Raw genomic sequence first — 114,212 nt, 5'->3', positions numbered from 1 at the left:
GCAGAAATGGTTATTTGAAAGTAACAAAGGGCCATAACTCTACTATACATAATTATATAGATTTTGACGCGTTTGACATGCATCATTCCCATTCCTGTATATTACCTTATGGAAAGTGATACCCATCAGTATTAAGATATGGCTCATGGTGGAAATTTTCCTTAAAGAAATAGCCATTATCAAGTTCCAAATGGCCATAAATCTGCTATACATTAGTGGAATGTAAAAGCTCTTAACACATAATTTACCTTATCAAATATACATTCATTCAAAGTTTCAACAATTTTTTACTATCAAGTACTAAGATATGGCTCTGGACAAAAACAAGTGTTATAGGCGAACGAACAGGGGGGAGGAGGGACGGACAGACAACACTGAAAGAATATCCATCTGCTTTTGGTGGGGATAGAAGAACTGATAGAAACTTACATTGTATTGTTAAAATAAATTCCAACTTTCCAATTGTATTTGTACTGTTCACTCTTGTATTAAGTTCTAATACTGTTTCATGTTACATTGTATCATACTATGTTTATAAACATTTAATAAAACTGAGGGTTATGGAAGATACTGGTGTCTCTGTTCATACTTTATGCTATTCTATGCCTGTCCATGTCAGTGGAAAACCTACGATGATTTTAGAAAAGAATAAACACCGGAATTGATCTAGAAATATTTACTGAACATCCAAAACGAACATTCACAAACTTTGACACAATGTTATAATTAAGCACTCATGTTACCAAATCTCTTAAAATAATGGCCTAAGGCTCAAATATTCTAGATCTGGGTGCAACAATATCTCATCAATGCAATAAACCTCCATTTAATGAATTGTTGACTGATTTATGTTTTGTCTCTTTGAAACTCAATCTCAATTTTATGGAAATTCACTATAACTGTAGCAACAATGCAGCATGCAGTTGACAAACTGTGGAAAACTGTACACAAATTTTAAAGCTACATTAGCTTTTGATGAATACAACAAGTATGACATAATGTTGTGGTTACTGAGCAAATATCCAAAATTTCCTGTCAGTTTTATACTTGCACGTGTATTTACCTACAAAGTGAAACACTAATCCTGGAAAGACCTAAGTTGTATTATCATTATATGATTATATAGATTCTGAGACAAAAAAAAGAAGAAATAAGGTCGAAACTGTCAATTTGTGAGAGTGCAGCTTTAAAGGTCACATTAATACCCATGGCTATATATAACAGTGTGTGCACAGTGGTCAGTCAAACAAATAGGTGGCTGTTGTGCTATTTATTTCCCACCTGTTAATCAAGGCATCAGACTAAATTTATATGAATAATAAAATTACTTTTTTTTGCATATTGTTGCTTGCTAGGTACAGATCAAACTGAGTCCAGATTTTTCTTAACTAATGTGAATAAGTATGTATAAAAAGTTCTTTCACAGTATGTATCTTTTAAATATTTATTATTCATTATTGTCTTGAAAATGATTACTTGTTTGCATCACGAGATTTTTAAGAATCCTTTCCCCCCTCTAACAAATATTGGACTGATCCATATCATAAATATGTCAACTACATCTTCACTTCACGCAAACATATGTTTAAAGTTCAAAGACAGAATCTTGAAAACTTAAGTCTAAGTAGTTTGGTTTGCGCACAAACTTTTTGCACTTTTGCACAGACCACCTGCAAGACCGACCGACTTGATGACTGTTTATGGTATCATATCGTTGTGAAACTCCAATCACTTCAGTTTATCGTCATTGCTGCTTTTTTCCTCTGTTATTCTAACGAAAGTGTTTTGTGTTCATTAAAAAGTTTTGTTCTTGTTTTTCAATACTGCTCTATTCTGCTGAATCCCTGCAGGGAGTGGGTCTTGTCCATATCCAGGAAATCATCCATGCGTTCTTTACCTTAAAATACAAAAATGATTTAAAACAAGAAAGGCATCACTTATGTCATAATTTCTTGCAATGATTTACCATAACTGTTCTATCCTATTAAAGAGGCTGTACTCCCTATGATGAAATAGCGAAAAAAAAAAGAAAATTGTCAAAAACTGACATAAACTTGGTATCGGTGTGTACAATGCATTGAAACTTACTACCGGTAACTAAAGTACCACATTGTTTACAATTAATTTGTTTTTTTCCAGTTTTTTTCATATTTTCCCTTCTATGTCTACCTAGTAGATACATTCCCTACGCGTGATTGGCTAGTCGATGTTATACAAGATACAATAATCTTTATTTAAAGTCGGGTATGTGTTAACAAGAAACATTAGCTCAATGAGCTATTTTCCAACATGAATAACAAACATACATAACATATCAAATAACAGTAACAATGAGCTTGTGACCTGGAAATAAAAGTACGTATGTTAAAATGAACACATATTGGAGCATGCATACAAATACAAATAGGAAAATAGGATTAGAGCATCGTGAACAGTGATAACACCAACAAGTTTTCCTGGCTGTGCAGCCAGTCCACACGCGCACGGTTCCACTAGTTGATATACCACTGTAAAATGGTTAGTTGTTTCAACAGTATAGCTTAAGGGGTAATCATATACATTGAAGAAGCAAAATTGTAAGTAGCAAAATATACAAGGGAATAGCAGCTTTGTACATCGACCTGTAGTTTGTAAAACAAAACAAAAAACAACTTATACTTAATCTAACATGATAGGAAAAATACTTTGCAAGTATTGCTTCAAGGAGGTATGATATGTATCATGCATACATGCCATATCCCCCGGAGGGGGGAAAAATCCCCAGGAATTTCTACCCATCCCCCGGTCTCCCGGAGGGAGATGAAAATCCCCCGGAATTAAAAAAAAAGTGTGTTTAAAATTACGCAAATTTATCACAGGGTTTAATTATATATGCCTGTTTACAGTTATAATGCCCTCCTGTCCTGAAGCTTAATTGGATTATCAACTGATGGTGTGTTTTAACAACACCTATTGGGTGACACTTAATAAATCAGCAGGGCACATTTCATGCATTGTTTTGATTGAAACTGACAGAATTCATGAATCATGCTATTTTGATATTACACCTATCACTGTAAGAGAATGTTAATTGAAAAAATTGAAAAAGTAAAGTCTTAACACCTAAACAAAATACTTGCCGAAAGAAAAACACAAGTAGTTTTATGTGTTCGACAGATGTTATATAAATTTGAACAACCACAATTAGATATTAGCCCATGTAATTTAATTAAAAAGTTGTTATTTTAGTCAAAGAAGTCCGCTGAAATCTTTTCTGGTATTTGAATCCCATAATCTTGTCCAGTGGGTGTAAGCCATCCCACTGAAAACAAAACTCCTTTTCCGTTAAGACAAAGGATAAAAGATATTCAGTGCAACAATTTATAGTTCTCAATTTCTTCTATTTTTTAAAGCAAAAAGGTATTAATTACACATTGAACATTTACAAGAGGGACCTGTCCAGGTGCGGATCAGCCTTCTTAATTCCAGGTAGTTTTGGGAGACCCTTATTTCCTTTGGGAGGCTGTTCCATACCTGACTGGCCTCAAAGCGGAAAGAGTTCTTTCCATATTTAGTTGTTCTTACTGATGGAACGCTTACACAGTTTTCGTATCTCAGATTAAAACAAGAGATGTTTGTCAAACATTATGCCCCCCCCCCCCCTGAGCGCCATGTTGTCAGGATTATATGGACAATTAAATGAAATATGCATGGACCGAAATGACAGCTGATTTGTTGCTGTTTTAAGATTATGACCATTAAAGTGTGAGGATAAAGTGTGTTATGACCGTCATGACCTTTGACTCTATGAACTCAAAATCCAGAGTCATCAGCTGGTCACCAGAAACCTAAATGTCAAGTTTGAGGGCCATGGGTGCAGGCATTGTCAAGTTATCACAAGACAAGTTTTTTTCGTTCAAAGTCACTGTGACCTTGACCTTTGACCCAATGACCCCTTAAATCATAAGGGGTCATCTACAAGTCAGATGCAACTCCAAGTCAAGTTTGAAGGCCATGGGTTCAGGCATTGTTGAGTTATCACTCGGACAACCTTTTACCATTCAAGATCACTGTGACCTTGACCTTTGGCTCTATGAATCCTAAAATCAATAAGGGTGATCTACTGGTCAGGCTTAACATCCATGTCAAGTTTAATGATCATAGGTTCAGGCATTGTTGAGATATCAGTGGGGGAAGATTTGTTAACTTTTTTGCGTTTAAAGTTACTGTGACATTGACCTTGGCCTGATGACCCCCAAAGTGGATAGGGGTCATCTACTGGGCAGGCCCAACCTTCATGTCAAGTTTGATGACCATAGGTCCAAGAATTGTCGAGTTTGCTTTCAAGGTCACTGTGACCTTGACCTTTGACCCCTAAAATCAATAGGGGTCATCTACTGGTCAGGCCCAACCTCCATGTCAAGTTTGAGGGCCGTGGGTGCAGGCATTGTTGAGTTATCACTTGGACAACCTTTTATCATTCAAGGTCACTGTGACCTTGACCTTTGGCCCAATGACCCCTAAAATTAATACGGACAATCTTCTGGCCAGGCTCAACCTCCAAATCAAGTTTGAGGGCCATGGGTGCAGCCATTGTCAAGTTATCACTCGGATAACCTTTTACCATTCCAGGTCACTGTGACCTTGACCTTTGGCCCAATGACCCCTTAAATCAATAGGGACCATCTTCTGGCCAGGCCCAACCTCAAAGTCAAGTTTGAGGGCCATGGGTGCAGGCATTGTCGAGTTATCACTCGGACAACCTTTTACCATTTCAGGTCACTGTGACCTTGACCTTTGGCCAGATGACCCCCAAAAACCATAGGGGTCATCTCCTGGTCAGGCCAATTCTCCAAGTCAAGTTTGAGGGCCATGGGTGCAGGCATTGTTGAGTTATCAATTTGACAACCTTTTACCATTCAAGGTCACTGTGACCTTGACCTTTGGCCCAATGACCCCCAAAAACAATAGGGGTCATCTACTGGTCAGGCCCAACCTCCAAGTCAAGTTTGAGGGCCATGGGTGCAGGCATTGTTGAGTTATCACTCGAACAACCTTTTACCATTCAAGGTCACTGTGACCTTGACCTTTGACCCATTGAGCCCAAAAAACAATAGGGGTCAGCTACTGGTCAGGCCCAACCTCCAAGTCAAGTTTGAGGGCCTTGGGTGCAGGCATTGTCACGTTATCACTCGGACAACTTTTTACCATTCAAGCCCACTGTGACCTTGACCTTTGGCCTGATGACCCCCAAAAACAATAGGGGTCATCTACTGGTCAGGCCCAACCTCCATGTCAAGTTTGAGGGCCATGGGTGCAGGCATTGTTGAGTTATCACTCGGACAAGCTTTAAAATTATTTTACCATTAAAGGTCACTGTGACCTTGACCTTTGACCCGATGACCCCCAAAATCAATAGGGGTCATCTACTGGTCAGACCCAACCTTCATGTGAAGTTTGATGACCATACATCCAGGAATTGTTGAGTTATCACTCGGACAAGCTTTGGTCTACCGACGGACCGACCGACCGACCGACCGACATACCGACATGCCTGTGCAAAGCAATATACCCCTCTTCTTCGAAGGGGGGCATAATTACATTTCTTAAAAGTAACAAGGTTTTGAACATATTCTGGTGAGATACCATACAGACATTTGTAAGTTTCAATAGCAATGTATCTTACCCTACTCAAATGTAATGTTGGCAATTGAACTCGATAAAAAAGATTTTCGTAAGTTGAGGTTTAATCATTAAAATCAATTTTTAAAGCTCTTTGTTGAATCTTTTCCATTTTTTCTGTTTTGGTTTTGCTACAAAAATGCCAAACGACAGGACAATAGTTGAAATTGGATCTGATAAAAGATTTAAAATCAATAAGCTTAGTATTGGTTGTCAAAAATTTGCTTAGTCTTTGAAGAATATTCAATTACTTAGCAGCTTTTTTGCACATTTTAGAAATCTGGGCATCAAAATTTAATAAACTGTCTACCTCAACACCTAAAAGTTGCACTTGCTCTTCAAAAACAATGGTGTGATTAAGTATATTGAATCGTTTTATTTCTTTAACTGACCTTGAGCCTGCATTTGATTGGAAGTAAACCAGTTTATCAAAATGTTACTTTCTTCTTTACCACGTGATATTACAAAGTTAGGTATATAGCTTAAATATTCCAACCGTTTAGGGTAAGCCTTCGTAGCACAGTGGATACAACACTGGACTGCAATTTTGGCGACCGGTTCGAACTCAGTCTCCAACTCGATTATTTTTTAACATTTTTTTTTTTGCAGTTATGATATCAAAGAGTAAAACATTTTATTAAATAATTTTCCTGAGATTCGTTACAGAAAAAAATAATTTTGGTGCCAATCTGGTGTACAGTCCCTTTAAGATTATATGTGAAAGGCTCATGATCAAGAATCCTTTTATCTACTTATAGGATGATCATACTTCTTTTTTCAAAATCCCAATGATATTTCATGGATATAAAACGAAATTTAAAAACAATAGTGAAAAAGGCATATCGGGAAGTCATGAACTGGACAGTTGTTTGTACAAATTTCAATCATTGTGACATTCATGGGAAAATAAGTGATAAAGTGTCCCAAAGAGAATGAAAAAAAAACTTTTGGGAAAGTGCATGATTTTATTGGGAAAACTGCCTGATTTTTAAGATACACAAAAAGAGGGGGAGTCACTTAATAACAACCCATGCTAAAGAAGCAAAACATCCCTGTTTTCACATCTTTGGGTTGCTAATTGTTGTAAAATCTAACTTTAAAAGTGAACATCCCGAATCTTAAGACAATTAATGGAACCAATGAGTGAATATAGGTCAGTAAATAAATTAGGTTTGCATTCAGAGTTGAAGAATAAAAGATTAAAGAACCATCTTACTGCTATATTTTTTTTACCTGTCACAGAACAGTCAGTTGAATTTGAGTCCTCCACCATGTCGAAGCAGCAACACTTGGTTGGCATTCTGTAAAATAGTGATTGTCCCATTACAACAAACCATTAAACGAAAAATGTCTCCTTAAACAGAAAATGTAATGTATTATAAAATATAGAAATTGACTTAAATGTATAACAAGTTTACTTAAGACAAATGTTCTGCACAGGTTTTTTTTTTTAAACATTATATTAATGCAATATATACATGTAATATCAATTGTTATTTATTGTTTTTAAACACCTTATGTCAACTGTACAATAATATCACAGTTTAGCAAATATGCCCCCGACTAAATGCACATCATGATTTTTTTATGAAACAGGAAATTTATCCTGTGAAAGTCATCCAGTCATCTTTGAGGTGAGAAATCGAATCACAAACATCGTTGCCCTTCGCAAACATGAACAAAAAAAAAAGTTTACAGCTTTTTGCTTTTATATTGAATAGATGTCAGGTATAATATAACTGTTATTCTCTGCAATGTAAAGAATGGCAACGGCTGGCTGGCACTCTGTTAAATAGCGATTTAAACATTATGCATACATATGCATAGCTGCCCCATGTGGAAATATGTCTTGGGAAGTTAGCATCATTCCATGTAATGATGTCATAAAGATGAGCAGAAGACATGACTAACTATGCAGTACAAGTTCTAACTTTAAAACTGTAAAAATATCGTTTTTTGTGAAAATAAATCATAGTGATCTCTTTTCTGGCATGTTTCTAATGTTAGTCTTTTGCACATCTATGTTACATGTATAAATAATAAACAGTAATTTTCTGTTTATAAAGTCTGCAAACAACATATGAAAAAAATGAGGAGTTGTGTACACACAAATTCTTCCTTATATACTGTGTTACTCAGTCAGGAAAAACAATCCATAATTCTAGTAAATCTCTAGAATTCCCTTACTTTTCTCGCTGTACAAAAATGAGTGAGGAGTTGCAAACAAGAGGGCCATAAAACTTTTGCTATTTAAAACTTTACCGCATTAGCAATTTAAAGACAGTGATACTCCTTGATGGAATAGGCCCTCAGACAGCTACATTTTCTGAGAAAAGGAGATCACACTAAACTCTACAGAGATAATTTATAGATTTACATGAAATAAAGAACATATTACAGTGTTTGGGTTATACTTGTTCCTTATCCCTGATTTGGTCCCTTCACAACATTTGAAATGTGATTTTGAGAGGTTTATGATAGAAAAAACTTGGAATTTTCACTAAAAAATTATGCATTTCCAAATTAGAATCATGAAAAAAATGCAAAATTTATGAAAAATGACCTATTTTTAGCTTAAATCTTAGACATACAATCATTACCTTAAAATTGAGATAAAATAAAAACAAATATACCTAATAAAACACTGTTTACTATCACACCTGTACCCCCAACTTCTTACATACTTAATCTACTCTTACCCAAGTAAAGAATGAAAGGTCCACATGGCCTCTTATAAACTATGAGAATCCAATTTACCTATTCGATTTTAAATCACCCAAAAGGATTTCTACACATAATAATGGTTCCTTAATTTGTAGCTAGTCTCCAAAGGTGTCGCAGTTGTGATTTCATTGAAAGACTCAGTTTTGCTCAAATCAAGTATGAACTTAAAGCTAGTTCATAGATATCCTGAAGCCCAGATTTATTGCTTACCTGAAGTTCGTAGGGCTACAATTGAAAGCTTTATGTAGACTGCAGGGATTGTCCGAAGGAGCCTTTTGTCTGTGAGGGGAATGGTGGCTAAGGTGACTGGTGGTACCACTCTGCATTTCTTATCCACACACAACACAGTGTATCTGAAAATGACAGAGAATGGCCATGCACTTATGTAAGCTATGCTGGAAATACGCCTCTCTACACAGACAGTTTTAAGTGTACCAAATGACATTTCAACACAGAAATTGTGAGGCCTCCAATACAGCAGTACTGACAACAATGCCGAAACATGCATATCTGTCATGGAGCTGTGCTGGTTCTGTGGCATCAAAACCACTGCAACTAGGCAATTCACTAGAAATATCTTTTCAGGAAAAAGAAACAACTATTACTGGGCAGCCTTTGTCACCCAATGAACAGCTAGAGCATCTAGTTACTTGATAGTAGCCTCATAAAGATCTAAAATTAACAAAAAGTGTATCAGAAAGTTGTCAAATACTGAATAAAGTGTAAGCTGACGGAGACACAATTTAATGCCCAACAGTCATTGAGTTATTGTCTCACACTAATTCACTTTAACAAACTCACACTTAATCAATCAATCAATCAATCAATCAATCAATCAATCAATCAATCAATCAATCAATCAATCAATCAATCAATCAATCAATCAGTCAATTAATCAATCAATCAATCAATGCACAACCCCCTGGAAAGCTATGACACCCTTTGGAAGAGATGAATCTAGCGGTCCGGTAGACGGTTGCTGACTGAACTTTAATGTCCCAAACAGCAAATGCAATTAGAAAAACATGTTTTCAATCCAATATAGAGTTTCCCATTAAAACAAAGCCTTAAGTATTGAGTACAACTTAACATTCAGCCTGTTGGCTGGGGTAACATATCTAAATCCCCAAATGGATGATCAGTGACCAGGGATGATAACAGAGCCAAGTTGCCAATCCTGAAAATATCTGCGTGGGGTTCAGCTTTCTGTATTTCAGGAATTCTAATACCCTTTTTTGCCTTAGAATAGTGTTCAAGGAGTACACCTTTCGGTTTGGTAGATATAATTATGTTCAACAGGAGACATCCACAATCAGAACAATTATCAGGAATCTTAGCAGTGAAGTTTAACACCTTTGTCTTTGAACAAAGTTAAATTTACTCCTTTTTTTTACCTGAAGTCACAGGCATTAGACATGTACCTGACATTTTGGTTCAGTTGTCCACTTCCCATAAAACTCAACTGGCTATGATCAAATGCCTGTGTATGAACAGTCTACACTGTGGGATGTTTGATTTATAATAATGAACAACATATCAATTATCATGCTTGCAAATGTTTATTGTAAAAGTGGTATTTATTCCATTTTTATGTATCATTAGACTATTTATTCCATTTTCTGCACATTTGACGAGAATATAATGTTATTAATTATTATATTTTTTATTCCAAGTAATATCCAAACGGGACTTAAATGCTTTGGCAGCGTAGCCGTTGTGGACATGGTGGACATTGACGTATTCTGGTCTCCAAGCCAGATTTTTTCCCCTCATGGTGTTACATGAGTCCAGAAGCACACAAACTAGATTGTCTCATGGCAGTTCAAGTCTCTCAAACAGGCTTTCAAATTCTATGAAAATTGATTTAGAATCAGTTCTTGTGATTTTTAAGGAGGCCAAATGTCTCAACACTACATGTATTTCTTTCTCTATAACAGAAAAATAGCTGCAACAGTTTTCTCATTGTTTGTGTTTGTTGACTTGTCTTAGTTGAAACAAAACTGATATCCATTAACTCCTCCACATGTTCATCACTGAAATGGCAAGCCACTCCGTAAGTCATCTTGTATGATGCTGTACACCTTTGAAGTTTTAATTCGCTGAGAGCTTTTGTATCTTTGGCAAGTGTCTTAAGTAAGACACACAACTGTGGTGCCAGGGAGCATGTTCAGCCATAAATCTGAGTAGCATGGCCCATGGATTGAATTGTCAGTCATTGACAGGAACAACTGGATGCACTGGCTGAGGTGTCTTTCATCCCTGACTTTTGTAACCATCAACATACCTGGATGGGGAAATACAAATTACAACTATAGAATTTAAATCTCACTTAAACTGGGTCCTCAAGAAGTTTTGTTGAACTGTCTCAAATAGAAAATAAAATGACTGCCTCAACGTAATATATATTACTACTAATTTTTTTTTATTCATGTTTTTTTTTTTTTAAATTTGAACCAAACCAATTTTCATTTGAACCTCCCATTATGGTCAACAGCCACTTCTTATTGAGAACAATGCTTCAAACATTATGAGAATAATAATGAAACGGTTTACAGCGGAAACTTCAATCGGCCAAATAACAAGAGGGCCAAATGGCCCTGAATCGCTCACCTGTCATATATTGCACATTCTTCCATTATATACAAATATTGAAAACCTAAGCCTATGAACAGGGGGCGTGGCCAATTTTGACCCCAGGGCTAAAGTTTGAACAATCTTAATAGTGGTCCGATAAACGATGCTTCATACCAAATATCTAAGGCCTTCGCCTTTTGGTTTCGTCGGAGAAGATTTTTTAAGTTTTCATCATATACATATATAAGGAAACCCATGACCGCCCGGGTGGGGCCATTTTTTGACCCCAGGGCCAAAGATTGAACAATATTGGTACAAGTCAACTAGATGATATATCAAGCCAAATATCTAAGCTCTTGTCACTACTTGATTTTACGTGTGTATCTATATATGTATATTTGTTATTAATTTTTGTATGTGGCCCATATTGAAAATTGGTATGTGTACTAAATATGTTATCCAGTTTAAATTAAGACGTTACTTGTCTTTGTGAGTTCGGAGAAGATTTTTTAAGTTTTCACTACAACACATATAGAGAAAACCCATCAGCCACGGGGTGTCGCCAATTTTGACCCCAGGGCCATAATTTGAACAAACTTTGTAGAGGTCCACTAGACGATGAATCATGCCAAATATCTAAGCTCTAAGCAACTTAAGTTCAGAGGAGATGATTTTTGAAGTTTTCACTATAAACATATAGAGAAAACCCATGACCCCCCAAGGGGGCGGGGCCAATTTTGACCCCAAGGCCATAATTTGAACAATCTTTGTAGAGGTCCACTTGACGATGAATCATGCCAAATATCTAAGCTCTAGTCCAAGCAAGTTCAGAGGAGAAGATTTTTTAAGTTTTAACTATAAACATAGAGAGAATACCCTAACCCCCCGGGGCGGGGCCAATTTTGACCCCAAGGCCATAATTTGAACTATCTTTGTAGAGGTCCACTAGACGATGAATCATGCCAAATATCTAAGCTCTAAGTAACGTAAGTTCAGAGGAGATTTTTTATTTTTTTTATTATAAACATATAGAGAAAACCCATGACCCCCCAGGGGCGGGGCCAATTTTGACCCCAGGGCCATAATTTGAACAAACTTTGTAGAGGTCCACTAGACGATGAATCATGCCAAATATCTAAGCTCTAGTCCAAGTAAGTTAAGAGGAGAAGATTTTTGAAGTTTTAACTCTAAACATATCAAGTATACCCATGACCCCCAGGGGCTATGCCAATTTTGACCCCAAGGCCATAATTTGTTAATCTTTGTAGAGGTCCACTAGACGATGAATCATGCCAAATATCTAAGCTCTAGTCCAAGTAAGTTCAGAGGAGAAGATTTTTGAAGTTTTCACTATAAACATATAGAGAAAACCCATGACCCCCCGGGGCGGGGCCAATTTTGACCCAAGGGCCATAATTTGAACAAACTTTGTAGAGGTCCACTAGACGATGAATCATGCCAAATATCTAAGCTCTAGGCCAAGTAAGTTCAGAGGAGAAGATTTTTTAAGGTTTTCACTATAAACATATAGAGAAAACCCATGACCCCCCGGGGCGGGGCCAATTTTGACCCCAGGGCCATAATTTGAACAAACTTTGTAGAGGTCCACTAGACGATGAATCATGCCAAATATCTAAGCTCTAGGCCAAGTAAGTTCAGAGGAGAAGATTTTTGAAGTTTTCACTATAAACATATAGAGAAAACCCATGACCCCCGGGGCGGGGCCAATTTTGACCCCAAGGCCATTATTTGAACAATCTTTGTAAAGGTCCACTAGACGATGAATCACGCCAAATATCTAAGCTCTAGTCCAAGCAAGTTCAGAGGAGAAGATTTTTTAAGTTTTAACTATAAACATATAGAGAATACCCTAACCCCCCGGGGCGGGGCCAATTTTGACCCCAAGGCCATAATTTGAACAATCTTTGTAGAGGTCCACTAGACGATGAATCATGCCAAATATCTAAGCTCTAAGCAACGTAAGTTCAGAGGAGATTTTTGATTTTTTTTACTATAAACATATAGAGAAAACCCATGACCCCCCAGGGGCGGGGCCAATTTTGACCCCAGGGCCATAATTTGAACAAATTTGTAGAGGTCCACTAGACGATGAATCATGCCAAATATGTAAGCTCTAGTCCAAGTAAGTTAAAAGGAGAAGATTTTTGAAGTTTTAACTCTAAACATATCAAGTATACCCATAACCCCCAGAGACTATGCCAATTTTGACCCCAAGGCCATAATTGGTTAATCTTTGTAGAGGTCCACTAGACGATGAATCATGCCAAATATCTAAGCTCTAGTCCAAGTAAGTTCAGAGGAGAAGATTTTTTAAGTTTTCACTATAAACATATAGAGAAAACCCATGACCCCCCGGGGCAGGGCCAATTTTGACCCAAGGGCCATAATTTGAACAAACTTTGTAGAGGTCCATTAGACGATGAATCATGCCAAATATCTAAGCTCTAGGCCAAGTAAGTTCAGAGGAGAAGATTTTTTAAGGTTTTCTCTATAAACATATATAGAAAACCCATGACCCCCCGGGGCGGAGCCAATTTTGACCCCAGGGCCATAATTTGAACAAACTTTGTAGAGGTCCACTAGACGATGAATCATGCCAAAAATCTAAGCTCTAGGCCAAGTAAGTTCAGAGGAGAAGATTTTTGAAGTTTTCACTATAAACATATAGAGAAAACCCATGACCCCCGGGGCGGGGCCAATTTTGACCCCAAGGCCATTATTTGAACAATCTTTGTAAAGGTCCACTAGACGATGAATCATGCCAAATATCTAAGCTCTAGTCCAAGTAAGTTCAGAGGAGAAGATTTTTGAAGTTTTAACTCTAAACATGTAGAGAATACCCATGACCCCCCGGGGCGGGGCCAATTTTGACCCCAGGGCCATAATTTGAACAAACTTTGTAGAGGTCCACTAGACGATGAATCATGCCAAATATCTAAGCTCTAGGCCAAGTAAGTTCAGAGGAGAAGATTTTTTAAGGTTTTCTCTATAAACATATAGAGAAAACCCATGACCCCCCGGGGCGGGGCCAATTTTGACCCCAGGGCCATAATTTGAACAAACTTTGTAGAGGTCCACTAGACGATGAATCATGCCAAATATCTAAGCTCTAGGCCAAGTAAGTTCAGAGGAGAAGATTTTTGAAGTTTTCACTATAAACATATAGAGAAAACCCATGACCCCCGGGGCGGGGCCAATTTTGACCCCAAGGCCATTATTTGAACAATCTTTGTAAAGGTCCACTAGACGATGAATCATGTCAAATATCTAAGCTCTAGTCCAAGTAAGTTCAGAGGAGAAGATTTTTGAAGTTTTAACTCTAAACATATAGAGAATACCCATGACCCCCCAGGGGCAGGGCCAATTTTGACCCCAGGGCCATAATTTGAACAAACTTTGTAGAGGTCCACTAGACGATGAATCATGCCAAATATCTAAGCTCTAGGCCAAGTAAGTTCAGAGGAGAAGATTTTTTAAGGTTTTCTCTATAAACATATAGGGAAAACCCATGACCCCCCGGGGCTGGGCCAATTTTGACCCCAGGGCCATAATTTGAACAAACTTTGTAGAGGTCCACTAGACGATGAATCATGCCAAATATCTAAGCTCTAGGCCAAGTAAGTTCAGAGGAGAAGATTTTTGAAGTTTTCACTATAAACATATAGAGAAAACCCATGACCCCCGGGGCGGGGCCAATTTTGACCCCAAGGCCATTATTTGAACATTCTTTGTAAAGGTCCACTAGACGATGAATCATGCCAAATATCTAAGCTCTAGGCCAAGTAAGTTCAGAGGAGAAGATTTTTGAAGTTTTCACTATAAACATATAGAGAATACCCATGACCCCACGGGGCGGGGCCAATTTTGACCCCAGGGCCATAATTTGAACAAACTTTGTAGAGGTCCACTAGACGATGAATCATGCCAAATATCTAAGCTCTAGGCCAAGTAAGTTCAGAGGAGAAGATTTTTTAAGGTTTTCTCTATAAACATATAGAGAAAACCCATGACCCCCCGGGGCGGGGCCAATTTTGACCCCAGGGCCATATTTTGAACAAACTTTGTAGAGGTCCACTAGACGATGAATCATGCCAAAAAATCTAAGCTCTAGGCCAAGTAAGTTCAGAGACGAAGATTTTTGAAGTTTTCACTATAAACATATAGAGAAAACCCATGACCCCCGGGGCGGGGCCAATTTTGACCCAAGGGCCATAATTTGAACAAACTTTGTAGAGGTCCACTAGACGATGAATCATGCCAAATATCTAAGCTCTAAGCAATGTAAGTTCAGAGTAGATTTTTGATTTTTTTTACTATAAACATATACAGAAAACCCATGACCCCCCAGGGGCAGGGCCAATTTTGACCCCAGGGCCATAATTTGAACAAACTTTGTAGAGGTCCACTAGACGATGAATCATGCCAAATATCTAAGCTCTAGTCCAAGTAAGTTAAGAGGAGAAGATTTTTGAAGTTTTAACTATAAACATATCAAGTATACCCATGACCCCCCGGGGCTGGGCCAATTTTGACCCCAAGGCCATAATTTGTTAATCTTTGTAGAGGTCCACTAGACGATGAATCATGCCAAATATCTAAGCTCTAGTCCAAGTAAGTTCAGAGGAGAAGATTTTTGAAGTATTAACTCTAAACATATAGAGAATACCCATGATCCCCCGGGGCGGGGCCAATTTTGACCCCAGGGCCATAATTTGAACAAACTTTGTAGAGGTCCACTAGACGATGAATCATGCCAAATATCTAAGCTCTAGGCCATGTAAGTTCAGAGGAGAAGATTTTTTAAGTTTTCACTATAAACATATAGAGAAAAACCATGACCCCCCGGGGCGGGGCCAATTTTGACCCAAGGGCCATAATTTGATCAAACTTTGTAGAGGTCCACTAGACGATGAATCATGCCAAAAATCTAAGCTCTAGGCCAAGTAAGTTCAAAGGAGAAGATTTTTGAAGTTTTCACTATAAACATATAGAGAAAACCCATGACCCCCCAGGGGCGGGGCCAATTTTGACCCCAAGGCCATAATTTGAACAATCTTTGTAAAGGTCCACTAGACGATGAATCATGCCAAATATCTAAGCTCTAGGCCAAGTAAGTTCAGAGGAGAAGATTTTTGAAGTTTTCACTATAAACATATAGAGAAAACCCATGACCTCCCGGGGCGGGGCCAATTTTGACCCCAAGGCCATAATTTGAACAATCTTTGTAAAGGTCCACTAGACGATGAATCATGCCAAATATCAAAGCTCTAGTCCAAGTAAGTTTAGAGGAGAAGATTTTTGAAGTTTTAACTCTAAACATATAGAGAATACCCATGACCCCCCGGGGCGGGGCCAATTTTGACCCCAGGGCCATAATTTGAACAAACTTTGTAGAGGTCCACTAGACGATGAATCATGCCAAATATCTAAGCTCTAGGCCATGTAAGTTAAGAGGAGAAGATTTTTGAAGTTTTCACTATAAACATATAGAGAAAACCCATGACCCCCCGGGGCGGGGCCAATTTTGACCCAAGGGCCATAATTTGAACAAACTTTGTAGAGGTCCACTAGACGATGAATCATGCCAAAAATCTAAGCTCTAGGCCAAGTAAGTTCAGAGACGAAGATTTTTTAAGGTTTTCACTATAAACATATAGAGAAAACCCATGACCCCCCGGGGCGGGGCCAATTTTGACCCCAGGGCCATAATTTGAACAAACTTTGTAGAGGTCCACTAGACGATGAATCATGCCAAATATCTAAGCTCTAGGCCAAGTAAGTTCAGAGGAGAAGATTTTTGAAGTTTTCACTAAAAACATATAGAGAAAACCCATAACACCCCGGGGCGGGGCCAATTTTGACCCCAGGGCCATAATTTGAACAATCTTGGTAGAGGACCATTTGGTGATCCTACCTACCATATATCAACGGCCTAAGCCTTGTGGTTTGGGAGAAGAAGATTTTTAAAGTTTTTCCTTTTGTTTGCCATGGCAACCAGAGTTCTGCATGGAATTGAATTCTTTGAACAACTTTGATAGAAGACCACCCAAGGAACATCCCTATGAAGTTTTATTAATATTGGCCAAGCGGTTAAGGAGGAGATGTCTTTTAAGTAAATTGTTGACGGACGACGCACGACGCACGCCGCCCGACAGACGTCGGACAAAAGGCGATCATAAAAGCTCACCATGTCACAAAGTGACAGGTGAGCTAAAAATCGATTACTTTGACACAATCCGAATCGGGATGTCCGAAATAATGCTATAGCGCAAAATTCATTCTCAGTTTGATCACTTTCTATCAACTTAAAAAAAAACGTTTCGGGAATTTCTCTTCAAAATAAATGGCAAATATGCCCTTAAATCGACGAATCGATGTTTTTAGAGGTTGGTGGTGTCATTTTTTTCCATTTTCCAATACCCGTTTATTCGTCTTCGTCGTCTGTCATATCAGGATACGACCATCCGGATACTGTCTTCTAGTCCCATCTGTAATTTCCGTAATTATCGGATGCTATCTTAACCAATCATATAGCTCGATTGCCAAGACGTAAATAGGTTCGTTAATTTCCGGCTTTACACTTCCAGAAAACTCACTTTTCGTACCCATATTGTTCGAACTGAGCTCGAATTGCTCCCCCTGTACCTCCCCCCCCCCCAGAAAAACTCAACGGATTTACATTAATCTCAAAATCGATCCGTGAGGCCTTAAATTAATCCGGAATTTTATCATCGTCAGTGAAACACGAATTGCATTGCGTATCTGAGGGGGGGTCCCAAGGATATCATAACGCAACTTACCATAGCCGCCTAGCGTTTTTGTTCACAAAGCCGTCCCACACAGTTAATTCTTAATTTGCATGTTGTGTACTGAAAAGTTTCAGCTTTCCATGACACTCTTCAATAAATCTATCCATGAATTAAAACAAATTAACAAATAACTACCAGGTATTAAATGGGAATAATGTAATTTTTACCTAAATTATTGATAAATGCAACTTATATTGCAGTCAAACTGGCTAAAATATCAGAAAAATGTGTCCTGTTCCCTAAAGTCAGGTTTTGAAGTTGCAGACAACAGTCCAAAGACCAAGAATTTAAGCATTTAGCCAGGGGCAGGCAAATCTTTGAAAAAAAATGAAATGTCATTTTTTTTTAGATTTAAATAAAATTCAAATTACACAAACCTTGATAAAATCCTTTTGGAGACTAGATGCCTATATAGATACCCTCAGGAACTTTTGTGTGAAATTTCATTACTGTACACTGCATATAAACTGAGTTATTTCAAAACCTGGTTGGTTCAAATCCAACTGAAGCAATCTCTAATCAATATTAACCTTAGTTCAACTAACAAATTAAATATTTGAATGTAGGAAGATTTGTTTTTAAAAAATCAGCAATGATGTTTTTCCTTTAATTGTCTCAGTTTCAATACAACAACAAATGAAAAATTTAATAAACAAGTTCATAAGCACTGTTCTATCTGAGAAGTTCCATGGATGTGAATCGCTTACTGTGGCAATGGTTTCCTAATCACCATTGAAGTTATATCCACTCCTCGATCTAAGGCATTATTAATACTACTTCAATATAAGCAATTTGCTCTGCCTTTTTTTTATAGATTATAAGTATCTATCATGTGTTTCCGGTACGGATAGAAAAAACCGACCCGAGGGCACGTGCGTAAGCCGGTAACGAGGCTTGCCGAGTAACCGGTCACGCAGCGTGGCCGAGGGTCAAATTTTTTCATCCGGACCGGAAAAACATGATTGATATATTTTTTGGCATACCTAAAATTATGAATTTGTGGAAAAATTGACGTAAAAAATGCACTTTTATACATTTCACCAAAAAGCATGTGCGACGTTGTGTACTGACGTCATAAAGAGCAGTAATTTTAAATCACCATTGACGTCAAATGGATCCTTTAAAAATCGTGCTTTTAGGATTATTATTTTCAATTTTAATTAAAAGTATTGTATACTTATATTTTTGATTGCGCTTTTTATTGAAATTGCATAATATACTTTTCATAAACCATACAATAAAAGAAATAAGAAGTGGGGCATTGTTGCGCGTGACTCATCTTACATGATGGGGGTTGTAAGACGATTTTTTCCAGAACAGGTCACATGACCGGAAACACATGTCCGGTATGCAAGAAAATTGTCTATTCCAAAGGTATTCTTTTTTTTACATTAAACTCATGACGATATTTGTCTGTCAGATTATCCACTATTATGCCATTGCATCTTCTTTGCTGAACGAACGATAAATGAATACTCACTATTTAGCAGTATTTTTTTGGTCACAAATAGCAACTTTTTTACCTTTTTGCCCTATTTTGGCAAATAGAGAATTTTTAGAAAATTTGTTCTTACATGTAAATACAGTTCGAATTTATCAAAACAAAAGTAACATTTTGGGTTTATTCAGGGAAGACCATAAAATAGCAATTTTGATTTATAAGTATGTAGGTTGGTTTCAAAAGCTCATTACAGTTTACTTTACCTAGTTGTTAAGTTATCAAATTTAAAAAAAAAAATTACTTTAATGGACTATAATATACTGTAGAGGGGCCTTGTCGTAAAGTTAAGAAAAAAAGGTCCTATGAATAGGGGGACTTTGACTTTCAGTCCAGACAATCCCAGGTAAAATCCCCGCTCTGCACAGACAAACTGCTGGGAAAAGCCCCGCCAAATGCCCCCGCACCCTAGGGACAACCTAGATTAGGCCCATTCCCCGCTTTTTTAGGCACAAAAACAATACCTACGCATTCACTCAGTACAGCCAGCCCACTTGGAAGGTAAAAACAGGGCCCATTTCCCCTGCTATCCCTGGTATACCCCAGGTCTTGACAATTGACTGATGCATAACTGTTGAAGAATGATGGGTGGGAAATATTTCATTGTTTCATTAATTATAAAATATGAGAATTTATCACACATGCAAAAAGCCACCGAATGGGTGATAGTATTTCTTCTGTTCTGCAATTCATTCAGAACGCGGAACAAAACATCAATTTGGTGTGGCCGAAGTCAATAATTTAATTGAGTTGCACCAAATGTCTAACCGTACACAAGGACATTTCATATCACACACTTATACTGGAAATTACCTTTAATTTAAATGAAGGACTAAGAAATGTATACAAAACAAAGACTCACGGCGCACACAGCAAAAGACGCTCACTATGCTATTTTCTGCTTCTACAAGTGTGAAATATTTTGGATTTGCTTGCATTTTAATGATGGAATCCTTGGCCAAAATTCCAACTCGACGGAATTTTGTAGAACGATGCAACGCTGTGTGCGCCGTGAGTCGTTGTTTTGTAAACATTTCTTAGTAATTAGTAATATCTAAGAACATGTGTTAAAATGTTAATTTTGTTCATTTCATCCATTAAACGAATTGTTTGTAAAATTTATTTTAGTTCTTAAAATAAATATCGGTATTTCAAGAAAGGCTGTTGTTAACGTGAATTTTAAATATGCTGCTGTAAATTCTTCTTATAACTGGCTTATTTTATTTAATAAGTAGTTTTGACTACTCTCTCAACTGTGACGATAATGCATTCAACATTGAACTATTATTTCAAATGATATTTCTTTCATGAAATGAATGTATATCCATCCATTTGATCGAGTTTAAGATGTTAAATTTATGTTCTAGGTAGGCCTACCTGGTAGGCCGTCATGGTGATACGTCCAAATTATCCATTGTCCCTCTGTAAGAGACGGAGTTAACCCTCATATGTTTCACCAAATGTTGACAAAAGATGGATAAATTCAATTGATGCAGTGATAAATACATTTAAATTGAAGACAAGATATACTCCAGCCAACTCCGTTCCATGTACATCCCCGGTAAAAGAAAGTCAACAGTCAAGAAATGATTGAACTACGTGTTAATGTACAATTAATCATTAAACTATTGAATAGAAGAAATAAATGATTACATATTTTGCGGGTTGTGACGTCATTATAAACTACTTATTTCTTTTTCATGATATAAGCCAAACCCTTTGAGTGAAATGATTCAAAACGTCGCGCTCATAATGTTAAAATTCAACCCATTTAAGTTATGAATGTAGTGGATGCAATAACAATTTATTTGATATATGTTTGAATTTTACATAAGTAAAGTCATGTTGTTGTTGACATCAATATAATCTTATACCATTGTTGTTTGGCATGGCCTTCATACAACTTTGAATACATTATACATCGGAAATGTGTACACAAATGACAAATCTATCGAAGTTTTTTAAAACACTGTAATAGTTTTTTTTTTCAAAAAGGAAACATATTTAGGGCAGTCTATTTTATCAGAATCTGAAAGTGGGTTACAAAATGACCTGTTGTTGTTAAAAGATTACTGATATAGATAGAATGTTTTTCACATAAATATTGGTGTAAATGCAAATAAAACAAAGGTAATAATTTTTAAAAAAGGCTGAAACATTAGGCAAAATTTAATTTTGTTTGTATCAAGGGTTTGAGTTTGAAATTGTGAATAAATTTACTTATCTAGGAATAAGCACTGGTGGGTCATTTAGCACAACGTTTGACACCTGGTCAGGACAGGCTATGAAGACTTTTTACAAGCTTAATTCAGACCTAATAAAATTTTCTGGTATAGCAACATGCTATTATTTATCTTTGTTTGATAGCATTAAGTTAGAAAGAGATTATTCCAAGTTCTGTAAAAAAATACTGGGTGTTAGAACCCAAACTCAGAACAATTGTGTGTATGGAGAACTTGGTAGAATACCATTACTAATTATAGGAATTGTAAATGTGATTAATTATTTTTTTAAAGATTTTACAATGTGATGATATTAAATATGTTAAAGCTGTTGAAAGAAAATCGTATACAGATTTAGAAAGATTGCCAAATTGTTAGTCATGGGCAAAAGTTCTTATAGATATATTACAATCACTAGGATTTTATGATGTATGTTTATTTCAAAGTGTTTGTGTTTTTAATATAAATTTATATGTGAACTGTAACAGAGAGCAAAAGATTTTATGTACATAATTGGTTTGCTGAATTTAATAATTTATCTAGAGCCAAAACATTTGTATTATTCGCAGACTGTAAGTTGCAGCCACTTTTGTGTGTTGTTAATATAAAGTTAAATTTAGGAAAGCATTGACGAGACCTAGACTTTTGTCACACAGGTAAGAAATTGAGGCCGGTAGATACCACAAACCTACTCCTATATCTGAATATGTAAAGGAAAAGTCAAGTTTGCCACAAAATAGTAGATGAATTTCATTACTTGTTTAAATGTACTTTATTTAGTTATTTAAGAAGACAATACATACATAAATACTATTTAAATAGACCCTTATATAACTAAATTTGTTGAATTTTTACAAATACAATAAGACTATTCAAAGGAAATTAGCATTTGTTTATCCACAAGGCTTTTAAATTGAGAGTCCCTGTTGTATTTATAATGATGTTAACAACTCATTTAAGTAACATTTGTAACCACTGTCACCTCACTATGGTTATATGATATTCTATGTGTACTGTCTATGTTCAATTTGTGTTTCGACAGTACCTTGTCAGTATAAATAAGTGTACGTTAAATAATATATATTGTGGCCTACGATCGATTGATGGAAGTGCATTTAATTCTATATATTATGAATACATTGATGTACATATGTATGTTCATGAGCCTATGGTCTGGCTATATGCATTTGAATAAACTATGAAACTGTATTATCACAACTCGACGCTTGTGATTCCACATCTAATGTCTGGTTGGTGATATATAAATCTATGGCGTCAAAGCCCCCCCCCCCTCCCCCCCCCCCCGATGAAAAGTAGATCAAATATTTGGCCATGCTGGACATCCTTATCGTGCTCATGGCTAAAGATAAAAAATACCCGTAATGAACTACTCTTCTATTGTCATCACAAAAGTGCCTCCCTTGTTGAAGACCGTCGTCTGTAGCACAATAGAAACATTGTCATATGGTATTATTTGAAATGTGAAAACTTTGTAAACCTTGTTTTCGCATAACACACTAGGCTCGGGTTGGGATGAACCTTTCTTACACGAAAGGCCATGCAAGATACAAATTATCATCTTACGAGGGAAAGTCATATTCATGGTAGTCAATTTCTTTGTCAGTGCTTTTTATTATTTCCTGATTTCTTCTTGATAAATATATTTTGACCATTTTCGAAGCAAGGGATTTAACTGGAGTGTGGGCAGTTTTATGATTAACCTTAGGAATGGCGATTTTGTTATTAAATGCAATCATTTCTTGGCTTTTGAATTTCTCTCACTTTGGAATGTACATGGGACGGGTTTGGCTGAAGTGTATTTTGCCTTCCATTTTATTGTATTTATTACTTCATCCATTTATCTTTGTAAACTTTTGGTGAAACTACAGAGGGACAATGGGTATTTGGAAGTGTCCCTTTGATGGCCTTCAGGCAACATAAATTAAACATTTTCAAATCGATCAAATTGATGTAAATTCATACCATGAGTAAGAGTTTTGGGTTGTATACATTCTCGTCATATTAAGAGAGCAATACAAAGTATAAAATGGAATAAAATAAGCATGTAATGATACGTTTGTTAAGCATACCGAATAAACATAGTCGGCTTTATTTAGATGAGAAGAATTTCACGTTAACAGCAGCACATATAACATTCACGTTTACAACAGCATTTCTTGAAAATTGGATATTTATTGGAAAAAAATATAAAAACATTTAACGAATAGTTCGTTTTATGAAAGTAATTGGCAAAACTAACTTTTTAACGCATGTCTGATTTATTAACTATTACTTATAACTAAGACATATGTACAAAACAAAGAATCACGGCGCACACAGCGTTGCATCGTTCTACAAAATTCTGTCGAGTTGAAATTTTGGCCAAGGATTGCATAGATACAAGCAAATCTAAAGTATTTCACACGTGTAGAAGCAGAAAATATCATAGTATTTTATAGGCTAAGAAATATTTTCCTATCTTTTCTCTAAAAAAGGTTATTTATGAATTACGGTCACTTTCTTGCTTGTTAACATCAGTTTTGAACCATTGTGACACATGTGAGAACCCCGTTGAAGTCATGTGATTCCTCACCCTGAGTAACAATCATTACACATTGTAAATTATTTTTATTGCTGAACGTACTTTATCACATTATTTATGTTAAGCAATATCACTCAATTTTAAAGATAGGATGGCCAGACGCCTCTATTGTACCTTGAATACTGAACAGGTTTGAGTAACAATCATTACACATTGTAGATTATTCTTAATTGCTGAACGTACTTTATCACATTATTGATGTTAGGCAATTTTTGCTCAGTCTTAAAGATACATGTATTTGTAGGATGGCCAGACACTACTATTTTATCATAAGCACTGGATAGGCATAAGTTTAATTATTTTGCTAGATTCAAAACTCCAAATTTAACAATTTGTGGAAATTGTGAATAAAATACCTCGGGGAAATTTGAAAAACAATCTCCTGTGATCTGAATAAACAAAGGGAAGTAACTCTCAAAACATTAAGAAACTTGTAAGACAAGAGGAACACCTCTGCCTCACAAATTATATGTCAGGCCCTTGTTATCCCCAAACCCTTGTGTGTGCCTAATTTCAGGACAATCTGTTCCCTCCACAAAACAGAAAGAGCTAGTACTGGTTTACATCAAGTGAAAGGGCACATACATTTTTAACAAGTCACAATGGCTAATGGTTAAATATGTAAGGCACTAGTACCTTTCATGGGTAGCATAGGCAGCCATTGTAATAACTCATTTTGATCCACATTCCCAACAACCCAAAAACCTTACATTTCTACTAGGCTTGAACAATTGCACCAAGGCCTCCTGAATGAATTCAGATTTTGAACACTGAATGTGTGAAAAGTTTTAAAACATTTCATCTTAAAATGTCAATTATTTTGAGCCACATACATTTTACAACAGACCATCCGAATAACCAACAGCATGATTCCATTATATCTCCTTCAAACTCATAATGACATTACAAGGGCAAGCAGTAGCTGAACTGTAACAGTAAATATATATATCATATACACATGGCCATTCACCTCCAAAAAGGTGTATAAATATTGGGAATGATTTAAATATCAAACATGAGTGCAGCGGAGCGGACACCAATGCTGACCTGTTGCTGTTTATTAGTGAAAATGTGGCATAGCTCTACAAATATTAAACAAGAGTGCAGCGGAGCGGACACCAATGATGACCTGTTGCTGTTCATTAGTGAAAATGTGGCATAGCTCTACAAATAACAAAGTCAGAGTTATGTACCTTGCAATACAAGCTATCTTTTGCAGCATGTGTACCAAGTTTCATTTGAATATCAAATATACAAAATTGACTATACAGAAAATTACACCGAATCTATAACAGTACCAAACTTTTTATCTTCGAAAGAAGATGAAAATAATAAAAAATATAATAGGACAAACTAATAAGCTATAGAATACCTTGGGCAGGTTGAACACAGTGTCTCTAATGACCACTTGGAAATGTGGTGGGTTAATGCTGGTCTGGTATAGAAGTAAGTTTTCCTTCTCCAGGTCTGAAATAATGGGCACCATGGCATTTTAACAACATATTTCATTTCAAGATAGAAAAAAAAGTATTTTTATAAAAAAATGCTTAATTACCGGTACTAACAAAACTATTTTATTATAGAAAATGAGCAAGTTGAGCAATCAAGCATTTGACTTGATGAGACACACTTAATATATAACTGACATTGGTAAACATTGGTTACCACAAAGGATGGGTATTGATGGGAAAAAAGCACTGTGATATATCGCAATATTTCCGTAGTGTACTGTTTGAATAACAAAACGAAGAACTTGTGAGGAATTTATAAAATTGAATGCTAATTTACAGCATTATTACTCTCTTGAAATGATGAAAAGAAAATGTTTGTCCTATAATAATAATAATAATAATAATAATAATAATAATAATAATATCTTTATTTAGAGAAGGTATATACACATTATGACATAATTACATGTTCAACCATAACAACATCATATTTACAATGTAACTATATTGGCATTTTTGTGCTTTTCTAACTTTGAAAACATAAAATAATAAAAAAAAAAAATCAGATACTACTACTATATTAATGATTTAACAAGTGGAAAATGATGAATTGTTCGACATTTCAAAACACATTGATGAACCTAGTTGTCAAGTGTCATAAAAAAGTATCTAAGGCTACATATCCTTACTAGGTTTATCTGGAGTCTTGAGGAAGTGGCCATTGGGGTACCTTAGGCCCGGGGAAGCCGGGAATCCAGGTATGTGCAGAACATGTGCATCACAAACTGGAAAAAAATTGTATAAAAGTTAGGTTTTAACTTAAAAGATATTAGTGTTGCAGCCTGTCCTCATGGAGACCAACTTGGGTACCCTTCTGCCTTCAGAATTGAATGCTATAGATAATAAAGTAATTGCTTTATTCTGTTAAAAAGCTTATTTTATGCTAATAAATTTATCCACACTTGGTATCTATGGTAGTTGGAGCTTCTGAAACTGTTCATGTAAACACAATTCTAACTGTTTTTGTCAAATTCATAATATTAAGGTTCAACACAGCCGGATACAATATGCCCTTTCCACCCTAAGCACCCGGTCCCTTCATACAGCACACTGCCCTTTTTAAAACCTGGCAAAAAAACGAGCTTTTATCCGAGTTAAAGTTTACACCCAAGTGAAGGTTCTCATCCGAGCAAAACTTCTCACTGAGTGATAGTTTTTATCCGAGCAAAAATTCTCACCAAAGTGAAGGTTCTCATCCGAGTGAATGTTCTCACCCAAGGGAAGGTTCTCATCCGAGTGAAAGTTCTCACCACCCAAGGGAAGGTTCTCATCCGAGTGAAAGTTCTCACCCAAGGGAAGGTTCTCATCCGAGTGAATGTTCTCACCCAAGGGAAGGTTCTCATCCGAGTGAAAGTTCTCACCACCCAAGGGAAGGTTCTCATCCGAGTGAATGTTCTCACCCAAGGGAAGGTTCTCATCCGAGTGAAAGTTCTCACCACCCAAGGGAAGGTTCTCATCCGAGTGAAAGTTCTCACCCAAGGGAAGGTTCTCATCCGAGTGAATGTTCTCACCCAAGGGAAGGTTCTCATCCGAGTGAAAGTTCTCACCACCCAAGGGAAGGTTCTCATCCGAGTGAAAGTTCTCTCCAAAGTGAAGATTTTTTAACCGAGGGAACCAGACCAAGTAAATGTTCTAACCTGAATGGAGTTGAAGTTCTCACCTGAGTATCTGTGGGCAAATGTTCGCTCCATGGTTTCCCATACTGGCCCCCACCACCACCTCGATTCCACAAGAACTCACTGACACACCCATCACTTCCCAACTCTGAAAATGTACAATGGTATTTATCCTTTACGATGTGTTTTATGAATTTATTTTCGCATTATAGCCCACTGAGCTAAACAGAAGAATAGATGTCTACACTTTATCCTATTAATAGATAAGGTATCATCATATTGAGGTTAGGTATATGTATCACGATGGCCAACAGTAGATTAGATGTCTTGCTTTAATCCACTTGATAGATAGGGGACCATCATATTGAGGTTAGGTAAATGTATCACTATGGCCAACAGTAGAAAATATGCCTACCCTTAATCCTCTTGACCAGGTATTCCTGATTGGACATACAATCTAGATAGGGGACCATCATATTAAGGTTAGAGTGGTCTTCTCCAAATCTTGTACTGAATTGTACCATTTGGCATCTTCATACAACTTAATACAAAAGCAGCTGTGTGGCACGAAGATATACAGTGCAGGTTTCAAACGAACTAGAGCTCTGCAGAGTAAACGCCAAAACTTGTTCCTTTTGCTCTTTTTTCACTTGAACAAGGGGCATAACTTAATAAGTATTGAAACAAGAGTGATGTTCTTTGCTATTTATGTGCATATTGTTTGCTAGTGATCCAGCTATGCCTAAATAGGAGGGATGAGAGCCATGCTGCCCTTTAATGGCCCCTACCTCCTTTTTACTTCACCCAACTGTAGCCTTTTGTTTGATAGAGCTGCCTTTGATGAATATTATGATGGCAAATTGCTAATATGTGCATATTGTTTCTGGCAACATGTGTATCAAGTTTCATTTGAGAATCTTGAAAGTTAAAAGTTTTGACACAACCACACTGACAATAACTAGGCTGACAGCGATACCAAGGTTATTTCAGAGTACCTAATAAAATCCACATCTCCACAATGTTGTTCACAGTGATTAAATGAATACAATCGGTTTCTTTTTCTACTTTTAGTCTGGGATGATTCAGTGATTTTCTAGTCTGCAATTTGGAAAATAGCCAATAAAGAAAGTTTTTTTTTTATTTCTTAAATAAATGCAAACATGGAGGTCAGGAGAAATGAGTTCTACCTTGTAACAGAATGGTCCAAGCCTGCGATTAAGAAGCAACATATATTTATGCCTCTCATAATATGTATTATGTTTATATTTGTACCTTTGGCTAGTGGCCTTAAACTGAGTTCAAGTGAGTGTCAATATAAAGAATAATCATTGCTCTCGTGATACAGACCTTTCTGAGGCGCTCAATCCAGAGGAACAGATCATCATCTGTCACTCCCAGAGGCCTCCAGACCTGAAACATGCAACTAGTACATTTCAAGTAGTTGAAACATATCTATATGCAAGGACATAGGGAGGACAAAGTTGTATAAGCGGATAAAAGGGACAGTCCCATCATAAAATTGACCACACAAGAAATCAAAACCACAACATAAATATTTGGCCTATCATACGGAACTTCTGCTTTAAGAAACAAAGTTGTTAACCTTCAAATCTTTACTAAACGGAAAGTATCATTGACACACTAGTGATCCGCAGTAATCTATACAATTTAAAGATAATTATATCAGCTGGGTTTTTTATATTCGATGCAGAAAATGTAACTTCCTCAATTAATTTTTGCTATACGGCCAATTTCAGCCAGTTTTGGTTCATATTTAATAAATTACCCGTTAGTCCAGTTTACCTGTCTGTGGTATATATGTTAAAACTAAATCTGTTTGTGAATACATGGTACTTCTGTTTGTCCAGAATTGTCTTGGAAACAACTCATAAACTAAAGATAAGTTGGAAGTTCAATCTTAAACAAGAGCTGTCAGAAAGACATCACACTGGACAACTCTGCCGCTTTTAAGTTTAAGGATTGCAAAGTTTTAGTGAAACAGGCGTGGATTACTGTTATATCTACTTAACATGAAAAACCTTAACCAGCATGCCTGAGTCAAATAATAAAAGGGCAGTATATGCATAATATTTCAATGCAATAAATCAAGTAGTTACTGATTCATTGACTTATTTGTGCATACATGCAACCAAAGAGACAATTCAATAATTGAATTTCCTATGTCATGATAATGAGATATTACTGTTTTATACTGTGAATACAATGTTTCTTTTTATTTGATGGACGTTCACATTACGTCTTCAAGTGATTATCTAAAAGCACAGATGTAATGCATTCCAGAGTCATTTGGAATCAAACCATTTATAAATATTACACAAATTTGCCTCTTTTATAGAATATTTAACAGTTAAAGGGAAGTAATCCAATTAAATATTTATGTATCATAAAATTATGATTTTACTCTCAGATGCATTTCCATGACTCAAGTATTAATGCATTTATGATGTATTCTATGTATTTTGGGTTGGTGGCCTTTTATAATAAACTAAACAATTAGCTTGAGATGGACTTGACAGCTCTTTGTTCACAAAAGTTTATAATCCTTCATAAAAGATAGTCCCCACTAAAACCCTGTCTCGAAATTGTATATTACCTCTTCTCCCAAATAATCGCTATCATTCGTCCACGACTTATGGCTCTGTTGGGATTGACTGGCGAGCTGGAACTGGTTATTACGGAACACGTGGCTCAGGTCCAGGCTTGGACGGCCGTAACTCCAGAATGATGAACTGTTCAGCGACATGTCCTGGCAACCTGTGATAAAGCGACCATCTTATCAACCAATGCATCGTTTTTTGATTTTCAGAATCAATTGTTTTTATGGATTTTTAAAGGATTATTTTCTTAAAACAAGGTATATTTAAAGTTGCAAAATCTCAATGCAGTGGTTTTAATAATAATTCAGTTATTGACAGCCAAATGGCAATTTTCATTAAAATCAAATAAAGCTAACCCTAAATGATATGCAGAATAAATACATCGCTGCATCGTACATAATACAGGCTTTCAAGTGACCAAAAACTACAAAGCTTTTTTTAAAAGAAAGTAATGACTACTGAACATTTCCATCAGTGTTATGTTGATAAACATTTACATTTTTTTCAAGATTCTAAAGATCTTTGTGTTGAACTTGCACAAATCTTAAAGTAACTGGCTAGCTAGGGGAAGTTGGTGGCATGCCAATATTTTGAAATTGAGTGCTTCATTTCCCGCATTTTAGGCCATTCTAAGAGCATTTTAATAAAACACTTGTATTCTATTATTCAACCAAAGAAGTGGAAAGAGTAGGGCTTTTCCAAGACGAAGAAGGTAAAAGTGAGCCCACTTTAAAGCCTGAATTAATAAGGAAACAGCTAAGCAACAATAGAAAGTAAGGCTACATGACCCGCGGACTTACTGAGAGCTGCCTTGTAGTCTTTCTCATCTTGCTCCTCCAGGTACACTGACAGGGACTGTAAGTCTGCCATCTTGTCAGATGGCGCTGAAAATTTGATGCGGTTGATTAAACAAATAATAATACAAAGAAAATTGACAACGCTAAGAACACCACAAGTCCCAGACAATGCAAAGACCATTGCAAGACCATGACAATGCCAAGAGCATTGCAAGTCCATGACTACGCTTAGAACACCTAGAGTCCATGACAACGCCAAGAACACCACAAGTTCATGACAACGCCAAAAACACAACAAGTCCATGACAACGCCAAGAACATCACAAGTCCATGACAACGCCAAGAACATCACAAGTCCAAGACAACGCCAAGAGCATCACAAGTCCATGACAACGCCAAGAGCATCACAAGTCCATGACAACGCCAAGAGCATCACAAGTCCATGACAACGCCAAGAACATCACAAGTCCATGACAACGCCAAGAACACAACAAGTCCATGACAACGCCAAGAACATCACAAGTCCATGACAACGCCAAGAACAGCACAAGTCCATGACAACGCCAAGAACATCACAAGTCCATGACAATGCCAAGAGCACCACAAGTCCATGACAATGCCAAGAGCACCACAAGTCCATGACAATGCCAAGAACACCACAAGTTCAAGACAATGCCAAGAGCATCACAAGTCCATGACAATGCCAAGAGCATCACAAGTTCAAGACAACGCCAAGAGCACCACAAGTCCAAGACAATGCCAAGAGCACCACAAGTCCAAGACAAAGCCAAGAGCACCACAAGTCCATGACAATGCCAAGAGCACCACAAGTCCAAGACAATGCCAAGAGCACCACAAGTCCATGACAATGCCAAGAGCACCACAAGTCCATGACAATGCCAAGAACACCACAAGTCCATGACAATGCCAAGAACACCACAAGTCCATGACAATGCCAAGAGCATCACAAGTTCAAGACAACGCCAAGAGCATCACAAGTCCATGACAATGCCAAGAGCATCACAAGTCCATGACAATGCCAAGAACATCACAAGTCCATGACAATGCCAAGAGCATCACAAGTTCAAGACAACGCCAAGAGCATCACAAGTCCATGACAATGCCAAGAACACCACAAGTTCAAGACAATGCCCAGAGCACCACAAGTCCATGACAACGCCAAGAGCATCACAAGTCCATGACAATGCCAAGAACATCACAAGTCAATGACAATGCCAAGAGCATCACAAGTTCAAGACAACGCCAAGAGCATCACAAGTCCATGACAATGCCAAGAACACCACAAGTTCAAGACAATGCCAAGAACACCACAAGTTCATGACAAAGCCAAGTGCATAACTATCCCTCTTTTTCATTTTAACTGTCACCATCTCTTTGATTTATCAATTCAATTCTTATTTTTGTCAGATAATTGATGATCAACGTCAGAAATAGTCCACAATAACAAAGGTTACCACTCTTAGCATAGGTGACCGCCTCACACCAAAAACGGCACTGTTTAAAAAAAGAAAGAAAGATTTCTAAGACACTACATGTATGAACATTGTAAAAAGCCTGCATGTACCTCAACCCTCACTGTACAACAACCATCATTCATGAGTCAATTACTTGGAAGAAAGGTACGCAGCACATGAGCTAGCTGAGGGGTGTATGTTTATCCTATGATGGCACTGGTCTATCCATCCCCAATAAGGGTTTCAGTCATGAAAGGTTTTGGGGCATAGTACACAAACAGAATGTAACTCTGGTAATTTAACATTTGCTAGTGTATAGAACTGTTACACAGGACCCTTATTTGACAGCTAAGAGGACAACTAGTATTTTAAGTTGCGAGGAGGGTGATTGAACAAGCTTGAGTGCATAAAATTACAAGTGACCATACCTGGACGGACTATAAGCAGTATGAGAGCTAGATGGAGTACTACTGGAGAATACCAGGCTATTCTTGCCATGGAGCAGAGCTGCGAATGGGCGACAGGCTGGAATGGTACATGCTCTTTAGTAATATATAGAAATAATTTCGCACGCACCTCGAAGTTTTATTTTAAATGGTTACGATATCTCAGTAAGTTACTGTAACAAATAGAAGAGACACATTAAGTGTTGTTTATCTACTGTGATATTTCATAAACAAAAATATGGGTGTACGAATAATTGCCCTGTTTAGAAATGCTGCAGTAATTAATGCTATACGAAAGCATCCCCAACACCCTAAATGGAACTGGGTGAAAAACATGAGATTAAGAAACTAACCACAACATTTTGAAAACACCATAAAGACTTTACGCAACCTTGAACATTAACCATACCATTGTCCTTGACCCCAAGGAGTCGCTTCTGTATCTGGGTGACTTCCAATTTGTTGTTGAAGACATAGTACGAGAGGCATTTGAACACATCGGAGACAATACTGAATACTAGCATGACAATTAACGACACCTCTGAAATAAACATGGCAGGGCTTAAACCATCAGAAGAATATGGTGGATGTGCCAGTGTTTTATTTGATTCATCTTTAAAACGCTGTTCAGAAATTTATTATAGTTCAGTGCACCTTTTCATTTGAAAAGGATTTTTTTATTGACTGCTACCTTTTTCATCAGAAGGTTTTGTCTGAATGATCTGTATAAATTTTAATCTTTTAGATGCCCGAAAACAGCTTTCTTGCAAAGCAATACTAAATTAAATTACTCATAAAATATGTTATCATCTATCTCTATTATGATTTACACACAAACATCATTTAATACGCACTTGTAAAACATTGAAAACAAAAATACATGCTATTTGTAATAAGCAAATAAAATACCCTCAGCTTCTATACTCAAGTCTAATATGATGACTGTTTTATGGATTTTTAGGTACTAGTGAAAGTTTTTTCGATTTTTTTTTACCATGCCAATGCTAGTCGAAAAGCCACAGAAAATATCCTGTACCCAGTGGTTGGAATAAGCACAATCCCGCAAACCCTTCACTGGTTAACTTTACTGGGTTTGCTCAAACTCTAGATTTTAAACAGCAATACTTATAATCTAAGAATTCAAGCTCGTTCATACAAAAGACTCATTACAATGACTTCTGTACCTATATACCAGAAGACTGTCCTGCCAATCTGCAGTACTGCACTCAGAAAGAAAATGTTCCTGAAGAAGAAAGGTACATACATATGCAAATATGGTTAGAAACTTATATATGATAAACAAAATGCAGTCAATGTAAAGTTATATAAATTTCAATGATTTCATAAACAAGATCACAGTACGTTTTTGCATATATATCATATATAACATTTTAAAGAAACCAGAGTGCCATGGATCGAAAAACAAAGCTTTGCTGTTGTTGTTTAAGTAGTTTAAGTCAAACAGCATTACTCAATTATCAATAAAGCTCGAATTATATGCCTTCATGTATATAGTTGTATTCGTATGTCTGTTGCAACATGTGTTCCAAGTTTCATCTGCGTATCTTACATGGTTTTTGGGTTATGGCTAAGTTCAAAGATTTTGCACTTTAACAATGCTCACATTGAAGTGAACAGAGAGGCATTTTAAAAGAAAAAAATAAATACTGTACATTGAAGATTAATTTTTCATGAAACATCCATTCATTAATAAGAAACAGTTAACAAAGAAGACCAGTATACAAAGTTTGCAGCCCGCCAGCCAGCTTGTTGAAAATACTGCACCACAAACAAGTGTAAGGATACAGGCTTGTTTATCCCTACTACTCTCAACTAATTGTACGTTGCCAAATTTTTCTACGATTTTTTATATGGCAAATCCTTCACGACAACCTGTTTTGTTAGGGAATATAAGAATCCCATATAATATGTCTATTATTTTAGACTACCTTTTTCTTTTAATAAAATGAATGTTTTACAAAAAAGAAAAGGAAGATAAAGAACCAACATGCCAAAATAAAGCAGAAACACTGCTACTCCACAAGCCATGACGTTCCTCTGAGCATGTTGCACATCTTTCTGTGTGAGTCGCTTCTTCCAAGACTTATCCACACTAGGGCTGCTAGTCTGGCCTTGCGCCAAGGGGGAGGGACTGCCAGGTTGTCCTATCTGCAAAGAGCGAAATTAAAGTAACCACTTTTGTAATGTTTATTGTTATTTAAACGTCAAGCTACTGGTTGAGAAGCGGTTTCCGGTTTAGATCTTCATAAAGAAAGTACTGCAATTCAACTATTTATTGTCACTAGGCAATCAAAAGTTGAAGTTCTTATCGAGACACATAAGTAACTTTTATCATTAATTAATGTTTAAAATTATTTTTTTCATTTTGTACACACACTTGCACGTGGGGGATCATCACGCGCAGCGCATTGCGCATGCGTGTGAACCTAAATGCAAACAGATGGACCAAACCCTCCCAATCCTGAGAACATCGCCCCGGCAGTCAACCTCCATCGCCAGAAACTAGTAACGACCAACAGAACCAAAAGATAACTATGTAGCCGTCCGACGTGAGATGAGGGATCGGCTGGGTGATCCAATTGTGGAGTGGTTCATGCTATATTTTGAAGCTGCGGCATGGCAAGCAGTCCGGGAAGTATTTCCCAACACCGATGTGAAGGGCTGTACACATAGCTTCCACTGGTCTCAGCGGGTATACCAGAAGGTGACACGTCTGGGCTTGGCACCAGCCTATACTCAGAAGGGAGGAGTATACCACTTTGTCAGGAAGCTGCTCCCTACCTACACGCCGAGCATGTGAGGCCTGCCTTCCTCACATGAAGGGATCAGGCTCTGGAGTGAGAGAGTAAGCATATACTTGATCTGGTAGACTACATCGGATGAACATGGATAGAAGGCACGCTATGGCGCCTCATTGGTCTGTCGGTAGCCATGGAGACAGTATGAACAAGCAAATTCGTTGAACGAAGAGCGAACAAATATATATAGTCATTTAACTCACTTTTACTCACATTTAATTCACTTAGGCCAAATAAAAAATAGGTGCGTTTCAGGTAACGCTGCCATAAAAAATAGGGTAGGTAGGTCGGAATATTTTTTTATTTATATATTTTTTGATATATCGATTTCAGTAACTGTTGACTCAGACTGTACCAAAAATAAAAGTAATCAATTTTCAGGTTTATCAGCAGTTTTTTAACATGTTCCATGCTTCAAAGGAAACAATCTTTATTTGTCTGGTTAAATACTTTGACGATGATGGTTGGATTTCAACTAAGTTATGGTACACCACTCTTTTATTATTAAAGACTTTCCAGGAACGGTTTTCTTTATGCACCCTTTTGCTTTCAATCACCCGCTCACCTACCTGTTACATAATTACATGGAGAGTGGGACAGCAAATTTACCATATAGCCATCAGCCAAGAAAACCTCAATGCTGTCAAGAGGACCTGGGGTTCAGGTTTGAAGAACAAGTAACATGCAGGTTTTATTGCCAAAATTGCACACTTAAGTCTGACATATCAATCCAAAATTCAGTATCTGACACATTTGTATCTGACAAGAAAATAAAGTTCAAGAATTGAAATATACCTGTCACACAAGCACAAACTACCCGTAATTCACCTTAGAGTTTGGACACTCTAAAAATTTGGACACCCATTATTAATTTCAAAAATTATTTTGCGTAGTGACTACCTAATTTTCGGACACCCAAAGGACATTGATTATGACTTTTACAGTTACTATCATACATGCCATATTTCTGAGAGGCTTCCCAGTGGATTTTGGTCTGAATTCCAGGGGATTTTGATATAACACCAGGGGATTTTTACGCGACGAAAATTTGCGCAATATCTGCATTTATAATATAAGAATAAATACAGAAATACACTCAAATACAATAATTTTTGGACTTTCGTGGAATTTCACACTCATAATATTATTGATGCTTTCCATTGTCAACCTTAAGCAATTTTTTTTTTTTTTTTTTTTTTTTAATTCCAGGGGATATGAATCCCCCGGCGGGGGACAAGGGGATGGGTAGAAATTCCGGGGGATTTTTCCCCCCGCCGGGGGATATGGCATGTATGTACTAAGTCTCACAGACAAAGATGATTGATCTTTATCCTTAGAATGTATTTGCCTGGCTAGATTACCTAACCGTATACATCACTGTGACAAGTTAATTAGTTACAACCCATCCTAAACGAGTTATTGCCTGTTGAAAAGGAAGTGTGATATATATAACAGGATTAAAGAAAAAACAAGGGCAATCAAGGGATTAAGAAAACACAGGCATGACATGTTTGTAAAACGATCCGCCAATAAACTTTAAAACTTGTACCACACTTTTAATATAGACTTTATGAAGCAACAATCGTACAGTAATACTCATTGAAACATCAATAGAACAATATAAAAACACATTCAATGATACAGGTAACTATTTAATGTGATGAATTAAAGTTCATGTGCAATACTTAAGTTACAATCGAAAACACTACCCAGACACATTAATCCTGCATAACAATATCCATGCTCTCCACGAAATCCTCGTGGGTATAACTGTGAGTTATGTGACATCACACAGTGTGACTGTTTGATCTGAAGCCGATAGAAGGTGTTTATTCATTTCAATGCATGTATAAAATGGTGTTGAATGGGGTTTTAATTAACTTGAGGAAGGAGTTGCACTTAAAGGTGTTATAACCATCGATAACTACGGATAAATAAATAAGTTGTATAAGTAAAATGCAGACACGAAAAAAAAGGCAGGTTTAACATACATGGAGATAAAATGTGAAATTGGTTATTTTCAATGAATTCGGACAGCGAAAAAAATTAAAAAAATTAAGGTGTCCGAACTCTTAGGTGAATACGGTAAATACAATCAGAAATCCAACTCTTATATTGTCAACTTTTCGTATACATTTCGTAACAAAAGCTTTTCGTACCCAAATCACTTTTTTTTTCAGGGAAAAATAGGTTAGGGTCGGCGGGAAAAAATAGGGTCGGAAGTGTTACCTGAAACGGACCTATTTTTTATTTGGCGTAAGGTTGATATAAATTACAACAACCTGAGACATCTTCGAATAAGCCGGGTCTTCTACTGATAACTGTCCATATCGCTAATTGGATATAGCCTGGACCGTTGAGGTTGGGACCTTATACTTATAGCTTGAACCTGCTGGGAGCGATTTTTGAGAAAAGCCGCCACTTCTGAGGTCGGGACTCTATAGCTTGTTACTGCCTGGACTGATGATTGAGGAAAGCCGTCACTTCTGAGGTCAGGACTCTATAGCTTGTTACTGCCGGGACCGATGATTGAGAAAAGCCGCCACTTTTGAGGTCGGGACTCTATAGCTTGTTACTGCCGGGACTGATGATTGAGAAAAGCCGGACCACTATGGCCGGGACCTTAGCTGATAACTGCCGGATCATTTATTGACTTCATTGTAGAGATTGAGACAAGACACAACTCGCTTATACAGCTTCTTAATTGTATTTGCATATTATAATATAAACAATGTCTCACTCTTGCGCTAGTCTAAAATATTAGACGTGTTATACGGGATTCTTCCAATCCCTAACGTCTAAACGGGAATGTGCAAAAAAAAAACCGGGGGTGTTTTAAAAATATTGAAATTGTTTTAAGTGAAGTATTTTATGGTTGAAATTGATCATAAAGAGTTATATTCATATTTTACCATGTAAGTGAAATGCTATTTTGCACTAAACAAGCATTTAATGCATTAAAACAAGTTGTGTACCTTTCCAATAAAACGAAAGTTGAGTGACACAGAAAACAATTATGCAAAGGGGAACAACTCGATACAATCGTAATAACTCGGCCTCCTCCGACAAAGCTTCGAGATAGACCTCGTTGTACAATCGTAACAACTCGGCCATGGCCGAAATGTTCCGAACGATTTAAAACTGTGCCCTGAAGCCTTGCAGGTGCCCTTCATGTATATATCGTTATGTTTTGACAGAATGAAATGAAGAAAAGCCGTCAAACTCATAATTATAAGTTGGATATTTATTTTTTGTGTACGGAACTAATATAAAATAACATTATCTGGTAATATTTCTTGTTTTTTTATATTTTATAGACGCTATATGTTTTAACCCGGAATCCTGATCGGAACAACTACCCACTTTTGATACTAAACAATTTGTACGTGAAGGATTTGCCATATCAAAAATAAAAAAAAAATCCGTCAACGTACAATTATTTGGACTAACTCTTGCGCACACAGGGGTTTCTCTCGAAAAAAAATATTCTTATATATATTATATAGACAAGGGGTTGAACTCAAATTTTGCAATCCTCCAAAAAATGAAGTTAACAATGACTTACAGTTAAATTAATGTTTTTGTTATAAATAAAATGACTTTAAAAGACCGAAATCAATACAGGTTAGCCTAAGGTACAGTACGGATTGTAGTATTGCCAGATAAACGACAGTACGGATTTCAGCAGGTGCTTGGATGGTCTATTTACGTCATAGATATTTGTGTAAATAGAAAAATTTGCCTTTGCAGCAAAGTATTAAGGTTGACAATGTTTTAAGGTTGACAATGTTTATCATAAATTTCTCTTGTCAAAATAAACTCAATTTTGATTGTGTTTATATAAAATAATAATGTAAGTAGTTGCCACATTAACCCATGATTATTTTATGAAATAATTAGGGTAAATCAAACAATTAAGAAATAAAGGAAGATCTACACTGTACTTTATCTTTGATTTAGATTTAGCTAATACAGTATAATTTAGTATTTTAGTACTCCATATAAACAGCTGCTTCTGAGTCTTTAACGGTTTTTGAATAGGCGAAAGTTCCCTATAATCGCATTATTGTGCCTAGTATTTTAGAAGGTGTAAACAAAGGTCCATTGCTTTAATTTTAATACCTATCAATCCTTTATTTATGTTCATCATGAAAAGCATCCAACTTTGACACTGAAATTTAAGACATCCATTACGTTTTGAAGTATTTTGACTGTAAATCATATGACTGTAGCAATCATTGCTTTGGAACACGTTCTAAAGCACTGTAGTTTAACAGTAAACCATATATCTTTATACTGGTGGTCATAGCTGGGGGACACATTCTAAAGCACTGTAGTTTATCAAATGACCATATGTCTTTATACTGGTGGTCATAGCTGGGGGACACGTTCTAAAGCATTGTAGTTTATCAAATGACCATATTTCTTTATACTGGTGGTCATAGCTGGGGGACACGTTCTAAAGCACTGTAGTTTATCAAATGACCATATATCTTTATACTGGTAGTCATAGCTGTGGGACACGTTCTAAAGCACTGTTGTATCAAATGACCATATATCTTTATACTGGTGATCATAGCTGGGGGACACATTCTAAAGCACTGTAGTTTATCAAATGACCATATATCTTTATACTGGTAGTAATAGCTCGGGGACACGTTCTAAAGCACTGTAGTTTATCAAATGACCATATATCTTTATACAGGTAGTCATAGCTCGGGGACACGTTCTAAAGCACTGTAGTTTATCAAATGACCATATATCTTTATACTGGTAGTAATAGCTCGGGGACACGTTCTAAAGCACTGTAGTTTATCAAATGACCATATATCTTTATACTGGTGATCATAGCTGGGGGACACATTCTAAAGCACTGTAGTTTATCAAATGACCATATATCTCTATGCTGGTGGTCATAGCTGGGGAACACGTTCTAAAGCACTGTTGTATCAAATGACCATATTTCTTTATACTGGTGATCATAGCTGGGGGACACATTCTAAAGCACTGTAGTTTATCAAATGACCATATATCTTTATACTGGTAGTAATAGCTCGGGGACACGTTCTAAAGCACTGTAGTTTATCAAATGACCATATATCTCTATACTGGTGATCATAGCTGGGGAACACGTTCTAAAGCACTGTAGTTTATCAAATGACCATATATCTTTATACTGGTAGTAATAGCTCGGGGACACGTTCTAAAGCACTGTAGTTTATCAAATGACCATATATCTCTATACTGGTGATCATAGCTGGGGAACACGTTCTAAAGCACTGTAGTTTATCAAATGACCATATATCTCTATACTGGTGATCATAGCTGGGGAACACGTTCTAAAGCACTGTAGTTTATCAAATGACCATATATCTTTATACTGGTAGTAATAGCTTGGGGACACGTTCTAAAGCACTGTAGTTTATCAATTGACCATATATCTCTATACTGGTGATCATAGCTGGGGAACACGTTCTAAAGCACTGTAGTTTATCAAATGACCATATATCTCTATACTGGTGGTCATAGCTGGGTACACGTTCTAAAGCACTGTAGTTTATCAAATGACCATATATCTTTATACTGGTAGTCATAGCTGGGGGACACATTCTAAAGCACTGTAGTTTATCAAATGACCATATATCTTTATACAGGTGGTCATAGCTGGGGGACACGTTCTAAAGCACTGTAGTTTAACAAATGACCATATATCTTTATGCTGGTGGTCATAGCTAGGGGAGACGTTCTAAAGCACTGTAGTTTATCAAATGACCATATATCTCTATGCTGGTGGTCATAGCTGGGGGACACGTTCTAAAGCACTGTAGTTTATCAAATGACCATATATCTTTATACTGGTAGTCATAGCTGGGGGACACATTCTAAAGCACTGTAGTTTATCAAATGACCATATATCTTTATACAGGTGGTCATAGCTAGGGGAGACGTTCTAAAGCACTGTAGTTTATCAAATGACCATATATCTCTATGCTGGTGGTCATAGCTGGGGGACACGTTCTAAAGCACTGTAGTTTATCAAATGACCATATATCTTTATACTGGTAGTCATAGCTGGGGGACACATTCTAAAGCACTGTAGTTTATCAAATGACCATATATCTTTATACAGGTGGTCATAGCTGGGGGACACGTTCTAAAGCACTGTAGTTTAACAAATGACCATATATCTTTATACAGGTGGTCATAGCTGGGGGACATGTTCTAAAGCACTGTAGTTTATCAAATGACCATATATCTCTATGCTGGTGGTCATAGCTGGGGGACACGTTCTAAAGCACTGTAGTTTATCAAATGACCATATATCTTTATACAGGTGGTCATAGCTGGGGGACACGTTCTAAAGCACTGTAGTTTATCAAATGACCATATATCTCTATACTGGTGATCATTGCTGGGGAACACGTTCTAAAGCACTGTAGTTTATCAAATCACCATATATCTTTATACAGGTAGTCATAGCTCGGGGACACGTTCTAAAGCACTGTAGTTTATCAAATGACCATATATCTTTATACAGGTGGTCATAGCTGGGGGAGACGTTCTAAAGCACTGTAGTTTATCAAATGACCATATATCTCTATGCTGGTGGTCATAGCTGGGGGACACGTTCTAAAGCACTGTAGTTTATCAAATGACCATATATCTTTATACAGGTGGTCATAGCTGGTGGACACGTTCTAAGGCACTGTAGTTTATCAAATGACCATATATCTCTATGCTGGTGGTCATAGCTGGTGGACACGTTCTAAAGCACTGTAGTTTATCAAATGACCATATATCTCTATGCTGGTGGTCATAGCTGGGGGACACATCCTAAAGCACTGTAGTTTATCAAATGACCATATATCTTTATACAGGTGGTCATAGCTGGGGGACACGTTCTAAAGCACTGTAGTTTATCAAATGACCATATATCTCTATGCTGGTGGTCATAGCTGGGGGACACGTTCGAGAGCACTGTAGTTTATCAAATGACCATATATCTTTATACAGGTGGTCATAGCTGGGGGACACGTTCTAAAGCACTGTAGTTTATCAAATGACCATATATCTCTATACTGGTGATCATTGCTGGGGAACACGTTCTAAAGCACTGTAGTTTATCAAATGACCATATATCTTTATACAGGTAGTCATAGCTCGGGGACACGTTCTAAAGCACTGTAGTTTATCAAATGACCATATATCTTTATACAGGTGGTCATAGCTGGGGGACACGTTCTAAAGCACTGTAGTTTATCAAATGACCATATATCTCTATGCTGGTGGTCATAGCTGGGGAACACGTTCTAAAGCACTGTAGTTTATCAAATGACCATATATCTCTATACTGGTAGTAATAGCTTGGGGACACGTAATTTGTTAAGTGTTAAATCATAAGGAAAGGAGTGTTAAAACAAAAATAGCAAAAGCTGGAACCCTTTAGCAAAATAATGTTGAAGACCACAATTTCAAACGTGTATTCAAAATTAATTACGGCTGATGTGTTGTTTGATTGGTTGATTGACAATGTATCATGTGATATAATGAATGTTTCCTTAAGGGGCCAACATATCCACCATTTTTGTTAAAGTCCCGGTGGCTGTGTTGACTAGCCGGCTGTTTTTTTTTACTGTTTACTTGGTTTTTCCTGGCGTGGGTTTGAACCCCACAAAAACCAAAATAAATTTTTATGCACTGGATTTTTTTCTGCATTATTCATAACATAAAAAAATGATAAAAATAGTTTTTTTCAGATGCATTACTGGGAAAACTAATATTTGGTCCAAAAACAAAAGCGAGTCACTTTTAAGTAATGTATTCAGTTTACTTGGTATATGCCTTCCAGATGCGTAGTCAGGCTTTACTGAATGTTACGCACGAAAGGGGGATGGTGTTGAAGGAGGAATATCCCTGTAGCTGTAGGGGGGCTCCCCAAGGAAAAAAATGAAATATAGAACTAACATGTTGGGCACTGATGTGTATTTGGAGGGATTTATAGGTTCCGGGCCGCCGACCTTGTAGTAACCAAGTGATTGATTTAGGCTCAGTAAGCTATCCAACACAGAGAAAAAATGCTTATTATAGCTGATCTTCCCTGTATTCTGATATCAATATTTAGCTTAGCCCTTGAATTTGATGCCATTTTTTGCCATATTTATTTTTTCATTTTTCAAATTGATGTTACACACATGCGTAAGTGCATAATGCTGGCTACGCCCCAGCCTTCAATGCTTCATATGAGTAGTTATGGCGGTGACAGCTGATGTGAAGTTCTAAATCTTAAGCAATGCAGTTTATCAACTGATCACCTGGAATCATGACTTGAAATTGGATGTTCACCTGGATACACTTGAGGAGCAAAGAGGTCATGTTATGTTTGGAAAACTATGGAAAAAAAAGTTGTTTGATTTGAAGTCTACAGATAAAACTCAGGATCTATACAAGTGTAAGAAATGTGGTTAGAATCAGTAAAGACTTAAAAGAAAGTCTTCACTGGATGTGTTAAGAAATAGGTAACTTTTGGTTTAATGAAGACATGGAATTAGAGAAAAAAGGTCACATTGGATTAAGAAAGTGATCTACAAGAATAGGTTTATGTGAAGAAAACTACTAGCTCAACAATTGGATTCACCTGAGGAGTTACAAGAACATTGGATTAAGAAGATATACAAAAATAGGTTGGATTATGTGAAGCAACTACTAGTTAAACGGAATTGGATTCACCTGAGGAATTACAAGAAACTATATGATAAAGGTCTTTTTTACTGTGCTTTGAAAAAAGTTCATCTGAAATGGGCCAAAGTTGAAGAGAAGATTGAAAAAATATGAAAGAATTGTGTGGATTTTAGATGACATGATTGAGTCTGTGACAAAAAACACTTCCATTGTTGGTAGTTTTCTATGCTTGGTGAAATTGAGAAATAATTTTTCATACAAGTATGGTTACTTATCTGCATGGAAAAATCAACATAAGCGGAACTTAGGTGAACTGTGCCACAAATTAATTCTCCTGAAAGTACACAGTAACTATTATACACTTTTGTTTGCAAATCACCCTAGAATACATAGATCAAGGGTCTGAAGCATTGATTGATCTTGGCTTTTGTTCACGCTTAAACCACCAAGTGAATTTCCTTTCAAGTCTGACAGCTATGGCCTGTCATTTAACTTCATGCATCATTTTGCTAACATCATCTGCATTTTGACCTGTTGTTTAACTAATCACATAGAACTTTCAACCAAAAAAGTGGGCTCATTTCCACACAAACCATCCATGTTCAGTTTGCATTGATCTCCCCTTCACCAGGGCTTTAAAGTATGCTTGCAACAACTGCATGGTTACAAATGGAAATCTTTAAAGAGTTGATCATGACTACCTGGGTTATCTTTTAAAAGTTGATCATTACTACCTGGGATATCTTTGAAGAGGGGATCATTAATATCTGGGATATTTTTTAAGAGTTGATCATGACTACCTGGGATATCTGTGAAGAGGGGATCATGACTACCTGGGATATCTTTTAGAGGTGATCATGAATATCTGGGATATCTTTTAATAGTTGATCATGACTACCTGGGATATCTTTGAAGAGGTGATCATGACTACCTGGGATATCTTTGAAGAGGTGATCATGAATATCTGGGATATTTTTAAAGAGTTGATCATAACTACCTAGGATATCTTTGAAGAGGTGATCATGAATACCTGAGATATTTTTGAAGAGGTGATGATCATGAATATCTGGGATATTTTTAAAGAGTTGATCATGACTACCTAGGATATCTTTAAAGAGGTGATCATGAATACCTGAGATATCTTTGAAGAGTTGATCATGACTGCCTGGGATATCTTTGTAAAGAGGTGATCATGACTATCTGGGATAGATATCTTTGAAGAGGTGATCATGACTACCTGGGATAGATATCTTTGAAGAGGTGATCATGAATAACTGGGATATCTTTGAAGAGGTGATCATGAATACCTGGGATATCTTTTAAGAGGTGACCATGCATACCTGGGATAACTTGAAAGAGTTTATCGTGACTACCTTTACCTGGGATATCTTTAAAGAGTTCATCATGACTACCTGAAGGTGGTATAAATTAACCATCTGCTTTTTGCAAAATGGAAAAATGATTTTAATCATGCCTTAATACATGTAACAGATACTTTTTCAAGCTTCCTGTTGACCTTATAAGGATTGTAGTAATCACTTCATACAAGAAATCAACATTTTTAAATACTTTATTTGAAATCATAATATGAAAATAAAATAAATCCATTCAAACAAGTGCTGACACAGCAATTTGACAAATGTTCTGGACAGGGTTTACTTTACACAGAAAGCCAATTGTTCAATGTTCTGTTTGCATACATAAAAGCCCATATTAGGGAGAAACATTTACAGATGTGCATCATGATGAACCCACTGGTTCAATGAAATTTTAAAAGTTTGAAGGCAAAAGCTGTTACATTTGAGATGAACAGTTACCTTAAATGGAGCTTTAAGCAAAAATCTTAGCAATACACAATCTAATATAAAAGTAAGGTAAAAAAAGTTCTTAGTTTCAGCTAACTTCTAAAATAAATAGGGTTGGTTAGTATGCTTTTTTTCTAGAAAAAACAAGAGGCCCATGAGTGCCTATGCTCTAGTGGCATGGCTCATGTGGTTATTTTTGATCCAGAGCATGTATGTATGAGTAATAGCCAACAAACATATTGTTCACGTTTTGTGTTTGAGTTAGCTTAAATGTTGCACATTTAACATCTGAGAACAGAAAGTGTTGTAAGCAGATTAGTTGCATGAACTAATAGTATTCTAATACGTGCCAAGTAAAGGTCATCTGAGGAGAATAAAATTTGCTACAAAACTGTACTATTGGTCAAATTTTCATTTTTGTAACAAAATGGATGGTGGCCCCGGCCCAGGGCACATAATTTCAACTGTTTTGCAAGACGGTCTACATATAATGCTCCACAACAAATATCAAAGATATGAGCCTTGTGGTTTGAAACAAGAAGATTTTGAAAATATTTCTTAAAAAACTTGTGACCCCTGGGGGCAGTGCCAGTTTTGACCCTAGGGGCATAATTTGAACAACCATGGTAGCAGACCAATAAAATAATCCTTATTCAAAATAACAAGGGTCTGCATAATTGTTTCAGACATAAAGATTTTCAAACATTTCCCAATTTAGTATACCAAACCAGTGAACCCAGTGGCGTGGCCAATAATGACCCCAGGGACCTAATTTGAACAATTTTTCACATGAATTTGTGACTTTACATGTAAACTTGTCTAAAAATAGACTTCGCTCATGTAGACTTGGCTAAAAATAGCATTTTTTTTTACTTTTGAGGCCCATAATCTAGGTATGCATGGGCATATCTGGTTTTCGAAAGGAACCAAGCTCTAATTGATATCTTAATACTGTACAAGTTTCATCTATATACAATTAAAACTGAAGACTGTACCGTGTTCACAAGCAATTGTTTACAGTCGCACAGACGTTCAAGGCCCATAATCTAGGCATGCATGGGCAGATCTGACTGGTTTTCGAAAGGAACCGAGCTCTATTGGATATCTAAATACTGTTTTATTGAGATACAATCATAACTAAAGACTGTATGGTGTTCACAAGCAATTGTTTACAGGCGCTAGGAAGCACATACTACGTACACATTACCATCACATCAGATATTCTGATCTTTGGCCAGTAAAGCTAAAATTAAAACCGTGATAATGTACCAAAACTACCTATATCAGGGTATATCACTATTGTATTCTTTTTAGGATATACAAGAGCTGTCATGGGGCAGTGCCCTCAACTATATGCTGCTTTGTCTTAGAAATGAATACAATAATGATAAAGGTAATATGCAATAAAGAGACAAAATAAAAATTAAGCATGAAATGCTGCAATGCAAAAAAAACAACAAGTTTTCAATGATTGACAGACAAACCTAATTAATTAAGCCTTTGTTGTGCGATTAAGTTTCAATATTTTTTGTTTTAGTGACCTTGATCCTATGGGCCCCGAAAGCAATTCTATAATACTTTGTATACTAAGTTTGTAGATGTATTTGATGTGCCCTCCTCCTGGCCTGCCAACACAATGACACAGTCATGTCATTTTTATAACCAGGTTTCACTTTACAGGTTAACAAGAGCTGTCGTAAAACAGTGCGCTCTACTACGCCTCTTGGAATTGGACGTAAATACAATAATAGTGTGATATGTGCCTGTAAAAAGCAATAAAACAATCAAATAAAAAAAGTGAATAAGAATCACAATGTGACAAAACAAGGTTTGATTTGGTTAAGATTAAAAAAATGTGCCTGTCAAAATAAAAAAATAACAAGACGCCAACGCGGCAACGCCGCATAAAGCTTGATTTTTTATTTGACAATGCAATTTTGCAAACCTAGGATTTGAGCTAATGACCTAGTATTTTTAACCAAAAAGACCCATATTTATATTTATTGGAGATATCATTCATACAAATAACCTGATCAACAGAAACTATTCCATTTGTGTGAGGAAAAACAAACATTTTATAAATACATCAGCTTTTCCAATAAGATCTGTCCCAGAGACCTAGTTTTTGACCCTAGATGACACACTTTATCATCTAAGATTTCATGTACACAAATATTTTTAAAGTTAATTAAAATTAAAATTTTTGAAAAATATGGTTAGATCTGAAATTCATGATTTGGATGTGTGTTTATAAAATAACAATTGAATTTAGTTATTAACTGATATGGATAGCTTTGGTAAGCATAGATTTTTTTTATGACATCAGGAAAGTATTTCCTAAGATTTGACCTAGTGACCTAGTTTTTGATCTGAGGTGACCTATATTCACAAATGATTAAGACAACATGTAGACAAATATTCTGACCAAGTTTAAAAAAGATTTGACTAAAATTAATGAATTTTTATGACTGTGGGATTCTTTCTTCTAAAATTTGACCTTGTGACCTAGGTTTTGACCGGGGATGACCCATATTATAGAACTTTTAAGATATTATGCAGACAAATATTCTGACCAAATTTCATAAAGATTTGACAAAAATTGTTCAATTTATGATGTGGAATGATTTTCCTAAGATTTGACCTAGTGACCTAGAATTTGACTCGGGATGACCCATATTAAAAAACTTTCAAGATAGTATGCAGACAAATATTCTGACCAAGTTTCATAAAGATATGAAAAAAATGTTGAATTTACGACATGGAAATATTTTCTCTAAGATGTGACCTAGTGACCTAGAATTTGACCAGGGATGACCCATATTCATACATCTTCAACATGCCGACAAATAGTCTGACCAAGTTTGATTACCATTGGATAAAAACTCTTGATTTTATTACATAAAATGAAAACTTAAACGCAGAATTGTTAATGATAGTATAGCCCACCTATTCTTCGAATAGTCGAGCTAAAAATGAACAAATAATAATTTGCAATGCTAATAAGCTCTTGCTCAATTTCATCATGTCCCTTTCACATATGAGTTGGACTGATATATCAATCACTAAATATTAATGGTCCTAGGTCAAAGAATTCAAGGGTCATTGTGCAGAATAACCACTGTTAGCCATTACCTTCACCTTCGACCAAAAAACTCCGAAAACAATACTTGTCATGTTCTGGTCAAATATAACCTACCATTAATGTTTCATGGTGTGAAGTCAACCTACAAAATGTATTTTCAAATTATTCAAAAATATAAATGTGTCTGTTTTAAATATGAATGTGTCTGTTTGAAAACATATGCTAAAACATATGCCCATTTGTTTTTACAATAGTGGCATAATACATATAAAATACAAGAAATCAATGACACAATGCAGCACAAAAGAGGTCTTTTATATCACAGATTCTCTGCAAGCCAAGGTAGGGTAATTCCATCCAAAGAGCATGCAAACTGACAACAGCCTGTTGAAGAGATTTTCCTGAGGAACAATCCTGGGTATTCATTCCCTTCCTTCTGTCAGAGTAGAGACGTTTCAAACTGACAGCCTGCAATTTTAATGTACATATTTGAAAACTGTTTATATTCACAGTGACTTTTTATAATTTTTTTTACATAAAGTGATGTTACATAAAATGTTGCCCATATACAATAAAATGATTAAACAGACTATCATAAACAATAAGTCTACAAGTACGGTATAAGGCCTTAAAGGGACTGTACACCAGATTGGCACTAAAAAAGTTTTTTTTCTGTAACATATCTCAGGACAATTATTTAATAGAATGTGTTACGCTTTTATGTCATAATTGTAAAAAAAGTACAAACATGTAAAAAAAAATGTGTCACCGAAATTGAAGTCCAGTGTTGTATCAACTGTACTACGAAGGCTTACTTTTTACATAAAGTGATGTTACATAAAATATTGCCCATATACAATAAAATGATTAAACAGACTATCATAAACAATAAGTCTACAAGTACGGTATAAGGCCTTAAAGGGACTGTACACCAGATTGGAACTAAAAAAGTTTTTTTTCTGTAACATATCTCAGGACAATTATTTAAAAGAATGTGTTACGCTTTTATGTCATAATTGTAAAAAAAGTACAAACATGTAAAAAAAATGTGTCACCGAAATTGAAGTCCAGTGTTGTATCAACTGTGCTACGAAGGCTTACTTCAATCAAGTGGTATATTAAAGCTATACACCTAACTTGGTTATATCATGTGATAACATCGACTAGCCAATCACGCATAAGAAATTAATTCTACTAGGTAGACATACCCAGTAATCTTTTTGAATGGAAAAATATGAAATAACTGCTAAACTTAATAAACTTGCAATTTGATCATCTGGTGCACACTGTTGCTTTAACAGCAATTAAAAAAAAAACACATTCATGAAACAAATTACATAATTTACTTTGCCTGTATATAATTATTTAAAACTATATTTATTTTTTTTTAAATTATTTTTCGTTTTAAATACAGAAATGCTTATGCTGAGGACTTGGAAAGTTCTATTCTTACACATGGAAGTGGTGCAGAATGTATCCATTAATAGGCACGGCCGCAGATGTAATTCTGTAGATGTTTTCATGGCTGCTACTGATATCATGGACTCAACGGCATGGTCAACTGTTGGTCCAGGCAGCGATATATCTGCCATCTCTGTGGAAGGCTCTGGATGAAGGGCGGCAAAGGTCCATGACCAACTCCTAATAGCAAAATGAATTATTATTCAGAGTATGAGATGCACTATTTATTGAACATGTAAATGTACATGGGTATATCATTTTTGTTCTCACTCATCAACTCAATACTCTTTAAATCGTTGTTTATATTTCAATCCTGTACTTGTGTATAGACCTATACTTGTTCATAGACATTTCCTTTAGGCCTGGCGGAAACAATAAATGTCTTATCATACAAAATTACAAACACAAAGCACAGTCTTACCAGTTGGCGTTTCAACACAGTTTGTTCTTCAACATTCCAGAAGAAAGCACGTGTAGACAGACACCAAGCACACACTTTAGGGTGATAGTGGTGGTGGTCATTTTGTATATAGCTTGTTAACTGCTACAGGTCTTTTTAGGCCAAATCTAAAAAAAATGAACATCTGTCAATTGACCTACAGTGCATGAGAAAGTCACCTTTATAGAGTTATATGGTAAGAGAATTTAATAAAAAAACAGAGCTTTTAAGGTAAAGTCCAGTCAAAATCTCTAATATAAATGTGTATGGTCAGTGGAATAAGAACACAGCTGAAGACAATATACTTCCTTCCATATAAACCAGTGTTAGGTATAGATATGTACCTGAGTATATACAGCCATCTGTTAAACTACAGTGCTTTAGAACGTGTCCCAAAGCTATGATAACTAGTATAGAGATATATGGTCATTTGATAAACTACAGTGCTTTAGAACGTGTCACCCAGCTATGACTACCTGTATAAAGATATATGGTCATTTGATAAACTACAGTGCTTTAGAACGTGTCCCCCAGCTATGACTACCAGTATAAAGATATATGGTCATTTGATAAACTACAGTGCTTTAGAACGTGTCCTCCAGCTATGTCTACCCGTATAAAGATATATGGTCATTTGATAAACTACAGTGCTTTAGAACGTGTCCCAAAGCTTTTACTACCAGTATAAAGATATATGGTCATTTGATAAACTACAGTGCTTTAGAACGTGTTCCCGAGCTATGACTACCAGTATAAAGATATATGGTCATTTGATAAACTACAGTGCTTTAGAACGTGTCCCCCAGCTATGACTACCTGTATAAAGATATATGGTCATTTGATAAACTACAGTGCTTTAGAACGTGTCCCCCAGCTATGACTACCAGTATAAAGATATATGGTCATTTGATAAACTACAGTGCTTTAGAACGTGTCCCAAAGCTATTACTACCAGTATAAAGATATATGGTCATTTGATAAACTACAGTGCTTTAGAACGTGTCCCCCAGCTATGACTACCTGTATAAAGATATATGGTCATTTGATAAACTACAGTGCTTTAGAACGTGTCCCCCAGCTATGACTACCAGTATAAAGATATATGGTCATTTGATAAACTACAGTGCTTTAGAACGTGTCCCAAAGCTATTACTACCAGTATAAAGATATATGGTCATTTGATAATCTACAGTGCTTTAGAATGTGTCCCCCACCTATGATCACCAGTATAAAGATATATTGTCATTTGATAAACTACAGTGCTTTAGAACGTGTCCCAAAGCTATTACTACCAGTATAACGATATATGGTCATTTGATAAACTACAGTGCTTTAGAACGTGTCCCAAAGCTATTACTACCTGTATAAAGATATATGGTGATTTGATAAACTACAGTGCTTTAGAACGTGTCCTCCAGCTATGACTACCCGTATAAAGATATATGGTCATTTGATAAACTACAGTGCTTTAGAACGTGTCCCCCAGCTATTACTACCAGTATAACAATATATGGTCATTTGATAAACTACAGTGCTTTAGAACGTGTCCTCGAGCTATGACTACCTATATAAAGATATATGGTCATTTAATAAACTACAGTGCTTTAGAACGTGTCCTCCAGCTATGACTACCCGTATAAAGATATATGGTCATTTGATAAACTACAGTGCTTTAGAACGTGTCCCCCAGCTATGACTACCTGTATAAAGATATATGGTCATTTTATAAACTACAGTGCTTTAGAACGTGTCCCCGAGCTATGACTACCTGTTAAAAGATATATGGTCATTTGATAAACTACAGTGCTTTAGAACGTGTCCTCCAGCTATGACTACCCGTATAAAGATATATGGTCATTTGATAAACTACAGTGCTTTAGAACGTGTCCCCCAGCTATTACTACCAGTATAACGATATATGGTCATTTGATAAACTACAGTGCTTTAGAACGTGTCCTCGAGCTATGACTACCTATATAAAGATATATGGTCATTTAATAAACTACAGTGCTTTAGAACGTGTCCTCCAGCTATGACTACCCGTATAAAGATATATGGTCATTTGATAAACTACAGTGCTTTAGAACGTGTCCCCCAGCTATGACTACCTGTATAAAGATATATGGTCATTTGATAAACTACAGTGCTTTAGAACGTGTCCCCGAGCTATGACTACCTGTTAAAAGATATATGGTCATTTGATAAACTACAGTGCTTTAGAACGTGTCCCCCAGCTATGACTACCAGTATAAAGATATATGGTCATTTGATAAACTACAGTGCTTTAGAACGTGTCCTCCAGCTATGTCTACCCGTATAAAGATATATGGTCATTTGATAAACTACAGTGCCTTAGAACGTGTCCCAAAGCTTTTACTACCAGTATAAAGATATATGGTCATTTGATAAACTACAGTGCTTTAGAACGTGTCCCCCAGCTATGACTACTAGTATAAAGATATATGGTCATTTGATAAACTACAGTGCTTTAGAACGTGTCCCACAGCTATGAATACCTGTATAAAGATATATGGTCATTTGATAAACTACAGTGCTTTAGAACGTGTCCCCCAGCTATGACTACCAGTATAAAGATATATGGTCATTTGATAAACTACAGTGCTTTAGAACGTATCCCAAAGCTATTACTACCAGTATAAAGATATATGGTCATTTGATAATCTACAGTGCTTTAGAATGTGTCCCCCACCTATGATCACCAGTATAAAGATATATTGTCATTTGATAAACTACAGTGCTTTAGAATGTGTCCCAAAGCTATTACTACCAGTATAACGATATATGGTCATTTGATAAACTACAGTGCTTTAGAACGTGTCCTCGAGCTATGACTACCTATATAAAGATATATGGTCATTTGATAAACTACAGTGCTTTAGAACGTGTCCCCACGCTATGACTACCTGTTAAAAGATATATGGTCATTTGATAAACTACAGTGCTTTAGAATGTGTCCCAAAGCTATTACCACCTGTATAAAGATATATGGTGATTTGATAAACTACAGCGCTTTAGAACGTGTCCCCCAGCTATGACTACCAGTATAAAGATATATGGTCATTTGATAAACTACAGTGCTGTAGAACATGAGGCCCAACTAGGACTACCATTATAAAGCCAATTGTCATTTGTTTAACTTGTTTAGGTTAGTTTAGGTTTAATGTCAATAAATTTTGTAAAGGTCAAAATTCAGCTCATTCCCACCAAATCACTGTGAAATGGATGTGCTTTGCTGAAAAAAATGATTTGCAAGCATCAATAGTTAAATAATGCATAAAATTATGGAAATATTTAATACCGTCTTCCCAAAATTCTTCGTACTAGAGTCAGGCACAAATTATCTTGCATTTCCAGCTCCTGGATTTTCCTTAAAGCCTCTTCCAAGGTTTTACAAACCAGCAATTTTGTTCGCTGTGGTGTACTCATGTGTTTTACACAGATATCAATGACGTAGTTGTGTAAACACGCACCTGCCTAAATCCGTACTGTCGTTTATCAAAATCCATACTGTATTTAATTTTTACGATCAATACACACGTTCGCAAAAATCCAATATCTGAAATTACCTCAGTAAATATCACGATGCGTGTAATGTTGTACAATTACATGTATCCAGTTCGATGACGTATCATAAAGTTGAACACCAACCACTTTGTTCGTTGTAACTGAATGATTTACACCACTATAATTGGCGAAAAACAAACATCGAGTTTATTTTTGTCTTTCCTCGGCCATTTTGATTTCCAACACTCCAGTTGTATCCAGCGATTTCATTGGCTGATGACTGGCTGTTTACGGCGGTGGTTTTTACAATAGCCAATAAATTAATTCGTAACAAAGTTTAACGCACGCGCAGAAAATGTCGAGTTTGACAGATTAACTATGCTGAGGGAATTTTCGGTGTTTTGTGCTCTTCTTCGGAATGCATCGGTAAAAATTGCGCATTTAATATGATTATTTTTTGTTATTTTAATGAATTATAGCGTTTAATATTCGTCATTTTGTAGAAAAAGGTAGCCTGTGTGTTTCATCTATCGGTGTACTAAGACTTCCTTTGCTTATTGTAAAATCGAAGTTGATATAAATGTATAATTTTTAATACGTATATGTTGAGGATTTAATTACCTTTCAAATTTTGTGGCCATAAAAGTATTTCTATAGTATATGTCCGACACCTGACCTATTTGTTGACAAAGGGGTCGGCCATTTTATTTTGTGACATATGTACAATCAACCGCTGTATATGACATTTTCAGTAGATAACAATACCAAACATGGAGGTAACGTGACCGCGAATATGCACATTGTTAAGAAGCACCTGTCAGTGACGTCATCAGCATATATAAATAGATGAAATCGGGAAAATCCGATCTGGGTTTTGCGAGATTCTAGCAATGGCAATGGCTTACATTTAGAAAGTTGAATTAGAATATAGAAAAAATGTAATAACGTATATTTTTTTTTGATTTTGGGGGAATACTTACGCGTAGAAACGACATGATCTTTAAATGTTTGTAGCTGACAGTTCTCTCGAATGAATATAAACAATATGAAGTGCAGGTACCCACCCGTTCACGTGATCGATATTCCGCATGTTTCGGATTACATCGATAGACGGTATACACCGATAGATGAAACATTGAGTATACATTTACCTACGTTGTTTCCGTTTGCGAACCTGTGTCAGGATTGCAAAATTTGAGTTCAACCCCTTGTCTAATAATATATATAAGAATTTGTTTTTCGAGAGAAACCCCTGTGCTTGCGCACAGTGGTCAGAAATTGGCTCATGGTGAGCATTATTTGATAAGCATACAAAGAGCTGAATTTTCGATCTTCTGTACCCTGTGCGTAGGAGTGCAAAGGGGTCACTCCTACCAACTTTCTAGCATAAAATAACTTAGTCTAAAATAAAAGACGTGTTATACGGGATTCTTCCAATCCCTAACGTCTAAACGGGAATGTGCAAAAAAAAACCGGGGGTGTTTTAAAAATATTGAAATTGTTTTAAGTGAAGTATTTTATGGTTGAAATTGATCATAAAGAGTTATATTAATATTTTACCATGTAAGTGAAATGTTATTTTGCACTAAACAAGCATTTAATGCATTAAAAGAAGTTGTTTACCTTTCCAATAAAATGGAAGTTGACTGACACTGACAACAATTATGCGAAGGGGAACAACTCAATAAAATCGTAATTACTCGGCCTCCTCCGACAAAGCTTCGAGATAGACCTCGTTATACAATCGTAACAACTCGGCCATGGCCGATATGTTCCGAGCTATTTAAAACTGTGCCCTAAAGCCTGCAGGTGCCCTTCATGTATATATCGTTATGTTTTGACAGAATGAAATGAAGAAAAGCCGTCAAACTCATAATTATAAGTTGGATATTTATTTTTTGTGTACGGAACTAATATAAAATAACAAATATCTTGTAATATTTCTTGTTTTTATGATATTTTATAGACGCTATATGCTTTAACAAATCCGTCAACGTACAATTATTTGGACTAAAAATAACTATGAATACAATGTAAATGCAATTTAACAATGTCAGAAAATCTCGAAATGCCTAAATAAATTTTATCCATTGACTAATATCAGATCTATAGCACTAATAACTGTTTAAATGAAGAATAGTATCAAAACTGTGATCAATTACAGGTTAATTTAAAGTTAAAACATTAGCCTTAAAATTTTGTTTACAATAATCTTTATACTATTATAGTAAATGAGTAATCACCGTGGGAAACATTTTAACGGTCACGTGACTTCCATTGATCAAGTTTGTGTGTGTAAGTAGTATATATATCGTAATCTCATAATAGTGCACACTTCCAGTCATAATAATACTACTAGTGGTGCGTGAATAATCAAAGTGAATTTAACGGCAGACTTACCTTTCGATAGGTCGTCTGTTTATCCCTATTCCATTGACTGAATTCGTCACGTGACACTTTCTCCACGGAACCTGGTCAAGTAGCCCCCAAGTCAAATAGCCCCCACACTTTTGGTCAAATAGCCCCCACTTGGAAAAAAATGGTCAAAACGCCCCCAATTTGGTCAAAACGCCCCCCATTTTGGTCAAATAGCCCCCACTTCTTTTTTTATTTGACATTTATAAGATCCGAATATTGATTTGTTTTACATGATGTTTGGCTTTTTTTGTAATTTATTATAGTGCTGTAGGACAAATCTAACCAAAAAGATCTAAACCTGTTATAATGGGGAATTACAAAACTTATTTAAAAAAGAGGCTTTAAATCAAGGTTTAGGCTGATGTAACTGAATACTGTTTGTAACATTGCGACAGGTAAAAATTTAGTGTGACAGGTAAACTTTCAGTGTTGACCTGTCGCAATATCCTGTGAAGAAGAAAAAGTTGTCTGCCATAATAAATGCATTGTGATGAAACATTCACAAAGGAAACACTAGAAGATGAATAATATGTAATAATAAATGAATAATATATATTAGTTATTTGGCATCATCTGTATTGCCCTATTAAGTAAAACTTGGAGCTGCTTTTATTATTGCCTGCCATTGACCTATGTACAATGTTGCAGGAGCTGATGTTGAGAATCCGTCAGCTTGAGACTCATGTGAAGGTGCTTCAGAGAGCCAGCAAAGAAGAGAACCCTGTAGCTCCACCTATGCCCCGCATGGCTATGAAGAGGAAAAAGAAGTTTCGTCCCATTGACTTCAACAAGTACGTATATCATCTTTAATCATAATGACGTTGTATACATAAACACTTCCAGTTTGTTTATAGAAAAGTTTGGGTTATTTAGCCTTATAACCATGTCATGTATGATTTTTATTTGTAAGAAAAGTTAAGTTATTTATTGTTACGATTTCTTTCACAGGTACACCATGTAGCCCTGACGATCATGTACCTCGGCCATGACTACACAGGATATGATGACACAGAGGAAGTGGAACACAGTAAGTGAACTGTTCCAGGCCCTTATAAAGTGCAAGCTTATTGAGTCCAAGTATGCACATCTTTCAGTTACCCAGACAAAAGTTTGACTTTCTGAAGTTTGATAATGTATCAATATTTTAGTGCTTGTTTTTGAGAGTACTCAATAACAATTGCCTTCAGCTTATACTCAAATGAAATTACCTAATAGTCTAACTAAGAATGTCAAAACAAAAAATTAACAGATTTAGGATATAAACTTGCTGTTCAATCCAAGGGAGAAAACCACATATAAATAAAAACAACTGATACAAAATTTGTTTTTCTTCAGAAAGAATTTGACCAAACGCAACAATATATTAAGTTATTGACAGAGGTTAACAGAGTTTCAAAAGTGGCAATCAAAATACATTTCTTGTACATTCCAGGTTGTCTCTCTTGATGTACGTGGCAACTTGCTGTCGGGGGTCGGGGTGAAGGTGAGAGAAGGGATGACAGCGCATGAAAGACCTGGTAAGGAACTATGTATACTGTACAGTACAGTCTGTTTTCCATACAGAAATACATGAACACAATGCCTCTAGAATTTTAGCCAGGTTATTAAGGGCAGGGAATTGCAGAAAATAAATAGGGTGCTTAGGGTGTAAAGAACACATTGTATCGGGCTATTAAAAACTTAATTATTATTATTTGATGTTTACCACTTCTGGTAAAAACATGAATGCAAAATCTTCTGCTGTGTTTTGTTTGTAACGAAGTATATATTCAAGACCATTAATGTTTTAGCTGAATACCAAATTATTGATACAGTTGTTGCACACTATTTTGCCTTTTTAGCCGGATTTTTCATCGAAGAATTACGGGTTATAGAATGGCGAAAACCGGGCGGGCGGGCGGGTGTTAACAATTTTGCGTTTAAGTTTTCATTTTATGTAATAAAATCAAGAGTTTTTATCCAATGGTAATCAAACTTCATACAATGGTAGATCATAATGAGAGGAAGTGCAGTGTACAATAACCATAATCTATTTTTGCTTATTTTTGAGTTATTGCCCCTTATTCCTTTTTTGTCCGGAGTATAACTTGAAAAGTATTGGATGGAATTCATTGGAACTTCATACAATGGTAAAGCACAGTGAGAGGAAGTGCAGTGTACAATAACCATAACTCTACTCTTGCTTATTACTGAGTTATTGCCCCTTGTTACTTTTTATACCCCGCCTATGAAATAGGGAGGGGGATATTGAAATGGCATTGTCCGTCCGTCTTTCCTTCCGTCCGTCTGTTCGTCCGTCCGTCTGTCTGTCACCTGCGTTTTCTCAGTAACTAGCCGGTAGAATTTCATGAAACTTAAAATAAATATGAACCACTATACTGGAATGATGCCCGTCCAAAAAAAAATTTGATTGGTCAATTGTCCTTGGAGTTATTGCCCTTGATTTTTTGAAAAATGCACATTCACAGCCATTTCTCAGTCACTAGCTGGCAGAATTTCATGAAACTTAAAATAAATATGAATTACTATACTGGGATGATGCCTGTTCATTTTTTTATGGATTGGTCAATTGTACTTGGAGTTATTGCCCTTGATTTTTTGAAAAACTCTCATTTACAGCCATTTCTCAGTAACTAGTTGGTAGAAATTCTTGAAACTTGAAATAAATATGAACCAACATACTGCGATGATGCCTGTTTATTTATATTTTGGATTGTGTAATTTCTATATGAGTTATTTGCTCTTGATTTATTAAAATATCCATGTTTGCAACTGGGCAAAACATGTGCCGTTGTGAAGGCAACTGAATGAATATGGTATCAAATCATTTACATTTATTATAACACTTACTGATATATAATTATCCATGCATTTTAGCGCCACTTTAAGAAGAGTAAAGATATCTATTGTATTTGTGTCACTGTTGGTTTAAGTAGCAAAACCTACTATTCACATTTTTCCTGTGTTATTTAAGTAGTAATAAATGACATCCCTTTAGTTTTGTAATATCGATTTTTAACCCATTCACCGCATACCTATGCTGTTGAAAATAGTGCAGTTCCAGATAAAACGCCGCTTTTAAAGGTGGCGTCTTATCTTATACTGTACTATTTTGCAATGATTGATGTTTCCGAGTAAGCAGTTTTGGAAAAGACAGTTTTATTAAATCATCCCTCTGATTTATTTCGTTAAATTTTTTTATCATAAAGTAGTCCTGGTCGATATTTTATAATTTGGCTCGGAAAGAGATGAACTAATGTGCTTATCTTATTCTTTCTGAGATTTTTTTTTAATCTTCAAGCACAAATAAGCCATCAAGCACAAACAAGCCATCGTTGGCGGGGGATATCTTTTCACTGAAAATGCTTGTTTTATCCGGAGTATAACTTGAAAAGTATACAAGAACCATAACTCTATTTCAGCTGATAACAGAGTTACTGCCCTTTGTTACTTTTTTCTTGTCCGCAGCATAACTTAAAAACTATGGGATGGGATTTAATAAAACATCATACAGTGATAGATCATAATGAGAGGGAGTGCAGTGTACAGGAACTGCAATTCTATTTCAGCTTATTACATAGTTAGTGCCCTTTGTTACTTTTTCTTGTCCGGAGCATAACTTGATACTATTATATGGAATTTAATAAAACTTCATACAGTGATAGATCATAATGAGAGGGAGTGCAGTGTACAGGAACCGCAATTCTATTTCAGCTAATTACAGAGTTACTGCCCTTTGTTTTTTTGTCCTGTGCATAACTTGAAAACTATTGGATGGAATTTAATAAAACTTCATACAGTGATAGATCATAATGAGAGGAAGTGTAATGTACAGGAACCGCAATTCTTTTTCAGCCAATCACAGAGTTATTGCCCTTTGTTACCTTTTTCTTGTCCGGAGCATAACTTGAAAACTATTGGTTGGAATTTAATAAAACTTCATACAGTGATAGATCATAATGAGAGGGAGTGCAGTGTACAGGAATTGCAATTCTATTTCAGCTAATTACAGAGTTACTGCCTTAGGAGAAAGAATTCCACGGCCATAAAAATTCATTAATTTTTGTCAAATCTTTATGAAACTTGCTCAGAATATTTGTCTGCTTGTTGTCTTAAACATTTGTGAATATGGGTCACCTCAGATCAAAAACTAGGTCACTAGGTCAAATCTTAGGAAATATTTTCCTGATGTCATAATATTTTTTTTTAAAAATCATGAAACTTTTCATGAAACTTTTACATTTTTTTCTCCAGGATATCTTAGTCACATTTAAGTATAATAGATTTTCAAGAAACTTTTACATTTTTTTCTCCAGGATATCATAGTCACATTAAAGTATAATAGAATTTAAGCATAAATTACAGTTTTTTCCTGCAGGATATTGATTTTTTTTTCAGTTTTCATGACATTTGGTTACTTTACATACATACTCAGTATAAATATGGATCTTTTTGGTTAAAAATATTAGGTCACTAGCTCAAATCCTCGGTTTGCAAAATTGCATCGTCAAATAAAAATCTGGCTTTAATGCGGCGTTGCCGCATTGGCGTCTTGTTTAAGAGAATACGCCACATTTGATAATAGATTTTACAATCGATTATCGACAATACTTGATCATCATTTTATCCTGATCAATAACGCTTATGGCTTTAAGTTATGAGTTGGATGAAATCCATGCTCCGTAGGTGGAAACTGTATTGTATTTCTTTATAAACTGTTTGCCAAAACTGTAGAAGTGTGGACTTGTTGCAGACTCTTGAATGTAAGACTCTTGACCTCCAATCTCTGGCTCCTCACTGAAAATACTACCTGTATTTTGGTAGGTAAATACGAGATCATATCATCTGCTTTACTCTGGCACACTTTAAAAGCAGGATTGCCCTTACGTTGGTTTCATTCTGCCTGTGCACTAAGCCCCACTACCTTACAAGCCTGATACCCTTACTTGGGTCAAAGACGATGGGGGCGTAAATAAACATCATACATTCCAATCTATAGAAGTTCTGCTATGTATACCAAGTTACACGAAAGTATTGTCACATAGCATTGGTGTCTTTGATGATGTGAAAAACTCTAACATTTTCCCTAAATCTGAAATTGTAACATATATTTAGATAACACATTCAAAACTGGCAAGGTCTGAGCAGTTGTCATGTTTGTAGTACATTGATGAACGGGGAAAGAGGATTCCACGGTATACCGTCAACCAATGGTATCATTTCAGGTTCAGCTGCAGGAGAAGAACGTACAAGTATTCCTTCCCTAAAGGAGACCTAAATATACTGGTAAGTAATAAACCTGGGGCGGTATTTATAAAACATCTCAAGTCATTTCTTAATTTGAGTCAATTTTCTAAAACGTTCATAGTCAAATTAGAATTCAGTGTTCTTTTACATAAAAGTATGAATTTCGAATTAAAGCAATGAAAATGAAATATGTCAGATTGTATCAAGTTATTATATCATGATAAGTTTGATACTTCATTTAATAAAATAATGAGTATGGAGTTGACTTAAGATGATTTATAAAGATCAGCCCAGGACATTATATATAGTATATATGCATATACCGTATAGTTTGTTGTGTCCTGACTGTATTTTTGTCATATTTTAAAATGACTTTGTACATGTGTTCAGAAGGTAAAGACAATGTGTTGATTGTAAGACCCGCATCCCTACCTCAAAGATAAAGCATGTCCGGTTAGCCATTGGTTAGTACACTCCCTTCTGACCTAGGCAATCTGGGTTGGTTTACAGCATGTCCGGTTAGCCATTGGTTAGTACACTCCCTTCTGACCTAGGCAATCTGGGTTGGTAAAACAGCATGTGAGTTTGATTTGTGGTTACCATGGTTACCAACCAAGTGGGGTTTTTCCAAGTACTCTGTTTTACTCCTCAACAAGACCACATACTCACACAACCTTGTGCCAACAAAAGTGATTAATTTTATGTTGTAATAACTTGTAAGCTCTTGTTTAAGGCAAAAATGCTTAAAATATTTTTTGGGTAGCAAACTCCAAAGGAAACTAAGAAGATGCACTTCTACTCCCAAATAAGATGTACCATACTTAATTTTAATTTACCAAAAAGGAATAATATACATGTATAAAACAGCATGTTTCTTATGAAGGATAGCATGTTTAATTTGAAAGAAAGGTGCAGAAAACAATGTATTTCTACCTTATGAAATGATAATTGATCATTGTAAATCTATAGGACTAACCAGTCATTTAATATTTGTGCGTTTTCATCTTTTAAATACACAGTTACAATCTTGTTACCAGTAATACATTTTCCACAAATGCATTATATAGTAAGCAGTTCAAGGTTTATTACTCAAAATTTGTTTGTTATATATGTTTATGTATTGAATTTAAATACGAATATGTTTATGTATTGATTTTAAATACGAGTGTGACTTTAAAAACTGTTTGATTTTCATGTAAATATTGATTTGGAGAAAAACATCATATGAAGACTTAAAATTTCCTGATTTTATGATTTTTTTGAATTCAACACAGCTCATGGAAGAAGCCGGCACAAAATTAATTGGCGAATATGACTTCCGCAACTTCTACAAGTTCAATGTTAAAGATGGCATTACAAACTATGTTCGAAAAATCATAGAGGTTGAAGTCAAGACTCTAGATGAGACCGATGACGGATTCACAATGTGCAACTCACGACTGCGGGAGGGCGTTCCTGTGGCATCAGATTCGCAGCATCTTCTCTGTGGTGTTCCTTGTTGGCAAAGGGAAAGAATCGGTTGAAGTATGTATTTGGTTTTTGTCTAGTTATCTCCCTTACATTGTGTTTAGTTAATAGAAAACGTCTTAAAATTTGCTAATTGATGCAAGCACACAAAGTAAGGTCAATTCAAGTAATTATGTCACCCCCTTTCATGGGGAGACATATTGTTTTGGCCCTGTCCGTCGGTCAGTCCGTCAGTCAGTCTGAGCGTCACACTTCGTTTCTGCTCAATAATGATGGAACGCTTAGACCCAGGAATTTGGTATGCTAGTAGTTGGTCATGACTAGTATTGATTTTTGGTTCACTAGGTCAAATGTCAAGGTCACCATGACCTTGAGGTGAAGAATTGGTTTCTGCTCAAATACTTAAGACCCTTTGGGTCCAGGAACTTCATACTTGGAATGCTAGTTGTTCATGACTAGAAGATGACCCCTATTGATTTTGAGATCAAAAGGTCAAAGGTCAAGGTTACCTTCAGGTAAAAAACAATATGTTGGCAATGACCTTAAGTTAAAAATGGTTTCTGCTCAAAAACTTTAAAACGCTTTTCCCCAGAAACTTAATACTTGCTATACTAGTTAGTCATGACTAGTATGTGACTCCTATTGATTTTGAGATTAGTAGGTCAAAGGTCAAGGTTGCCATGACCTTGAGGTGAAGTAACATTTACCGCTTAGTAACAGAAGAACACTTGCACCCAAGAACTTAATACTTGGTATACAAGTTGGTCATGTAGATGATCCCTAATGATTTTGTAATCAGTAGGTCAAAGGTCACGGTCACGATAACCTTGAGCAGAAAAATGGTTTCCGATCAAAAATTGAATAACGCTTGCGCCCAGAAACTTAATACAATCCAAAATTACTAATTTCACGTCCATCATTTATTTTTTCTCAGCTATGACCACACAATAGGGGAGACAAGGACTTTTTCAAAAGAGCAATCTCTAGTTTTAATAATTGCAATTCAATACAAGTAATTCTCCTCATAGTTTATACTTTTTTAAATGAAGGGAACAAGGTAGAAATAATTACAAATCAATGGATGCAACAAGTTTGCCATATAACATTTACCATCGCAAAGGTAAGGTGTATTAAACAGCTTTTGCTTTAAGTAATGGAATTCTCACAAAATGTTTTATACTTGTTGCAATTGAGACACTAATTTTGACTTCAAAATAATTTCGAAAAAGTAATTTCGGATTTTTGATGTAAATTTTTATCAAACAAAGAAAAAACTAAAATCGAAACCCAAAAATAAATTGGAAATATTGGTAATTTTTTTTATAAATGATGTTCAGATTAATGGTGATTAAATGTTATCAGATTTATACAATAGCAATCCATGTACTAATTTTCCAGGTGGTTGATGAACTTCTGAACATTGAGAAAAATCCGCGTAAGCCGCAATATAACATGTCATCTGACGCGCCTTTGTGCTTGTATGACGCTGACTTTGGAGGAGAATTTGAGTGGGTTTACGAAGCTGGTAAGTTAATAAAACACAGATCTTATTTCATCTTATTAGTAACTTATACAGTTTATAGAATGTTTTGCAGGATACAGGATTCTCATTTTGACATCATGCCCACATTTAAATGAAAAAAGGTTAAGGTATTGTCATGGTCTGGGTGTCGTTGTTGGCATTCTCAGAGTATGATAACTGTTGGCTTGGCAATAACCAAAAATACTGTTCAAGATATCATTAAAAGGAAACTTGGTACACATGTTGCCAGAGTCAAAACGCATGTGAGTTACACTTTAACAAGGCCCATAACTCTGGCTTGAGGAGTAGAGTCAAAACGCTTGTGAGTTACACTTTAACAAGGCCCATAACTCTGGCTTGAGGAGTAGAGTCAAAACGCATGTGAGTTACACTTTAACAAGGCCCATAACTCTGGCTTGAGGAGTAGAGTCAAAACGATTGTGAGTTACACTTTAACAAGGCCCATAACCCTGGCTTGAGGAGTAGAGTCAAAACGATTGTGAGTTACACTTTAACAAGGCCCATAACTCTGGCTTGAGGAGTAGAGTCAAAACGCATGTGAGTTACACTTTAACAAGGCCCATAACTCTGGCTTGAGGAGTAGAGTCAAAACGCATGTGAGTTACACTTTAACAAGGCCCATAACTCTGGCTTGAGGAGTAGAGTCAAAACGCATGTGAGTTACACTTTAACAAGGCCCATAACTCTGGCTTGAGGAGTAGAGTCAAAACGCTTGTGAGTTACACTTTAACAAGGCCCATAACTCTGGCTTGAGGAGTAGAGTCAAAACCCTTGTGAGTTACACTTTAACAAGGCCCATAACTCTGGCTTGAGGAGTAGAGTCAAAATGCATGTGAGTTACACTTTAACAAGGCCCATAACTCTGGCTTGAGGAGTAGAGTCAAAACGCATGTGAGTTACACTTTAACAAGGCCCATAACTCTGGCTTGAGGAGTACAATCGTTTTTTGACATACTTTAAGTGCAGTTTTGTTCTTGTACAATAACCTCGTAATTCTTAACTGTGATTATGTTATGTGTATGTTTGGTTATTTAGTGTTTTTGCTTTTGCCGATATTTATTACCGATAACAAATAAACACTTTCAGATGTATAAATGAACTCAAGAAAGAGAAAATTGGCGGTTATTAACCAAACGCAAATAACAAGGGGAAGAAACAGCGGGCTGTTTGAATCAATGATTGATTATGACGAAATATAATTAATTGTCACCGATTTCAGACCAAACCAATCAATGTTTGATTATAATCTATCATCAAAACATCACTATTTATGAGTCAAGCATTCTTAGTACTATATGAAAATTAAAAAGTCTGTGAGTTCCAAAGCAGAGGTAAAAGTCCAATAAAGGATTTTAGTCAAAATGCATAAAATCTTATATCTGTACATAAAAGTCGAGAATGGAGACAAATGATTTTTAGCTCTACTGGCCTAAGGCCAGAAGAGCTTATGCGATGGTAATGTGTACGTAGTATGTCAGTCTGTCCGTACATGCGTCTGTAAACAATTTCTTGTTAACGCGATACAGTCTTCAGTTTTGATTGTATCTGGATGAAAATTGTGCAGTATTTAGATAATAATAAGAGCTCGGTTCCTTTCGAAAACCAGCCATATCCGCCCATGCATGCCTATATTATGGGCCTTGAAAGTTTTAAAGAAATGCTACTTTTAGTTAACCTATTTTTAGCCAGGTCTGCATGAGTGATTTCTATTTTTAGCCAAGTTTACATGTTCTGTACTGGTTCACAGGCTTGGTATACTTAAATTTGGAATGTTTGAAAAAAAAATTGTCGGAACCAGCTTTGCAAACACTTGCGTAATTTATTAAGGCATCACAAGGCTCAAAATATGCCCCTGGGGCCAAAGCTTGCCCCACCCCTTTTGACCTTCTTTTTTATTCTTAAAGCTTCAGCAATGATATTTAGACCATGTCTACAGTTTTGCAAATTGGCATCAATGTTGTCCTCTGATGCCCTTGACTTTGACCTTTTGACCAACTTTTTTTAATTTTAGAACTACAGAAATTTTTACCATGAGTACAGTTTTGAAAGCATTTTTTTTTGTCAGATGACCTTTACTTGGCACATATTAAAATTGTTCATGTAACTAATATGCTTACAATACTTTCTGGGCTGAAATGTTGAACGTGCAGCGTTTTCAGGTAACCCAAACACAAAACGTGAACTATATGTCTGTTACCTTTTACCCATACATAGATGCTCTGAATTAAAAATGACCACAAAAGCCATGCCAGTAGAGCATAGGCCCTTATGGGCCTCTTGTTTTTATTTCCTCAACTTTACATTCATTTTAAATATTGGCTTATTTTCAATATACTCAAGTATGTATCAAAATAACAAAATATGACTAAGGTATTTTCAATTTACGACTTAAATTGACTTAGATTTTTATTGGATGGGTTCCAGGACTGCCAAAACCAAGTTAATGGAAACTTCTTGTGGCATATTTGTTTCATATTTCAAGTCGTTTAAGTTAAGTTGCAGTCGATAACAGGATGCAAACAAATCAAGCAAGCATTTGCAATGGTCAATTTAAAGAAATGAGATAGTACAATAGCCCTGTTGTTGGTTCTTGAAAACATTTGGGCGATTGTTCAGATTGTTGTGAAAGTAAACAATGTGACTGTTGTTAACTTGTAGACATAAAAAGTTGATGATATCCTCATATGTATTTGAATAAGACAGGTACTGTTAAAACAGCATTTGTTACAAATACTGCAGATCACAAGTGAATTCATTAATCTTCTAGAGAAGTTAAGACTTAAAAGTTAACACTTCTGTAATTAATAATTGCTTACTTTAACAAATTTCTAAACAATTGGCCCAGTATTTTCAAAACAGTTTTAAGACTTTCCCCATTCATGTTTCAGAATGCCATGAAGACAACCTCACCTCCCTCCAGCAGCTTTGGGCTGAGCATTCCATCAAGTAAGCAAGGAGTTTGACTTGCCTTATTATAATTTGTTTTTCACTGGCGTTTGTGCTGGTTCTAAAGCATTTAAAGTGGTGTTTAAATGATTGACAGCGGTCAATTGATTTATTTTTAACTTTATTTATTTTAATCTTTATTTTTTACAACAGTGAAGAAAGTAATATTAAATTAAGCTTAGCCACACAGTCACACTCATGTCATGTTGCGTGAGAGTGTGGTCTTATGTTGAGGGGGAAATAGGAGAACTCAGAGAAAATTTATGTATCCATCTTGCTGACAACCCCTGGCTGATCAAACTTTTATTGATAACATCTCCTCTTATTTTTTCACAGAGCAACAATGGTGAAGAGCATGCTGAATGACCTCGAGAAAGCTAAAGTGGAAACAGGTACGGAGGTGTTCTGGTTATATTTATTTTCACACAACTTTTGGGATAGCTGAAAGCTGATATGAGTTACTGATGTAAATCACTCTCGAGTCAGTTGCCTGAGCAGAAACCAGTACTGTGTCCTTTCTAAGAGGTCATTAGAATGTTCCATGGTTTGTAAACCTGAGACCTGTTGGGTTAAGAGCGGACACCTAAACCACTAGACCACTCACACCCTTAAAAAGGGCCCCTAGGTTTGGAGAGATGTTTTATCAAATCTTTAGCTTGTTTGTTGTTCAATAGAAATTGTATTGCCATTCACTAATGTTGTCCTTACTGTAGGTCTACAATACCCTATAATTCAGAAACCATTCAGAATATTTACATTAAACTTGGTTAGTATTTGACAAAGCCTGTTCTAGGGATGCACAACATTATTGATACCTAGTTCTGCAATTTATGGATTATCGAAACAGAAAGTGAAATAATAATGATATGAACAGAGAAACCTAATTAGTTACCATACATTACCTATTTTTATTTCAACGATATATTGAGATATGCTTATGAAATATTGTTCTAGATCTCGATGCTTTGCCAATAATACCCGTCCCCAGCAAGTGCCAATACACATATATATAGCCCTGGATTAAATCAAGAAAAACGGACAAGTCTTGGCATATTTATGTATTCCTCCTGTTTATGAACCCTATTATAAATATTCAGATATTTGACACTTATCTATGTAGTTAAAGTTGTAGTTTTACTTCTGACAAAAAACAAAATTCAAATAATGAGTTTTAAATTATGAAAGCCTTTTTGATGAGTAAGTTTTCAAACATTCTCAGGTTTATTATAAACAAAAAGTCTCATCAAGATGGCATGATTCACTTTACATGTATTGTAAGTTACAGTTGATGTATCGGACTCTCAAATATTTGTGAGACAATATTCGGGTGATAAGTGAACTAGTAAATGTGCTTCTTATTCTTTTATCTACTGTAAATTGGATTTGAACTCATCTTTCTGTCATTTTTTCAGGCTGTGACATTGCGCCCTGGTGTGATCTGAGTCCCCCTTTACTGATGCAGTCTGAATGGCTCGTAGAAGACAGGAATCCTAAGGTGCTGATGGAGAGACAGGGAGGCTGTAAGTAGTCCGTACAACAGGGTTGATCAAGTTCAGGAGTAATCTGAATATATGATCAATTATGACCTAATACAATTTTCAGGCTCAACCAATCAATTTTTGATTATAATTTTTGATTATAATTGATCACCGGAACATCGCTGAAAATAATCAGTAGTTTGAGACTACAATAAGTATATAGAGGTCACTTTGGCAGTCTGTCAACCTTCTCTGTCTGTAGGTTAATATCATTTTAAGACTTAAACTTCTTCGTAATCTACAGTTTTTCATGGAACGACTTCACAATTGGTAGAAACCACACCCATGATGAAAAGTAGTTCCTGACAAAGTGTTATTGACTTTGATTAAGTCAGCTTTATAGTGTAATTGCACTTGCAATCATCATATATCACATACTACCAATTGTAAAACGATTGATGTCTATTAATCACAAACTTGAAGAATATTCATTTGCCCAGACTTGTATTTGTATTCAGATGACCTACCATTGCACGAGTCCAAATGACTTAAAGGCGCACAATATAGGTTGATGCCAAAAGTATTTATTTTTAGTTTTGACTTGTCTAACTCATTTGACTCAAATGATAAAAAAGCATATAACAGATAAAAAATACTAACCTTAAAAATTGGGTTTGTGGAAATAATAGCGATGTGGCCACAATTTCCAGAGTTAAAAGATTGCAAAACTATTGCTACATTGTATTTCTTTATCTCTACGTAAATGATATGCTGTTGTTTTTGGTTTTGATCATTAAATCAAATGAGATAAACATGATAATATTTTTATTTTTTATTTTTGAATCAGCCTGTATTGTGCGCCTTTAAGCCTTTCAAGAGCCCATATTATTAAAACAAACACATTTGATAAAATGTATACATGGTAACTTACAGAAGCTTCTCTATTTATTTGTTTGTGAATGATGTAGAGATGTGTTTTGTGTTGACATGTGTATACTTAAGTGCATGAAATGATGCCAATTTTTTTATTACAGTGACCCTTGACGAGATGATAGCATCACACGAGTCGAGAAAACAGCGATGGAGAGAAAATGCTGAAATTGAAGCGCAGGACGATAGCAGTGAAGAGGAGATGACGTCACGGAAACGTCAACGGCTTGAAATTGATAAGCCTAGCCACATAGATGATAAGCCATTTGGAACATTAGATAAACCCAAGTCCGGAGAGAATAAGGATCCTCACATAATTTATGGAAAAAACAATAAAGGAGATGATGACACTGTAAGGGACATTGATGGAGAAACTACTAATATGAAGGCTGATAAAGATATTTGCGATTCTAAAACCTCTCTTAAGGATAATGGGGAGGAAAACTTGAAGACATCAGAGAATGGAATGAAAGGAGAAGAGAAAGTGGGAAGAAGTACACAAGAAGAGATTGGGGAAAGCTCAGTTATAAGTCAAACTGGGGAATGAGTCATTTCCTTTGATAATTCTCATGAGAAATTCTCAGTCCAATGATTAATTTGAAAAATAAGACGTTAATCAGGATTTTGTTGTAGAATGCATTGAAATTTATTTGCAAGGATTATTACTATTGAGAATTTTGAAACATGGATATAATGGAATCATTTTTAAATACAAACTGATTGAGAAAAGTTATTTCATTTTTCAATTTACTGTACATCAGGTAACGATACTGACCAATTTGACAGAGAATATCTCACAACAAACAGAGGTTAATAATGACACATAATACTCAATGACTTATACTGCAATAAGACATGGACTCAAGTTGCTCAAGGTAAAGGAAAGGCAAAGTGTTAGAGAAGAACCTGGATGAAGACTTTTACCAGTTGTATGGTAGAATGGTGATATTTGGTGATCATTACTCCAATGTCAAGGCAAGTTGTTGGAATTAGAGAGGAGAGCGTAGTGGAGAAGGTCAAGGTTAATGGTGTTTATGACACGGAGGTCAATGTATAGAGAAAGGGGCATTGAAAGGTCATGGCCTTGGATGAAAAACAAGGTCAATGTTGTTCATCACTCTAAGGTCAAGGTCTGTTATTCAAGTCAGAGTGGAGAGAAGGTCATGGCTTCAGAGAAGAAAAAAACAAGATCAAGGGTTTTCATTACGCTTAAGGTCAAGGCCAGAATTTCATGTTAGAGAGGAGAGAATAGTTGAAAAGGTCAAAGCTGTGGAAAAAAGAAACAAAACAAACAAGGTTTTTATCAGTGGAGTTGTATATAATGGGTACTATGTGTTTGATGTTCATTACTATATGTGTGTACGGTCAAGGCCAGTAGTTTGCATTATCCATGTGAGCCACTGCAGTTGGACCAAAATCAAATGAATTGAACTGATATTCATCATTAATCTGTCACATAGAATTGAGTTAAGCATGTTTACCTTGTTTTCTTGTACTCTAGATATATGGAGTTATTGAGCATATGTCAGGCTTTTTTGTGCTTGTGGTAATTTTGACCACAATTTTGGTTAAGTGCTTTCTGTGTGTATTGGTTGCTGTTGATTGCCTTATTTAAGAGAAGCCCTTTTTTCAGATTTGTTAGTTCTGGTAAATTTTACAAGGCCATTATTTAATTTTTTCAAAAAGCACTGATAAATTGATTAAATTGTTTTATATTCGTGGTCTGCTGTTGCATGAAAACTAAACCCTCCCAAAGTGCAACATCATTGAGGGTGGCTTGCAGAAAAAGAAATAAATCCGTTTGGTCTGCTGGAACTTACAACAGCCTTGCTGGAGGTCTTCAATATGTTTTTCTTATCATGATCGTGAACTTTGTATTTTTATTTTTTTTGAAATATGTAAAATGTTAGTTTTACACATTTTCTTCTGTTTTATTAGTTTGTTAACTAAATTTATATTTTATGGTATGTTGCCATGGTAATGGGACCATTGTTTACATTGTATACTTCCATTGTTGTTGAAAAATCATTAGAATATATGAATATTTATATTTATACTCCTGCAAACAAAGTTTGAAGTCTGCATTGGGTTGGTCTGTTGGGCGGATAGTCAGTTGGCAAAATGCTGTAGAGCGATATTCTCCAACAGTTTAAGAGATAATACCCGATACTATGTACTCATTCCCACCTTGATGGGTAACATTGCCTGAAGTATTTTTATTGGCCTGTGGCCACCACGTGTTACATGTACAGTAACATGCCCTAGAGTAGGATTTTTACACTTTTGGCTACGTGAATATTGAGGTTTGTGGAGCGAACAACTCCCACAGTTTTAGAGGTATTTCTCTGGCCCAAATTTCTGGAAACTTCATAAGTCCCTTTAAACAGGATTAAGCTAAGCTGACTATTTGTTGTTTTTCAATAATTTGCGAAATATTTTCTTGTTAAAAGTTTTTTATACTTTAGACAGGAATTATCTTTATGATAGCACGGACTCGTAATAGGTACGTGATGATAATATTAATGTTCAAAACATAAACTTATGTGCCACCCCTGTCAAAGATATAGACCTATACCATGTTTGAGAGTTACATTAACTCCCATATTGGAATGGTAACAGTAGGCGGGGCTAAACAGTTCAGTATCTAATGTATGGATAAATAACAATGATATTCACTTATGTAGTATCTTAGTTATTGAATGTTGCCTTGACAACATGGTACCCACTTACCTCGTATTTTGAGTACTATTGAAATTATTTCAATAGTAATACACAGTTGTGGATGCCAGAACTATAACTTAGTATAGTTTTACATAACATAGGAACCTTTTACACATGTATACATGCTGAACATTACTTTCTCATTAAACAAAAGTGCAAAGTTCATTTATCTCTGTTTAATTACAGAGTGATGTTGTTATTTAGGTATCGTTATTTAGTGTGTTGTGAGAGTCATGTATGATGTCTGATCTGAGACCTTACTCCGATCCTTTCTATGAAATGGTGTTCTATCTTGGTATATAGAGAATTTTACTATCAAGATATTTTTGAAATAGTCATTTTTCCAAGAGCTATTCTGTATATCTTGTTGAGAGAATTTATCTCTCAAGATATTACTTTCAAAATAGTAAGAGCTACCTGCACTTCAGTTTAAGCTTTATTAAGGAGTCTAATACCGTTGATGCACGTTCTTTTGTCATAAAGTAATTGATAAAGTATGTCAATGGAAGAAAAAAAAAGTAAAATAAATTACATTCTTAAGCTTTCACTGTGTAGAAAAATTGACGAATGCAAATCAAAAAGTTCTGTTTGAATTACTTACCAACGGTTTAAAAACTAAACTGTTGGTAAGTAATTCAAACAGAACTTTTTGATTTGCATTTTTAAATGTTTTTTTTAGTTCGTAATATGACAGATGACATAGATTGTATTAATATACATGGACTAAATTGTGTCAGTTTCAGTTTTTCACTACATACTTGACAAAGTATTTAGATTTTACCCACTTTTTATCACTGTTTTTCGTTGTGTATTTGTCTATCTTAGTATATTATGTACAGTAAAAACGGTAAAGGAGTGAAGCTGTACATTATATTACATTTTATGTATGAGTGTATTATCGTCTTGCTTGGTCAAAGGGTACATCTGAATGTAGATATTTTGTGTTGTGGACGTGTTGCTAATGTTGAATGTTGCCATGGAGGTCTTCGTCATTCCAAATATACATTTTCAGATCACGTCGTATTAACATGTTATGTATACATTAATAAAGGTACTCAGCATGACACGCTCTCGCAGTATTCAAGTTCAGGTAAGCCATCCATCTGATAAAAAGAAATGATATAAATTAGGCTCGGTATGTAGGAATTACTATTATTAGGTACTCTTTTTTTCTCTTTTTCATTTTTGAGAACCAGGGTTTTGTACCTAACTGACCTATATCAGGGTATTCACTATTGTAGAAAATTTTAGAAAAACATTATCCAAATTTTAAGATGTTGACTCAGAAAATGCACATTATAAGGAATTTACGAAAAAAAAAACATCATCGTCAAATAAATGTAGACTTGGGAGGAAGATATAGGGATGGTTGCGTTTGTGGAAACAAACATCATTAGAATAAATTAAGCCTCAAAAGGAAGACTTGTTTATAAATTAACATAGAGATAACTTCTTTTTAATTTTATATTGATGAACCATTATATTATTTTTGATGGATTGCATTTTTGAATATCACCATAATAATGCTAAATGATAAAGTATAATAAAAGGAGATATCATAAGAAAACATTAAAATGAGACAACAAAGCAATTTTATTAATTAGTTTCTGAAATATTATAATGTTTACACAAATGTTTATACAAAAAGTTTTCGCTGAAAACATAAAATTTCTTTAACTTAACATTTTGTAAGTTTAAACTACATGTAACCTTTTGTTGCATTTATGTTGGATGGATTACCTTAATGAACTTTGTATGTAACTACTTGCGGTTTACTAAATCTATATTATACGTTTTGAAACAGATTATAAGGTAACATGTGCCAAACATCACAGATATCCTTGTATGCATCATACTATTGCTTCTAGAAATCATTCAATTCAAACATTGCGGAATGTTGTTACAATTTATAAAATTCAGCAATTTACACTTTTCCAAAAAGTTCAACCTTATGTTATGGACAAAGGTTGACCGGCTTAGTGTTTGAGATTATATTTTGTCTATTTGCCCAGCCACTGTTTAAACCTACTGATTCACATGATTTAAATCAACAATAATCAAAATAAATGTATGGCAGATTTGAGGAATAATAGCATCCCATTGGACAAAATATAATTTCAAACACTAATTGTTTGTTGTTACTTAAACATCAGTTATAAATAGATATTATATGCTGTGCGATGTCAAACTTACGATATTTACTCAATGTGCTTTTTCAGAGAGGTGCTTTTATATGATGTTTTAGATATTTGTAGAAGTATTTTATGGATTAAAATTTACTCACAGAATTGTTGTTTGAGATTTTTCAGAAATTACCATATTCAATTATTGGTATTTATAGTCTAGTCATATAGTTTACTGTCTGTATTGTTTGATTGTTGGATATGGTGTTATGTACATATTTACATGTTTGAATATTTTAAAAAGATTGTAAAACAGAAAAGCAAAGTTATTTAGTAGAAATGTTACAGTTTCAATAACATGTTTAAAATATATAAGTCTGGTGAAGTGTGTTTTTTACAGAGTTTTAAAATTTATCCTAGCTCTGTTTACTGTATTGATTGATATTTTTAGCATTTAAAACATTCTGGTCCGTTTCCTTGGATGCGTCTTGTGTTTGTCAGTAACTAATTTGGTATTGAATAAAACATCAAAATATTTGTAGAGTTGTGTTTAAAATTGCATGTATTTGTGGATAAGTGTAGTTCACATGTTACTTATCCAACGATACATAACATCAATCCTTATTATGAAGAAGAAGGATCTATATTTTGGGAACATGTACATTGTATATCACTGGTTGGTGATTAAGAAATAGAATCTATAATTCTGTAACATGTACATTGTATATCACTGGTTGGTGATTAAGAACCAGATTCTATAACTCTAGAACATGTACAGTGTATATCACTGGTTGATGATTAAGATGCAGACTCTATAACTCTAGAACATGTACATTATATATCACTGGTTGATGATTAAGATGCAGACTCTTTAACTCTAGAACATGTACAGTGTATATCACTGGTTGGTGATTAAGAAACAGATTCTATAACTCTAGAACATGTACATTGTATATCACTGGTTGGTGATTAAGAAACAGATTCTATAACTCTAGAACATGATTAAGAAGCAGATTCTATAACCCTAGAACATGTACGGTGTGTATCACTAGTTGATGATTAAGAAACAGATTCTATAACTCTAGAACATGTACAGTGTGTATCACTAGTTGATGATTAAGAAGCAGATTCTATAACTCTAGAACATGTACAGTGTGTATCACTAGTTGATGATTAAGAAACAGATTCTATAACTCTAGAACATGTACAGTGTGTATCACTAGTTGATGATTAAGAAACAGATTCTATAACTCTAGAACATGTACATTATATATCACTGGTTGGTGATTAAGAAACAGATTCTATAACTCTAGAACATGTACAGTGTGTATCACTAGTTGATGATTAAGAAACAGATTCTATAACTCTAGAACATGTACAGTGTGTATCACTAGTTGATGATTAAGAAACAGATTCTATAACTCTAGAACATGTACATTATATATCACTGGTTGGTGATTAAGAAACAGATTCTATAACTCTAGAACATGTACAGTGTGTATCACTAGTTGATGATTAAGAAACAGATTCTATAACTCTAGAACATGTACAGTGTGTATCACTAGTTGATGATTAAGAAACAGAATCTATAACTCTAGAACATGTACAGTGTGTATCACTAGTTGATGATTAAGAAACAGATTCTATAACTCTAGAACATGTACAGTGTGTATCACTAGTTGATGATTAAGAAACAGATTCTATAACTCTAGAACATGTACGGTGTATATCACTGGTTGGTGATTAAGGAACAGATTCTATAACTCTAGAACATGTACGGTGTATATCACTGGTTGGTGATTAAGAAACAGATTCTATAACTCTAGAACATGTACAGTGTATATCACTAGTTGATGATTAAGAAGCAGATGCTATAACTCTAGAACATGTACAGTGTTTATCACTGGTTGATGATTAAGAAGCAGATTCTATAACTCTAGAACATGTACAGTGTATATCACTGGTTGATGATTAAGAAACAGATTCTATAACTCTAGAACATGTACATTGTATATCACTGGTTGATGATTAAGAAACAGATTCTATAACTCTAGAACATGTACAGTGTGTATCACTAGTTGATCACTGAAAACAGAATGTATAATTCTGGAACATGCACATTGAAAGGGGTACATTGGAGTCACCCAGTGGTCGGTGGGTCGGTCGGTGGGTCGGTCCGATGCAAACTTATGGATGGAATTCAATTAAACTTCATTTAATGATAGAACATACTGAAAGGAAGTCCAGTGTGCAAGAACCATAGCTCCATTTTAGAGCTCTATTATATTACAGAGTTATTACCCTTAGTTTCTTTTTCTTGCGTTTTAACTGTTGCAATTGAGTAATTTTACTAAGATTTATGAACGAACACCAAAAGGCAATTGGCAGGTGCTCATTTGAAAAGATATCTGTCAATTCAAGCCCAAAATAGCTCAATTTCCAATAGCGTTACTAAAGCTTTTCGGCTAGTTAGTTTAAATTTCATCATTTGCCGTCCGGTCATGCCAAAATATAAATAATTAACATTGACTTACAATCGAAACATTAAAGGGACTAGACACCGAATGGTCCCAAAATCGGCAAATACAGTATTTCCTCAAAACATGTCTAGAATTATCATTACAAACTATTATGAAGCTTATGATACATCATTTAACGTGTTAGAAAGCGTGGGTATATGTACATGTTTTGCCAGATGGGTTTATGACCTTCTTGGAAATAAATGTTCTGTTCTGTTCTATGTATCTGTTCGTTGCTGTCTCTACTATAAGTTTACCCGTTTAAAATTGCGCATGATGGTTTCCCAGTTTATAGTGCGTTAATTGAGCATGTGAAAGTCACGTGATTAGTACAGATACATATATCGACGCTAATAGATTTACTCCGTAATGTTATTAATCTGTAGGTACAAATACTTGGTTAACTGTTATGACCTTATGTCATCTTAATAATTTAATATTGACAAAGACTATGGATTAGCTGAATTTTAATATGAATAGATCACCACACCAATCTGGGCTTAATGTGTTTGTACCTACATGCAAATTAGCGGAAAACCCTTTCTCACTGAATTCCAGATAACACCTATTTAAAAATTACTGGGATTTGCCACAGGCATCTGGATCATTGTTTGTCACTTAAATGTTGTTTAAAACCATTTTGGGTACATACAATGAGATAAACAACACATCTGAAGATATTTAGTGTCTTTGATATACAAAAAAGAAAGTGTTTTTTTGTATATCAAAGACACTTAATATCTTCAGATGTGTTGTTTATCACATTGTATTAAGCAACATTTAAGTGACAAACAATGATCCAGATGCCTGTGGGATATGCGTGGTAGACAACCTCAGTAAATTTTGATTTGGAAAAATACGCAATAATGTATAATGTTAAATAATGCGTCTTTATCGATGTGATACACCAGATAGTAATATTGCGTTGTACACAACGATATCAATTTTAGTTTTTTGACAATTTTCTTTTTATCTTGCAATGGTATCATCTGGTGTCTAGTCCCTTTAACACACGACGCTTCTGTGTCGATGTGTTACACAGAAGCCACAAGTATGAAGGTCATGGACAAAAATGAAGGCCGCTGACAACATACCTATTGCACAATCTATGCAAACCTGTACATATCTCTACCTCGAATCCGTGACATGTTCAAAGCATATCGTACATGAATCTCTCGTATGCATAAATCATTGGTTTCCCCACCTCGCACGTCCAGCAGATTTAGGAAAAATACAAAATTTGTTGCGAAGTGCTTAAAAAACCCCGAGCCAAGTTAATTTCTTGGGTTGCGATCTCACTGGGTTTGTCAAAATTCTGCATGTATGGGTTCTACTGTTTAATATTCCCTATATGCAATCCTTCTCTCTCTCTCAAACCTACACCTCGGCACATGCATTTTATCTAACCAGATTAGTTGATAATGAATTAGTTTGTAGTACCGTCTGTGTGTTGTAAAAAAAATTGGTTATTTCTAAACACTTCTCCCGTAGTAGAACGGGCCTACAAATCGTATTTGGTCTAGCTACGCCCCTGGCCACATCTGATCTAAAACCTGCCTACGTATCAATGGTCCACATTGCATTATGCAGCTTTAAAAATTATTCCAATGAAAGATGTCTCAATGCATTTAACAAAAATATAATTGTAGGGTGTTTCAAATACATTACATATAAACGTCAACTACGCCCCGTCAGGACAGCTCTAACTCTTAATTCAAGTATCAAAACAATACAAAGACGTGTTAAAATCCCATTGACACGTCACCTTATAGGATTGAGCGATATTTTCTTCTTCTTCTTCTTCTTCTTCTTCTTCTTCTTCTTCTTCTTCTTCTTCTTCTTCTTCTTCTTCTTCTTCTTCTTCTTCCAATAAAGTGCATCACCAAGTATTAGACAACAGCTACCTCCAGCCGGCCAATCATAGGCCTGCAAAAGTGTTTGATAAATCTCACACACAACTGTTTTTCTGTCGGATATTTCAACTGGTAAATCTCGTGCAAATCGTGCATCTACTTATGTTACAAGGACGTTCTTAATACTACAGAAATGTTTGTTTCCTGTGCTTTCCTGACATTTTTCTCATACAAATGTATGGTATCAGCCTGAGAAACAAGCAATACACTTTCTGTTGTCTAAATCGGATAAATCACCAGTAGCCGTTTGGTATGGAATTATCAACTCGCTACCCTCGCTGATAAATTCCATATCAAACGGCTACTCGTGACCGATGCTAAACATAGGTATCATTGCACTGTACGACCAGCCATGTACGTTAATTGGTATCATTGCACTATACGACCAGCCATGTACGTTAATAGGTATCATTGCACTGTACGACCAGCCATGTACTTTAATAGGTATCATTGCACTGCACGACCAGCCATGTACGTTTATTGGTATCATTGCACTGTACGACCAGCCATGTACGTTTATTGGTATCATTGCACTCTACGACCAGCCATGTGCGTTAATTGGTATCATTGCACTGTACGACCAGCCATGTACGTTAATAGGTATCATTACACTGTACGACCAGCCATGTACGTTAATTGGTATCATTGCACTGTACGACCAGCCATGAACGTTAATAGGTATCATTGCACTGTACGACCAGCCATGTACGTTAATAGGTATCATTGCACTGTACGACCAGCCATGTGCGTTTATTGGTATCATTGCACTGTACGACCAGCCATGTGCGTTAATTGGTATCATTGCACTGTACGACCAGCCATGTACGTTAATAGGTATCATTACACTGTACGACCAGCCATGTACGTTAATTGGTATCATTGCACTGTACGACCAGCCATGTACGTTAATAGGTATCATTGCACTGTACGACCAGCCATGTACGTTAATAGGTATCATTGCACTGTACGACCAGCCATGTACGTTTATTGGTATCATTGCACTGTACGACCAGCCATGTGCGTTAATTGGTATCATTGCACTGTACGACCAGTCATGTACGTTAATAGGTATCATTGCACTGTACGACCAGCCATGTACGTTAATAGGTATCATTACACTGTACGACCAGCCATGTACGTTAATTGGTATCATTGCACTGTACGACCAGCCATGTACGTTAATTGGTATCATTGCACTGTACGACCAGCCATGTACGTTAATAGGCATCATTGCACTGTACGACCAGCCATGTACGTTAATAGGTATCATTGCACTGTACGACCAGCCATGTACGTTAATTGGTCAGCCCTGCATGTATATTGTTCAGGCGGGAAGCGTGACATGGATCTTTCAAAGTGGCGGCCATCGAACCAACTTACCTGTTGCATGTATGTTTTGTGTGTTTTACATTCATTAGCCCGACTGATATTAAAATGAAATGTTTTGTGGGATTATGCCGAAACGTTTCTATTGATTTTGCGTTTTACTTGCAATTGCTGTAAGTAAATAAACCGTTCACATCGTCAGATCATTCTAAAAGGAAATGCGGAGTAGTTAAGTACCAAGTCATTTACAATTATATATAAGATCTCTAACAGTTGATTTTACTTATTATTTGCAAAGCTTATTTCTTAAGTTCACTAATGTTGGGGGGGGGGGGTGCCCTTGTCACCTGAAGTGACGCTCCACCAGTGAGCTGCCATGGTATGAAATAAAAACAAAAACAAGAGGAAAATAAACGGAAGGAAAAAGCTGTGTGAAGTTAGCTAAACATACGACATTGGACATTGGACATTCAAAAGTGAAAGTCGTGCTAGCACGACATTGGACATTGGACATTCAAAATCCAATGTTGTGCTGGCACGACATTGGACATTGGACATTCAAAATCGAATGTTGTGCTGGCACGACATTGGACATTGGACATTCAAAAGTGAATGTTGTGCTGCCACGACATTGGACATTGGACATTCAAAATCGATTTTTTTTGCTGGCACGACATTGGACATTGGACATTCAAAATCGATTTTTTTTGCTGGCACGACATTGGACATTGGACATTCAAAAGTGAATGTTGTGCTGCCACGACATTGGACATTGGACATTCAAAATCGATTTTTTTTGCTGGCACGACATTGGACATGGGACATTCAAAATCGAATGTTGTGACTAATTGAGTCGATAAAAAATAAGTCGACAGGCAGTAATAGGTTACTTAATCGGCTCATTGACAATACTTCGTGTTATAATACGTAAAACCAGATAAAGTAGATGTAGGAACGATTACAATTATATTTTTTGGAATCATCAATGCATGTGTATATTTTCCATATGTCATCATATACTGTGAATATAATTATCTTCACTTCGTTTATAAATGGTACTGGATGTGTAGCAGTGGTGTGTAAACAATTAAGCTTATTAAAAGTATGCCATTTCGAAAGCATTATCACTGCTTGTCTACATATAATCCACGACCATTCATAAGTATATTCATTTGAATCTTTCTCTGCATATGTGACATCATGTCTATCTGAATCATGCTTAAGTTTCAAATATTGCGATGGAACCGTAATGACAATGCTCTCTTGGTGTTTATAAATTTATAATGAGTCATTGCTTTTGTGATCTCTAACACTTTTCAAATAATTTTAAGACAATATCTCAAAAAAATTCCGAAAATTGCATGCCATCCGAATTAATTTAAAGTCGGTAGAAAACATTCATTCATAAAACATGTCATACATTAGTTTGAATGTGACAGCACGACTTTCATTTTTGAATGTCCAATGTCGTGCCGGCACGACATTCATTTATGACTGTCGAATGTCCAATGTCGTGCCAGCACGACTTTCAATTTTGAATGTCCAATGTCCAATGTCCAATGTCGTTCCAGCACAACATTCGATTTTAAATGTCCAATGCCGTGCCAGCACAACATTCGATCATTGAATCATTTTTGAAATCCCAATGTCCAATGTCTAATGTCGTGCTGGCACGACATTCATTTTTGAATGTCCAATGTCGTGCCAGCACGACTTTCATTTTTGAATGTCCAATGTCCAATGTCGTGCTGGCACGACATTCATTTTGAATGTCCAATGTCCAATGTCGTGCTAGCACGACTTTCACTTTTGAATGTCCAATGTCGTGCCAGCACAACATTCGATTTTGAATGTCCAATGTCGTGCTAGCACGACTTTCACTTTTGAATGTCCAATGTCCAATGTCGTGCTAGCACAACATTCGATTTTGAATGTCCAATGTCCAATGTCGTGCCAGCACGACATTCATTTTTGAAATCCCAATGTCCAATGTCGTGCTGGCACGACATTCAATTTTTGAATGTCCAATGTCCAATGTCGTGCCAGCACGACTTTCAATTTTGAATGTCCAATGTCCAATGTCGTGCCAGCACAACATTCGATTTTGAACGTCCAATGTCCAATGTCGTGCTAGCACGACTTTCACTTTCAAATGTCCAATGTCCAATGTCGTGCCAGAACTACATTCGATTTTGAATGTCCAATGTCGTGCTAGCACGACATTCATTTTTGAAATCCGAATGTCCAATGTCCAATGTCGTGCTGGCACGACACTCATTTTTGAATGTACAATGTCGTGCCAGCACGACTTTCAATTTTGAATGTCCAATGTCCAATGTCGTGCTGGCACGACATTCATTTTTGAATGTCCAATGTCGTGCTAGCACGACTTTCACTTTTGAATGTCCAATGTCGTGCCAGCACAACATTCAATTTTGAATGTCCAATGTCCAATGTCGTGCTAACACGACTTAACTTTTGAATGTCCAATGTCCAATGTCGTGCCAGCACAACATTCATTTTAGAATGTCCAATGTCGTGCTAGCACGACTTTCACTTTTGAATGTCCAATGTCCAATGTCGTGCCAGCTTAACATTCGATTTTGAATGTCCAATGTCGTGCCAGCACGACATTCATTTTTGAAATCCCAATGTCCAATGTCGTGCTGGCACGACATTCATTTTTGAATGTCCAATGTCCAATGTCGTGCCAGCACGACTTTCAGTTTTGAATGTCCAATGTCCAATGTCGTGCCAGCACAACATTCGATCTTGAATGTCCAATGTCCAATGTCGTATGTTTAGCTAACTTCACACAGCTGAAGGAAAATATCATTTATTGAAATAGCACTCTTGCTTTAATATAATTGAAAAAAACACGAAAAATTTAAAAAAATAAATATGATTAAAACTTAATGATTAAAATTATAATAATGATGATTAGAAATAGATGCTGAATATGGTTCTTGTGGTGATGATGCAGTTGTTGTTATTTTAAAGGATATTCCCAGGATCATAGCTATCGTATGAGGCCATGGTATAGTCGCTGATATCTCTTCCCCGACTACTTGACGTACTCCCACGCACCTGTATTTCTTCGCACCAACTGCCATCGACAAAACAACAACCAAACATAAGTTCCATTTCGCTTACTTCTGTGCAAAAGAACGTATTTTAAGCAAAAATATATATTTTGTATTTTTAGTTTTAACGAATGTTGATGGTTTTGCACTATGAGGATGCACTTTTGTTCGAAAGCCTGTCTGGTTAAAGCGATTTTTTTTCTTTATAAATAAGTACTTTAAATTTAAAAAAAACAACAACAAAAATACAACAATAACACATTTTAATCTCGTAAAACAGAAGTTTTAATTATCTAAACAATCCGAATTTAAGAAAAACACGAATATCGGCATTATCTGTTAGTTTTAGAAATTTTACAACGATAGTGTAAAAGGTGCCAGCATTTTCCCCTTCTTTAACCAAACCTGGGTAGCAGAAAATGTTTATCTCATGTTCGTGTGTACTAATATAAAACTATATAATATTGCACATTTGTGCAGACATTTTATGATAACGGTAGGTTGCTTCGTTTGTATTGGGATTTATGATAATATCTAGAATGGAAATAGTAAATGTCTTGACAAGTGGATAGTCTGATGAAATATGTAAGTACCCGCCTAGTTTACATGTTTCAGCGTCTATGGTACCGGAAGTGTCCCTCCATTCAACCGGAAGTGACTGAAGTGATGCTGCGCCAGTGAGCAGCTATGGTATAAATTTAACAACACATAGCTGGATTCAATAGCTGGAATATCATTGATGCAACAAAGATGTAAGATACAATTATATTCGAAGTTCATGATTAATATTATAATTACGATTGAATACGTGATAAAGATGACGATAACGGTGGTACCTTTGCTGCTGCTGCTGCTACTTATATTGTTGTTATTACATAGGATAATGATGGTGGTATATTAGGTTATCCAAATGTTAGCAGGGACATAATATTAAACATTAATAAAAGCCTTTTTTATTTGGCAGAAAACATCCCCACAGACCCGTCTTCCCAACAGAGCGATTATGGAGTTTGCCATCAAGGGAGTGATATCTCTTTTATGGCACGATGGGCGTATCGTGGCGACGCCTCACCGATGACGACACATCACCGATGACGACACCTCACCGATAACGCAACGGGAGATACCTCACCGATGACGCAATGGGCGACTTCTCACCGATGACGACACTTCACCGATGACGCTATGGGCGACACCTCACCGATGACGCTATGGGTGATACTTCACCGATGACGCAATGGGTGATACCTAACCGATGACGCAATGGGTTATACCTAACCGATGAAGCTTTGGAAGGCACATCACCGATGACGCAATGGATGATACCTCATCGATGACGCAATGGACGACACCTCACCGATTACGCAATGGGCGACTTCTCACCGAGGAAGACACTTCACCGATGACGCTATGGGTGATACATCGCCGTTGACGCTATGGGTGACACCTCACCGTTGACGCTATGGGCGACACCTCACCGTTGACGCTATGGGCGACACCTCACCGAAGCCGCAATGGGCGACTTCTCACCGAGAGAGACACCTCACCGATGACGCTATGGGCGACACTTCACCAAAGACGCAATGCGCGACACCTCATCGATGACGATACCTCACCGATGAGGCTATGGGAGACACCTCGCCGATGACGCTATGGGCGACACATCAGCGATGACGCTTTGGGTGACACCTCAGCGATGACGCTGTGTGATACCTCACCGATGACACTATGGGTGATACCTCACCGATGACGCAATAGGCGACACCTCATTGATGACGCTATTGGCGACACCTCAGCAAAACGCTATGGGGGATACATCACCGTTGACGCTATGGGTGACACCTCACCGATGACGTAATCGGCGACACCCCATGACGCTATGGCGAGGCCTCACTGATGACGACACCTCACCGATGACGCTATGGCGAGGCCTCACTGATGACGACACCTCGACGTTGACGACACCTCGACGATGACGTTATGGGCGACGCCTCACTGATGACGACACCTCGACGATGACGACACCTCGACGATGACGCTATGGGCGACGCCTCACCGATGACGACACCTCGACGATGACGCTATGGGCGACATCTCATTGATGACGATACCTCGACGATGACGCTATGGGCGACGCCTCACTGGTGACGACACCTCGACGATGACGCTATGGGCGACGCCTCACTGATGACGACACCTCGACGATGACGCTATGGGGGACACCTCAATGATGACACCTCGACGATGACAGTATGGGCGATACCTCACTGATGACGACACCTCGACCATGACGCTATGGGCGACGCCTCACCGATGACGACACCTCGACGATGACGCTATGGGCGACGCCCCACCGATGACGATACCTCACCGAATGACGCAATCTTGTAACCAGTAATTAATATTATCCATATATGCATTATCTAAGAAGTCGTTAAAGGTGTATCACTCAAGAATTATGCTTTTTATACACGTGTATGTATTGATATTAAATACGAGTGTCACTTTATATTTGTTTTCAATAAAAAAAATTGGTGAATTGCTATAAGAATACATTTATAGTGAACATGTTGATGTTTTATTTATAAAACGGTCAAATTTAAAGAATAAAATGATATGACTAAACTGTTTTATATTAAATGATAATAATTGACATGGAACAGTGTATAAGGTTCTTGAAGAACGTTGGCTGTGTCTGCAATTTGTGTGGTTTGACGCCAGGTCAATCGTAACAACTCGGCCATCTCCGGCAAGCTTCGAGATAGATAGACCTCGTAAATAGTAGTAAGGTGATAGATGTGCCCGCTTCTGGTAGTAAAATGGTCTGGTAGTAGATGTGTTCGACAGTCACCAAAATATATATTCATATAAATGCTATCAGATGCATTTCGGAGTCTGCTAAAATCTACTACTGTAAAGTGTGTATTTGTAGACAAAAACACTTTTACCGACTTTTGCTTAAATAAGAAATACTTTGCCTTGCATGATTATTTTGATATAACGTACTTCTTATGCCAACATCATGAGTGTGTTGTATAATTTTAACGTATCTTACTTCAAGATCAAGTCAACATTTATTATCCAGCCTTAAATTTGACTTCTTAGTCATATACTATTAGCTTATCATCATCTTCATCATCATCATCATCATCCTCCCACCACCACCACCATCACCATCATCATCATCGTCGTCGTTGCAGTCGCCGTCGTCACCACCACCAGTATCATCATCATAATCATTATCATCATCATCATCATCATCAACACAACCACCACCAGCACCACCATCGCCGCCGCCGTCGTCATCATCATCATCACTATCACATCATCATCATTATCATCAGCGTCACAACCACCACCACCATAATCACTGACGTCTACATCGTTGTCCTCGTCATTTTCATCATCATCATCATCGACATCGTCGCCGTGGTTGTAGTCGTCATTGTCACCACCACCACCACCACCACCACCATCATCATCATCATCATCATCATCATCATCCAAACACATTTTCATCCTCATCATATTATATACAAATCAAACAATATTTTCAACATTTAATCATATCTTCTTCAATAATACTCCAATTGTGTGACATGTTTAATAATAGGGCATTGTATATTCTATTATTTAGGTAACTCAATGTGTTTATTGTTTGGGTATTTCCTTTGAAGCATTTGTCGATAATGCACCAGTCAATTATAACTACGCCCCTCCCCCAGGTCCGGGGAATAGCGGGGACTTTGACTTTCGTTCCTGCCAAGCCCGGGTAAAATCCCCGTCTTGCGGGGACGAATTGCTGGTAAGGTCCCCGTTTAATGCCCTCGCACCCCAGGGACCCTAGGTAAGGCCAATTCCTCGCTATATTTGGCGCGAAGACAAAACCACCGCACTCACACGGCACTGCAGGGCCACCTGGAAGGTAAAAACACGGCCAATTTCCCCGCCTTTCCCCGGTATACCCCCGTACCTGATGGCCGTGGTTACAATTGACTGGTGCATAAATGATATCATAGTTTTGTAGATAGCATTATAATAATGTGAAATTTATGTAATAGATCATAAAAATTAAAAAAGTCAACGTGTTATTGATACATTTCTATAATACAGAATATAAAAAAACAGCTGAGCTAGAATGCCATTTTGAATAAAGAAATAAGTTAAATATTCCATATCAATTAATAATCTCTTAGCGAAGTAACTAGGAAACTAGTTGATTTATTGAGGGATTCTTTTAAAAAAATGTCCAACAAGTTGAACCGACTATTGCACGTGTTGATTACGGACTGTTGTGTTATAATTAAACAAGAGCACCGCGAAACGGAGCATTATACGCCCGAAGAAGATTCGGCTTGAGGTCCTTTTAATGTAGTGATGATTTGTATAGTTATTTGAAAATCGCTTTATTAGTTACCAAGTTATGGCCCGGACACGGAATTGCTAACGGACGAGTAACAAAGATGTGGCCCGGACACAGAATTGCTAACGCCCCCCCATGGTGATTCTAGTCTTTGAGTTATGGCCTGGACATGGAATTGCTAACGTCCCCCCATGGTGATTCTAGACTTTGAGGTATGGACCTGGAAATCGCATGTGGCACATCCTTTTAATGTAGTGATGATTTGTATAAAGTTATTTGAAAATCACTTTATTAGTAACAAAGATGTGGCCCGGACACAGAATTGCTAACGCCCCCCCATGGTGATTCTAGTGTTTGAGGTATGGACCTGGAAATTGCGCGCGACACATCCTTTTAATGTAATGATGCTTTGTATAAAGTTATTTGAAAATGACTTATTAGTGACCAAGTTGTGGCCCGGACACGGATTTGCTAACGCACCCCCATGGTGATTCTAGTCTTTGAGGTATGGACCTGGAAATTGCGCGCGACACATCCTTTTATGTAGTAATAATTTGTATAAAGTTATTTGAAAATCACTTTATTAGTAACAAAGATGTGGCCCGGACACAGAATTGCTAACGCCCCCCATGGTGATTCTAGTGTTTGAGGTATAGACCTGGAAATTGCGCGCGACACATCCTTTTAATGTAATGATGCTTTGTATAAAGTTATTTGAAAATGACTTTATTAGTGACCAAGTTGTGGCCCGGACACACGCACCCCCATGGTGATTCTAGTCTTTGAGGTATGGACCTGGAAATTACGCGCGACACATCCTTTTAATGTAGTGATGATTTGTATAAAGTTATTTGAAAATCACTTTATTAGTAACAAAGATGTGGCCCGGACACAGAATTGCTAACGCCCCCCATGGTGATTCTAGTGTTTGAGGTATGGACCTGGAAATTGCGCGCGACACATCCTTTTAATGTAATGATGCTTTGTATAAAGTTATTTGAAAATGACTTTATTAGTGACCAAGTTGTGGCCCGGACACGGATTTGCTAACGCACCCCCATGGTGATTCTAGTCTTTGAGGTATGGACCTGGAAATTGCGCGCGACACATCCTTTTAATGTAGTGATGATTTGTATAAAGTTATTTGAAAATCGCTTTATTAGTTACCAAGTTATGGCCCGGACACGGAATTGCTAACGGACGGACAGACAGACAGACGGACGGACAGACGATGGAGGCCATAACATAATACGACCCTTCGGGCGTATAAAAAGAAAGTTTTCATCCAAGTTCGATATATTTAATAACACCAGCCCCAACGACATTACTGTGTACAGTTAAATCTATTTTTGGATGCATGTAAATACACAACATAAATCAAATTAACTGAATACACATAGAAAGTGGTTGATAATAATTAGTTCCTGGAAAAAGTGACATACATATCTATAAATAGAATGACACTTCCCCATTGATTGTTTCACTGTTTTTCATCAAACATGAATTCCCATAATCGATGCTAACATTTAACTTATTGTTAACATTTTGGTGAATTCGAAATAAAGCCCTTCACTCGTATCGTCGAACTTGAGAACCTTGAATGACGGCGAACTGTTCATATGTTCTCGGATGTCTTTCATCTCACTGGCAGGTTCCACCCAGCAGCGCCACATGTAGCATGTAATGGTGTGTGGTATGTTCTTCATCGTCTCTATCAGACTCCGCACCGCCTCCGCTGTCATTGTCACAAACCAAAGTGTAATATCGGTGATGGAGGCTGGAGGGAGGAGGTGGAGCTCACCTAGATCTGTATGCGTTATCTCAAGGCGTTGTAACTGAGGGAGACTTGGTAGTGTATCCACAAGTAACTGGACATTCTTAACGCTACTTAAATCAACATGTTGTAGTTTACTCCACCTTTGATCGTGTTTAAATAATCTAAATATGTACATTTCAACATTCGATGATACACGATATAAGTGACATGCTGTAATATGTGTTGGATCAACCTGCACAGGTGTTATATCGTCTCCCACTATACACAGAGATTCCAGCCTGTGACACTGGGACAGGTCATACTGCCCATCATGGTACCGCAGTGACACTGCTTTGAGGGAGTCGGAGGAGGATGTGATCACCTCCTGCAGCTCTTCCCCATTAATTTGATCATTGTATTCAATGATGTGTAGTGACTGAATACGTTCCTTGTTTATCATCATCAGCTTTTTTAACACTACGACATCCTCGTCACTTTCAATCAAGAAGTGTGCGAGATAGAGCGGTATGTCACCATGATTGTTCGCCCTGGCTTCACGGTGTCCGGAGAGAATCAGGGGCTGAAGTAGTTCAGCCTCTCTATCGTCGATTGATGGTTGGTATGGTTGTATAGAACTATTGATCCATGAAGACATTTGTACACCGAGCTCGGGCTTCATTCCACATATGAAAATAAATGTCTGAGAAACATCTCCTAAGATATTTTCCTTATTATCTGGTTCGTACTTGTTTGATAGCTGACTGAAGTCGTTTTCATTCAAACATAAATGAAGAGCCGCTAAAAACTCTTGAAGTGTTTTATGAAAGAATGAAAAGTGAGATGATCTCTTGATCAATGAGTTGGATTTCTTCTCCGTGAGTAAGCCAGACTTCAATGCAAATTCAACCTGCTCCCTGCTTAACAAAGCGTTGACTGTTTTGTCGCTGAAAACAACAGACGAATCTCTGCACTCTGAATACAAAGTTGTGTATGCTAACTTTGCCAGCGCAAGATAAACCATGGGATTTTGCACGAAGCATTCATGTTCGTTTAATACAGATGGCAGTTCAATTTTCGGAATTTTATGCTTCCGTTGCATATAACTACATCTACATGATAGCATGTTTATCACGCCAGCATAAATGTCACACTTTGAATCGGTTAACGATTTGCCCTCGAACCACAGGCACACGAGCTGGGTGATACTGATAGGTGCTGACAACAATCTTTCAAGATCCTTCTCTGACGCCATTCTCATGAAAGCCTCTGGTGTCCGTTCATCCTCATTTCCCCCATTAAGAATGTTGATGATATTTTCCACGAGTTGCTCTGTGTCTGCAGCTCCTTCTATTTCAAGATATTTGTCGATCTTTGAATCCTGCACTCTAAACTGTGACATTCGCCAGGGACGCGTTGTCGTGAGGAGTGTGGCCTTGTTGGCCGAATTTCGGAAAGGAATGACTTTTTCCTCAGTGTTGCAGGTACAGTTTACGTTTTCCGGATGGGTCCATTCGTCGAGGCCGTCAGCTATGATTAAACATGTTTCACTTTCCAGCACCGTCTGTAATAGCCGGTAACCATCATCGGCATCCTTCTCGTGGTAGATTTTACGTATAAGTTGATCCTTGATCATTTGTGCTAGATCACACGTTTTACCTGAATCTCGTAGGGTGACATGAAACAAAAATGCAAACTCTTTGAAGAATTCTGGGTCGGCAAAGCTTGTTTTAATACCGACGTTTTCCTCCGCTGGTAAATATTGGTGAGTCCAATCCAGGGCACACATTACGGAGAATGTGGATTTGCCATTGCCCGGTTCTCCAACAAGGAAAACATTTCTGAGCAACTGAATTTCTTTTTTGAAAACATCTGAAAATTTTGCAATTTTTTGACCGCTTTCTTTGTCGTCAATTTTGCCGATTTTTCGATGATCTTTCTCCACAATTTTCGGTGCCACGTAAAATTTCCCGAGTTTGGCGTTCTTTTCTCCGAGAATGGGAGATATCGGCATGTCGGCCAACGTGGTTCGGTAATGGTTTGCCAAACGTAGTCGTAATCCTGAAGTAAATGTAAAGATATATCATTAAAAACATAAAAATAAGAACATATACGTTTGCATTATCACAAAACACTTGGTGAGAAAACAGGAATCAGTTTTGTGACAAGACGCTCGGTACAAAGATAAAAAATAAGCAATATCACAAGACCCTTGATGCAGACGATTAGTAATATCAACAGACGCTTGTAAAGAAGATTAGAAGCAGAATTATCAAAAGTCGTCTGTTGCAAAAAATAAGTAGCAGCCTTTAACAAGAGGCCCGGGACCAAAGATAAGAAGCAGCATTATCACAAGATGCTTGTTACAGAAGATAAGTAGCAGCCTTTACCAAGACATTTGGTCCAGAAGATAAGTAACAGCATTATTACAAGAAGCTTGGTACATAAAGATCAGAGGCAGAATTATTACAAGACGCTTGTTACAGAAGATAAGAAGCAGCATTATCACAAGACGCTTGGTACAGACAATAAAAAGCAGCATTGTCACAAGACGCTCAGTTCAGCAGATAAGAAGTAGCATTATCACAAGGCGCTTAGTACAGAAGATAAGTAGCAGCAATATCACAAGACGCTTGTTGCAGAATATACGTAGCAGCATTATCATAAGACGATTAGAAGCAACATTATAAGTATATATCACAAGTTTCCGGTACGGATAGAAAAGTCCGACCCGGGGGCAAGCGCGTAAACTGGTAACGAGGCTTGCCGAGTCACCGGCCACGCAACGTGCCCGAGGGTCGGATTTTCCTATTCGGACCGGAAAAACATGATTGATATATTTTCTTGCACATCTAAAATTATCAAATTGTGGTAAAGTTGATATAAAAAACGCACTTATGTACATTTTACGAACCAGCGCGTGCGACATCGTTTACTGACGTCATAAACCGCAATTATTTTAGTTTAGTTTTAACATATTTAGTTTACAACGATTGTGAAACAAGTTATTACAACATTATATTAATCACTCTCGTTGGCACGATATTACGCGAGAGTGTGGTCTTGTGTTTTGGGGGAAACCGAAGAACCCGGAGGAAACCCACTTGTCCGGCTTGGTGACCACAAACCAAACTCACATGCGCCCAAGCCGGGAATCGAACCCGGGTCGCTTAGGTGAGAAGCGAGTGCGCTAACCGGACAACCAATTATTTTAAATAAATATTGATGTCAAATAGTTACTCTGAAAAACGCGTTTTTTTATGATTATTTATTTCCAATTTTAATCAAAAGTCTTGCATACTTATATATTTGATTGCGCTTTACTGAAATGGTTAAATATACTTTTCATAAACAAATCAATAAAAGAAATAAAAAATGACACGTGGATGCGCGTGACTCATCTAACATAGGGGGTGTAAGACGGGGTTTTCCAGCACTGGTGACATAACCGGAAACACACGTCCGGTATGCAAAAATATCATAAGACGCTTGGTACAGGTGATAAGAAGCAGAAATATCACAAGACGCTTGGTAAGAAGAAAGGCAGCAATAGTGTAATGATTGTATAAGTTAAAAGTTGTATGAGTTCTTACAAGTATCTATCATGTGTTTCGGTACGGATAGAAAAATCCGACCCGAGGGCACGCGCGTAAGCCGGTAACGAGGCTTTCCGAGTTACCGGTCACGCAGCGTGCACGAGGGTCGGATTTTTCGATCAGGACCGGAAAAACATGATTGATGTTTTTTCTTGCATACTTGAATTAGTGGAAAAATTGACGTAGAAAACGTACTTTAGTACATTTCAGCAAAAAGCGCGTGCGACGTTGTATACTGACTTTATAAAGCGCAGTCATTTTAAATCACTATCGACGTCAAATAGTTCCTTTAAAAATCGCGCTTTTACGATTATTTCTTTTCAATTTTAATTAAAAGTATTGTATACTTATATTTATGATTCCGCTTTATCGAAATTGCATACTATACTTTTCATAAACCATACAATAAAAGAAATAAAAACACACGTCCGGATAGAGAAACCCCCCGACTCGATGGCGCCTGCGTTGCCAGGTAACGAGGCTTGCCGAATTACCGGCTGCGCAGCGTGCCCGAGAGTCGGATTTTTCGATCTGGAACCAAGGAACCTACACATATGATAGACATTTTTCTAGCATACCTTGAATTACAATATTTTGTGAAAATATACACGGAAAAGCGCATGTTTGTACATTTTACCAAAAAGGGCGTGCCATGATGTTTACTCACGGCATGACGCGCAGTAAGTTTTATTCACGGCATACGTCAAGAAGTTTCTGAGTATCACGTCTTTTAAGGGTTACTTTTTGTTTTGAAGGTATATTAAAGTTAATATTTATCGCACTCATCTATTGAAATCTCATAATTATAGTTACATAAAGTGTATAATAAAAGAAATAGAAAGTATTACGTCACAGCGCGTGACTCATCTGGCATGGCAGGGGAGCCAGATGGAATTTACTTGCATACCGGACGTGTGTTTCCGGTCATGTGACCAGTGGTGGAAAAAAACTGTCTTACACACCCCATGTAAGAGGAGTCACGCGCAACAATGCGCCACTTCTTATTTCTTTTCTTGTATGGAATATGAAAAGTAAATTATGCCATTTCAATAAAGCGCAATTAAATATACAAGTATTCAAGCGCTTTGGTGAAATGCACAAAAGTGCGTTTTCTACGTCAATTTTTCCACAAATTGATAATTTAAGATATGCAAAAAAAATATTAATCATGTGCTTCCGGTCCGGATCGAAAATTCCGACCCTCGGGCACGCTGCGTGTCCGATAACTCGGAAAGCCTCGTTACCGGCTTACGCGCGTACCCTCGGGTCGGATTTTTCTATCCGTACCGGAAACACATGATACTTAAATTCCAGCACGGCTGACGTCACCGGAAATGCCTATCCGGTGTGCTAGAAATGCAGAGTTTCAACACTATCTTATCTTTCTTAACGAAAGTTAGTGGGCGAAAACCATTTTTCTTTCTTAGAAACAGTGACCTACACCCTACTTCTCATAAGCAACCCCAAGCTAGCTCTTTACATAAACCACCCTACACACAGTTCCATATCCATATACGTCAATTTGATCAAAAGCATCGCTTACCTTCCTTCAATATCTCCCCTTCGTTCTCAGCACTGATCTTGAAATCGTCTGTTTGCAGCTGTCAACAAAACAGATCAAGACATCCAATAATTCAAAGGTTATTTTACAAAATAATATAATAATAATAATATAATATAAACTATAAACTTATATTATAAAGACAAAATGTTAACGGAAAACAGTTTTACTACATCAGAAAGTGTATGTACGTTGTCATAAAGGTGACATGTGTAAATAAAACTATTTTTTATCTCGTGATCACGACTTGTGTCATGGGTCTGTCGGGGGTCGTGACCCATCGGTACGCAACCTTGGTTTGGCCTCGCTTCTAATAAGGTCAAATAGGGACTCCCACCTACACTTAAGTCTGTTGGTCTGATTAGATGCAAGGTCAAATAGGGTCCCCGACCATCACTTAATTCCGGTGATCTCCTAGTAATTAGGTACATGGTCAATTAGGGATTCCCACCTATACTAAAGTCATGTGATCTAATTAGATACATGGTCAAATAGGGACCCCACCTAAACTTAAGTCCGGTGATCTAATTACCATTTACGTGCAAGGTCAAATACGGACCCCACCTACATTAAAGTCTGGTGATCTAATCAGGTGCAAGGTCAAATACGGACCCCCGCCTACACTGAAGTCCGGTGATCTAATCAGGTGCAAAGTCAATTACGGTTCCCCACCTACACTAAAGTCCCGTGATCTAATCAGGTGCAAGGTCAAATACGGACCCGCACCTACACTAAAGTCCCGTGATCTAATCAGGTGCAAAGTCAATTACGGACCCCCACCTACACTAAAGTCCCGTGATCTAATTAGGTGCAAGGTCAAATACGGACCCGCACCTACACTAAAGTCAGTTAATCTGATTAGGTGCACAGTCAAATAGGGACCCCCATCTTCACTGAAGTCAAGTCCGGTGATCTAATAAGTTGCAAGGCCATATAGGGACGCCCACTTACACTAAAGTCCGGTGATCTAATTAAGTGCAAGGTAAAATAAGGACCCGCACATACACTAAAGTCCGGTGATCTAATTAGGTGCAATGTCAAATAGGTACGCCCACTTACACTAAAGTCCGTTGATCTAATTAAGTGCAAGGTAAAATAGGGACCCGCACCTACTTTCAGTGTTTACCTGTCGCAATGTCCTGTGAAGGAAAAAATGTTTTCACTTTGTCTGTAGGTGGATCAAATAGGGCACTGACCTACACTAAAGTTTGTTGATCTAATTAAGTGGAAGGTCAAATAGGGACCCGCACCTTCACTAAAGTCCGGTGATATCTAATTAGGTGGATCAAATAGGGCTCCGACCTAAACTAAAGTCTGTTGATCTAATTAAGTGGAAGGTCAAATAGGGACCCCACCTTCACTAAAGTCCAGTGATATAATTAAGTGGAAGGTCAAATAGGGACCCCCCCCCCCCTCCCCGCCTACAGAAAAGTCCGTTGATATAATTAAGTGCAAGGTCTAATAGAGGCCCCCACCTACACTAAAGTCCGTTGATCTGATAAGGTGCAAGGTCAAGTAGGGTCTAAAGTCCGGTGACGAGGTCAAACCATACTATTCTAAATTGTTTTCAATAAACGCATACCTGATCCGCACAAAAGGCAGTCCACTCGATATAATTCCCAATCGCTCCTCTTACACAAGAGTACAGAAATATCTTTGCACGAGTTTATCGAATCTGATATAAAACAAGAGCTGTCACAGAGACAGCGCGCTCGACTATTCCGCCGCTTTTCAGTGTAAGGATTGAAAAGTTTTGGCGAAACATGCATGGATCACTGTTAGATTAGATTTCAATGCAATACATGATGTGCGGAGATATTAACACAAATGTGGTTACATGCGAAATTTTAACCAGAATTTTAAGGTAATAATAAAGGGCCATTATTTGCAAAACACAAGTATCTAACTTGATTATTCAATTAGGTTAGGTGGTTGTCTACCATTGTATAAAGTCTCAATGCAATACATTAAGTAGTTGCTGAGATATTATCCTATGTGTGCTAACAAGACCTTAACCAGAATTTCTAAGAAGCATAATAAAGGGGCAAAAATTATATAATATGAAAGATAGAGTTATCTTACTTGATTAAATAAGAAGGTTAAATGGTTGGGAGCCTGTGTGTAATGTTTCAATGCAATTCTGAATTCATGATGTATTTGCTGCAGCATTGACTTAAAAGTGGTTACATGCAAAACCTTTACCAGAATTTCTATGTTGAATAAAAAAGGGGCCATTAATTGAATTTAATGCAAACTAAAGTTATCTTACTTGGTTACTAGTATTTAAGTAGATTGGATGGTTGAGTACCATTTTATAAAGTCTCAATGCAATTCATCCAGTAGTTGCTGAGATATTAACCTGGTTAATGTGTGCTTACATGCAAAACCTTAACCAGTATTTCTGAGTATAATAATTAAGGGCAATTATTTGCATTAAATGCAAACTGTGTTATCTAACTTTGTAAATTAAGTAGGTTGGATGGTTGATTACCATTGTATCAAGTCTCAATGCAATACCTCAAGCAGTTGCTGAGATATTAACCGTCTCAATGCAATACCTCAAGTAGTTGCTGAGATATTAACCTATGTGAGCTTGCACGCAAAACCTTAACCAGAATTTCTAAGTCAAATAATAAAGGCCTATTATTGGCATTAAATGCAAAGTAGAGTTATCAAACTAGGTTGATTAAGTAGGTTGGATGGTTGAGTACCATTGTATAAAGTCTCAATGCAATACCTGAAGTAGTTGCTGAGATATTAAACTATGTGTGCTTGCACGCAAAACCTTAACCAAGGGGTGACGCCGACGCTTGGGTGAGTAGTATAGCTCTCCTTATTCTTCGAATAGTGGAGCTAAAAAGGACACTTGCAATCATACCTTTTTTCAGCTGTTTCACGGCCTCGCACCTTCGAGTCGGTACGATAGTTTCGTTATGTCCTCTAGGATATAAGTTCATACCTAGTGAAGCACTTCTACGGTTTTTTGAGCTTAGGGTATGCTAGTTTAATTGTGTCCCATAACATAATAAGTCAATTCCGGGTGCACACATGCGCAGAAGTTGGCAGTCAAGTCGTCTGCGAAGTTTCACCATGCATAATAAAATTATTTTTAATACTCATACCTGAACTACACAAAAAATAGTACACACGTTATAATTTAAAAGTACTCTTCCAGCAAATTACTATGTATTTCTACACGTGTCGACGAATTTAATACAAAAAAGGAAACGTTAACTTATACCCTTTCTCATACCTGTTCTGTGGCGTGTTGTGCCTTACATCGGTATGTTGGTTCAGCTGTGTCATCTATCGCATACAGTCAAACCTGTTTAATCTGTTCCATGGCATGTCGTGCCTAGGGCCGGTATGCTAGTTAAGTTGTGTCATCTATCTTGTTAAGTCACCTGTTTAAACTATTCCACAGAGTGTGGTGCTATGGGCCGGTATGCTAGTTCAGTTGTGGTTTTTATCATGTATAAGCATACCTATTTAATCTGTTTCATGGGATATTGTGCCTTGAGTAGGAATACTAGTTCAGTTGTGTCATCTATCATGGAAAGCCATACCTTTTTGTTCTGTTCCACGGCGTTTCGTACCTAGGGCCTCTATCATGGATAGCCATAACTGCTTAATCTGTTTCGCGGCTTGTTGTGCCTTTGGCCAGTATGCTAGTTCAATTTTGCCATCTCTCTTGTAAAGTCATACCTGTATAATCTGTTTAGTCTGCTATCATGTAAATTTGTACCTTCTTAAGCTGTTCCACAGCGCGTTGTGCCTCGGGTCTGTTTATTAATTCAGTCTTATCCTCCAGCAGGGTGCGTAGCTTGAACAGGAAGTCCACTAGTTCTGTGTCCTTGACCCTCTGGTCATGGGAATGGCGTATGGGTCGACCAATGTCTCGAACCTTAAATGTAATGTTTGAAATAAGTTTTGACTAACATAGCTTGTAGTTGTGGTGAAGATGGCACAAATTGAAATGCATACTATCATGCAATATGTAGTAACTATATATTCACTTTAAGACTTCTTGGTTGTTTGGATTAGAGTAATGAATGTACAAAATAATCAGAGCAACTTCAAGTGAATACTGAAACATTCTACATTTATTATGAACATTCTTAAAAGCTGAACTCTCACAGATTGACCGTTTAGGCCACGTTTTTATGTTTTGTCTGGGAATGAGCCAATGTTTGCGTTAATGTCTGGAAACCAGTGATATAATGATAATACAGTGAGATGTTGTATGAAAAAAAGCGTTAGTAAAAAATTAGTTTCTCGGCAGTTCTTAATAAGTTGTCTTATATGACTAAATTAAATGTATTGATGTGCGAAATCAGCTGAATTTGAGATAAAAATATAATAAACGTCAAAACTGTCAATCTGTGAGAGTGCAGCTTTAAAAAGTCAACGGAATCGTATAATATGATCATAGTGTGATTAATATGTTTACCTCTGTTAACAAATTTGGCTGTGTTGCAACGTTAAATGACAGCTTGTTCTGGAAATCCTCGCAATTTATCATGACGCTGATCACTCCGTTAAAGTCACTGTCTTTGATGGAGGACACGGTATTGTAGCCATCAGGAGGCAGGAAACACTTGCCTATCTCCCAGGGAATGGTGCTCCATTTGTCGGCATTCGTATTCTTCCATGATGGTCCCGAAAACCTGTGATGTTTGACTATTTCATCACGGACGCCTTCACAAATCCCATTTGGACAAGGAGCATACAGTTTTTGAGGACAGTTATGAAATCTACAGTTTCTAGTACTGGTGCATATCCCACGAGTTGGGCACTTCAACACGTTTTCTGTGAAACAATGTGCACATGCTGCCCCGGATGAAAGACCCTTGGATGTTCTAACGGTGCTATAGATGTCCTGGTGAACGCATGTCAGTACGTCCTCCAGAAAATCTTGTGATCCGTCCTTGGTGATGTTGAGGGCGAGGGCGGCCTTTACCCAGTTCTGTGCTTCCTTCTCCTTTAATGATTCTCTATAAGAGGCCATTGTTTTGCCATTAGATCTTATTCAATACCTGGTAAAAGAAACAAGTCACTGAGTATTACTTACATTACAAAAGTCCCCTTCGGATTCTTAAACAAATTGAAATTACTAGCATTAAAATAAGAGCTGCACTCTCACAAATAAGTTACTGTTTGCCAACTTATTTATTATTGTCTTGGAATGAGCCATGTTTTTGCATAAATATCTGCAAACTAGTGGTATTAGACTGCTGACAAAAGATCAGATCGCAGATTTTCATATTTCCATCGAAAATTTATCTTTTATGGCTAAAAGAGTTACTAACGGTTTAAGAAAAACACATTTTTTTTAAACTAAACTATGAAAATCTGCGATCTGATTTTTGTCAGCAGTCGTATATCACTGGTTTCCATTCATTTTGATATAAATTGGGTCGTTCCAAGACAAAAATTTTTTAAAGTTGTCAAAACATTCAATCTGTGAGAGTGCATCTTTAAGAAAATGTTGAAATAGCCACCACATTTTTCACGCATAAATTAATTTTTTTTTATTGGCCTGCATAATATCCCTAAATTGCCCTCTATCCGCATATTATACTAGAAATGTGTCCATAGGACACGGATGCCCCCACTTCGATTTTTTGTCACAGAAAATAAGCCATAATGATTATTCAGGATAATCTGCACAAGGGCAAATCCTTTTCAAAAATTAGATCGGATAAGATATTTTTTAAGTATTGTTGGGAAATAAAGGGCCCTAACTCCTAAATGATTAAAGCGATTTCCATGGCTATCGAACTTGATCAAGGTATTATGGTCACAAACATGTGTTAAAAGTTTGGTGAGGATTGGACAAACAGTTTTCAAGAATTAGATCGGAAACAATCTTCGGGACGTATTTTTCAAGTCTTTTTTTGCAAATAAAGGGCCGTAACTCCTAAATGACAAAAGCGATTTCCATGGCTATCGAACTTGATCAAGATATTATGGTCACAATCATGTATGTAAAGTTTGGTGAGGATTGGACACATACTTTTCAAGAATTAGATTGGAAACATATATTTTTGAAGTATTTTTGGCAAAAAAGGGCCGTAACTCCTAAATGACTAAAGCGATTTCCATGACTATCGAACTTGATCAAGATATTATGGTCACAAACATGTGTTTAAAGTTTGGTGAGGATTGGACAAACGGTTTTCAAGAATTAGATCGGAAACAATCTTCGGGACGTACGTACGTACAGACAGACAGACATACGTACGGACAAGGGCAACCCTATATGCCGCCACTTTGTGGGGGCATAATTACATGGACCAAGTTTTAATACTTCATTATACAGGGCAAAGATCCAGTTAAGGGATTGGTGTATTCACTGCTATAGCAGCCAAATGTATCATAGGTGCTATACACAGCAGCTTTTATGATTTTTGGATAACATTTTTGCTGTTATTATAGGACCCTTTTAAAGTGTAGTAAACTGATTCTTTATGTTGCTATGGCAACCAATAAAATAAAATGATGTGCATGATATCGGACAGACATCCCCTATGGTGGAATCGGTAGGGGGTTAAAATTATTACATATTATACAGCATAAAAGTATTTAAGTATTAACCATTGTAACGGTTCACGGTTATTATATTTTTTACCAAAATAATCAATTTAATGCGATGCAGTCGCATAACTCTTTATTTTGGTAATACATACTGACATAACCCTTAAAGCTGCACTCTCACAGATTTACCAATTTTACATTTTTTTTGTCTTGGAAATAGCATTTTTTGCGTGATTCAGGGTTCGAATTTAACTTTGAGGAGCACTCGAAAAATTTTGCGAGTGCATTTTGAGGCAACTCGCAAAATGACAAATCAACTTGCAATTTTATTATTTGCTTTATTCCCTTATAATATTGTCTAATTAAAGTAGAAATTAACACCTAAGACATATTATGAATATTAAAAAGTATCAATCTTGAGTGACTCGACTACTAGAACTTGTTGATGGCTTATTCTATTTGGGGGGTATGGAAAGACTCGTCTGATGCTGGCAGCTTTTTGATAACAAAGCTGTCCAATAATTTGACATTGTTCACTTTGTATATTTACCCACGCCATCGGGTAATTTAATACCCATTCGACAAGCACGCTACAGATTTCATTAGTCTATAAGTATTAAAAACAATAAAATAATAAATTCAAAATAAAAAAAGCAACAGTAAATGTAGCGTGGATATTTTGGACCATGAAATATATCGATCAACGAAGTCTATTCATTTTGACAGTTGGGCGGAAATATATTCAAAGGATGATGGGGTTTACATATAGTGCGCAAAAGCGCTAAATTTAGCCAATGATTGAGCTAGGTGATTACGTCATTCGTATTTACTTTGTAATTATGCACGCCTCGGAGCATCCTGGAAAGATTCGAGATAAAACTCGGCCTTTTCCGTATTTGTTCTATTTTTGAAAACCTACTAGAGCGTTACTCCGTACTGTCTTCTTTATACCGGTAGTGTAAACATGCCACTTATAGGCTGTTTACACTCGACTACATAGTGGAATTAAGTTCATGTTAATTCTACTTTCCTTTTAACATTTTGTGGTCTAGAAAAAGCAACTGGCAGAATTTTGCGAGCTTGAATAAAAGTCACTCGCAATTTCCAAATGTCGCTCGCATTTTGCGAGTATGCGAGTCTAAATTCGAACCCTGTTGATTATCTGCAAACCAATGATACAAGATTGCTGACAAAAAATCGGATCGTAGATTTTTATATTTCCGCTAAAAAAACTTGTGTTTTATGGTTTAAACCATTACTTATGTTTTAAGAAAAATGCATAAAAAATCATTTTTTGAACTTAAATATAAAAATCTGAGATCTAATTTTTTGTCAGCAATCTGTGAGAGTGCAGCTTTAAATCAGCTTAGTATTCGAGATAATATTGTGTCTACTGGTTCAGCCCCTAAAACAGCTGACTGCTAATTTACTTAAGGCCACAACAAATTGATCATTTGTTCGTCGGATTTGCCGCACCTAAAATTCGAAAAACGAAAAAAAAAAAAAAAAAAACTTTTTTTTTGCGCCCGCACTTACTATTTGGCCGCGCATATTTTTTTTTTTTGTTTACTTCTGAATTTCCTCTATTTTCTGAAGTTATTTTACTAAGAATTTAATCCTTCAACGTCAACTTCGCCTTTTTTGAAGGTATTTTCATGCTTTACATTCTTCGCGAGCAAAATTTCCTCGTGTCAGGACAAAATCAGGTCCGGGTAACCGCAAAACAGCCGATATTTGTTGACAGTCTTTTTTGTCGAGAATATTTTGCAGGACGCACCGTTGTTATTTATTTCCGGTATTAATTTTCGGGTTACTTTCAGTTTTCGTAATGTAAAATACACGTTTTAAATGAAAATCAGTGTCAAAGTCAATGGATTACAGTCTTCAGTAAACAACAACAGTTTCACAGCGTCGAAGTCAATAATTATCTATGTGTGTTTTAAGTAATTCATTGTTTTGTACTCAAAATTTTGTGTTAAATAATAACTAAATCGGATTTTGAGTGCAAAACTTATATTAAAATACACGGACACACGACTTAACACAATTGAACATGTTTTGGTGAGTTATTTTTTAAAATGCATTTCTCAGTTTTCATATAATCATAATCGTTATAAACAGATAAAAATAGTAGGACTTGTAAATGTTTTAGAAACAGCCTGTACATTGAATTTATGAACCAGTCAATCCACGCCCCCTTCCAGTGAATGCAGTGGATATACCCGGGGTTGGCTGGACTGAAAATCAAAGTCCCCGCTATTCCCCGGACCTTGGGGCGTGGTTACAATTGACTAGTGCATTTCATACACATGGACAGTATAAAAAAAACATCAGTAAAATCAGAAAATAAAACCTTTTTTAAGTAAAATGACTGTTTTAATTTTCTCAATTCTTCGTTTTTATCCACTTGTTTTCTTTGATCCATTTGTATAAAATGGCCTGTAATTAAAGTGGCCTGTTTCTTATGGGCATTGGTTTATACTATTTTTTTTAGCTCGATTGTGACGAAAGCTGATAGCTTATAGAATCACTCTCGAGTCCGTTTCCTGGGCAGAAACCAGTACTGTGTCCTTCTTTTGAGAAGCTATGAGAAAGTACCCCTAGTGGGGATCGAACCCACAACCTCTTAGGTGAGAGGCGGACACCTATACCACTAGACCACTCTCACCCTCTTATGGGCATTGAAGCTATGGAGGCCGACATGATATTCTTTTTCAAGGCACGGACCTATAAACCATAGGTTCGGGGTAAAGGCGGGTTCTTTAAAGGGAAATATCTTTATTCCACCACCTGCTCTAATATAATGACTGGTGCCACATTTGCAGATTTGTTTGATACTGCTTCATTTATGTTGTCCCGCAATTTAATCCACAGTGTCTTTTTTAGATATGTTCTCTGTGTTATTTACATTTTCAATCTTCTGAAATGTCAAAGTCACTAGTAGTTGACACCAATTTAATCATGTGCTTCAAGAGGTTCAAATTTAGACCTGACCCAATATTTAGAAATGCTCAAATCATGAATAACTCTTACAAGTCTAAAATGTTTTTTTTTGTAATAGTAAGTTACAGAATGAATACAATAGTTTTCTTTTTGGTCTTCGAATAATTGTATGTTACTATGAGGAATGTTGTCTTTACAATAATCCACGTTTAAATTGAAGTTAATAGTAAAGCACTGGACCTTATTGCCATTTGTTAAATATTGAGAGAGATTTTCATGTCACTGTGATACAATCAAAACCATTTCATTAATAACTGAACATATGTTTGCAATTAAAAAGCATTTCTTGACATAATGGTATGATAAATTTGGTAACAAATATACTTTTTAATTTTTTTTAATTTTTCGCCTTGCGCTCGCCTCTGATTTGCCTTAAATTAAAAAAAAAGTTTTGTTTTTTTTTTCGCTCGCTCGCTCCTACTTTTTTTGGGCAAAATCCATAGAACAAATGATCAATTTGTTGTGGCCTAAGTGAATGTACTGCAGATTTTAAAAATACTGTCATCCCATTGGGCAAAAATATAATTTCGACCTCCAATCGCAGGTTTGATTAGTATATACAAATTTATTTTAGCTCGATTGTGACGAAAGTTAAGCTTATAGAATCACTCCCGGGTCCATTTCCTGGGCAGAAACCAGTACTGTGTCCATTTTGAGAGGCCATGAGAAAGTACCCCTGGTGGGGATTGAACCCCTTGGGTGAGAGGCGGGCACCTTAACCACTAGACCACTCTCACCCTGATGGGGATCAAACCCAAAACCTCTTGGATGAGAGGCGGACACCTATACCACTAGACCACTCTCACCCTGATGGGGATTGAACCCCTTGGATGAGAGGCGGACACCTAAACCACTAGACCACTCTCACCCTGGTGGGGATCAAACCCCAACATCTTGGGTGAGAGGCAGACACCTAAACCACTAGACCACTCTCACCCTGGTGGGGATTGAACCCCTTGGGTGAGAGGCGGACACCTAAACCACTAGACCACTATCACCCTGATTGGGATTAAACCCCAACATCTTGGGTGAGAGGCAGACACCTAAACCATTAGACCACCCTCACCCTGGTGAGGATTGAACCCCTTGGGTGAGAGGCGGGCACCTAAACCACTAGACCACTCTTTATTAGTATATACAAATTTATTTTAGCTTGATTGTGACGAAAGTTAAGCTTATAGAATCGCTCGCGGGTCCGTTTCCTGGGCAGAAACCAGTACTGTGTCCATTTTGAGAGGCCATGAGAAAGTACCCCTGGTGGGGATTGAACCCCTTGGGTGAGAGGCGGGGCACCTAAACCACTAGACCATTCTCACCATGATGGGGATCAAACCCACAACCTCTTGGGTGAGAGGCGGACACCTATTTCACTAGACCACTCTAACCCCTCTCGTTATAAATCCAATCTATGGAACCCATAGCATCATCACTCTGGTGAACGAGAATGATTGAATTGATGCTGATCCGTGGTCTAGTGGTAGCGCACTTGACTATCAATCTATGGGTAGGAGGGTCGACTCCCATGCAGGCCTACAGCCTATAATATATAGTAGTATCAGGTATCAGCAGATAAGGTAAATGAAATTATAAAACTATGATTCATTCACTTTTTTTTCAGTACATGTGTAGATGCATTGTTATAGTACAGTATTATTCATTGTATTTATAGTTATCCTTCTTAACCCCGATTTATATGTTTGTTGTATAACATTTACGTAAAGTTTTATTCTATAAGACTGTATGTTTCTTTGTATATGTTCTGATTATCAAGTGTCATGTTTCTTCATATCGGAGGAAATAAAGAATCCCACTTTACTAATCTACATGACATGTTAGAATAATTAATGCGATTGTGGTAAAAATAAGGTACAGTACAGTCTTTTAGCTCACAGAGTCACTGTTAATATCTGAATAATCCAGGGCTTTCTCTGGCCATTTTGGGAAAAAGATCCTGGACATTTTGGGAAATTTTGCGTCGTGAAAATGCCGAAATTGGGAAATTTTACAGTTAATAGAAAAAGCTGTGTAGTCTCTAGAATTAGAAAAAGATTTAATATTAGTTTATTTTCCTTTTAAAGGACCCATAATGGCTGAAATATCAATCCTTGGGTTGTAAATATCCATTGCAATAAATCATGACAGATAATATTTCATACTGATCTCTGAATGTGATGAAAATCAATGATTTCTGAGATATATTATCAGAAAAACTTTACATGACATGAATTATCAGGATGTTGCAAATGAACCAATACAGATAAAAAGACTTTAAAAAAATATATATTTTTTTATTGGTATTTTTTTCTGAAGATTGGAAAAAATACCTTATATTTTGCTTTGGGAATGGGTCTGATAGTCGGACCTGTGGGTACTATACAAAAAGCCCTGTAATCATACACCAAATTGATGATTATGTGTTACTTAGTAATACTAAGATTCACAGCCTATAAATAAGTATGCGCTGGGATACCAAGATGATTTTTCACAAAGCTTATCATTTATGCACCAGTCAATTGTAACCACGCCCCCCCCCCCAGGTCCGGGGAATAGCGAGGACTTTGACTTTCGGTCCAGCCAACCCCGGCTAAATTCCCCGCTCTGCAAGGACGAACAGATGGTAAATTCTCCGCCAAATGCCCCCGCACATCAGGGACCCTAGGAAAGGCCAATTCCCCGCTATATTTAAAGCGATGACAAAACCACCGCATTCACCCGGCACTGCGGGGCCACCTGAAAGGACAAAAACATGGTCCATTTCCCTGGTATACCCCCGGACCTGGGGGGGCCGTGGTTACAATTGACTGGTCAGTGTTTGAGGAGTCCACCGGACTCCTTAATTCCAAAATCAAGGAGTCCGGCATAAAATTAAGGAGTCCAGGATAATTACAACATTTATTCAAATTTATTGACTCAATGCTCCAGCTAGCCCTAAATAACAGATTGGGACACCCGCTGCCCTTTTCAAGTACCCAGCTGCCATTTTACTACACCCTGCTGTGCCCTTTTGTTTGCCAGTCAATGTCCAGGAATGAGTTATAAATGTACATACTTTTGACACTAACTTAAAGTTAACAGCTGAGGTAACAAACTGTAAGTATTGAAAGAAGTAACATCGCATAAAAAGTTGAGTACTGGCCCTTGCAAGTGTCCCATAAAGGCTAATTTAATTCACATCAAGTGTCATTTCTGACCTACCCCCTGGCTGGAGCAATGACGACTATTTATTCAATGATTTCACAGAGCCTTTGGTATTTCATTTCTGAAGGGCAAACTAGAGATTTGTATTCTGAGAGCACAATAAAGTTATATTTTAATTGTTTTATTCAAATAACATGAACATGACTGAAACTATTTATCTAATAGATTCTTATATGACTTGAAAAAATTGCCATGAATTGAGGATCTAGCATATAGAACCTTGGCCTCTTGTGAAGTGGCTGTGGAGCCATCAGATATAAGGGAATTGAACGGGGCATTATCAAATACTGAATTTTGTTTAATTGTAACATTCATCTGCAATCAGTGCAATGAGACAATGACATGCCTTATATGTTGTGCCAATACTAACAGACTATGCAATATAAGCTTGGTACATGGTGACATAGTCTGTGTAGGACTGTCCTTATTTCTGAATAATGTTTGATGAAGCATCCATAAACAGAATGCACTACCTGTCAAAGATAGCTTTGTTCAGCTGAATTAACAAGCAGCCAGCTGGTGACTAACTTAATTATTTTTCCCTTTTTTGCATTTTCTTAGCTTATAATATTATCATGGCTCTTAAAAGTTTTTTGATGGCTTTCAATCGCACGTTAGAGCGCACAGTGACAAAGCTCCCTACAGTCAGGTACTCATATACAGATGTCAGTTCAAACATCAGCCAAGACAATTGTTTTAACCATGCTTGCTGAATTTCCTTTCTCTATAAATTACAAACTCTTTATCTTTTTTTCTTTTTCAGTTCTTTTAATTTTCGCTGCCGGTGGCGAAATCCATTTTACCGTTGACATAAATATTGTTTACATCTAAAATCAACGAGGAATATTTTTTGTAAACACCGTTTGACGGGTTTTATCGATTTAGTTACAATATTACAAACATTAAAAGATACATGAATACCGGTCTATGACGTCACTTACTACTTTAAAGAGCGTCAAAATGATAACGATTTGACGAAAGAAATAATTTTATACGAGCTTTCGGATACGATTTGTGTACAATTGGATTTTGAAATGAAGGAGTCCGACGGACTGCCTAGATGGAAAATCCGGTAGTCCGAGCCGAATTATAGGAGTCTCGGACTACCGGACTCCCGTTAGTGTCGAACGCTGCTGGTGCATTAATAATAGAAAGGCTGGTTTCCTACTATAAAAACAATAAAATATAAATAGAACCAAAATGCAATACTTTTGTCATAGAGAATGACAATTCATATATGTATAACTACATGTATGATAAACAAGTCTAATTTCATCTATTCATGACATTTGTGCAACCGTTATGGATGAATGAGTACAGTAGAATCTATGCGATATAATCAGAACGTATTTTGTTAATTCTAAGCCTTTTTCCCTTTAATAACTTATCTATTATTTTCCCCCTCTTTAACCAGTATGTATGTTCATATGTAATTGTTTATTTGGAGGTTTTAATGGGATAATGACTTTCAACGTTTGAGCAGTATACAATACATACACGTAAAACGAAAGCAGTTAGAAGCGTAATAAACAGGTCTAACAGGATCATGAAATTATACGTGAAATGAAACACGATTTTCAAATATTAAACTCAATTAATATGGTTTTGCATTTCCTAAATGTCTCTGATTACACACATAATGTGATGCTGATCTGAAAAGTTGTTGAATTGTGTTAAAACAATCAAAACTCACATTTACGGCCGCCATTAAAGCAAATACGTGACGAACATTCAACAAAGCGCATGCGCGATAACATTTGGGCGTCAACCGTAACAACTCGGCCTTCTCCGGCAAGATTCAAGATAGCGGACAACTTCAATTGCAACAACTGGACCATCTCCGGCAAGCTTCGAGATAGACCTCGTAAATTGCAGTAAGGATATACGAAAGTGCGATGCGGCCGCCGGCGATTAAAACCTTTTCCATCCGCGTAAAGAAGGCCCATTGTAACAACAAAGAAATGGATTGTGTTAAATTAAATGTGCTGGTTAAAGAGAAGATATTAATTGTAACATCAAAGAATGTTCGCATTTAAATATTTCTAGATGTTTTTCTTATACCTGAAGCACACTGTTTCCACTAAACAAATCGTTAGCACACAGAAAATGTACTTGACAGTAATAAATGACAGGGGCGTAGCTTGAATGTGTAGGCCACTTATTTGGGGATCTCCCCTCCCCCCAACACAAATTTTAATTTTAGCTAGGTTGTCGTTTTGTTGAAAAATAACATTAATGAGAAAAACACTTTAACTGTATTTTACCTTGAATTAAATCTATATTAAGGCGCATTTGTCGGGATTTCAAATTTAAGCCCCTAACCCCCTATGCCTTCAGTTTTTATTGCAGATTTGTCATTTTTATTATTTCGTTTTCTCTGAAAAATGTGTAGGCCGCGGCCTACACGGCCTAAAGGAAGCTACGCCCCTGATTATGAACAGAGTTCATGACATGCATGAAACAATTCTTTACATAACAGGTACATTTTATCATGCACCTAATGTCGGCATTATCTCAATCAGCTTAGGATTTCCCTAATGAGTTTTAATTAAGGCATAGTTTGCTTATTTTTCAACTTTCTTTGCCTTTAAAAAAACTTTACTATTTTGTAAAAAGTATTGCTTGCATTTTGCTGAACTTTGTGGGGTGTGGTGGTTGGTGGAATGACCGAAGATCCGGAAACACCATAAATTGTCAGGCCTTGTGTAATCCTTCTATAAGTGACCCCCCCCCCCAAAAAAAAAAAAAACAACAACAAAAAAAAACAAAAAAACAACAACACAAAAAAAACACACAACAACTGTGTATAGGAAACAACCTCTGTGTATTGATCTTAATCTAATTGCCTAAGAAATGGACCCTAAATGGCCCTGAGCGAATAAACGAATACACAGGACCATTTAGTGTCCATTTTTAGCTTGACTATTCGAAAAATAGGTGGGCTATACTACTCGCCCCAGCGTCGGCGTCAGCGTCCAGTTAAAGTTTTAAGGCAAGTTGGGATTTTCACTTATAAGTCCAATACCTTTCATTAAATTGAGTTAATACTTCACACAATAGTTTAGCACCATCACATGATGAGGTTCGATAACTCCATATTATTCTTTACACAGATTATGGCCCCTGATTGACTATTAAACTTAGGTTAAAGTTTTAGGGCAGGTTGGGATATTTATAAATAACTTTTATCCCCTTTGTTCAATTGACTTAATACTTCACACAGTTGTTCAGGACCATCACACAATGAGGTTACATAACTCCATATTATCCTAAATACAAGTTATGGCCCCTGATTGACTTAGGTTAAAGTTTTAGGGCAGGTTAAAGTTTTAGGGCAAGTTGGGATTTTCACTTTAAACTTCAATGCCATTCATTCAATTGACTTAATACTTCACACAGTTTTTCAGAGCCATCACATAATTAGGTTAGATAACTCCATATGATATTTTATACAAATTATGGCCCCTGATTGACCATGGAACTTAGGTTAAAGTTTTAGGGCAGGATAGGATATTCATTAATAACTTCTATACCCTTCATTCAATTGACCTAATACTTCACACAATTGTTCAGGACCATCACCCAATGAGGTTACATAACTCCATATCCTTTATACAAGTTATGGCCCCTGATTGACTTAGGTTAAAGTTTTAGGCAAGTAAAAGTTAAGGACAAGTTGGGATTTTAATAAAAAAAACTTACTTTGCTTTTCATTCAATGCACTTAATAAAATTCAAAATTATATATGACCATCTTACAATAAGAAACATAACTCCATTTTAACCCTAAATACAAATTATGTCCCTTAAATACTATTTTTTTTAATTTCTATTGACAGGCACTTTTTTACATTCTTAACAAGTTTTTTTACCAAGGGAAAACAAGGAGGGCTATATTATATGGCCCTTGAATTATTATTATTATTTTTTTTTTCAATTTTATTTTAATTCATTTTGAAAGGCATATTTGTATATTCTTTACCACATTTTCATAATGGAAAATCAAGTTATTTGAATGACTTGCGTCATTTTTCGGGTGATGGGAGGGCAGCATCAAAGTCACCTTATGTATTGAATAATTTTAGTTAGGTTTGACATAAATAGACCAAACGTGGTAATATTATGTATTGTTATTGTATTCACTTTTAAGTCAAAGCGGCGAAGTCGACAGCGACAGCTCTTGTTATAATAAAACTTCCAAAACGGCACAGCAGGATACATCGATCAGATATCAGATAAGAGGGATCAATGCAAGTTGATTTAAAGATCAATAAACAGAGGTTGTGTACTGTATACAGTTTGGGGGTGGGTGGGGGGTGGAGGTCTTTTAAGAAGGCTTAAATTAGGACTTTTAGTATATACAATAGAGTATGCGAGCTGATTTGTACGCCGGGGTTAAAAATTTCAATGTGTTCGTGGATTGTGTGTCGTGGTTGTTGGGCGAGAGCTAGAGAGCTATATTAGTAAACAGGCATCCAATCGGGTTGGGTATAAACACGAATGCGAAACATTGGCTCCAGCTCTTTAAGGAGCTATATATAAAACAGAGCTAATAACACTTCCTACCTAGAGCAAAAGAACGGACAACATCATAAAACATAATTATGACTCGTTATTTGATCAAATATCACACTTATGGGGGCTTTTTTTGAGAAATCGGGGAATGCAGTGTCATATAAATATGTTTAATCTTCACACGTTTTTCGGATATTTTGTCAACGTATTGTTTATAGAGTTATAAGTCCGATTCTCCCATCAAACACATGTATGTTTACAAACGAAAGTAGAAACATTTTCAGCTGAATTTCACTCAAGAAGCTTACATATGAGATAAAACAAGTATTGTCGAGTGCTTTTATTTTGTCGGTAATAATAATGACCGCCTGTTTACCGAAATAAGCATGTTACTCTTTTTCTGGGTTGAGCTGGAGCCAAAGCCAGGGAGCTGGAGCCAAAGCGTGGAGGCTGAGCCAATACGCTGTATAATGATGCACTCAACTCGGAATATTTTGAATAGTTCAAGTTCTGTATTTATAACTAATATTAAGATATTGTTGTATTTTCTAAATACCCTGCTAGCGTTGGGATCGTAAAATCACACTACCAACCCATCACATACAGCACAAGTACCGGGATCGAAGGCTTTAGAACGTTCAAAAATCCATGTGTCAATGCACCTTATTCTAAAGCGTCAAAAGGCGATTTAAAAGAGATATGGGCCATTTTTTCTAGATTCAAGATCTACTGTATTGGTATAAGTTCTAATTCCATTCTAGAAAAAAAACGAAACTTTAAAAAAAATGATCGAGGTAATGCCTTATTTGGTTATTTAGAGGTGGTTATAAAATTCTAAGAGTCAAAACCAGGACAATTTATGTTCATCCACTGGTGAAGATGCATGTATTATTGTTTATAAAGAATGTTCGAGACAGAAAGGAATTCCGCATCCAAACCAATGCGTTATTATCAAAATCGAATGTTTTAACTTTCAGTTTTATTAACATTTATATTTTTGCAAGAAGTAAATAAAAACATTCAACGTACCTATAACATGTAGTTCTACATTATATTCCTTGGAATACATAGTAAAGAAATCATAATGATATAGAACTAATGACATGTCTCCCAGCAGGCCTCATTAGAAATAAGGTTGCAATTTAGCGAACAAGGGGTGTCACCGATGTTATCTATATAACATACGGTTACAAGGCGAAAATGCCAAGTGCCCAACAGTCAGAGTCAAAAGTACAAAAGAACAATATGTTGATTAACTACAGTGGTCCATAATGTTAACCTCAGTCATAGTCACCAGAATGAAGGTGTATGGTCAGTTGGCTAACAACAGTGGTCCATAATGTTAACATCAGTCATAGTCACCAGAATGAAGGTGTATGGTTAGTTGAATAACAACAGTGGTCCAGAACGTGAACCTCAGTCATAGTCACTAGAATGAAGGTGTATGGTCAGTTGACAAACAACAGTGGTCCAAACGTGAACCTCAGTCATAGTCACCAGTGTCGGAAGGCATATGGTCAGTTGACTACGTACACTCGTTTGAATGTAGAAGATCATCAGACTTGTCAGCCAAAATAAGAGTATCATGA

At 36.6% G+C, this 114,212-nt stretch overlaps 2 protein-coding genes, 1 long non-coding RNA gene and 1 pseudogene across 5 annotated transcripts; 1 reads left to right on the top strand and 3 right to left on the bottom strand.

Moving 5' to 3' along the window:
* Positions 1 to 661: 661 nt before the first annotated feature.
* Positions 662 to 35,063, bottom strand: LOC128245991 (transmembrane protein 209-like; annotated as a pseudogene).
* A 10,561-nt stretch (positions 35,064 to 45,624) lies between these two features.
* On the bottom strand, positions 45,625 to 54,620 carry LOC128246615 (uncharacterized). Its single transcript, XR_008263291.1, has 4 exons — positions 54,179 to 54,620; positions 50,842 to 50,987; positions 50,413 to 50,600; positions 45,625 to 49,427 (listed from the first exon to the last, which is right to left on the bottom strand). It is a non-coding gene; the product is annotated as an uncharacterized LOC128246615 (long non-coding RNA).
* Positions 54,621 to 54,664: 44 nt separating this feature from the next.
* LOC128246611 (tRNA pseudouridine(38/39) synthase-like) lies at positions 54,665 to 75,794 on the top strand. Of its 3 annotated transcripts, none has more exons than XM_052964902.1 (11): positions 54,665 to 54,810; positions 57,451 to 57,593; positions 57,751 to 57,829; positions 58,235 to 58,319; positions 62,028 to 62,088; positions 63,324 to 63,573; positions 64,915 to 65,041; positions 67,948 to 68,005; positions 68,342 to 68,397; positions 69,418 to 69,525; positions 70,518 to 75,794. In XM_052964902.1, the coding sequence occupies exons 6-11, from the start codon at positions 63,451 to 63,453 to the stop codon at positions 70,958 to 70,960; spliced, it is 915 nt and encodes a 304-aa protein (XP_052820862.1). In that variant the 5' UTR covers positions 54,665 to 54,810; positions 57,451 to 57,593; positions 57,751 to 57,829; positions 58,235 to 58,319; positions 62,028 to 62,088; positions 63,324 to 63,450; the 3' UTR covers positions 70,961 to 75,794. The 3 variants fall into 3 exon arrangements, with proteins under 3 accessions (XP_052820862.1, XP_052820864.1, XP_052820863.1); XM_052964904.1 differs by having other exon boundaries at positions 57,451 to 57,597; XM_052964903.1 differs by lacking the exons at positions 54,665 to 54,810; positions 57,451 to 57,593; positions 57,751 to 57,829 and adding an exon at positions 57,851 to 57,879.
* Positions 75,795 to 87,646: 11,852 nt separating this feature from the next.
* On the bottom strand, positions 87,647 to 109,912 carry LOC128202780 (uncharacterized). The gene is made up of 5 exons (XM_052903914.1): positions 109,803 to 109,912; positions 99,822 to 100,407; positions 99,117 to 99,275; positions 95,354 to 95,411; positions 87,647 to 92,275 (listed from the first exon to the last, which is right to left on the bottom strand). Exons 2-5 carry the CDS (start codon positions 100,377 to 100,379, stop codon positions 89,988 to 89,990), a joined length of 3,063 nt encoding a protein of 1,020 aa, XP_052759874.1. The 5' UTR covers positions 100,380 to 100,407; positions 109,803 to 109,912; the 3' UTR covers positions 87,647 to 89,987.
* Between the last annotated feature and the right edge of the window lie 4,300 nt (positions 109,913 to 114,212).

This window comes from Mya arenaria, chromosome 9, assembly GCF_026914265.1.
Source record: "Mya arenaria isolate MELC-2E11 chromosome 9, ASM2691426v1".
Classification (NCBI taxonomy): domain Eukaryota; kingdom Metazoa; phylum Mollusca; class Bivalvia; order Myida; family Myidae; genus Mya; species Mya arenaria.
Note: the sequence above shows the minus strand (reverse complement) of the source record. Positions and strands in the feature narration are given on the sequence as shown.

What these genes read in the sequence shown, in the direction of transcription:
- LOC128246611 (XM_052964902.1), top strand. Translation starts at nt 63,451, where the DNA reads ATGAGACCGATGACGGATTCACAATGTGCAACTCACGACTGCGGGAGG. An exon ending in TGAGTGGGTTTACGAAGCTG is followed by an intron (nt 65,042 to 67,947) that starts GTAAGTTAATAA and finishes TTCATGTTTCAG; the next exon opens with AATGCCATGAAGACAACCTC. An exon ending in GATGGAGAGACAGGGAGGCT is followed by an intron (nt 69,526 to 70,517) that starts GTAAGTAGTCCG and finishes TTTTTATTACAG; the next exon opens with TGACCCTTGACGAGATGATA.
- LOC128202780 (XM_052903914.1), bottom strand. Translation starts at nt 100,379, where the DNA reads ATGGCCTCTTATAGAGAATCATTAAAGGAGAAGGAAGCACAGAACTGG. An exon ending in AGCCAAATTTGTTAACAGAG is followed by an intron (nt 99,276 to 99,821) that starts GTAAACATATTA and finishes ATTACATTTAAG; the next exon opens with GTTCGAGACATTGGTCGACC. An exon ending in CTGTGGAACAGCTTAAGAAG is followed by an intron (nt 95,412 to 99,116) that starts GTACAAATTTAC and finishes TTTTGTTGACAG; the next exon opens with CTGCAAACAGACGATTTCAA.